Source organism: Bufo gargarizans, chromosome 4, assembly GCF_014858855.1.
Source record: "Bufo gargarizans isolate SCDJY-AF-19 chromosome 4, ASM1485885v1, whole genome shotgun sequence".
NCBI lineage: Eukaryota > Metazoa > Chordata > Amphibia > Anura > Bufonidae > Bufo > Bufo gargarizans.
The window spans coordinates 8577178-8721356 of record NC_058083.1 but is presented as its reverse complement, the minus strand read 5'-3'; the positions used below and the strand labels follow the sequence as shown (position 1 = coordinate 8721356).

The 144179-nt window shown below is 44.6% G+C and overlaps 2 protein-coding genes across 2 annotated transcripts; one reads left to right on the top strand and one right to left on the bottom strand.

Annotated features, from left to right (window-relative positions):
• Positions 1-11987: 11987 nt before the first annotated feature.
• SF3B6 (splicing factor 3b subunit 6) lies at positions 11988-20638 on the top strand. The gene is made up of 4 exons (XM_044290713.1): positions 11988-12123; positions 13799-13917; positions 18460-18598; positions 20256-20638. The coding sequence occupies exons 1-4, from the start codon at positions 12094-12096 to the stop codon at positions 20343-20345; spliced, it is 378 nt and encodes a 125-aa protein (XP_044146648.1). The 5' UTR covers positions 11988-12093; the 3' UTR covers positions 20346-20638.
• Positions 20639-58676: 38038 nt separating this feature from the next.
• FKBP1B (FKBP prolyl isomerase 1B) lies at positions 58677-108384 on the bottom strand. The gene is made up of 4 exons (XM_044289703.1): positions 108249-108384; positions 100191-100238; positions 66752-66864; positions 58677-61006 (listed from the first exon to the last, which is right to left on the bottom strand). Exons 1-4 carry the CDS (start codon positions 108283-108285, stop codon positions 60878-60880), a joined length of 327 nt encoding a protein of 108 aa, XP_044145638.1. The 5' UTR covers positions 108286-108384; the 3' UTR covers positions 58677-60877.
• Between the last annotated feature and the right edge of the window lie 35795 nt (positions 108385-144179).

Here is a 144179-nt window from a genome sequence, read left to right as displayed (position 1 = left end):
ACTTTGGTTTCATCTGTCCACAGAATTTTTTGCCAGTACTGCTGTGGAACATCCAGGTGCTCGTGTGCAAACTGTAAACGTGTAACAATGTTTTTTTGGACAGCAGTGGCTTCCTCTGTGGTATCCTCCCATGAAATCCATTCTTGTTTAGTGGTTTACGTATCGTAGATTCGCTAACAGGGATGATAGCATATGCCAGAGACTTTTGTAAGTCTTTAGCTGACACTCTAGGATTCTTCTTCACCTCATTGAGCAGTCTGCACTGTGCTCTTGCAGTCATCTTTACAGGACGGCCACTCCTAGGGAGAGTAGCAGCAGTGCTGAACTTTCTCCATTTGTAGACAATTTGTCTTACCGTGGACTGATGAACAGCAAGCCTTTTGGAGATACTTTTTTAACACTTTCCAGCTTTATGCAAGTCAACAATTCTTAATCGTAGGACTTCTGAGAGCTCTTTTGTGCGAGGCATCATTCACATCAGGCAATGCTTCTTGTGAAAAGCAAACCCAGAACTGGTGTGTGTTTTTTATAGGGCAGGGCAGCTGTAACCAACACCTCCAATCTCATCTCATTGATTGGACTCCAGTTGGCTGACACCTCACTCCAATTAGCTCTTGGAGATGTCCTTAGTCTAGGGGTTCACATACTTTTTCCACCTGCACTTTGAATGTTTACATGGTGTGTTCAATAAAAACATGGTAACATTTAATTCTTTGTGTGTTATTAGTTAAGCAGACTGTGATTGTCTATTGTTGTGAGTTAGATGAAGATCAGATCACATTTTATGACCAATTTGTGCAGAAATCCATATCATTCCAAAGGGTTCACATACTTTTTCTTGCAACTGTATATAAAAATGAGTTTCTGTCTGTTTGTTCTTTATGCGAGACCAAACGACTGGACCGATCTTCACCAAATTTGGCACACAGGTACATCAGGTGTCCGGGAAGGTTTTAGGACATATCGTTCCTGAGATATTCCCAAAAAATGACCCACATTAGCCAATACAAGCCTGCAAGTCTTTCTTTTCAAATCCCAACAGCCATAAAGACAGTTTTACTCCAGGTTTCCATAACAACCCAGCCATTTTTCTTTACTGCTTAAAGGGACGGGCATTGTGGAGGTCACTGTTTTTAAAGGGGCGGGCACAGTGGAGGTCACTGTTATTAAAGGGGTGGGCACTGTGGAGGTCACTGTTATTAAAGGAGCGGGCACTATGAAGGTCCATGTGAAAGTCACTGTTAAAGAAGCGGTCACTGTCAAAGTCACTGTTAAAGGGGTGGTTACTATGAAAGTCACTGTTAAAGGGGCGGTCACTGTGAATATCACTTTTAAAGGGGCGGTCACTGTGGAGGGCTATGTTAAAGGGGCTGGCACTATGGAAGTCACTGTTAAAGGGGCGGGCACTGTGAAGGTCACTGTTAAAGGGGCGGTCACTGTCAAAGTCACAGTTAAAGGGGCTGGCACTGTGAAGGTCACTGTTACAGGGGAGGTCAATGTTAAAGGGGCGGTCACTGTTAAAGGCGTGGCCATTGTGAAAGTCACTGTTAAAGGGGTGGCCACTGTGAAAGTCACAGTTAAGGCTACTTTCACACTAGCGCTTGATCGGATCCGTTCTGAACGGATCCGATCATATTAATGCAGACGGAGGCTCCGTTCAGTACGGATCCGTCTGCATTAATAACTTAGAAAAATTTCTAAGTGCGCAAGTAGCCTGAGCGGATCCGTTCAGACTTTCAATGTAAAGTCAATGGGGGACGGATCCGCTTGAAGATTGAGCCATATGGTGACATCTTCAAGCGGATCCGTTCCCATTGACTTACATTGTAAGTCTGAACGGATCCGCTCGCCTCCGCGCGGCCAGGCGGACACCCGAACGCTGCAAGCAGCGTTCAGCTGTCCGCCTGTCCGTGCGGAGGTGAGCGGAGCGGAGGCTGAACGCCGCCAGACTGATGCAGTCTGAGCGGATCCGCTCCATTCAGACTGCATCAGGGCTGGACGGAGGCGTTCGGGTCCGCTCGTGAGCTCCTTCAAACGGAGCTCACGAGCGGACCGACGAACGCTAGTGTGAAAGGAGCCTAAAGGGGCGGTCACTGTGAAAGTCACAGTTAAAGGGGCGGTCACTGTGAAAGTCACTGTTAAAGTGGCGGTCACTGTGGAGGGCTATGTTAAAGGGGCTGGCACTATGGAAGTCACTGTTAAAGGGGCGGTCACTGTCAATATCACAGTTAAAGGGGCGGTCACTGTGAAAGTCACTGTTAAAGGTTCGGTCACTGTGAAAGTCACTTTTAAAGGGACGGGCACTGTGGAGGGCTATGTTAAAGGGGCTGGCACTATGGAAGTCACTGCTAAAAAGGGCGGGCACTGTGAAGGTCACTGTTAAAGGGGTGACCACTATGAAGGTCACTGTTAAAGGGGTGGTCAATGCTAAAGGGGCTGTCACTGTTAAAGGGGCAGGCACTGTGAAGGTCACTGTTAAAGGGGCGGTCACTGTCAAAGTCACAGTTAAAGGGGCTGGCACTGTGAAGGTCACTGTTAAAGGGGAGGTCAATGTTAAAGGGGCGGTCACTGTTAAAGGCGTGGCCATTGTGAAAGTCACTGTTAAAGGGGTGGCCACTGTGAAAGTCACAGTTAAAGGGGCGGTCACTGTGAAAGTCACAGTTAAAGGGGCGGTCACTGTGAAAGTCACAGTTAAAGGGGCGGTCACTGTGAAAGTCACTGTTAAAGTGGCGGTCACTGTGGAGGGCTATGTTAAAGGGGCTGGCACTATGGAAGTCACTGTTAAAGGGGCGGTCACTGTCAATATCACAGTTAAAGGGGCGGTCACTGTGAAAGTCACTGTTAAAGGTTCGGTCACTGTGAAAGTCACTTTTAAAGGGACGGGCACTGTGGAGGGCTATGTTAAAGGGGCTGGCACTATGGAAGTCACTGCTAAAGGGGCGGGCACTGTGAAGGTCACTGTTAAAGGGGTGACCACTATGAAGGTCACTGTTAAAGGGGTGGTCAATGCTAAAGGGGCTGTCACTGTTAAAGGGGCAGGCACTGTGGAGGTCACTGTTAAAGGAGCAGGCACTGTTAAAGGGGCGGGCACTGTGGAGGTCATTGTTAAAGGAGCAGGCACTGTGGAGGTCAATGTTAAAGGGGCGGCCACTGTGGAGGTCAATGTTAAAGGGGCAGTCACTGTGGAGGTCATTGTTAAAGGGGCGGCCACAGCACAGTATTTATGCCCACATTGTGCCTCCTTCACAGAATTATGCCCAGCTGTGCCCCCAGTAATATGCCTAGTTAAGTGCCCCCAGTAATATCCAAGTTATGTGCTCCCAGTAATATGCCCAGTTATGTGCCCCCAGTATTATGCCCAGCTGTGCCCACAGAAAAATATTTGTGCCCCCTGTAATATGCCAAGCTGTGCCCACTGTTATATGCCCACATTGTGCCCCAGTAATATGTCCAGCTGTACCCCAAGTAATATGCCCAAATGTGCCCCCCAGTAATATGCCCTCATTGTGCCCCCCAGTAATATGCCTACATTGTGCCCCCTGTAATATGCCCACATTGTGCCCCCCAGTAATATGCCCACATTGTGCCCCTTACAGAAAGTAAAAAAAAAAAACACCACATACTCACCTTCTTCCTAGCAGCAGCAGCAGGACATCGGCTGCTCTGGTCTGTGGAAGAGGCGCAGCCGAGGCTGACTTCCAGCTGGCCCCGCCCCACACACAGACCAGAGGTGTGTAGAGCCAGCAGGGGGAGGCTCTCTGCTTCATCATAGTACAGGTAACTGTCTCTGCTTCCTATGGACGCAGGGACAGCTGCCAGAAAGCAGGACATAGCTCCCCCGTACCGGGACAACCACTGTAAGGGTCCATTCACACATCCGAATGTGTTTTGTGGATCCGTGGATTTGCAAAACACGGACACCGGCAATGTGCATTCCGCATTTTGCGGACCGCACATCGCCGGGACTATAATAGAAAATGCCTAATCTTTTCCGCAATTGCGGACAAGAATAGGACATGTTCTATTTTTTTCGGGAACAGAATTGTGGACCCGGAAATGCGGATCCGGACAGCACATAGTGTGGCCCCATAGAAATGAATGGGTCCGCAATTCTGTTCCGCAAAATGCGGAACAGAATTGCGGATGTGTGAATAGACTCTAATCCGGGACTGTCCCGCTGGATCCGGTACGGTCTCACTGCTCTTACTGTAAAGAATCCTCTTCTATGTTTGTGTACAAACCTTCTTTCCTCCAGATGCAGAGGATGTCCCCTCGTCACAGTCACAGTCCTGGGGATAAATAGATGATGGGAGAGATCTCTGTACTGACCCCTGATATATTTATACATAGTAATTTTATTACATGACACAGAGGCTCCTATTGCTATCTCTTTCTTTACTAAAATCATATAGCAGCAAAAAACGAACAAATCAATCAAAGTGGAAACCATGGCAACTGACTCCTCCCCACTGTGCCAGTATAACAGTCCTAGCCACTGTTGACTCCTCCTCTTTCTTTGCTGCTCTCCTCACAGATAAGTACAGTGGTCTCATTGTCTGTGGGCTGAGCGTTATTAGTATTATTGTATTATGGTATTAGGTATATGTCATATATTATATGTTATATATATTTTATGCCTCTCCTTGTAGTCTTCTTTTTGGTGAGGTGTGTCATTCTTCCCCACTCTTTCCTTTCTGCCCTTATTGGTTTTTTCCCCTAGGCACAAGTTTTCCCTTTTAGGTTTTTCAGTCTCCCACCTGTAGCGCTGCTGGGTTTCGTCCCCACTCTCTGTGCGGCCATTTCGCCGCTCCATAACACTCCCGTCACCCACCGCCACCTCTGCACCGCTCCGCTTCTTCTTCCTTCTGGGCGGCCGAGATCTCGCGAGATTTCGGCCGCCATTTTACCTCACCAAGTTTCCGACGTTTTTTCGCGCGCATCCCGCTCTCTCCTCTCTGAATCGAGCGTGATCTCGCGGTATTTCGCGAGATTTGCGCCGATTCTCCTCAGAAGAGCTGCCGGAGCCTCAGTGTATATCTACTAGCTTATAGTTATCTAGAATTGAGGGTTTTTTGTCGCCATTTCGACACATTAGGCTATATATATTTATACTGCTCTGCTTATAAGCCACATTAGGCCCTAATAATATTAGCCTATTCTTGATAAGCCACATTAGGCTCTATTAATAATACCCTGTCTTGGATACAATGTCCAAAGTGAATATGGGTGGGTGTGAATCTTCCCCTGAAATTGTGGAGGTGCCCTCTAATACACAAGAACAAGCTGCCATGTCTGTAGAGGCACAAACTTCGGCTATTCAGCGTTCAGTGACTGCAGCTATCCAGGCTGCCATGGGGTCTATGTCCACGGCCATATCCACTTCAATTTCTGAAGCCCTTATGGCCGGCCCCTCCTCCTCCAAAACTTCTAGGTCCCATCCATCTGAGACCTTACTACCTGCCTCCAGAACCATTAAGACTGGTGGAACTGAAGCCACCCAAGATGGCGTGCCCCGTTCACGCAAAAGAGCCTATGCCCGCCAGGCAGAAAAGGCGAGGCAGTGGAAAAGTGCTAGAGCGCTACAAGATTATGTTTCGGGCTCTGAACCCGACTCAGATGAGGAGGCTCAGTATTGTCCTATTGAATTTGAGGACTTGGAGGAGGACGATCTTTTGGATTCGGACCTTCCAGGTCCATCCTCCAGATCTATCACGCCACGGTCTGCTTCCACGGAGGTTCCTATAGAATCCTCAGCCATTTTAGATCCCAAGGGTGAGCCCCTATTTGATCCCGATACATTACATCACCCAAGGTCTGCAGAGTGGCTCCCGTCCTCACATGTGGCGAAGTACCTAGAAGCCCGAGTGCGCCAGCCTCTTTCTAAGGAGGCGCGCAATAAAATGAAAGCTGAGTGCCCCAGACCCATAATTCCAAATAAAGTATGTGAGACACCTATCGTTGACCCGAAAATGTGTCAATTCCTCTCTAAATCGGGCTGGAACCCAAAGAAGGGTTTAGAGTCGGCCTTAAAGTCCTGTCAGGACAAACTGTTAGACCTATTGGGCCCACTAACAAAAATTTTCGAAATGGCTGAGTCAGCCAAATCCCAGAATTCACTGGTGGATCCGGAGGAACTCCGGGGATGGGTTCAGCGGGCTGTGTGCATAACAGGCAACGTTAATACGTCACTATCCATAGAGAGAAGAAAGGCGATTCTTTTCAAAATAGAACCCAAACTCTCTAATTTAGCCCTCACAGAGGCAGGTAAAGAGGCCCAGGGATTACTGTTTGGGGACTCCTTTATAAAGGACCTGTCCCGGTTTGTAGGAGCATTTACTGCCCTTGACAAGGCCCAGACCTCGATGAAACGAGTATTCCAGGGTAGGGTCTCTCACAGGGCCGGCAGCTCCAGGGGCCGCCTGTCCGGCCGTTCTTCCTACCAGACCCGTGGTTCGGGTCGAGGCTCCTTCCCCTATCGTCACTACACACAAGAGTTCCGGCAGCCACCCGCCTTCTTCCCCACCCGAGGATCAACTTGGCGTTCCCGCGGAGCCAGGGGTTCATCAAACCGACGCCCTTTCGGTAAGTCGACTTCCAACATCTTCTTTGACCCCTTGGGTAGGGGGCAGACTCCGTATTTTTTCCCATGTCTGGTCAACCATCACTGCCGACCCATGGGTTCTTTCTACTATACGGGGATTCCACATAGAACTGATTTGCTCTCAGATACAAATTCCCCCCCCCCACATCCTGTAGTTCTCCCGTCCTCAACGCGCCGGTTGTTACATCAGGAACTGACGGCGCTATGTCAGAAGGGTGCCATAGAGCGAGCTCCCGTATCCACGGAGGGAATCCTAAGCAGTATGTTCCTGGTGGCCAAAAAAGGAGGTCAAATGCGCCCCGTAATCAACCTTCGGGCCCTAAACGCTTTCGTGCGGTATCGGCACTTCAAGTGTCATGGTCTTACCCTCTTGCTGTTCTCCTTCGTTTGACATGTGCTGGCGGCCATCTTGGTTTCTGGGTTTCTTGTAGCCTCCCACCCTGCGGCTTCTCCTTCCCACTGGGAGGAGCTGGATGCCTAGCTCATATATATAGGAGGTCTGTGGCTTCAGTTCCTTGCTTGATCCTCCTGTGTTCACATGCTTCTAAGACTGCTGGTGCTTCTGGTTTCTGATCCTGGCCTCGTCTGACTACCCCGCTGGTTCCTGATCCTGGCTTCGTCTGACTACCCTGCTGGTTCCTGATCCAGGCTTCATCTGACTACCCTTCCGGTTCCTGACCTCTGGCTTCGCAAGACCCTGCTTCGGTTTAGCCATCCGTTTGGACTTTGCTTACAGCTTGACTTTCAATAAAGCCTTCTATTTCCACTTATCTCTTGTTGTACGTCTGGTTCATGGTTCCATGACATCAAGATGGAGGGCATTCACCTTCTCAGGGATTTGCTACTCCATGGCGATTGGATGGTCAAACTAGATCTGAAAGATGCCTACCTGACAGTGCCGGTAGCCGAGTCGTCCAGGGATCTTCTTCGTTTTCTCTGGGGCTCGGAGATATGGAGATTCACATGTCTACCTTTCGGACTTTCTTCGGCCCCCTGGTGCTTCACCAAACTTCTACGGCCGGTCATCTCCTGTCTCCGCAGTCAAGGGATTCGTCTGATTATTTATCTAGACGATATCCTCATCATGGCCCAGTGCCCTTCCGTCCTGCTTACACATCTGCAATGTTCCATGGACCTATTATCTCGATTGGGCTTTCTTCTCAATCTAGAGAAATCGACTTTGACTCCGGCCCAGTCCATAGAGTTTCTAGGCTTCACCATCAATTCATCCACGGAGACCCTCAGTCTCCCTCCTTCCAAAGTGCGAGCCATCCGCAAGGAGCTCCTTCATTCCCTCTCTCTTCCACAAGTCTCCCTACGCCACCTGGCCCGTATAATTGGCCTTCTCTCTTCGTCCATCCAAGCAGTGTTCCCAGCTCCTCTACATTATCGGGCCTTGCAGAGGCTCAAGATTGCCCACCTTCAATCGGGAGCATCCTACGCGGATTTGATCACCTTGGACGAGGACACCAGAGACGAGTTGTCTTGGTGGATCCACAACCTGGAAGTGTGGAATGGGAAGGCGATTTTTCGTCCCCGTCCGGATATCACGATAGAGTCAGATGCCAGCCTTCTAGGCTGGGGAGCTTACAGCAACGGTGTGTCTACTGGAGGTCGTTGGTCGGTAGAGGAGTCGACCCTTCACATCAACGCCTTAGAACTGCTGGCGGGTTCTTTTGCAGTTCGCAGTTTCGCGAGCAACCTGACCAAGGCTTGCATCAGATTACGGATGGACAACATCTCTGCAGTCAGGTATGTCAATGCCATGGGAGGCACGCATTCTACAACCCTATCCCACCTGGCGCGGGATTTCTGGACTTTCTGCCTTGCCAGGGAGATCACGGTGTCGGCAGAGTATATACCGGGCCTACACAATACCCATGCGGACTGGAGTTCTCGTTTTCTGTCGGACTCCAGCGATTGGAGATTAGACACCACAGTCTTCTCATCCATTTCATCCCGTTGGGGTCCTTTCTATTTAGACCTTTTTGCGTCTCGCCTGAACTCCCAACTCCCACGATTTTACAGCTGGCGTCCGGATCCAGACGCAGAGGCGGTAGATGCATTCCTTCAAGATTGGACAGGTCACATTTCCTACGCCTTCCCTCCGTTCGCTCTAATCCCACGAGTCTTAACTCTAACCCGCCTTCAGGGAGCGGATCTTGTTCTTATAGTCCCGTTTTGGACCACCCAGTCGTGGTTTCCCCAACTTCTGGAGTGCTTAATTCAGTGTCCTCTACTTCTTCCGCTCTTCCCGGACCTCTTGTTAGATCCTTCGGGTCTCGGGCATCCTCTTATCCTCGAAGGCTCCCTCCAACTTCTGGCGTGCAGAATTTCAGGGAACCCTGGAACATCGCTGGAATTTCGGACTCAGCTAGACGCCTATTGGACGAGGCATGGGCTCCAGGGACCAGACGGTCTTATCGGTCAGCCTGGAGATCTTGGACTGATTGGTGCCTGGCTAGGCACCTGGATCCCGTTTCAGCCCCTGTAACAGACGTGCTTCAATTTCTTACTTCGCTTTTTGAGGACGGTAAAGCATACCGTACCATCAACTTGTACCGCTCTGCTATTTCTGCTTTTCACCACGGGTTTGGGGGGTGCCCGGCGGGTCAGCATCCCCTAGTTTGCCGTCTTCTTAGAGGCTCTCGTCTTTCCCGTCCACCCAGACCTCGTTTTTCCTCTACGTGGGATGTCTCCTCTGTGCTGTCCCTTTTTTCCTCCTGGCCTTCTAATACGGACCTTACCCTTCGCCAGCTTTCGGCTAAGCTGGTTTCCTTGTTTTGCTTGATCTCCTGCAAGAGGGTATCCCACGTCCGCGCTTTGGATTACGACGCTAGATCCTTCACTCCCAATGGGGTTGTGTTCAACATCACACGACGCACCAAGACTAGTATCAGGTCCGTTTCTTATCCATGTTTTCCGGACTCCCCTGCCCTCTGCCCAGTGACCTGCCTTCGGGAATATGAGATACGTACTCTCCCTTTTCGTTCGCCTAATTGTCCTCAGCTTTTTCTATCATACCGTCGCCCTTTTGGACCGGTATCAACAATCACTCTAGCCCGCTGGGTGAAGTGGGTTATGTCCTTGGCAGGTGTGAATACGGAAATTTTCACCGCACATTCCACTAGAGGGGCTTCGGCAACCTCAATGACTATGGCAGGCGCCCGTTTGGAGGACATTATGAAAATGGCGGATTGGTCACGAGTTTCTACCTTTCGTGAATTCTATTTCCGGCCTCCGGTTCATGTTTTTTCTTCTGTGGTAAGTCAGCTTTAAACTCGCAATAGGAGCCTCCGTGTCATGTAATAAAATTGCATGATTTTCCTATCTTATGACGTAAAGTCATGATTTTATTAAAGACACGGAGGCGAGTATTGCCCCACCCTATTTCCCCCCCTGAGGTTTTGGGATTTGAATAACTGTGGTTCTATATTATGTCTACATCTGACAGTTACGGTACTATATGTACACTGCAATGCATTACTCATGATTGTTACCTTCATTTAGAAGTTTTTTTCTACCTTTTGTCTCTTTTTCTTTTCATAGGATGAATTTACTACTTCCCAGCTGCTGCTATCGTTTCAGTTTCCAGTTTTATTCTTCGGTTAAAGAGTTGTTTGATCTTCAGTTTCTATGGACTTTTAATCATCGAGATCAGTTTTTCCAGTGGACTATCACCATCAAAGAAAGAGGAGGAGTCGACAGTGGCTAGGACTGTTATACTGGCACAGTGGGGAGGAGTCAGTTGCCATGGTTTCCACTTTGATTGATTTGTTCGTTTTTTGCTGCTATATGATTTTAGTAAAGAAAGAGATAGCAATACTCGCCTCCGTGTCTTTAATAAAATCATGACTTTACGTCATAAGATAGGAAAATCATGCAATTAGCTCTCCCCTCAGTCGTCTTTTTTTCTAAACTGAATAACATTTCTCCCAACTTTTTGGACGGTCACAGAGGGGCACTTATGGTTCATTGTGTGAAAGATCCATTTTTCCTGCATATTCATACACTTAAATAGTTTTCTTTTACACAATAGGGCAAAAAGTATCTGAATATTGAAACTTCTAAAAATCCAATTTGCATCAGAAAAAGGAATAATATACAAGACGGGTTCGAATCTACAGAGAGGAACCAAACACTTTCTGGATCAATACTGTAAATGTAATAATGCAGATCTATACCCTAGATAAGAAAGAGGGACATTTAAAGGGGTTCTCCGGGCTTTTAATATTGATGACTTCTCCTCAGGATAGATCATCTATATCACATCAGCGGGTTTTCTGAAACCCCCGCCGATCAGCTGCATGAAGGGAGGGCGCGCGCAGTGTGAACGTGCCGTCTCCTGTCTCTCCTCCTGCTCTGCTGCTGCTTTGCCACAGACAGCAACCGTGAGAAGGGAGACGGCGCGTGCATCGGCTCATACAGCTGATTGGCGGAGGTGCCAGGGGTCGGACCCCCGCCGATCTGATATTGATGACCTGAGGATATAAAAGCCTGGAGAACCCCTTTAAGAAGCAAAGAGGGACTTGGGTTAAATGTGGGGACTGTCCCTCCAAAAGAGGGGCACTTGGGAGGTCTGGAATAACCCTAATTTTGATAATCTTTCTGGGACCTGTAGTCCACCCATTCCAGTTATTACGTTGTCTTCCTCTGAACCCTCTCCAGCTCTGCTATGTCTGTCTAGTTCACAGGAGTGCATTCTGAGGTGTCCAGATTATCAGTATTTTTTTTTTTTTACCGTGGGGACAGATGCCACTGCATAGCATAAGGGATTATTCAGACAGACATGTGTACGGGTCCACAATTTTACAGAACGGGTGCGGACCCATTCATTTCAACAGGGGCCGCAAAGGCTGTGGACAGCACACCGTGTGCTGTCTGTATCCGTGGCCGCACAGATAATATAAAGCATGTCCTATAGGCATTTCCATCATAGAGTAAGCAGTGTGCGTTCTTCATTTTGCGGAACGCACGCGGCAGTGGCTGGTATCCATGTTTTGCAGAACTGCAAAACACATACGGTTATCTGAATGAGCCCTAAATCTGAGACCTCCATACGTCCTGGGTATACATTAAACATAGGACAAAATAAAAAATGCGAACGTGGCCTTATAGTGGTCATGTTGCTACTTCATGTGAGTGCATGGTCATAACATCACCCACCAGATGGTTGGTCGGTGCAAGCTGTGTTGTGATTTAAAGCATGTTATTAACACAAGAATTAACTTTGCAAAAAAAAAAAAAATTATTTCAATTAACTTTTATTACGTTACAGTCCAATGGAAACGAAAACATAAAAATCGTTTGCCCAAATTAAAGATGGCCGCCGCTCATCGAGATCACGTGACAGTCATCCAGCACGACTTCCTGCTTCGTGCGCGCGTGGTGATGACGTCACGGGCAGCAGTTTCCTCTTCCGATCTTGCAGGCTGCTGGCCGAGAATCGTTTTTATCTCGTCTCCGGGACTTTCCTTCTAGCAGCGGTCACCATGGCGATGCAAGCGGCGAAACGTGCTAACGTGAGTCCCACCGGGGCTGAGGGGGTTATAATGGAGCACTGTGTCTGTGTATAATGTGTGTTTGGGGGATGGGGCAGTCAGCTGCTGAGGTACAACAACTCCCAGCATGCCCAGACTTGGAGCTGTAGTCCCACCCTGCTGTATTGGATTTATAGTTCTACCCTTCAGGGCAAGTGCTGCATTACTGACCTTAAAGGGGTATTCCGGCCATAGGCGAAAATGACTCCTATAGAGAAAACCCAGATCCTCTAACTCCCATTGTGCTGAGGATGAGAGTGGATATAGGAGATGTGGCCTCCAGCTGTTAGGAAACTACAATTCCGCTTAAACAATGTAGCAAAACTGTAGAAAACCACTTAGGCTACCTGTACGGGAAAACCCGCAGCGTAATTCAGTAGCAGTAAAGTATACGAGATTTCCCAAATCCTGGGTGCGCTTTACCATTCCCTGTGGAAGTTGACCAGCCGTGCAGATTTAGAAATCCACGGCATGTCAGTCCTGTGTGTGGAGATCTGCAGCAAACTGCACCCAATCCGCACCATGGAAGCGCACAGAAATCAGTGCAGCGCGTGTGCAGGTCCCCTTACTCCTAGCCCCCCGCGGAGCTTCTGGGTTTTCTATGACAACAGTCGCAGGACTTTTATAAGAGACAAAAAGTGGCCTGCAGAATTTCTGACAACCGCAGATCTCACAGGATGATGGGGCCTGTAGTTGTCAACGGACTGTTGCGTCCTTGTGATGTGATCAGGGCACACAGCCCAGGGTTCATTGCCATTTGATAGTGGGTAAGCTTTACTAATTACAAGTCCCAACATTTTTTTTTTTTTTTCCAATTTTGACCTCGTAATGCAAAGATGAAAACAGAACAACCCCCCCCTCCCGGGTGTTTTATGTTGAGGAGTAGGGTTTCCTTGCACCAGTGCGGTGCTCTTCCGCTCTAATGCTGGCGTGCTTGTTTTGGCACATCATTTTTAAAGGGGTTGTCCGCTTTTAACTATTGAGGTCATCTGTATCAGCTCTGCGGGAGTCGACTCCCGGCACTCCCACCTTTCAGCTCTTTGCAGAGAAAGCAGCACTTGTACGAGCGCTGCCTTCTCTGCTCTGTTTACCCGCTCGCCTCAGCAGTTGCAGTGGTGAGCGGTGACTGTAATCGCAACGATAGCGTCCCCATTCTCTTCTGTGGGACGGCTCTAGGCAGAGAAGTCAGTGCTTGTATGAGTGCTGCCTTCTCTTCAAATAGCTGTTCGGCGGGGGTGCCGGGAGTCAGACTTCACTACTGATCTGATATTAATGACCTATCTTGAGGGCAGGTCATCAATAGTAAAAAGCAGACAACCCCTTTAATGTACTCAGAATGGCAGTGATACATTGAATGTTGAGGTGGCGCCTCCCATTGGCCACAGTCTGCATTACTGAATGGAATAATTCATGGTCTGTCAGGGATACCCAACCTCCAGCTTTTATAAAACTACAACTCCCAGTATGGTTGGACAGCCAGGCATGCTGAGAATTGTAGTTTTGCAACAGCTGGAGGACAGCAGGTTGAGCATCCCTGGTCTAAGTGATCCCAGAAGAATAATTAGCACTGGGAACACCGCAGCTTTTGATGTGCACAGCAGTAATGTCGGTACCATGTCATACCTATGTTGACAGCCTGTTGTCCTCTTGCTTTCAGATTCGCTTACCCCCGGAGGTGAACCGCATCTTGTACATCAGGAACTTGCCTTATAAAATCACTGGGGAGGAAATGTACGACATCTTTGGGAAATACGGCCCCATCCGGCAGATCAGGGTGTAAGTTTTAGCAGGTCTCAGCGCTGCGGCTCTATCAGAGGCTTCTGCAGCCTTCACAGTTCTCAGCTTGTTTCGTGGTGGGGTGAATACAAGTACTCCTGACTGAGTTTCAAGGAAGGGGGCAGCATTGACAACTTCATACTTAAAGGGGTTGTCTAGATGATTACTTACCTAACCAGTCCTGTACTGCCGCTCCGGTTCTTTCAGCAGGGATCTGTTTTCCCTATTGCGGCGGTGATGTTAGATCGACAACACGTGACCACTGCAGCCAACCACTGGCCTCAGTGGTGCACAGAAGAAGTCAGTGATTTACTGCAGTGGTCACGTGTTGTCGACATAACCTCATCGCTGCAGGCAGTTAAAAAGATCCCTGCCAAAAGAACCGGAGCAGTGGTGCAGGATCAGTCCGATAAGTAATTGTCTCTTCTTTATTGCAGGTCAGTTCCCTGAGTTGTCAGGAAAAAAAACCTTTCGTTCTGCAACTTTGTGTAACATCCTTTGTATTTTATTCCCTGATTGTTTTCAAAAGCTCTGCTCATACATCGCAGAGTTGAGGCACTGCTACAGTTTCCAGTCTAGTTAGTCCCGTGGGATGCATTGTATATGGAGGGGATGCACTCTTTCTCTCTCACCTCTTGGAGGCGCCATACACGGGTACAGTAAGATGCCGACGCCCGGGAACAGCTCGTAGTAAAGATGGAGCAGGCGGTGGTCGTGATGATGCAGTGACGCACAGCCTGTGACATGTGGAGTGTTCATTGTGTCGTCCGAATGCCAGGATGCTGCGGTGCTTCACATCACTATACCAGCCCACGCTGATACAGCGCTCTAGAAGAAAAAAAATCATTGACTTTTTTTTTTTTTTTTTTTCAAAAGGGCAAATAATTTGATCACCCAGGCCTAGTAGAAAATTGCAGAACTTTTCACACTATAGTGATTAACGGAGTATTCCCAGAATGGCAGCTTGCAGTCTCTGCACAGGATAAGGGGGGATATGTTTCTGACCACTGGAACCTCCACCGCTCACGAGAACGAGGCTCTCATTCCCCGTCTCCGTCAGTCCCATAGACTTTGAGTGGAGTTGCAGTGCGCCTGCTCGTTGGACACTTTTGTCAGACGGGGGACTTGGGAGCCCCATTCTCATTATCAAGCACTTGTCTTATGTCCCATGGATAAACAACAGGTTTTCATTCTGGGACAACCTCTTAGGCTACTTTCACACTAGCGTTCGGGGCTCCGCTTGTGAGTTCCGTTTGAAGGCTCTCACAAGCGGCCCCGAACGGATCCATCCAGCCCTAATGCATTCTGAGTGGATGCGGATCCGCTTAGAATGCATCAGTCTGGCACCGTTTGTCCTCCGCTCAGCAGGCGAACACCCGAACGCTGCTTGCAGCGGTGCGGAGGCAAACGGATCCGTCCAGACTTACAATGGAAGTCAATGGGGGCGGATCCGTTGAAAGGTGACACAATATGGTGCATTTTTCAAACGGATCTGTCCCCCATTGACTTTCAATGTAGAGTCTGGACGGATCCGTCTGAATACAAATTGTACTTAGACTTTTTTAGTAAAATATAATGCAGACGGTTCCGTCTGAACGGATACCATCGTTTGCATTATAGGAGCGGATCCGTCTGTACAAATACCAGACGGATCCGCTTCGAACGCAAGTGTGAAAGTAGCCTTAAAGCGTCATCATGAAACTCCATTTCATCCATATCTTATAGGATGGAAGGAAGATTCACACTGCGGGTACACTGTGCAATGCCAAAAAATAATCCCTAATATTGAATGCATTTTATTGCCCCCCGTTATCGGCCAGTTCAGGCTTGGAAGAGGTGGTCGGGACAGGAAGGTGCATGAGGTTCAGAGGCAGCTGTGCCTCCAGTTCGCTGCTTTTTAGATGTGACTGACATTAACAGCTTGTCATTCTGAGATTTACTTTTAGTTTAGATCATTTTGGGAGGAGCTAGAAAATAACAGCATTTCTGACATTCTTTATTTTTTTTGACATTCTGTTTACTGTGCGGTATAAACCACATTGTCTTTTTATGATTACGGCTCTACCAAATATGTAAAGGGTTAAGATTTCTTTTACTCCAGTTCTTGTCTCTCAGCAACCTCCGGCACTCCAGCTGTTCTGAAACTACAACTCCCAGAATCCTCCTTTTAATTTTTTTGGGGAGTTGCAAAAACAGGTGAGCAAATGTGCATGCTGGGAGTTGTAGTTTCACAGCATCTGGAGTGCCGAACATTGCTGAACCCTGGTGTAGAGCTTTGCTGTGGTGCATTGTGGGAGGTATAGAGTTCTTGCCATGCTGTCGGCTATAGGAATGGAAAAGAAAACAATCTGAAAGTATGGCTTCAGAGTGCAGAGTGTCGGCTGCGGTGTTAAAAAACATGGCTGCTTTATTCCGGAAACAGCCCCACACCTGTCCATGGGTTGTGTCTGGTATTGCAGCTCGGCTCCGTGGCCACCTTCATCCAGGTTTAGGAGCCAGTGACAACAGATTGGGTCCCCATGGCAAACAGGGACGTGCCAACCTGACCATGTGTCTCACTGTATGTTTTGCCCACCCCCAGTAATACCAGTTGCATCCTGTGGGAATTGGTTTCCAGTTACTGGAAGTGACATAATGGCTGCGGCTGCTCCTGAGAGGACGTTACAGGAATCTGCGCAGAATTATCCATTACATTAAGCCGCTGCTTCGCCAGCTCGGACAGATGCCATGAGCGATGGGGCTTTAGCTGTCGCCGTCTGTAATGTTTCCAAGAAACTGCATTAAAGAAATCAAGTCAACTTAAAAATTAGTTTTCCTCATGTGCATATTGTATATGGACGCTCGGAAAATGCAATAGTTGGAGCTAGACTTGAAATGTGGAGGATTTCAGAACGAAGCAAGGACTTCACTGCGTGCAGTTGTCATTTTCTGGTCCTTTGCACCGTTAACATGGAACGTCCCTTGTATATGGACTGTAGGTTGGTATTGGGGGCGAGGGGTTATTGCTTCGTTACAATGCTGTCAGACCAGTAGCAATTAGGATGGGTGCATCTTACCAATATACACCAGCCAGAGCTTGTTCTTGTACATCTTCACCATGGCCCCCCTCCCCCACAGGTGGTGCAGGATGGCAGGGATAGTACTGGGGGTGTATTAGAAAGCTGCTGTTGATAGCGGATCAGGTAAGGCTACTTTCACACTTGTGTTCAGAGCGGATCCGTCTGGTGTCTGCACAGACGGATCCGCTCCTATAATGCAGACGATGGGATCCGTTCAGAACGGATCCGTCTGCATTATATGCAGTTGCAATTCTAAGTGTGAAAGTTGCTCAGACGGATTCGTCCAGACTTTACATTGAAAGTCAACGGGGGACGGATCCGTTTTAAATTGAGCCATACTGTGTCAACTTCAAACGGATCCGTCCCCATTGACTTACATTGTAAGTCTGGACGGATCCGTTTGCCTCTGCACGGCCAGGCGGACACCTGAACGCTGCAAGCAGCGTTCAGGTGTCCGCCTGCTGAGCGGAGGACAAACGGTGCCAGACTGATGCATTCTGAGCGGATCCGCATCCACTCATAATGCATTAGGGCAGTACGGATGCGTTCGGGGCCACTTGTGAGAACCTTCAAACGGAACTCACAAGCGGACCTCCGAACGCTAGTGTGAAAGTAGCCTAAGCTGTTTTATGTACACTTCATAGGCCGTGTGGGGATTCGCTATGGTAGTTAGGATTAGCGGGTGCAGCACAGAGGCAAATTACAAGTTCTTGGTTCAAAACATCAGTGTTTATTCACACGTGAAAGCAAAACAAAACCGCAAGTTGCTTGGTGATCGTTCACACACATGAAAAGTTCATATACAAAACAGTCACCTTTTCTTCTGGGTGTTACTTCACACCCTGTTGGAAGTTCTGCCTTGTCAAGTCCACAGGCAGGCGTTAGGCAGCCTGTTTGCCCTCACAGGAGTCTTAGCCCTATAGCCCGCCTCAAGCTGCGGATCCCAACACAGCCCTCAGATCACAGCAGACAGACCTCCTGAGCTCCACTGTCAGACGGATGTAATCCTCTCCACCTGGCAGTGCTGGCTGGTTTTTATGCCTCGTAAAACCCGGCCTGGAACATGGGGAGTAGTCACCCACCCAGAACTTTGACTACTCCCAGTAAGAGCCGTCCCAGATCAGCTATTACAGCCATACTAAGTATCATGGTGTCAAACAGCAACTGCTGCTGACACATAAAAACCGGCTCTTACTCCACTGAGGCCAGGAACCTCGGTGACCCCTACCTCTCATCCACGATGATTCCTTGTACCTTTCTTACAACGCTATAAAGCACGATCCCTTAGATCTCTACATAAGACCACTCTTATACTGGGAGGCCATTACAATGTATATAGAGATATTCCACCAGCTCTCTCTCTATTATAATGGAGCAGCTCTATTCTCGAGAATCCCGCTATCACTTGTTTTTATGGGATCTTACTTTTTGGTAATGCTGTGAACAACCTAATTCTCTTAATCTATTTTCTTGTATCTTGCAGCGGGAACACCCCGGAGTCCAGGGGTACAGCATACGTCGTATATGAAGACATCTTTGATGCCAAGAATGCATGCGATCATCTCTCCGGCTTCAACGTGTGTAACCGATACCTGGTGGTTCTGTACTACAATGCAAACAGGGTACGTTCTGTCCAACAAGCCTGCCATAATCCAGCACCTGTAATCTGCTTGTCTATTTGTTGGTGGCTCAGAGGCACTTGTACATCCAGATTCTCACTAAACAAGAGAGACGTCTGTGACTTTGCCTTCTGTGAGGAGGAGTAGATTCTGCGCCTTTATTTGTGACGATTTCTTGTAAATCTGTCGAGCATTGGACTCTGCACCTCCTCCTGCTCAACAGGGCCCACTTTCCTAGTAACTAAGGCTGGGTTCACACCTGAGCGTTTTACAGCGCGTTCCTACGCGCTATCAAATGCTCAACAAGGAGAAACCAATGCTTCCCTATCGGCATGGTTCTCACCTGGGCGTTTTACAGCGTGTACGATCGCGCTGTAAAACGCCCGACGCCCCAAGAAGTTCAGGAGCTTCTTTGGGGCGTCTTGTCGCGCGTTCCCGTACATAGACTTCCGGGAACGCGCGACAATGGGTGTTTGCTTGTTCCGGAGCCGCGATTGTAAACGCGCATACAATCGCGCATTCAGAGCGCTCCATCCCGTACGCTCAAGTGTGAATGCAGCGTTAGGCTATATTCACACATCCGTGGTGTATTGCGGATCCGTAATACACTGGGCCGCACATGGCCGGCACTAAATAGAGAAGTCCTATTCTTGTCCGGAAGATCGGGGCAGCGCTGCGGAAATGTGGATGCGGAGAGCACATAGTGTGCTCTCCGCATCCATTCCGCCCCCATAGAGAATGAATGGGTTCGCACCCGTTCCGCACAATTGTGCAACAAATGCGGACCACACTTGCGGACGTGTGAATGGAGCCTAAGGCTTCTTTCACACCCACGTCTGGCTGTTCCAGGAGGCGGCTCCCACAGAGAATGCCGTCCAAAAAAAAATGCTGCGTGCAGCGGTTTTTCCCCTGGCTGGTTTCCGGCATATTTGCCAGGTAGCAGTTGGATCTCTGCTGGAACCTATTATAGTCAATGGGGTCCAATGGGCAGGCGGCAGTAAATGGCAATGCTGGATCCGGGGAGCTCCGGTAGGCAGCCGCAGGTATGAAACTAGTGATGATAAAAGCACAGAATAGGAAAAACGCACATTGCTGGTGTCCGTGTTTTGCGGTTCAGCAAAACGCATACAGACGTGTGAATGGACCCATAGTGTCCAATTTCCCTGCAGCTCCACCACGGGTGAGATTTCACAGCATTACACAGTGTCCATTCAGATCAGTGGGTTGTCAGTGTCATGCAGGACAGGCCCGGTCCTCCAGACTGTTCTTTACTCTTCGGGATTATAATCTTTGCCAAAGGACCCTTCATTTATTCAGAATTACCTCAGAGTGCATGAGAATGGGTTTTCATAGAGACACTTTGGAGCACTACTGATTGATTTAATTTGCGATTGTAATAATCCCTTTAACCTGTGTTCAGGTAAATGCATCTGAGCTGTAATACCAGGCCCAGCCCATGGTCTAAAGTGGCACTGTTTCTTGACAAAAAAAAACCCAACTCTCTTTTTCTGATCTCAGACCCTGGGAGTCTTGTAAGCTCTGGCTACAGGCGATTCTCCTCTCTGTCCTGTGGTCAGGTCACCTGTGTCCTATAGGGATACAACATCAGTACGGGTTTAGTATTAATGGTCATCTTTTCTTCTCTTTTCTCATTGTTCAGGCATTCCAGAAGATGGACACCAAGAAGAAAGAGGAACAGCTCAAGCTTCTGAAAGAGAAATATGGAATCAACACCGATCCCCCAAAATGAAACCGGATGTATATTTTTATTCTTTTTGCTTTTTTTTTTATATTTAGAATTTTGTATGGTTCCTGAGTTTTGATGTAAGGGACGGACACACGGACTTGTATTGTAAGGACTGAATATCTGTTATGTTTTGTCACAAAGCTAGAGGACATGAGGAGCCTGCCATTCATGGAAGCCTTTGTTTTGGGGTAGAGCCACCCCATTCTGGATTCGAGAATGATTGCACCAGTCCTGTATGTGTTTCATGCTGATCAAACGTGGATGGAGAAACCAATAAACACAAATCTACACCCAAATTATTTTCTCCTTCTCCAGTGGAAAATGTTTTTTTCATGTTTATACACAACAGCCAATCAGAGGAGACATAGCATGCAGGCGGGGGTACGGACAGCAGCCATAGCCAATGATGAGGCAGGGGGTGTGTCTCAGACTACCTCAGCTCTCCTGCAGGTATTGTTGGGCGCTGCAGTTGTCATATGGTTGTTGATATACTAAGGGACAAAAACAATGGGCAGTGGCACTCTTCTGGGCACAGTGCTCCTTGGATTCTGTTGGGCACCACATCAACTTAAGGGGTACAGCACTTAAAAGAATGATTGCCCTAACCGCCTTCCTTATTGAAATTAGGTTACGTAATCGTGCCAAGTGAATGGCATAACTTTGATAGATTTCAATGGAGGAATCATGGCCACCTTTCTGTTGACTTTAATGGTAAAAACGCACGCTCTAGAGTGGGACCTGCATCTATCAGGACTTAACGGGGAATTCTATGTGTTACAAGTTATCCCCTATCCACAGGATGGGGGATAACTATTAGATCAGTGGGGTCCTACCACTGGGACCCCCACTGATTGTGAGAATGGGGCCCCATACCCCCTGCAGCCCCTGAAAAGAGCGGAGCAGCCGGTTGTACATGCATGCGATTGCTCCTTTCATTTCTAGGGGGTAACAACCGGAATACCCCTCTAAGGGTACTTTCACACCAGCATTTTTGTTTTCCGGTATTGAGTTCAGTCACAGGAGCTTAATACTGATCAGTTTTATCCTAATGCATTCTGAATGGAAGTAATCCGTTCAGGATGCATCAGTTTTGTCCCTATTACGTTTTTTGGATGGAGAAAATACCGCAGCATGCAGCAGTTTTCTCTCCGGCCAAAGATACTGAACACTTGCTGGAATGCCGGCATTAATTTACATTGAAGTGTATTAGTACCGGATCCGGCATTAAGTGTTCAGCAAAACGGATCCGGCTTTCCAGTCTGCGCATGCGCTGACCTTTTAAAAATGCAAAAAAAAATATTAATACTGGATCCGGTTTTCTGGATGACACCGGAGAGACAGATCCGGTATTGCAATGCATTTGTCAGACGGATCCGTCTAACAAATGCCATCAGTTTGCGTCCGGATTGCCAGATCCGGCGACAGAACTGCCTGTCGGAATCCTCTGCTGCGATTGTAAAAGTACCCTAAGGCATTTATGTGGATATACCATAAATATGTAAGATGGGAATACTCTTCTAATGTTAGGCCTGGCTGCGTAAGGCACAGCTGGAAGGAGCGGACACACGAGGCACGAATCTCTGGGCCCCCCACAATCAGAATATTTGGGCAGGGGGTGGGTTGGCCTTTTAGTAGGTTCAGATGTTCCCCACTGTTATTGCATATTGTAGATGTCCTAATAGTTACAGGGTTTTATTTTTTTCTTCGGTACTCAGACTGAGAGTGCCTCGATGGGAATGGCTGCATGGACCCCGGCTGATTTCACAATAATCCTGGTACATAATCTAGCTCGAAAATACATCCCCATCCATTTCCTATTGGGAATTGTTTTTTAGAATATCACAGAGGATGCATATCTACTCCGAGAAATTTTCTAATGGGCAGAGTTCCAGAGACAACCTGGTCACATCCACTAATATTCATACACACATCTGCCTCACTAGATATCTCTTACCTCCAGTTGGGCCCCCTTCTACCAAACCAAAAGATAATGAAGGGACATAAACCATATTACAGACCCGGGGCATCCTCACTACACGGATGGATTGGATCCACTTATCACTGCAAATAAATGCATTAAAGCCATAACTTTTTTTTTCTGTTATGTACGGTAAATAATTTTCATTGGGGGACACAGGACCGTGGTTATAGCTGCTTGCTGCCACTAGGGGGCGACACTAGGCTGAATAAAGACTTAGCTCCTCCCCTGCAGGCTATACCCCCTCAGCCTGGAGAGAGCATGCCAGTTTTTAGCTTAATGTCTGTAGGAGGCCTTATGCTGGGCGGCCTCCTTAGTTGATTCTTTATTTTTTCTTTTTCCCTTTTGCATTTGGGAAACAGTCGCCCAGCCTCTCTGTCCCGGGGAGCAAGATCGGGGTTGGATTCCCTCACCGCCCGACCTCCCCACAGAAGCAAAAGGAGGATCCAGAGCAGCCCAGCTCCCCTGCTTCCCGCCAGCCAAGGGGTCACCTAGGTCCGCCAAAGAAAAAGACCCTCCCGCCATACCAGACTCCTGCCACTCCGGTGCCAGCTGCTAAGGAGGTGACCTTGCAGGTCCTCTTAGGGAGGGTGAAGAGGAGGAAGAGTACACTGGACTAGGTAAGTATGTTTAACCCTCTTCCCCTTCCCTCTTTGGCGGCAATCGTTTTCAGGGGTTCTATAGGGTTAACAGGCACCGGCCTCCATTTATCGTAGCCCAGGACCTCTAAAGGCATTTCCTCTCACTCCCCCTCTATGCTGACGGTTACACGGGCACATAGGGGGTTAATGGACCATGTCCTCTGGCAGGCGCTGTTCTAACGCGCCACTGTGGACCGGCCTCATGCACCTGTCGGACAGACAGGGGAGGGGAGCGGAGGAGGCTTCCCGCTCCCCGATATCCAGTGCCATGATCTGCCCTTTTCGGGTGCAGGCGCCAAGCGCGCCGCTTCGGGAGCAGGCGCCAAGCGCGCCGCTCCGGAAGGGTTGACGCCTGCACTGTCGGCCGGGCGCTGCTAAATTTAGGTCCCGGCTTCACTTTGAGCCTACCTGCGTTTCACTACGGCTCAAGCTGTTTTCTTCCCGGCCCGCGGGGTGGATGCCCCCGGCCGGTGTCCGCAAGCGGGCGCGTTTTGCGCACTGCTCCAGGTCCCTCTGTGCTCCGGCCGACCGGCTGTGCATTCCGTTCGGCCGTGCGCCAAAACTAAAGGCCCCGGCTTTGCGGCCTGGGGGGGGGCAGACTGGCTCGAATTCTTCCCGTCTGGCTTCCCCCTCCCCCAGAAGCCCAGCCACCTCTTTGAAGCCGGCACTGGATTATCTGGGGTTTCTATCTGCAGTGCAATGTGCTTTAATGTTGAAGAATTTAACCCCTTCCTGCCTCTTGTCCACTTGAGGCTGGGCATCCCAGTTTCATAAAAAAAAATAAAAAATGTGCGTCCATACCCCCCTCAGCCCTCATCACCGCAGGACCACCCTGTCTGTGTGGTACCAGACTGGGCCCGTGTCCTATCCTGGACAGAGGAGGACTTCTCATAGTTTCCCAATCCACCCTCCTGGGTCGTTTGGTTGATAATTCTCCACTTGCGCAATCCAGTAAAGGACCTCTGAAGGACTCTGCCTTGCCACCGCTAATAGACGTTTCGTTCCTGGAACGGAACACCCTTTCTATTTCTTGTTCCTCCTCGAGCTGAATGGTTGCCTGCCTCCCCCTTCTGTCTACCTGGCCAGTAGCCATGCGCGGTACTGCTCTGGAATCCCATCACTATTTTTCCCTATGTGACCAGTGTTTCTGGTTGGGGCGTTGGACGTCGTCATCGCACTCCATCCGGCAGGAGTATTTCTCTCATCTTAGTCAAGTTCAATTTTCCCCGTCTGGCAGCGTTGCCACACTCAGTATATGATCTATGATCAGAAGCTTGATTCGCTGAGGCCTAGTTAACGGTTTGTCTAGCTGTGTGAATTGTACTTTTACTTTGTGCTGGTCATCTAATAAATGTTATTTATGAAATACTTAAAGGTCATAAAAACTTTATTTAAGCCACATTCTTATCAGGAAGATGAGAACTAAGCTATAATGAGTGTTTATAAGGTCAGAGATACGGTAAGAAGCCATCAGCTGAGCTGCTTGACAGGAAACAGTAAAAATAGAGCCTGGTACTAGAGAATCTCAAAGCCATACAGAGAAACGGGCTCAAACTTTTTAATAAAGACCAATTGAAATTAATTAAAAAAATTATTTTTAGCTCAAATGAGTACAATGCAAAAATAAGAAAAAATTGCCTGCAGATGTGTACTTTAAACGTCTTCACTGCCAGATCCTGAGGAGCGGGGGCACCTCTCAGAGACAAGGGTGTCCTCACTTCTTCAATACTCCCCTTCCCTCTACAACTCCTACAGCTGGCCTCTGCCCACACAAGGAGGCCTGACCCTTCTCAGACCTTTGTTGTCCTACGCTTAAAAAATTTTGGTCCACAGAGTTGAAATCTTGGAAGTGGCCAGTTATTCGGACAATAACTGCTCATACCCAGCAATCACTTTATATCGACCCAAGCCAGCCATAGCTGGGAAACCACCACTTTCCCTCGGATTATTTCCCCTACTCCCCAGTGTCACATGTTTTGTTTAAGATTATTTAAATGACAAAATGTTAAAGGGGTTGTCTCACTTCAGTAAGTTGCATTTATCATGTAGAGAAAGCTAATACAAGGCACTTACTAATGTATTGTTATTATCCATATTGCTCCCTTTGCTGGCTGGATTCATTTTTCCATCACATTATACACTGCTCGTTTCTATGGTTACAGACCACCCTGCAATCCATCAGTGGTGGCCCTGCTTGCACACTATAGTAACTGGTATTTTTTAAAGCTATCCTGTGACTCATCCCTTGCTGATGGGAGTTGATCTGCACTTATTTGTGTCACTGTTTATTATTTTTGGTACGTTTATTTTCATTTGGTAAAGTCTAGACTAGCTAACTGTAGCTTGTTCTATACTCCCCGATCAGGGCGATCCTAGGGCGTCCAGGAGGTTCCTGATACGGGATTGCCCCTATCGGGGCGGCTATTCCGTTCTAGGCAGGGCAGAATATAGATAGGGGCATCTTTAGGGACAGTCCCCCAAGTATCATTCATCATACGAACCCCTGCCATTATTCCGCCCACCATTTGTGAGGATTGTCTCTTTCACAAGAGTAATTTTCTTTTGTTTTTTGCTTTGTATTTATTGGTCTATTAGGGCTATCCTATGTGCTTTTTTTATTTTTAAATATTAATAAAGTCTAAGTTTTAAAGGTTGGTCATCTGTGATTAGACAAATGAATCCAGCCAGCAAAGGAAGCAATATGGACAATCACAATACATTAGTAAGTGGCTTGTATTATCTTCCTCTACATGATAAATGAAGTTTGACAATCCCTTTAAAGAAGTGAAATAATAATAATAATGCGCCCTCTTGCACACGAACGTATTTTCATTCTGTATCCGTTACGTTTTTGTGGTTTCTGTTTGCGGTCCGCATTCATTTAAATGGTTCCGCAAAAAAAAAAAACGGAATGTACTCCGTGTGCATTCCGTTTCTGTATTTCCGTATGTCCGTTCCGCTAAAAGATAGAATTTGTCCTATTATTGTCCGCATTACGGACAAGGGTAGTACTGTTCTATCAGGGGCCAGCTGTTCCGTAAAATACATAATTCACACGGACGTCATTTCGTATTTTTTGCGGACCACAAAATATATACGGTCCTGTGCAAGAGGCCTAATAATGCTTAATATGCTGTCACCTGTCATTGTAACGTTGGCCATGCAGTGGCACAAAAAACTTCTAAATGAAGCAACATATCATATCATATCAACCAAGGGCTCGTTCACACGAACGTGTGAAGCCTGTGCCTGTGCTGTGGACCGCAAATTGCAGTCCTCAACGCACGGGCACCGTCCGTGAGGCAGGCGCATGGGGATCGCAGACCTATTCACTTGAATGGGTCCGCGATCCTTCTGTTCTGCAAAAAGATAGAGCAAGTTCTATCTTTTTGCGGTGCAGAAGCACGGAACAGAACCCCAGAAAGGACTCCCTAGTGCTTTTGTAGTGTTCCGTTCCATTCTTCCGCTCCGCACTGTTCCGCATCTCCGGATTTGCTGACCCATTGAAATGAATGGGTCCGCATCCGTGATGCGGAATGACCACGGAACGGTGCCCGTGTATTGCGGATCTGCAAATGCGGTCCACAATACGGCAACGGGCATCACACATTCGTGTGAACGAGCCCTAAGGCCTCTTGCACACGAACATATTTTTTTTTCCCGTGTCAGTTCTGTTTTTTTTGCGGACCGTATGCGGAACCATTTACTTCAATGGGTCTGCAAAAAAAAATTGAAGTTACTGGTGCATTCCGTTTCCGTATGTCCGTATTTCCTTTCCGCAAAAAAATAGAACATTTCCTATTATTGTCCGCATTATGGAGAAGGATAGTACTTTTCTATTAGGGGCCAGCTGTTCCGTTCCACAAAATACGGAATGCACACGGATGTGTTTTGCTGAGCACTATGCTCTCCTATACCATCCATGATAGATATTAGAAAACCATCAGTCATAAGAAGTGTGAATACTCATTTTAATTTTTTCTTTGTGAACACGGCTAAGCATGTCTTCTTCTGTGAGCAGTGGATAAAATCCAATATGGCAACAGCTATGGTACCCACAGGACTGAGATTATTTAACCAGTTCAAGACCGGGCAATTTATCTACCTTCCTGACCGGATAAATTTTAATTTTTTTTCCGGTGATACATTTTGGCTTTATCATTATGTGTTTTTTAGGTTAGTAGTTTTTATTTAAAAAAAAGGAAAATTAAAAAAATGGGAATAGGGATGAGCAAACTTCAGTTTTTGAAGTTCGGATGTATGCTGAATTGCGTTACGGATTCCATTACCACGGACTATAACGCAATTCAATGACGGAATTCATAACTAGAGATGGGCTTGCGGTTCGCCCGGCAGTCCTTTCGCGGCGAACTTTGCGCATTTGCGATTCGCCGAACATGCAAACATATGGTGATGTCAGCTGGTGCCATATTCTTATGCATTGCGCCGAACTTTAACCCAAGACACACACATCAGGTGGGACAGGACAACCAATTGAGACGTTTCAGCACATGGACCCCCCCCCCCCACCCTATAACAGAACCCGATTTGGCAGCCATTTTACATTCAGTGTTTGGGAGAGGTTGCTGTGTGGAGCAGGGACAGGCTGTTAGGGACACCAAACGCTAGCTAATAGGGCCACAAAAGTCCTTTTAAGGTCTGGTATAGGTGTGCTATCGATAGGTGTGATTACTTACTAACATAGAAAGTATATTATAGTGCATTTGTATTGTGCAGCAGTTGTGTGCAGTTCTGCTGCAATACCGCAGCTAGATAGGGGGACAAGCGCTATTGGAACAACTATTTGCAACGGGTGTGATATACCTGTTCCCCCCCCAAAAAAAACTGAGGGGTGCAATATACCTGCTTCCACAAAATACTGATTGAGGGGTTGAGGCCTGCGATATAAATGATTCCACAAAATACTGATTGAGGGGTGCTATATACCTGTTTCCACAAAATATTGATTTAAGGGGTTCTATATACCTGTTTCCACAAAATACAGATTGAGGGTTGGGATATACCTGCTTCCACCAAATATTGATTGAGGCCTGCGATACACCTGCTTCCGCAAATACTGCTCTTCTATAGGGACTTTTGTCACAGGGTCATTTTGAAAATGACAGGAAGAGGCAGGCCATTCCACAGGGGTGGTAGGGGTCGGGCAGGTGCACCAGGCCGGAGCCTAAGTAGGAAGTTGGAGAAGGTGCGTGCGATTACGTTAAAGGACGTGCCAGAGTTGATTGAGAGGCTCAGTCAGCCTTCCGCTTTTGCACCCTCCTCATCCTCTGTATCTGCGCCCTCCTCACTCTCTCCTGTGTGCACCCACAAAGATGCCACCATAGCCCCTCCACTTGCGTCAGAGGAATTATTTTCCCATCCATTCCCAGACCTTACCGATGCGCAGCCATTCTTGGCATTGGATAAGGAAGAGGAGGTAGCAACGGCCGCCACCCAGCAGTCTGACAACAGTACCCAGATCAGCCCAAGGAGGGTGCTCCCCGCTGTTGCTGCCTACTCCGAGACCTCTAGTGTCATTGGTGGTGAAGGTGACGATGATGACGCTCACAATGGATGTCACGTGGGTGCCCACAAGAGAAGAGGAGGGGAGTTCAGAGGGAGAGACGGAGCAGCAGATAGGGAGGAGAAGCAGGCAGAACTCGCAGTGCACAGGAGGCAAAAAGCAGACTGCAAATGTACGTATCTGGAGTGAGCCATCCACCATGCACGGTCACATCTTTCGCTCCGAGGACGCCGGCACATGGCTCTGCAATGTTTTTTTTTTTTTTTTTAACGTGTCAGCTGCTGACAATAGTGTTGCCATCTGCAGCCTGTGCTGTCAACGCATAAGTCGCGGTAAGCCCAACACTCAACTAGGGACGACTGCCTTAAGAAGGCACCTGGCCTCCCATCACTGAGCCCAGTAGGAGCAACGCCGTCAGAACCCACACAGCCACACTCCCGGCGCTCCACGTCCTGTCTCTTCTCCTTTTCCTCTCTCCTCCCATTTGTCCTGCACTCCACCTTCCACCGTGCCGTCGTCGCGTTCATCTGGCAGAAGGCAGGCTTCCGTGGCCCAAATGTTCGAGCGTAAAAAGTTGATAACGCCGGATAACCCTCTTGCCCAACGGCTGACCGCTGGCTTGTTGGAACTGCTAGCCCGCCAACTACTGCCATATAAACTGGTGGACTCAGAGTCCTTTAGAAAATTTGTGGCCATTGGCACACCGCAATGGAAGGTCCCCGGAAGGAAAAATTTCTCCCAGAAGGGCATCCCAGAGCAATATGGCCAAGTTCAGCGGCAAGTGAATATATCTGGCACACAGTGGTGGTGCCAAGATACATCTGACCACAGACACGTGGTCAAGAAAACAGGCAGGGAAGGTACATAACTTTTACTGCCCACTGGGTGAACCTTCTGATGGCCGTCAAGCATGTAAACCTTGGCACCCGCGTGGATTTGGTGCAAGCCTGCCTCTTCTTCTCCTCCTCCTACTCCATCCTCTGTCTCCTCCTCGGCTGACTCCTCCTTTTCCACTGCTACCGCTTCTTCCGCTGCACTCCCCAAGCTCCCCAGAACCTATTCGACATGCCAGGTGAGACGTTGCCATGCTGTGCTGCGGCTGTTGTGCCTGGAAGCCAAGAGCCACACCGGTCCTGCACTCCTTTCAGCTCTGCGGTCACAGGCCGATCAGTGGCTAACCCCGCTCAATTTGACAGTTGGTAAAGTGGTGTGCGACAACGGTGCCAATCTGCTGAGCGCACTGAAACAGGGCAAAATGATACACGAGCTGAACTTAGGCGTGCAGCGATTCATTGCCAAATACCCCAGGGTCCAGGACGTCTTGCGGCAGGCCAGGAAAATCTCTGGCCTTTTTAGAAGATCTTACACGGCCATGGCTCGCCTTGCTGACGTTCAGCGGCGACACCACCTGCTCGTCAGACATCTGTTTTGTGACAGCCTGACGTGCTGGAACTCCACCTTGTAAATGCTTGATAGGCTGCTCCAGCAGCAACGTGCCGTTATTGACTACCTGTACGAGCTCTGCAGCAGGACAGGTTCTGGGAGCTTGGTTTCTTTTAACCGTGCCAGGGGCTGCTCATGCGAGACGCATACAGACTTCTGCGGCCATTTGATGAAATTACCAAACTGGTCAGTCGCAGCCAGGGCGCCATCAGTGACATCGTACCTTACGCCTTCTTTCTGGAGCGTGCATTGCGTCGTGTCATTGATCAAGCCGTCGAGGAGCAGGAGTTAGAAGATGAGGAAGTCGCAATGCTGAATGGATTCCCAGGGGGGCTACTCCATCTGAGACAAGTCAACAGGAGTCTGAAGGGAAGTAAGAGGAGGATGGTGGCTGGGGGGAGGAGGAGGAGCAAGAAGAGCAGGCTTTGAGGGGGACTTTAAACTTTTCTGGGATCCCTGGTGTTGTCCGTGGCTGGGGGGAGGAGACCGAGGACGTCATTCTCCTGGACGAATCCAGCCTCAGGAAACGCCTAGACCGACAGGTGTCCGACTACATCGGGTTAACGGCCGATGTGGACGCTCTGAGAAGCGAGAAACCCCTGGACTACTGGATATGCAGGCTTGACCTGTGGCCAGCACAATTTGCCATGGAACTCTTGGCTTGTCCCTCGTCGAGTGTCCTGTCCGAAAGGACGTTCATCGCAGCAGGGGGGATCGTGATCGATAAGTGCACTCGCCTAGCTCACGACAGTGTGGACTACTTCACATTTCAAAAAATGAATGAGGCATAGCTCTCAGAGGAATTCAACACCTGTGACGACAACGTGTAATTGAATTTCCTCATGCTAGCCCAGACATATCCGCCACAACACAGAACAAAGAATGGTCCTTGTCTTATGTATATACAACGGCATAAAAGACCTTTTCTGTCAGGTGAATGCCTAATTTGTGGGGCCTACAGTAAAATTATTATCCAGTGACCGCCTAATGTACCTCCGGCCACATACGGTAATCACTTGTTCTTTTCTGTCTGGTGAATGCCTACTTTTTGGGGCCTGTACTCCTGTGGCCTAAAATAACATTTTTCTAGGCTCCAGCAGGGCACATTTTTGAGAGTTTCCCTTTAAGACGCATAAAAATGGCCCCTGATTAAAATACATATTTTTTGTGGGAATTTTTGCCATTGATGCCCCTCTGGTATGTCACTGTCCATGTTGTGGGACTATTTGTGCACTTCTAGTAAGTATTTGGTGGCTGCAAATATGACCTGAAGGTTTTTCAGGTTCGTCTGCCATTAAAGTGAATAGTTCCCACCGCGAACGTGCGTTCGCGAAACGTCCCGGCCGATGTTCGTCCATCACTATTCATAACAGAATGCCTCTCCCGCATAACGGAAACCGGACAGATCTGTTATGCTGGACATAGACTTTTATTATGAATTCCGTCATTAAATTGCGATATGTTCCGTAATAACAGAATCCGTAATGCAATTCAGCATATACCTGAACCCGAACTTCAAAAACTGAAGTTTGCTCATCCCTAAAGTGGAAAAATAGTCTGTTTCTATTTTTATTTTTTGGTTAATAGCTCAATATACAATGAATATATATTTTTTCATTATGTCATCTTTCCATAAAGGTTGTTTTGCTATATTGGGTGTATGAGTTATGGTCTGTGGGGGCAAAACTAAAAGCTGTGGTGTGGTGGCTTAAAAAAAAAAAAAAAAAAAAAAAAAAAAAAACTTTTTGTAATTTTTTTTTTCATTTTATTTACACTTTGTGTCCTCCCATAAGGTCATATAAGCCTTTTGAGGGACATTTAACTTATTTTTTATTTTTATTGCTGAAATAGTAGCTCCAGATACAGGGGGAATACAGCCCCCAGAGAGGTTGCACAGAGCTGTACAATATCACTGGAGAGCTGATCTGGGTCTGCTAAGACCCAGCAGCTCACACAAACTGCTGACCCCAGCGATCATTTGACCGCAGTGACCAGAGCAGGAAGCTGCATCCCTGTACACAGTGTTCATTGAGCCCTGTGTGTAGAGCGATGGGAAAGGCAAGGATGGTGAAAAACTGTCCTGCCTTCTCTATGGGGAGCTCTGCTGTCACTGACAGCCGCCTTCCTGCTCCCGCAGCAGCACGATTAAAGTTTTAAAACATCTGTGCAGAGATGAAAAACGACCATCCAGACGTATATAGTCAAAGTCGGGAAAGGGTTAAAGAAGTTTTCCGGAACTTAGATATTGATGGTCTATCCTCAGGATAGCTCATGAATATCAGATTGACGTGGGGCTGACACCCAGCTCCCCACCGATTAGCAGTTTGGTGTCAGAAAATACAGTGGAAGCAAGGGTCTGCCCACTGTTTAGTCAGAGTAGGGGGTGTTGGGTGTCAGACATCCCACCAACCTGAAATTCATGAGCTATCCTGATGATAGACAATCAATATCTATGTCCTGGAAAACCTCTTTAATGGCTCATGCACATGAACGTATTTTCTTTCCGTGTCCGTTCCCTTTTTTTTGCGGACCGTATGTGGAACCATTCATTTCAATGGGTCTACAAAAAAAGTAAGTTACTCGGTGTGCATTCCGTTTCCGTATGTCCGTTCTGCAAAAAAATAGAAGATGTCCTTACCTATTATTGTCCGCATTATGGACAAGGATAGTACTGTTCTATCAGGGGCCAGCTGTTCCGTTCCGCAAAATATGGAATGCACACGGATGTCATCCGTAATTTTTGTGGACCGCAAAATACATAAACAGTCGTGTGCCTGAGGCCTAAGGCTACTTTAACACTAGCGTTTTTCTTTTCGGGCATAGAGTTCCGTCACAGGGGCTCTATACCGGAAAAGAACTGATTAGGCATATCCCCATGCATTCTGAATGGAGAGTAATCCGTTCAGGATGCATCAGGATGTCTTCAGTTCAGTCATTTTGACTGATCAGGCAAAAGAGAAAACCGCAGAATGCTACGGTTTTCTCTCCGGCGAAAAAAAAAACTGAAGACTTGCCTGAATGCCGGATCCGGCATTTTTTTCCATAGGAATGTATTAGTGCTGGATCCGGCATTCAGAAATACCGGATCCGTCCGTCCGCGCAGACCTTTAAAAATTAGAAAAAAATAAATACCGGATCCGTTTTGCCTGATGACACCGGAAAAACAGATCCAGTATTGCAATGCATTTTTCTGCCTGATCAGTCAGAAAAAATGACATGCGTTTGCATACAGTTTGCCTGATCAGGCAGGCAGTTCAGGAATAGTCTTATTTTTGCTGGTGATTTCTTTGGGATTTTATTTTGGGATAAATGTAATTTACTAACATTAGTAGCCGGAGCAGAATATGTCAGCCATTTATTCACTTAAGGGCTCATGCACGCGACCATATGTATTTTGCGGTCCGCACAGATCCGCAAAAAAATACAGATGACGTCCGTGTGCATTCTGTATTTCGCGGAACGGAATGCACTAATAGACCAGTCCTATCCTTGTCCATAATGCGGACAATAATGGGACATGTTCTATTTTTTTGCGGCACCGACATACGGAAACGGAATGCACACGGAGTAATGAATGGTTCCGCATACGGTCCACAAAAAAAACAAATGGACACGGAAAGAAAATATGTTCGCGTGCATGAACTCTATTGCTCCCATCACCCCTGCCGTGAAATACAAGCCTTTTATGTAGATGTTGATGAGAAAAATATTTCCGTACAAGTCATGTTGACATTGAGATAATAGAATAGGAAGGTTGTCATGGTAACAGTCACTTAGTATTTTTTATTTCTAGTTTCTTTTTTTCTTTAGCGTTCTAAGGGAACATACATTACGCCCCCCAGTTTTATAAATGGGGGGCATTTAGCAATAAAGACCTCATGACATTTTTTCACAGGTTTCTATTGTTGTATTTGATTGTAGCAGTGGGCCACCATTGACTGGCGCCATTTTCCAAAGGGCGCCGGATTACCCAATGACACTATGTACCCGGTTGATTATGTCCGGTGGTCCCAGTACTCTGAACTTGACGCTCTGTAGAAGAGACAATTAATCAGGACACTGTGAAGAGCTGAAGTGTTTTGTAAGGCTACTTTCACACTAGCGTTTTTTGCGGATCCGTCATGGATCTGCAAAAACGCTTCCGTTACAATAGTTACAATAATACAACCGCATGCATCCGTCATGAACGGATCCGGTTGTATTATGTCTTCTATAGCCATGACGGATCCCTCGTGAACACCATTGAAATGGGGGACGGATCTGTTTTCTATTGTGCCAGATTGTGTCAGAGAAAACGGATCCGTCCCCATTGACTTACATTGTGTGCCAGGATGGATCTGTTTGCATCCGCATCATCAGGACAGCAAAACGCTGCAGGCAGAGCGGAATGGTGACTGATCGGAGGGAAACTGATGCATTCTGAGCGGATCCTTTCCCATTCAGAATGCATTAGGGCAAAACTGATCCGTTTTGGACCGCTTGTGAGAGCTCTGAACGGATCTCACTAACGGAAAGCCAAAACGCCAATGGGAAAGTAGTCTTTTTTTTTTTTTTTTTCAATCTTATTTTATTGTTTTCATAAGCAAGTTTACATCAACAGAAAACAAAAACCATAGTACTCCAAAAACAAACAATGGTCATCAAGCTTTTCATACAAATATGCATATTAAATATTGCAAATGTCATATTACATATTGCGTGGGATGTCAGTCAGAGAAATCATAAATCATCAGGCGTATAAGGTCAAGCCTTATATTATTGAACATCATGTCTTACAACATATCAATATCCAGCCAATATAACCGACAGATTGCAATCTGCCCTATCCTCCGTAAGTAGCCCTTCCCTTTGGAACATACTCCTTCTACCTCATGGCTCCAATCTAGGACCCTACATTGAATTCTCTCGACCATAACGTTCCTTGTACCAATCTGCCCATTTAACCCAAGTCAGTGTAAATTTGTCATGAGACAGCGACTCCCAGCTCGTCAGCTCCTCAAGTTGGCATATCTCCTGGACTTTATTAACCCACTCCCGAAGGCTGGGAACATTCGTTGAAAGCCAATATTTTGGTATGAGCAATTTTGCTGCGGAAATAAGATGAGCCGACAGCGAGTGTTTGGCAAGTGTATAGTTGCGGTCAGGCAGATTCAGAAGAGCTACCATCGGGGTGATAGGGGAGCTCAACCGACAAATTTCCTGGACTACTTTAGATATCTCATCCCAATATACTGAAATAAGAGGGTAAGTCCACCATATGTGGTACATGGTTCCCTTATCGATACCACACCTCCAGCATTCCGCAGAATTGGTAGGAGAGATAGAGTGCAGTAGTGCTGGGGTTTTATACCATCTGGTTATTATCTTGTAGGAATTTTCCTGCAATTTAATACATCTCGACTGTCCATGTGAGTGGGATAATATTCTACTCGTGATTTCTTCATTCAAGGGCTGCCCTAGCTCCTCCTCCCATTGTTCAATAAACCAGGGTTTAGCGTCTGAGCTAAACTGTAAGATTTTCCTGTAAAGAAGAGATATCGTGCCTTTCCTACCCGCAGTCTGATTCCATACCGCATCATACCAAGTGGGAGTATAATTGCTTTGTGAGGTGGATAAATATAACTTGCAATACCATTTGAATTGAGAGTATTGTGGCGTAGTCCAAGGGATATGCCTAAATCGAGTTTTTACGACCGACACCTCTGGGACTTGGCGGTCAGTAAGTACATCTCCCATTGCTATATCACCCAATGAAGCCCATAAACCCATATCGTCCCGGAAATCCACGTTTAACAAGTAGGGTAAATGCTTGATAGGCGTGAAAGGTGACATGGATGCGGAATTGCCTAAGTGACTAGCCATGGTGCGCCAACAATCCATCACTCCTTTCAATGATGTAGGTGTTTTAGAATTATGTTGTGAAGACCCGCTTGGATCCCATAACAGCACTAATGCCCTTGACCCCAGTACTTTCCTAGCGACTAGGCATCCCAATTTATTAACCTTGGGGCTGATTATCTCCGAATGCAATCTCATTTGTATAGCCTTATAATAACTACTTATATCGGGTAAGCTAAGACCTCCCTTGGATCTAGGGAGAATCAGTCTCCGGTAGGCAAGTCTAGGTCGAGCCTGATTCCATATAAATGTTGAAAATGTTTTCCTGATCTGTGTTAAGAAGTGGTGGGGGAGATGCACTGGTAATGCCTGCATTAAATACAGCAATTTGGGGAGTATGTAAGTTTTGAGGACGTTCTTCCTCCCCAACCAAGTCAGGAAAGGCATTTTCAACTCTTTCAGTTGGATTCTAATATCAGCTAAAAGTTGGGGATAGTTCTGGGAGAAAAGTTTATCCGGGTCTCTGGTGATTTGTACCCCTAAGTATTTGATGTGATCACTTTCCCATTGGAAGGGATAACTCTTTTTGAGGTGGGCGATTGTCGTCTGAGGGGTGTTAATTCCCAGAGCCACACATTTGGCCAAATTTATTTTAAAATTGGATACAAAACCGAAGTCATCTAGTTGCCTCAACAAAGCAGGAAATGCTACTTTCGGGTCTGAGAGTAAAAGGAGCATATAGTCCGCGAATGCGGCTATAGTGTGTGGCTGGGACCCAATACTTAGTCCTTGTATGTCCTTATCCTGCCTAATGGCCTGCAATAGGGTCTCCAAACAGAGAATGAAGAGGGTAGGGGAGAGTGGACAACCTTGTCGGGTCCCATTCCTTATTTCGAAATGAGGCGTGAGAACGCCATTTATGCGAATTCTTGCCGTGGGGCAGGAGTACAGGGACAGCACAGCGGCCACAAATTGAGAGGGAAACCCAAATTTGTGTAAGGTAGCTTCCATAAAGTGCCAATCGACTCTGTCGAATGCCTTTTCGGCATCCGTACTCAACAGGGTAAGCTTCTGACCATGGTTCAAAGCATACTGCTGTGCCTGTATTACCCAAAATGTGCTGTCCCTGCACTCCCTCCCCCCTACAAACCCGGACTGTTCCGGTGAGACCAGGTCCCCCAACCAAGTTGCTATGCGATATGCCAAAATCTTTGCCAATAGCTTGATGTCCGCGTTGAGCAAGGAAATTGGACGATAACTAGATGGGAGATTTAAGTCCTTCCCAGGCTTAGGCAGGACAGTGATGTGAGCCTCTAACGACTGTTTGGGGAGAGCAGTCCCATTCAGCAAGGAATTGAACAAAGAGACCAGATGCGGGCCCAATATAGTGAAAAACTTTTTATAGTAGGCAACAGTCAAGCCATCCGGTCCCGGACTCTTGCCTTTAGGGGTCGACCTTGGCTTTCTTAACCTCCTCCAAGGTCACTGGAGCCACTAGCGCCTCCTTGCCTGTGTCTGGCAGGGCTGGCAAGTTTTTGCAAGAATGAAGCTGTCTTGTCCTGACGGTCCTTGTGTACTTCTCTAGAGTCCCCCTTCCTTATATTATACAAGTCCTGATAGTACTCGTGAAATACCTTAGATATAACTTTGTTATCTGTGGAGATAAGGCCATCTGCTGACCTCATTTGTTTAATATAGGACTGCTCTTCCCTCTTTTTTATCATCGCCGTCATAACCTTACTGCCCCTATTGCCATGTATATAATGTTTATGTTTAGCCCGTAGGTATGCTCTGGCCGCTTTAACGTTAAGCACCGACTTCAATTCTTGCCGGAGTGATACAAGCTGTTCAAACTCTTTTGCAGCTAGTGACCTTTTATGCGCACTTTCTATTTGGGATATTCGCGTTAGAAGTTCCAATATGCGTTTATTCCTTTCTTTCTTAATACGTGTACCCAGTGCAATGAATTCTCCTCGCAGTACCGCCTTATGTGCCTCCCAGGAGATAGCTGGTGATGTAGCCATGTCAACATTTAATTCAAAATAGTCTTGCAATTTTTTCGTGATCGACTCCACATGAGCTTGTGTGTCAAGTATGGTGTGATTAAGTCTCCAGGACCACTCTCTCCCAACTAGCTCCGGAAGCTGAAAGGCACACAACACCATTGCGTGATCTGACACTGTTATACTATGTATTTTAGCGGATTTCACTAGTGGCAAACTATTCTCTGGGAACATGAGATAATCCAATCTCTGGTACGACCTGTGCGGATTAGAGTAAAAAGTGTAATCCCTACTAATCCCATGTATAGACCGCCAGACGTCCACTAATTGTAGTGCTTTCAACCGCACTTGTAAGGTTTTCAGGGCCCTAAATGAGACTGCCGATCTTTGGGTTGATGAATCCAACAGGGTATTTAAAGTCAAATTGAAATCTCCCCCCAGTAAGATCTTGCCGAATGCAAAAGCGGAGATTTTATCTAATGTCTCCAGCATCCACTGTACGGTTCTGGCGTTTGGGGCATATAAGTTGCATAGTGTAAATTTGGTGTGGCCTATCTCACAATTTAATAGTAAATAACGACCTTCTGGGTCAATTAGCTGTGAGTGCAAAGTAAAAGGGACGCATTTCCGCAATCCTATGCTAACCCCTTTGGACGCATTCCTGTCCGAGCATGCATGAAACCAATAATGAAAGTTAGAATTACCCAGGTTAGGAATATGACTAGCTGTGAAGCCTGCAGCATAATAATATCTACGAGTGCTGACTTAATAGACCGAAAAATCTGACTCCTTTTCACTGGGCCCTTACATCCGTGAACATTGAATGTTGCTATATTAATAACTAACAGCGCCATTTTTGCACTGTATAGGAAAAGACATCCAGCTTAAACTGATCAGGACCAAGTATGGAGTGTGAAACATAAAGAACTTCAAATCTTACTAAAAAATACACAGTGTAAAACACCAACAGTGGTACTAATGGATCAGAGTCCTGGGTAGGACTCAGTACCCGGGGGGTGGTAATATGTATCAAAAGCATATCCTGATCGGCCTAGATCCTTCTGATATACCCGACAGATTTAGTGCTAACCCCAGCGTAGGTAATTCCTATTATGCATACCGTATTAACCCTAGCAGTGCTGTTAATAGTCATATAATTAAACTAAACATGTTTTGCAGAGTGCCAGAGCACGTCTTGTGGCCCATAGCTGCAGGAAACCATATGCTAGAGGAGAGGGGAAAAAATGTTAAGCAATATAGATAATACTTCTCTGTTAAGCGCACAACGGAAGTAAGTCTGTCCTTCTATATACGTGAACTCGTGCCATAGGTAATCACTATAAGATCACATATCCATGTCTCTGCTAGCCACTTTCCGGTTCCTTCCGCTCCTCTGTTGCTTTGGCTTCATCCATGGGGTGATCGCCGTTAAAGGTGGCAGTTCCTCTTCTGAAGAAACCGGCAGCCAGGAGGGGGTCTCCACAGGGGTGATGTCCACCATTTCCCAGAAGGGGGTTAAGTCCGCCGGCGTTCTCGCGGTGAATCGACGGTTTCCAGCTGTTATTAATATGCCAAACGGGAAAAGCCACCGGTATGGGAATTTCGGAGCACGCAGGAGATCCGTTAATGGCTTCATCAATCTCCTTTTTTGGAGGGTAGACGCTGCCAGGTCCTGAAAAATCTGTATACTTCTTCCTTGTAGTGACACCTCCTTTAATTCCCTTGCTTTTTGCAGCAATTCCTCAGTGTCCCTGTAACTCAACATGCCACATATGATGTGCCAGGGCTCTTTGTAACGCTTGCTCTATAAAGTCCCTAGTGAGCGCCGCTCCACCCTTCTCTGCTTGAGACCCGCTCACCTCGTTCGCATCCTCATGCAGGGTTTCGGGGCTTGAGGCCTCACAGGAGTCTCCTTCAGCTTGCCGCTTAGGCGCCATCTTTGGTGTTCGTGCCGGGACCTGAGGTGCCGATTTCTGAAGATACCTCTCCATGTCGGATTGATGCGGTGAGTCCCTTTTTTGTTCTGTGGTGACTCTAGTCAGTTCCTTAGACTGAATCTTCATCTTTATGATTCGGGTATCGCTGTTACAAGGCTTAGTAGGATTCAGTGGCGGGAGCTCCGCTCTCAAGCAGCCGCCATCTAGCTCGGTCAGGCCATGCCCCCCATGGGAAAGTAGTCTTAAAGGGTAATCCCAACCCTACAACTCAGAACTCCTATTAAATTGTTATATCAGTCTTGGTTTTTATTTTATTGTGTTTAGCTATATTTGCATATTTTGGGTCACCTTCAGGTACCATGTGTCTTTAGGCTGTAGTCACACCGGTCCCTTGCATATCCCATTCTTGGTTGGACTTTGTAAAACATACTTACTCAGAAGCCCAATAAGCCCTGGAATTTCCCCGGGTTTGTCTGATTCTGACATTGGCTCAGGTAGCAAGGAGTCCATTTTTTTATAATTGAAATCTATACTGAAACATATATTATTTTTTCTCTTTTTTTATTTTTTTGGGTCGATTTTTTTGTCTTATTTTTATTTTCTTCCTATTTCCATTACTTGATTATAGGGTCAACTCTCTTGCCTCCGTTTCTGCTGTAGAGGCTTGCTTTACAGCAGGTACCTGGACATGACAAAACTCAAACGGATTCATTGACTTCCATGGGTGAGTGTAGTGAGCATGCTCTGTGACGTTCAGAAGTCGCTGTGCTACGAGAGGGTGGAGGAGGTGAGATGTGTCCATCACTTATGGTCAATGGTGCATCCTGTGATATCTGCCTGCAGCTTTATAAAAGGTGATTCCTTTTACTGTAATCCTTCCAACTGCAGAAATGGCTGCTGATCCTCAGTGCACACAGCACAAGCCGAAAAGGAGGGCTCAGCGGCTGCAATGTTTAAAGGGAACCAGTCACCATGAAAATGCATGTAAGCTGCAGGCGGCTCTGAGCAGATTGATATATAGTTTTATGGGGAAATATTCAGTATAGCTTGTGCCATAGCCAGAGGGTGCCTGCTGTTTTAAACAGTAGACACCTGCAGCTAATGTCCGCAGCCGACGGTAATGCCGATCGCAGACACTTAACCTCTGTTGCCAAATATGATCATGGCATCTGAGAAGCCGGAAGCACGCTACAGGGGCAGGAACTCCTCCCCCTGGCAGAGATCGGGGAAGGCGTTCCACTGCAGTAATGAGCCTCAGCCTGTACTAGGCTTTCAGGCTCAAAACATGTATAGCACAATTCAGACCAGCAGGTGGCAGCACTGGATTGTAATACAGCTATTCTGTATAGCAGGGGTGGGGAACATTTTTGCTGCCGAGGGCCATTTGGATATTTGTAACATCGTTCGGGGGCCATACAAAATTCTAAAAATTTGACGGCTATATTTGGTCAAACATATAACTGACTCAGGCTACTTTCACACTGGCGTTTTGGCTTTCTGTTTGTGAGATCCGTTCAGGGCTCTCAAAAGCGGTTCAAAACGGATCAGTTTGCATCAGTTCAGTCTCCATTCCGCTTTCGAGACTGATGAAACTGAGCCAAACTGATCCGTTTTTACTGGCACAATCTGGCACAATAGAAAACTGATCCGTCCTCCATTGACTTTCAATGGAGTTCATGACGGATCCGTCTTGGCTATGTCAAAGATAATACAAACGGATCTGTTCCGAATGGATGCAGACGATTGTATTATCTGAACGGATCCATCCAGGACTGATCCGCACAAAACGTAAGTGTGAAAGTAGCCTTAGGGGTAAGTTACAGAAATTGCACTTCAATTAAAAAAATTGAGAGAGCTGTATTTTTGCAGCACAAAATGGCGCTTGCACTATACATTACAAATAGTACAGGCGCCATTTTGACCACACATAGCAGTCACATATTTAAAGGGTTTCTACCACTTCGCTGCACATATTTAGCTGTCAGACACTAGCGATCCGCTAGTGTCTGCTCTGCCCAACCATCCTAATATAATTGCTTTTGGGGCAGCCGTTTTGCTAAAAAAAGAACTTTTATTAATATGCTAATGAGCCTCTAGGTGCTATGGGGGCGTCATTAGCACCTAGAGGCTCCGTCTACCTTCAGAAACTGCCGCCGCCCAGCGCGTCACTCCAGCCCGCCCATCTCCTCCTGAATGCGAACCTCCTTGTGAGCGTATGTATTCTGCGCATGCGCAGTGAATGTCTGACCGCTTCCTTGCTCAGACATCTCCACTGCGCCTGCGCGATGACGCCATAGTGCTCCGAGGAACAGGCGCAGTGGAGATGTCTGAGCAGGGAAGCTGTCAGACATTCACTGCGCATGCGCCGAATACAGGCGCTCACAAGGAGGATCGCATTCAGGAGGAGATGGGCGGGCTGGAGGGACGCGCTGGGCGGCGGCAGTTTCTGAAGGTAGACGGAGCCTCTAGGTGCTAATGACGCCCCCATAGCACCTAGAGGCTCATTAGCATATTAATAAAAGTTCTTTTTTTAGCAAAACGGCTGCCCCAAAAGCAATTATATTAGGATGGTTGGGCAGAGCAGACACTAGCGGATCGCTAGTGTCTGACAGCTAAATATGTGCAGCGAAGTGGTAGAAACCCTTTAAGTTGAGAATGTTGTATATTTAGTTCTTTATTTGGCATTAATGGCAGCCAAGCTCATCCCAGAGGGGTCCAGAGAGGGGTTCACCCAGCTTTCACTGTCCCTGCCTCTTTCTTCGCAACTGTCCCTACCTTTGTCCCTTTCTCAGCCTCAGATCTGCCCCCACCTCCATCAGCCTCCTATCAGACCCCCCAGCCTACATCAGCCTCAGATCAGACCCTCCCTAGCCTTAGATTAGACCCCATCAGCCGCCCCAGCTTCAGCTCAGACCCCCCCAGCCTCAGATCAGACCCCCAGCCTCAGATCAGACCCCCAGCCTCAGATCAGATCCCCAATAGACCCCCCTAGCCTCAGATCAGCCCCCTTCAGACCCTCCCCACCCTCAGAGCAGCCCCAATTAGACCTCAGATCAGACATTTAAAATAAATAAAAATAAATAAACTTACCTCTCCAGCTCCGGACAACGCTGCCTCTTGGCAGATTCACTTACCCTCCTTGGTCTTCTTCCAGCCGCGCTGTACTGTGACCTGACAGCGCACAGTGTCAGGACATAGCGTGGGGGCCGGAAGAAGACCAGGGAAGGTGAGTACAGCTAGCAATGCGCTGTTCTCACCTTCCTGTGCCTCCCGCATGCTAATGACCACTTCCATAATGAAAGTGGTCATTAGCATTTTCTAGCAGGGGGCCGGGGGCCACATGATATGGGCCCGCGGGCCAGAGGTTCCCCACCCCTGCTGTATAGGATAATGGAGATAAATTGCTATATGAAGATTTGCATGTTGGGATCTAAAAAAAAAAGGTGAAAAAAGGTTTTCAAAAATATATATAAAAATATTAAATCACTTCCCCTTTACCCAGAATCAAAGTACTTAAACAATAAAAAAAATTCAACATCATGAGCATCGCCGCAAGTGAAAATGCCCATACTACTGAAATATAAGAAAACTTCTCATACAGTGAATGGCGTAATAAAAAAAAAAATGGCCAATTTAACATTTTTTTATCACTTTACCTCCCATAAAATTAAATAAAAAGTGATCAAAAAGTCATACTCACCCCAAAATGGTATTAACCAAAACAACAGATCGTTCTGCAAAAAATGAGCCGCCCCACATCTCCGTAGACATAAATTTAATAAACATTATGGGGGTCAGAGTTTTTTTTCAAAAGCTTTATATATTTTTTTCAGTATTAAAATGCAAGAGAAACTATAGATATGTGGTATCGCCGTAATCTAGAGATGAAGAGCACAAGTCAGTTTTACCGCGTAGTGAATGCAGTAGAAACAAAGCTCATAAAACTGTGCTGGAATTGTGGTTTTTTTCCAGCTTCCACACCATTTGGAATTTTTTTCCAGCTTCCTACTGCATTCAATGCAATATTAAATGGCGCCATTAGAAAGTGCAAATTGTCCGACAAAAAACAAGCCCTCGTACGGTTATGTGAATGGAAAAACTTAAAAGATGATGTCTCCGGAAAGGTAGGGAGCGAAAAAGGAAAAAGCAAAAACAGAAAATTGATGCGCCAGGAAGGGGTTAAATTTTTTCTCATTATGGGCTTTGTAAAGAGTCCGGTAAAAAAACGTATACGTTAACATATAGTTTTTTTTTCCCCAATAGAACTCTATGGTGAACAGATGCTACTGCATGGCATCCGTATAATGTATAAGTTTTTTTTTTTTGTGTACGTTAAACAGATGGCAAAAACGTGACGTGAACCCAACTTAGTCTACATTCACACGGCCACGGCGTGTTTGCGGAACGGAAAGGGCCGTCCATAACAGAAATGCCTATTGTCCGTTAAACAGACAACAATAGGACATGTTCTACTTTTTTTGTGGGGCCACGGAATGGAGCATCTTTTGCTGCTTCATTGAAGTGAATGGGTCCGCATCCGAGCCACAAGAAATGCGGGTCAGATGCAGACCCAAACAACGGTCGTGTGCATGAGGCCTAATACTGGATCTTTTCCCATAAAGCTATATCAATCTGCTCAGCTCCTCCTGCTCTATAACCCACTGCCTGCAGACATCATGATCAGTGTGAGAATTCCTTTTAATATACATATAAAATGCCAAAAATGCAATACAAAATTCTAGAACCCAGCAATGCAGTATTTGTGTGAACCTGGGTCTCACAGGGTTAAGCAGTGAAAAAACGCAGTGATGGCTGCAGGGGAGGCTCTTATCCGAAGGCATAAATAGGAGAGGCACAATTCTTTGCCAGCAAATGTCATGCAACCGTGCGGAAGAAAGAAAAATACCATAACTATAATTATCCGCACAGTAGAGAGAATAGATGGTGGGATGTCAGGAGGATAACGGGGGGCTGCGATGACAATGAAGATACAAGAAGTCAGAGTGGTTGCCGCTAATGGGAGGGGTGTCAGCCAGTGTACTGTAGCTCGCTGGAAGACGGCGTGACATAAAGTGGCTGCACTATCATTACTGCTGGGGCTGCGGCTGACATTACCGACCCCCTGTATTATTGTATTGTACCGGTGAGAACCCCACAAACCAAGTACAGGTCAAAAGGGAATTCATGGATTGATGAACTCCTCAAGGATCAATGATGGCGTGCTTTCCAACTTTTACGAAGATACTTCAGGGAGTATCTGAAAGGAGAAGGATGAATTGCTCCGCAGAATTTTTGTCCTCATGGCCCACCCATTTATATTGGTCGTGCCTGTGCCGGCATACATACATAATTCCTCTGGGTAGCCATCTTATATGCTTCTGGCATATGTAAAAAAAAAAACAAAAAAAAACTGTGAACTCTCATCTTCCTGAAGCCTGGGTCACATATGATATAGATGGACACTTTTATTACCACTACTCTGTGAGGCCGGCTATAAAAAGGTCATAAAGGCTATACCAGGCCCAGCTCATCCTGTCCTGTAAGATAAGATCAGCTCGCTGTCAAGCCTGGCTGGAGCGTGACGTCATTAATTTCCAGGTCTGGTTTGAGGAGAGCTAATAGCCCTTAATTAGCTCTGGGCATAAAACCAGTCCACTTTCATATTTCATTTATGAATCAACTTATGCCCTTTCTGACACCAGATCCAGGCTCTACAGAGTATTGTGGTTAATTGGGTATCAAATATGACTAGAGGATGTGATTCCGTAGCTGACCTATGGGTGGTAGAAGAACTACAGGTCCCAGCATTACCGTGTGTGGTCTCATTCTGTAGGTAAATAAATAAATAAGGATCGCAAATATGTATTCTGTATAAAAATATGCCGATGTATCAAGGAGATACGGGCTTAAGTATAATCCTCATTGTAGGAACTGAACTTTGATGGTGTCATAAAACACTTGGAGGCCAATTCCTAGGATTGACAGTCACTCTGCTGCCATTGGCTGACAGGAGTAAGTCTCCTGCCCATGGGAGAGGTCATAAAAATCTGTGCACAAGGACAGAGGAGGGAGATCCATGGAACATCACCAGACACTTAATTGGACATTGACGGCATATCCCTGTATCAGAAGAACTTTGAGGGTCTCCCCTGATACATACTGAAAAGGGGTTTGCAAGGATTCAAAAAGGACATATAAACGACCATCTGAAACCCTCCAGAGAAACTAAGTATTCTTTCATCTTTTCCCTTTCATTTGAACTGTCGTGATTATTTATATTGTTATTATTATTCTGTAGATTTATAGTCATTTTCATTAGATTTGTATGCACTGCTTTTTACCGCTTATTAAAGATTATAAAATCTAAATGGCCAAGTCTTCCATATTCTAAGCTGCTGAACAACGTACCTTGCCTTTGAAGAGACGTTACCAGGTAGTTAGTTAAATTGCATTTAGGAATTGTAGCTGGGGGTGATTGACTGCGGTTGGTCAGTAAGTGATATCCGGTTCATCCACTGATCTGTGTGATAGTGAATGACCCAGATAGTCGGCTCGTGGACCGGGAACCCACGTGGTGGCAGTTACCGAAGTGTAGTGGGGGGTGTTAGCCGAATGGTAATACCCCGGTCACGTGAGGTCTCTGTGTGTGCGCAGACTCCGTCACAGACCACTACGTCACAGCTGTGGGATCCGGAGCGATCGGATCCATAGTTCGTGACATTTTTCTGGTGGCAGCGGTGGGATTCTGTATGCTTAGAATATTAGTGCATGAAGTTATGTCCATAACTCTGTACTAAAGGATTGAAAAATTCTGGAAGACGAAGCACAGTGCATTAGTTTTGATAGAATAATAATTCACGACAGTACCCTCCCCTCTCTCTTGTTTTCTGTCCTATCTTTTATTTGGCAATAATGTCCGAATCCGTGATTTATGACGTCATGAGCGTGTCTGATATCACAGCTCTGTGTGAGCACAAAGGCATCCAAGTATATGGGAAAAATAAGACTGTCCTTATCCAGGAGTTATGTGCACGGAGGAGTCAAGAGTCATCCCTGCAGGATTCAGAGAATGGAGGAGACTCTGGAGCCCCTGAGCCAGGTGATCCCTTCCAGAATGAGGATGATGAACTGGGAGGACAGCCTGCTGGGGCTTGCAGTCCTCTAGCTGGACATAACTCTGTCTCTATGCCATCCCAAAATGGTCTGGACCAACTAATGCTCAGTAACCCGGACTTATATTTTCGGCTGCTGGAGGCACGTCGTGCAGAGCGTAAGGCTGAGCTCGAGGCTGCAGAACGAGAACGGGAAGCTGTCCGCAGGCATGAACTGGACCTGGCCCGAGTACAGCTTCAGGGGTCCGACCGGCATGCCACATCCACAGGCCCATCCCTGATGGTCAAGCCAAAACTGCCTGTGATGGAGTCTGAGAACTGTGACATTGATCTTTTCCTGCATGCTTTTGAAACCTCATGCCAGCAGTACCAGGTACCAGAGCCACAGTGGGCGGGACATCTAATGTCCGCACTGAAGGGCAAAGCTATGGAGGCCCTGGTCGGACTACCATTAGCAGAGCGTACCAGTTACGCGGTCATCAAAAAGGCTATTCTGGTCAAGTACCAGCTGACTCCAGAGACTTACCGTTTACGGTTCCGGTCCCTGCGGAGAGGGCCCGGAGATACTTTTATGGACCATCTGGGCAAGTTGCAGACCACCTTCCAACAGTGGTCTGATCCCCTCACAGAGGACACCAAGCAGTCCCTGGCGGATCTGATGGTCCGAGAACAGTTTGTCTCCAATTGCCCCACAGATGTGCTAAAATATGTATGTGAGCACAAGCCGAAGAGTGCGCGAGAGGCGGCCTGGCTAGCCGATGAATACGTCGCCATGCCCAGCACTCGGGCATTCAAAGACACTCTGTCCCGTCTGGGAGGAACCTCTTCATCTGCTTCTTCCTCCCGGCCAGCTTTGTCGATTCCTGTCCAGCGACCCTTTCACAGGCCTGCACAAAGACCTGAAGGAGTCAAGCCAGCACCGACAGACGCGCGCAAGTGCTATGCGTGCGGCAAGCCAGGACACCTCAGCCACTCGTGCCCGGAGAAGAAGACAGCACCCCCTGGCAAGCTTGCCCGCAACCCATCATCTGTGCTGTTAGTGAATGGAGCTGCAAGACACACCGCAGACAACCTGCAGTCGGTTACTGTGGGCAACCGGTGCACCACAGGCTTCCGCGATACAGGAGCCGAAGTCACACTAGTTCGGCCTGAACTAGTGGATGATGCAGACCTTATTCCCGGCAAAAGCCTCACCATCACGGGAGTTGGGGGGGTGAGCCCTAATGTTCCCCTAGCTCGTGTTTTCCTTGATTGGGGGGCTGGGAGTGGAGTAAGGGAGGTGGGAGTCTCTGCGGAGATCCCCACAAATGTTTTATTAGGCACTGACCTAGGACGATTGGTCTCGTGCTACGTGCCCCCTGGAAGCACACAGGACTCACCCGTCCCTATGGAGGTCCCTGGACATACCGAGGTACTGTGCAAGGATGTTTGCGTAACATCAGATAACCTTGGGGATGGACCTCGGGAGGTGGGAGGTGGGGTGTGTGGGAGCAGTTCTCCTATGACAGGAGATGTAGAGGGGATGGCGGGTGTATGTACACAGGTAACTGATTCAAGTTGTGCAAATGTTAAATGTGATGACATTATTGTGCCTGTGTTGCCCGTCACTCGCAGGGCTGCAAAAGCCGCAGAGGAACGCTCCATTGGGGAAGAGCAAGTGGAAGGGTCCCCTTCCACCGGTTCGGACCCCGTGGACTTAACCGCGTCAGAGCCTCAGCCACTGTCCCTGTTCGCCACAGGACAGCTGGCTGGGACTTGTAGTGCCGCCTTTGAGCAGGCCCTGCGAGATTACCCTACCTTGGAGCAGCTAAGAGGGTTAGCTGCCAGCCCTCCCACTGAGGGAGACAAATACCGAGTGTGTTGGGACAATGGGAAACTGTATAAGGAGGACATCTCCCACAGTGACAGTAGGGTGGGGCCACTCAAGAGGCAGCTCATTGTACCTGTGCAGTTCAGGGAACAATTACTGCAAGTGGCTCATGAGATCCCCTTAGCTGGTCACCTGGGAATAACCAAAACAAAGTCCCGGGTGATGCAGAATTTTTTCTGGCCTGGCCTCGGGGCAGATGTCGCCAAGTACTGCAGGTCCTGCGACACCTGTCAGCGAGTTGGCAAAGCAGGAGACCGTCACCGAGCTCCATTGAATCCCTTACCGATAATTGATGAACCCTTTGTCACGACCCTTGGTCATGGTCGTGACTCCTTGGGTGCCGCATGCTGTTGCCCGCGGTTTGGGAGTTCGTCAACCGCAGCTGGGGCACTTAGTTGTTTGCCTCAGGTGCGGTTGCCGCGGACAACAAGTGTGCGTGCGGTTGCCCTTGGCAACGGGTTTTGTGTGAATGCCCGTTTGTATGTCTGTGTGCACTTTGTGTTGTTTGTTGTGCACGAGGTGATGTTTTATATGCACCTGGACTCCTCCCTTCACCTGCGGTTGTCCGCGGCAACGTCTGGCGATGTTTGCATGCTGTGGAAGTGTCTCGGCCTGTTGGCTGTTCTGGAGGACACGGTTGCCACGCATGCCGTTGCCGTCGGAGACAGGTGAGTGAGGTTGTGTGCTTTCCCCTTTATGTGAGTTTCCCTTCTGTGTTGCTGGAAGGGTTAACTCCCTTCCCAGTGTGTGTGACTTCACTGGGTGTGTGCTGATCGTTGGGTGGGGCCTCTTGGCCTATAAAGCCTCAGTCCCTGGCTGGGCTCAGTAGGTTGCTCTCAGCCATGCTGGCTGGAGCAGCCTCCTGTCTCCTCCATCTGCCTGGTGAGGACCATCCTTCTGGTCATAAAACCTGTGTTGGGAATTTCTATGTTTCTTGGTGTTATCTAGGTGTGTGTGGGGTTATCTTGTTAGTGCAGCTTATGGTATCCTGGTTTCCCTTGTATGTCTGGTGTGTGCTGTGTCCTTTATGTTGCTGTGGACATCAGCACTGGTTCATGGGTTCCAGGTTTGTGTGTCTGTGGCAGGTAAGTGCAGGACTAGTCTCACTTACCTGTCATTTCCATATGTCTGTTGATGTTCCCCCTGTGTTGCTTGGCCGTTGAGACTCCTGCTCCTCCGTGTCTAGGAGGAGCAGGTCGTCTTACTCTGTCCCCTAGTTCAGGGCCGACTTGAGGGCTTGTAGGGACTCTTAGGTTCCGGCGTATGAGCCCTCCTACCACCAAGGTCGGCTCATACAGACAGGAGACAGGGTCAGCGTAAGGGACGCTATAGGAGGTGACCTGCTCCCTAACTCTGTGGTCCCGGCCAAGTGGTAACCCTACCTTCTCCTGGCACCGCACGGCTGGGGGTTTTCCCCACCGCCAGCCGTGACACCCTTCAGGAGGGTGGCCGTGGACATCATTGGTCCACTGGCCATCCCCAGCAGTTCAGGTAAACGGTTCATATTAACCCTGGTGGATTACGCGACGCGCTACCCGGAAGCAGTGGCTGTTATCCTCCATTAGGGCGGACAAGGTTGCAGACGCCCTGCTGGGGATCTTCACTAGAGTGGGGTTCCCAGCTGAGCTTCTCAGCGACCAAGGACCTCAGTTCATGTCTGAACTAATGCAGGGGCTCTGTAGGAAAATACAGGTGAACCATATCGTAGCCAGCCTTTACCACCCACAAACAAACGGCCTCTGTGAGCGCTTCAACGGGACGTTGAAGCAGATGCTGAAGACGTTCGTGGAGGCGCAAGGGAAGGACTGGGAACGATATCTACCTCACCTGCTATTTGCCTACAGAGAGGTTCCCCAGGAGTCAACCGGGTTTTCGCCCTTCGAACTCCTGTATGGTCGACGAGTAAGAGGTCCCCTAGACCTAATCAGAGAGTCTTGGGAAGGCAAGGTTGCCGGAACTGAAGTCTCTGTAGTAGACTATGTCCTCAGATTCCGAGACAAAATGGAGTCGCTTGTAGGTCTGGTACAGGAGAATATGGTGCAGGCCCAAAGCAAACAGAAGCAGTGGTATAACCGCACTGCCCGAGAGAGAATCTACCAGGAGGGGAAGAAGGTCTATGTCCTGCTGCCAATGCGGCAAAACAAACTGCAAGCTGGATGGGAAGGGCCGTACCCCATTGTCAAATGTCTGAGTAAGGTAAATTATGTGGTGGGCCTTGGAGAGGGAGGTAGGAGACAGAAGACGTTTCACGTCAACATGCTCAAGGAGCATCACGAGAGAACGCCACATGTTATGCCGGTTTGCAGCCTGCCAGAAAGGGAGGAGGCCGACCCCCTACTAGATCTGCTAGCTGACACTCGAGAGTTGGAGGTGGACTAAACCCTCAACCATCAACTCTCGTCCCAGCAGAGATCTCAGCTCTTAGAAGTGTTGACGGCTCACCGTGACACTTTTACAGGGAAACCCGGGAGAACTCACCTTGCAGTCCATCATGTGGACACAGGTACACATGCTCCCACAAAGCAGTCCGCCTACCGTGTCTCAATGGAGGTCCAGGCAGACCTCAGGAGGGAGATCGAGGAGATGAAGCAGCTCGGGGTCATTCAGAAATCCCACAGCGCTTGGGCCTCACCGGTGGTTCTGGTCCCGAAGAAAGATCAGACAACCAGGTTCTGTGTGGATTATCGGAAACTGAATGCCATCACAACCTCGGATGCTTACCCCATGCCCAGGATTGATGAACTGTTAGATAAATTGGCAGGAGCCAGCTACCTGACAATCATGGACCTGAGCAGGGGGTATTGGCAGATTCCCCTGACCTCGGAGGCTCAGAAGAAGTCGGCCTTCATCACCCCTTTCGGCTTATACGAATTTACTGTAATGCCGTTTGGGATGAAGAATGCGCCAGCCACCTTTCAAAGGCTTGTGAATGACTTGCTGGAAGGACTAGAAGAATGTGCTGTCGCCTATTTAGACGACATTGCCGTGTATAGCCCCACGTGGAAGGAGCATCTGGTGCACCTGTCGCAAGTACTGGACAAACTTGCTGTGGCTGGACTAACTGTTAAGCCTAGCAAGTGCCAGCTGGGCATGAATGAGGTCACTTACTTAGGCCACAGAGTAGGAGGAGGCACACTGAGGCCTGAAATAGAGAAGGTGAAAGCCATTACGAGATGGCCAACACCTCTCACCAAGAAGCAGGTCATGTCTTTCTTGGGAACGGCCGGGTACTATAGGAAGTTCATCCCGAACTATAGCGCCCTGGCCAAGCCTCTGACAGACTTGACCAAGAAGAAGCTGCCCAGGATGGTGTCATGGACGCCGGAATGCGAGCAAGGCTTCCAGGCCCTGAAGGATGCACTAGCCAGTGCTCCTGTGCTTCAGGCCCCAGATTTCACTCGGAAGTTTGTGGTCCACACTGATGCTTCCGCCTTTGGTCTGGGTGCAGTCCTGAGTCAGGTGAACCAGGCCGGGGAGGAGCATCCTGTACTATACCTGAGCCGTAAGTTACTGGCCAGGGAGACCAGCTACTCCACAATAGAGAAGGAGTGTTTAGCTATTGTGTGGTCCCTGCAAAAGCTACAACACTACCTGTATGGACGCAATTTCACAGTGATCACTGATCACAATCCCCTCAGCTGGTTGGCATGTCTCGCAGGAGACAATGCAAAACTGCTGAGATGGAGCCTGATTTTGCAGCAGTACAACTTCACCGTGCAGCACAGAAAAGGTAGTTTACATGGAAATGCCGACGGGTTGTCGCGGCAGGGAGAATCGGCCGGAGACGGCTGGGTTGCTGTGGAATAGGCTTGTGGCCATTTCCCCAGGCAACCTTTTAAAAGAGGGAGGTGTGCCGGCATACATACATAATTCCTCTGGGTAGCCATCTTATATGCTTCTGGCATATGTAAAAAAAAAAAAAAAAACTGTGAACTCTCATCTTCCTGAAGCCTGGGTCACATATGATATAGATGGACACTTTTATTACCACTACTCTGTGAGGCCGGCTATAAAAAGGTCATAAAGGCTATACCAGGCCCAGCTCATCCTGTCCTGTAAGATAAGATCAGCTCGCTGTCAAGCCTGGCTGGAGCGTGACGTCATTAATTTCCAGGTCTGGTTTGAGGAGAGCTAATAGCCCTTAATTAGCTCTGGGCATAAAACCAGTCCACTTTCATATTTCATTTATGAATCAACTTATGCCCTTTCTGACACCAGATCCAGGCTCTACAGAGTATTGTGGTTAATTGGGTATCAAATATGACTAGAGGATGTGATACTGTAGCTGACCTATGGGTGGTAGAAGAACTACAGGTCCCAGCATTACCGTGTGTGGTCTCATTCTGTAGGTAAATAAATAAGGATCGCAAATATGTATTCTGTATAAAAATATGCCGATGTATCAAGGAGATACGGGCTTAAGTATAATCCTCATTGTAGGAACTGAACTTTGATGGGGTCATAAAACACTTGGAGGCCAATCCCTAGGATTGACAGTCACTCTGCTGCCATTGGCTGACAGGAGTAAGTCTCCTGCCCATGGGAGAGGTCATAAAAATCTGTGCACAAGAACAGAGGAGAGAGACCCATGAAACATCACCAGACACTTAATTGGACATTGACGGCATATCCCTGTATCAGAAGAACTTTGAGGGTCTCCCCTGATACATACTGAAAAGGGGTTTGCAAGGATTCAAAAAGGACATATGAACGACCATCTGAAACCCTCCAGAGAAACTAAGTATTCTTTCATCTTTTCCCTTTCATTTGAACTGTCGTGATTATTTATATTGTTATTATTATTCTGTAGATTTATAGTCATTTTCATTAGATTTGTATGCACTGCTTTTTACCGCTTATTAAAGATTATAAAATCTAAATGGCCAAGTCTTCCATATTCTAAGCTGCTGAACAACGTACCTTGCCTTTGAAGAGACGTTACCAGGTAGTTAGTTAAATTGCATTTAGGAATTGTAGCTGGGGGTGATTGACTGCGGTTGGTCAGTAAGTGATATCCGGTTCATCCACTGATCTGTGTGATAGTGAATGACCCGGATAGTCGGCTCGTGGACCGGGAACCCACGTGGTGGCAGTTACCGAAGTGTAGTGGGGGGTGTTAGCCGAATGGTAATACCCCGGTCACGTGAGGTCTCTGTGTGTGCGCAGACTCCGTCACAGACCACTACGTCACAGCTGTGGGATCCGGAGCGATCGGATCCATAGTTCGTGACAGTGCCCTCAGCCCTTCATCCCAAATAATGCATGAAACCCACCTTCATCATACCCCAAAAAACAATACAGCTCTCAGACCAGATCACATAAACACAGACCCCAAACCAAACTTCAGGAATGGCCCTGGAAAAAAAAAACGAAAAGTGGCCCCATGTTGTAGGTGGGTCCAAACTGACATAAGATGGATCAACACAAGTACTGTAGATAGGGCCAGCATAAGTAGGCAAAGAAGGCAGGGCCCCTCCCGTTAGGGAAAGCGCCAGGCCCGGATGGCATCCCGATTGAGGTCTATTCTAAATATGTTGATGTTCTGGGACCACAGCTCCTGAACTTGTACAAAGCCGCGCACTCCCACGGATCCTTGTCGGACTCGATGTACGATGCCACAATAGTGGTGATTCTGAAGCCTGACAAGAACCTAATGGACTGTGGATCTTATCGTCTAATTTCTCTTCTGAACTTGGATTATAAAATCCTGACCAGAATTTTGGCTAATTGCTTAAATAAAGTGATCACGTCAGTGGTCCACACAGACCAATACGGAGAGCGCAGGTAATTGCACAGATTGGGGCGTCTGAGAAGGCACGGTGGGCTATGGCTTCTATAGATACTGCCAAGGCCTTCGACTCATTAGAATGGTCGTTCTTAGTGACCATGCTTAGGAGCTTTGGCTTTGGCCCCAATTTCATTAAATGGATAGATATATTGTACAAGAGCCCCACAGCCAATATCCAACTCAACGGCAATTACTCTGACCCGTTCCCCCTCCACAGAGGCACAAGGCAGGGTTGCCCTCTGTTGCCTTTACTATTTGCGGTAGCGATAGAACATCTAGCCCTTAGATTTAGACAGGACCAGGTATATGCGGGCATCAGTATGGGAGGTAGGGAGGACAAAATAGGATTATATGCGAATGACCTGATCCTCTTTATGTCTGACCCGGAGGTGACTCTGCCTAGAGCGATATCGATTATTGAACAATTCAGTCAATATTCTGGGCTGCACATAAACTGGGCCAAGTCAGCCATCATGCCTCTCTGGTCTCACGATTGGCCTTCGCATTGCCATAGTCTGCCGGTGGTTGACCGTTTTAAGTACCTAGGGCTAATAATTACGAAAGAGCCGCATCTGTCTTATACCCTGAATATTGAGTCCCTAGAATCTGTATTTCAGGATAAGATAAAAAGCTGGGGAGCCCTCCCACTGTCCATCATGGGAAGACTGAATTTAGTGAAAATGGTGTTATTACCCGAAGGTCTATACCTTCTGTCTCATGCTTGCACGCCGGTACCCCAGTTTTTTTTTAAATCGCATTCATTCCCTGATCATCTCTTTGGTTTGGTTCTACAGAGATCGAAGCTGCAGGGAGGAGCCTCCCTCCTGGACTTCTTCCTCTATTTTATAGCTAGCCAACTGCGGTTCTTGAGGCACTGGATTACAAATGCTACACTGCCCAATGCTGAGGTCTACTTGCATGATCATTTGCGGATGACCACGCTGTGGCCTGTTCTGGAGGGCTCCAACTCTCCGCGCAGACGCCTCCTGCCACTACACAGATTGGCACACCAAGCTTGGAAGGCTTCTAAGCTGAATATATACACCGAGCTGCCTGATGCAGTCCCCATATGGGACAACTCTATGTGTCCCCACTTGGCACTGCTGGAGGGGGATGCTGACTGGAGACGCCATGGAGTTCTGACCTTGGGACACGTGTATGAGGGGGGTCAGTTGCGCTCCTTCTCACAAATTCAAAAGAAATTTGAAGTGCCTTGCACGCTATTCTATAGGTATCTTCAATTAAGACATGCACTGCAGGCTCAGTTCAAGGGTGCGGGGAGAGGTATATCTAACTATCCCATTATTGGAGTATTAAGGTCTCAAGGGCCGAAGGGCATTATTTATGCGCTGTACACGCACCTGCTCAACTATTGCATGACTGTGTCCCCATTGACGGTTGAGAGTAGGTGGAGGTCGTCTATACCTTCTTTGACTTCTGAAGACTGGTGCGAGGCTTTGTTAGCCCCAACGAGAGTGTCGCCTTCTATTAATAATAAACTGGTGCAATTATTCATACTACACCGCAGCTACCTCACTCCGCCCAGGCTACACAAAATGGGACGACTCTCCCATAATAGGTGCCACAGGTGCGAGGAAGACGGTGCTGATTTTTGGCACATGATTTGGGAATGTGAGCTAATTTGTCAATTCTGGACTTCGGTGTTGGAGGTTCTCTCCACCATGGTCCCGGTAACAGTACCTTTATGTCCCAAATTGTGTATCCTGGGTGTACCGGATGAGGAGTCTTGGTCGCATTATCATAGAATCTTCCTGGGGGAGGCTTTGTTTCTCGCCAGAAAGGCCATATCTATACGTTGGATGGGGGATAGATGTCCTACGCTAGGGCAATGGATATCTCTGGTAAATCACGCAGTCTCTATGGAGAACTTTGTTTTTAAACACAGAGGGTGCCCACAGAAGTTTCATAAGGTATGGGGAGAGTGGTGCTCATCTCCGTTATCTCTGCACGCAACACATATGTACCCAGCGGCCGATGATTCGGCCTGACACTCCAGCTCATCTTTAGTCAGCTCTCTCTGATTACAGTAGTGTGCCTGATGCAATATCCTTCTCTCCTCCGTAATCTTATTGTAACCTCACCTTAAATGACCTATTATATTCTTGATGTTCAGTATGCATTATATTTCATGAATCTGTGCCATTCTTTTTGGCCCCTGCGTGGGCAGACATCATGCCTTATGTAAACCATACTTGTGCTGTTTACTCCTAATAAAACGCAATATCATAGTGCAGAACCAAATATCACAAGTGCAGCACAAAATACTGTCGCCCTCGCCACATTATTCAACTGTGTGTCCGTCTTGAGGAAGGGCACCCGTGGCTGTTGGTCAAGTGCATAAGTACCTGATGCTCCGACATTAATTAATGCTGAGAGCATCAGAATGTTATGTACCCGGCTGCCGGCCATCTGGGTGTCGGTCCACCGGAAAATTTCCCTGTAGGGTCTAAAACTTAATCTTAAAGGGGTATTCCCATCTCAGACAATGGGGGCATATTGCTAGGATATGACCCCATTTTCTGATATGTGCGGATCCCAGAGGATTTCTAAAACGAAGCTTAACACGAAGTCGGCAAAGTGGTGGCCAGCGGTGCCGGGTCCGGCCACCACCAAGCCTTCCAATTGGCCCGCCACGTTACTTGGCTATTTTCGGAATCCCCATAGAAATTTTTGGGACCGCGCCGCACTTCCACAGCCACCGCTCCCATGAATTACTATGGGGCTGAATGAAATAGCCAAGCCAATTCTCGGCTATTTTCAACGGCCCCATAGAAATGAATGGAGGGCAGCCGCACATGTGTCTGAAATGACACAACCCCTTTAGGGGCTCATTCAGACTGCCGCATGCTGTCCGCGAAATTGCGGATCCGTTTTTTTTGCAGACAGTTCAGCAGGTGAATAATAAGTTTTGTAATATATCTTACCAGAGAAAAATGACTCTTTCTCCCCCTCTTACACTAACATTCTTTGCTAAGTCTATCTTAAGAGATAAGGCAGACTGTCAGCATCTTGAAGGATCTGATTACATGCTGCCCATAAAAGACTATGTAGAGGGGAGACATCTTTCTCTGATAAGATATATTACAAAGTTTCTTATATTCATCTTTACCACAGTTTTTTGTAAAGTGTGTTAAAACAACAGTGACTAACATATTGCTCATAGCTTATAATTACTTGCAGATTATTACAGTAGAATGGCATACGGGGTACTCTATGATAAGCTAATTTGGATCAACGAACCCATATACTGTCCTTGCACAGAGCCCCCCTGCTGTCTGTGTACACCTGTGACTGTCTGCCGTTACTCAGACATGACGTGCTGCTCAGAAATCGCATACTCAACCGAGTTTATCATTGAACTGGTGGCACAATAGTTTTTATGTTTGTTAAACTGTTGATGAATGGAGATTTAGGGTACAGGGTAATTTTGGCCACGATACATGTAGTGCACCCGCACTACAATATCGCACAACTCACAGGTTGCTTCAACACTTGCAAGAAATCCAACTCTGTTGGGGGATATTTTGTGCTGCATTATTGCCTTTGTTTGCCACTGCTGTATAGGTAATTTTTTGTGCTGCACTGTAGTATTTACCGCTACTGGGGAGGTACTTGGTGCTGCACTATGGCATTTGTTTTGCACTGCTGGGGATTTTCCTTCCTGTATGTGTAGTGTGGTGCAGTTTACATACGCAATAGGGTTGTCTCACTTCAGCAAATGGCGTTTATCATGTAGACAAATTTAATACCAGGCACTTACTAATGTATTGTGATTCTCCATGTTGCCTCCTTTGCTGGCTGGATTCATTTTTCCATTACATTATACACTGCTCGTTTCCATGGTTATGACCATCCTGCAATCCAGCAGCAGTGGACGTGCTTGCGCACTACAGGGAAAAGTGACGGCCTCTCTGCTGGCTGGAAATGCGGGGGTGCGTGTAGGCTGGTGCTTTTTCCATAGTATGCAAGCACGACCACCATTGATGTATTGCAGGGTGGTCGTAACCCCTGGATATGAGCAGTATATAATGTGATGGAAAAATGAATCAAGGAAGCAATATGGGAATCACTTTGCTGGCAAAGAAACAATAAATTGCAAGCTAAAACAGCAGAAAAGTAAAAGAAAGTGTAAAAAAAAAAGAAAAAAGGAAAGAACCAAAAACCACATCTACAAAGCAATGACTTTCTTAAAATTTATTCTTCTTTGTAATATATATATAGATCTGTATATACGTAGTTAAAGGAGAGGCTCTGTTTCGATCAGCAGCAAGCGAGACTTACAGGACTGAGTCGGTGTAATACAGCAGATAACTGTTAGCTAATGCCCAGTTGTGTGCACAATGTACTGAGAACTTCCCCGAGCACCTCCTTTCCTAAGTGTACTGTAAGGCAGTGGGCTTCATCTTGTATATAACTATTTCTCTATTTTTTTGTAGTGTGAATTATGCCATATGCAAATCAAAGGTTCTTGCTTCCAGACATCCCATCGGAGCTTTACAAATCAGAAAAAAAATTCCACGCAACTTTGGAGGAAGCCATTTTGATTGTTGAGCCAATTGAGCATCAGTTTTCTAATCACTGAACCCTGAGAAATGAAGTAGCGGTATAAGTTCTAGCACATGGAAAGGCTTGGGTTGTTAAGTAGAGACCAAAAATAGTCACGCCAATTGGCTGTAGACACACTGACGCAAAAATGAGCCTTCATGGGATCTCTCTAAAGAATTTTCCCAACCAATGGAACAAAAATTCTTGTCAATAGCCAATTTAAAGCGGGGGTAAATTTGAAAAAAAAAAGAGACTCACTCTTGTCCATGGACCATGACAGGTATTACTGCTTAGCCTCATTCCTTTGGAGAAGCCTGATCTCCAATACCATACAAAGCCTATTATGGAGTGTGACTCCCTTTTTGTGCTTTCTTGTACAACCCCTTTAACAGAACAGAATGAGGCGGAATTTAGACTTAGATTTACAAGTTAAGAGGAGCTCTTCCTTAGCTTAAGTTCTCATGATTGGTTCACCACACAAAATGGCCACTTCCATTAACACCCAATTTCCAAAAACCACTGACCGAACTGGAAGGAAATGCTTAACAAAATGTACAACTTAGAGAGTGTTAGAGCCAAAAATAGCAGACGTGTTTGTGGTTGTAATCTTTTTTTCTTTCCCCTTTGCTTGTCTTCTTCTTAGAAATCAACAACGTTTTTAAGCTTCAAGACAAAAAAACACAGACACCACTTAAGAAAATAAAATGACAATAACAGCAATGAGCGCCCCCTATCTTGTGGAGCAGATTGTTGTTTTTTTTGTGTACTTCTTTTATTTCCTTACATTTTTTTTTTCTGGGCTGAGGCCAAGATCTGGGAAGATACTTTGATGAATGCATAAAAAAAAAAAGAGAAAAATAAGGTAATATAGGTAGGTTTTCCTTAAGGTCCTTTAAAGAGGCAGTCCCTTTGGCAAATTTTTGTCATTTTTTTTAGTCTTCCATACAGTATAGTAAAATTATTAATAAAAAAATAAATTAAAAAAACTACATGCATGATTTAAATATTTTGAAAGACCATTTTGAGTAAAATTAGCCAACTGTGTACAGAAAATAAAATACAAAAAAATGTAATACTATATGCCAAACTGGGCTCACTAAAATTAAAACTAAAATAAAATTATTTTTGAAGACCTTTGCACTTGACTACACTGGTTGAATGCAGTTTGATCTTCGATTTTGGGGACTGCCTCTTTTAGCTGCCAAGAATAGGACGACTTTAAGGATCAGCAGCAAGTGGTTTTCCGTTCTGGCTTCAAACCGGCCACACACTAGATACATTCATATTTTATACATTTTTGTGATGAAAGCACATGGCAGATGAATTCCAGCCTATAAACAGCCAATGAATGACACCACCGATATATCACAAACCTACGGACACTTTCTCAACAGTGAAAATTTGTGTACAGAAACTATGTATGGAATGTATGTGATTTGGAAGGTCCTCGTATATATCTTGAGCATGAACCAGCATCACCGATCTAGATGAAAAAGATGCTATGGGAGATCAATGAGTTCTTCATATCTCAAGGAACATGGTAAGAGCCTGCCTGGATTCAATGCTAAACTCAACCTACGTTTGAAGACCATAAATTCCGTAGTCCTGTCATAATAATGCCAGAGGAGACTGCAATGTAAGCCAATGCAGTCTGCTTTGACAATGTCATGGTAGTATAATGTGAAGACTTGTGTGGCCCCTTTCTGCTGAAGTGGCCCTATTCGATCTTGTCGACTTCTCCAGCAGTGAGGATGATGGTGGTGGAGGTGGTCAGGTAAAGGAAGAGGTGGATAATGGTTTTGGAGATCTTTTTTTCAGCCTGCCCTTGTATACGCTCACTCAATTTTTAAAAGCTCCACATCAAAAACCAAGGTAGCATTGGGAGGGATGACTCCTGGATGTCCAGTGGGTCCGTATGCAACATCTGGTGAACAGGTCAATTTGGCTCGTTGACCCAAACTCATCTGGAGATGGAAAAAGATAAGACAAATTACTTTTACTATTCATACCGTATAGCTAGCACAACAGTGTTTGTGCTGTAAATCAACTAAATCGTATGGTGGTCTATAGAGATATCTCATAGATTATTACAGTCTACAGGAAGTGATGGAGTACTGCCACCTCCCCCAAGACCAAAGAGAGAAGGGGAGCTTCATACGAAGCCTTATCTCTGTGTATAGTGTTACTACCCTGCCTTATCTAGGTTTACAGCAGTATATCCAGATGTCATTAAATCTAACGATAAAGAGGTGACTCTGATGGCTCTGTCCCAGTCTACACAGCAAAGCCAAAAAAAAGTGAGCTGCAGAAAATGTGCGAAGGTACTGTGTGTTCTGCAGTGGGCAGTGCGAAAACTGGAACATATCAGGATTTTTATACAGTCACATATATATGTCTAGAATAAAAAAAATATCTAAATAGTTATAGATGTTCTTTATATCATAGTAACAATTAGCCATTTGTGGTAATACCACCACTTCAAATATTCTTTAAAGGGCTTCTGTCACCGGAATCATTGTAGAGAAACAGGCTGACCTGCAACATGTGCGCTGGTCAGCAGAAGCTAGCAATTTTGGTCCCATCCACATCTGTGGCTTTATTTCTAAAAAAGCGGAACTGTTAATATATGCAAAAAAGCCTCTAGGGGCAACGGGGGCATTGCTGTTACTCCTAGAGACGCTGTTCTTCCTGCTGCTACTGCTGCACCCCCTGCATTTTGAATGACAGGTTTTAAACTTTTGCTGTGCGCTTCAGTACACAGCGCAGGTGCAGTACAGGCGAGGGGCTCTTCTGTACTTTACCTGCGCTGGGTACTGAAGTGCACAACAGACTAGAAGTCAGGGCCAGGCATGATTAGGTTTCGAATGCTTGGCCCTGTCAATAAATGGGCAAGAGGCGCGGCATTAGCAGTGACACTGGAGCATCTAGGAGTAACGGCAACGCCCCCGTTGCTCGTAAAGGCTCATTTTTATATATTAAAAGTTCAGTTTTCTCAGAAATAAAGCCACAGATGGGGGCGAGACCAAAACTGCTAGCTTCTGCTGACCTGCTCACGTTCTGGGTCAGCTTGTTTCACTACAATGATTCTGGTGACAGATACCCTTTAAGAAATTTTGCCTGCCTTTCTATAAAAAGCAACCTAGCCGTCAGTCAACCATGAATCACAGGTTGCTGATGGCATATTAGCAGGAGACAGGCTATAATAAGTCAGAGATGAAAATACACATTGGGGCATGTCAAATATTTCATATTATGATTTAAAAATAGCAGCATCATTTATACTGGTGCCACACTGGGGACAAGAGCCAGTCCTACCGTCCTCCGACAGCTCAGGTCGGGTTCACATCACCGCTTATTTTTTCCGTTCTTCTGATCCATCAGCAAAATACAGAAAAAAACTGATCCTGTGTTTAAAGCATCCGTTTTGCACATTTGGCATTCGTTTTAGCCATCTACGTCTGATATCCGTTATTTCAGAAGGCAAAAAGTGCCTTTTAGGTGTTTGTTAATTCAGCCAGGTGTCCCAAAAATATGGGACATTTCCATGCTAAAAGGCAAGTGGGAGCAGGGTTTGACTTGAGAAAGGGTTTCTTATATAGTCCCAAAATGTTGCGTATATTTTTATACAGCGCACACCTGGCTGGATTAATAAACGAACACTTAAAAGGGTTGTTCAATGAAAAATATTCTACATTTTTAAAACCACGACCTGGTTCTGAATAGTTTTGTGATTGCATGTAATAAAAAAAAATATATTATTAGTATAGCTGCTGTTAATCAGTAAAATCTATCTGTACATTGCAGTCAGTTCTTTATTTCTCCGTCCACCTCAGTAACATGGCTGAGGTGGTCGCACGTGCTCAGTTCAATTGCCACCAGCTGGATCTTGTTTTAGAAACTGTGGCGGTGACAGGGAAAGAGCTGCAGTAGAAAGGACACATTCCCCTGAGCTGTGATAGGGAGAGAGCTGGAGCAGAAAGGACACGTCCGCTGAGCTGTGATAGGGAGAGAGCTGGAGCAGAAAGGACACGTCTCCTGAGCTGTGATAGGGAGAGAGCTGGAGCAGAAAGGACACGTCCGCTGAGCTGTGATAGGGAGAGAGCTGGAGCAGAAAGGACACGTCCGCTGAGCTGTGATAGGGAGAGAGCTGGAGCAGAAAGGACACGTCTCCTGAGCTGTGATAGGGAGAGAGCTGGAGCAGAAAGGACACGTCTCCTGAGCTGTGATAGGGAGAGAGTTGGAGCAGAAAAGACACTGCTACTGAGCTGTGATAGGGAGAGAGCTGGAGCAGAAAGGACACGTCTCCTGAGCTGTGATAGGGAGAGAGCTGGAGCAGAAAGGACACGTCTCCTGAGCTGTGATAGGGAGAGAGCTGGAGCAGAAAGGACACGTCTCCTGAGCTGTGATAGGGAGAGAGCTGGAGCAGAAAGGACACGTCTCCTGAGCTGTGATAGGGAGAGAGCTGGAGCAGAAAGGACACGTCTCCTGAGCTGTGATAGGGAGAGAGCTGCAGCAGAAAAGACTCATCCCCTGAGCTGTGATAGGGGGAGAGCTGGAGCAGAAAGGACACTCCTACTGAGCTGTGATAGGGAGAGAGCTGCAGCAGAAAGGACAATCCCCCCTCATCTGCTGTCTGAAAAGAATTTATCAGAGCAATTACTTCTAGCTTTGTTAGAAAGAGATTTCCATTTACTATATGATTCTGACAGTAATTTTTTACATAAATCATTGGATATCTATTGGAGTACTTTCTTCTATTGGAGTACTTTTTGGGTATATTAACCTGTTGGTGCTACGGGATGTGCATCTGAAAAGCCATGAGTTAAAGGGGTTATGCAATGATTGATGCAAATAATTAAAATCAGACATCATATAGGACATGACAATCTCTGTCTAACAAAGCTAGAACCAGCCCTGTACCTCACATGGAACCAGAGATCTCCTTATTCTTTGCTCTGGTTGCTCTGCTAGATTTATTTCAGGCTAACAGTTCAGGGGGCATGTCCTTTCTCAGTGGAAGGCGTGTCCTTTCTGCTGTAGCTCTTTTCCTGTAACTGCCACAGTTTCTAACAGAAGATATGGCTGGGATTGTGACCACCCCAGTGAGGCGGACAAGAAATAAGAAAAAGAACAAACAGCAGGTGGCGCTATACAGATTCATTTTTATTGAATAACTTAGTAGCTATACCAAATTTTTTAATTAAATGCAATTACAGAAGTATTCAGATCTAGGTTCTGGTTTGAAAAATGTAGGATATTCTTCGTGTCACAACCCCTTTATGTGCTGCTGCTCCTTGGAGTACAATTCAGAATTGTTTCCGTGTCCATCAGGGCGACCTCCATATGCCCTGATAGGTAGCGCGAGCATAAGGAAATACTGTAGTATTATTGTTGCATGCATGAGCCCCTGCATTAGGGAGTATAATGTAGAACATTATGGAGGCCACGCATGCCCAAGCGTCCTCCCAGGTTTTGCCTTGTGCTGATGCTGGCCCCATCTATACATGTAAGGCTTCATACATCCGTATGCGATTCACACTTTTTGAAGCTAGGACACTGACCCATTTACTTATGGAGCCATGCGGATCGCTGTAGCCATTCTGCAAATTATAGAACATGTCCTATACGGGCCCGTATTGCAGAAAAGAATAGCTGATTCTATTGATGAAAGTGAGAACATTACAGAATGCACACAGAAGGTATTTTGTGGATCTGTAGTTTGTAGACTGAAATACGGATATGACTGTGTGCAGGAAGCCTATAGCATGCAGGTGCTCCAGGGGCAAAGGGTTAAACTGCAGCTCAATACCACTATAAAATATGGTGGCTTACAGATGCTGGATATGAGAACGAAAACAGTGCTTTTAAGGAAAACATCCCCATATGTGGCACCCCAGAAGAATCGGTTAGATTCTGCACATCCAATTTGAGGTTTGTGTATGAAATAGAAAAGCAATAGCTACTGGTATGGTCCATGGGCTAATAGATACAGTCATGTGAAAAAATTAGGACACCCTTTGAAAGCATGTGGTTTTTTGTAACATTTTTAATAAAAGGTTATTTCATCTCCGTTTCAACAATACAGAGAGATTAAAGTAATCCAACTAAACAAAGAAAACTGAAGAAAAGTCTTTTCAAGATCTTCTGTAAATGTCATTCTACAAAAATGCCTATTCTAACTGAGGAAAAAGATAGGACACCCTTGCCCCTAATAGCGAGTGTTACCTCCTTTGGCTGAAATAACTGCAGTGAGACGGTTCTTGTAGCCATCTACCAGTCTTCGACATCGGTCTGAGGAAATTTTACCCCACTCCTCAATGCAGAACTTTTTCAGCTGTGAGATGTTTGAGGGGTTTCTTGCACGTACAGCCCTTTTCAAGTCACCCCACAGCATCTCAATGGGATTCAAATCTGGACTTTGACTTGGCCATTCCAGGACTCTCCATTTCTTCTTTTTCAGCCAATCTTTGGTTGATTTACTAGTATGTTTTGGGTCATTGTCATGTTGCATGGTCCAGTTCCGCTTCAGCTTTAATTTTCTAACTGATGGTCTCACATGTTCTTCAAGCACCTTCTGATACACAGTAGAATTCATCGTGGATTCTATGATGGTGAGCTGACCAGGTCCTGCTGCAGCAAAGCAGCCCCAAACCATGACACTTCCACCTCCATGCTTCACAGTTGGTATGAGGTTCTTTTCTTGGAATGCTGTGTTTGGTTTACGCCAAACATGTCCTCTGCTGTTGTGTCCAAATAATTCAATTTTGGACTCATCTGTCCAAAGAACATTATTCCAGAAGTCCTGGTCTTTGTCAACTTTATCTCTGGCAAATGTCAGTCTGGCCTCGATGTTTCTCTTGGAAAGCAAAGGTTTCCTCCTTGCACACCTCCCATGCAAGTTAAACTTGTACAGTCTCTTTCTGATTGTAGAGGCATGTACTTCTACATCAACAGTAGCCAGAGCCTGCTGTAGTTCTCGAGATGACACTTTAGGGTTTTTGGAGACCTCTTTTAGCATCTTGCGGTCTGCTCTTGGGGTGAACTTGCTGGGGCGACCAGTCCTGGGCATGTTGGCAGTTGTTTTGAAAGCCCTCCACTTGTAGACTATCTTCCGGACAGTGGAATGGCTGATTTCAAAATCTTTTGAGATCTTTTTAAATCCCTTCCCAGACTCATAGGCTGCTACAATCTTTTTTCTGAAGTCCTCTGACAGCTCTTTTGCTCTCACCATGGTGCTCACTCTCACTTCAACAGTCAGGAGCACACCAAACTAAATGTCTGAGGTTTAAATAGGGCAAGCCTCATTCAACATGCAGAGTAACGATCTACTAATTATGTGCACCTGGTGTGATATACCTGTGTGAGATCTGAGCCAATTTAAGAGGGAATACATGTGAGGGTGTCCTATCTTTTTCCTCAGTTAGAATAGGCATTTTTGTAGAATGACATTTACAGAAGATCTGGAAAAGACTTTTCTTCAGTTTTCTTTGTTTAGTCGGATTACTTTAATCTCTCTGTATTGTTGAAACGGAGATGAAATAACCTTTTATTAAAAATGTTACAAAAAACCACATGCTTTCAAAGGGTGTCCTAATTTTTTCACATGACTGTATGTTTAATGAGAATTAAAACCAAATTTTCTGCTACAGGCGTTCAATGCTTTTCATTGCACAATTTGCAATGTTGCGGGTTTGTGGGATCTAGAGTACCTGTGCAATGCCATCGTCCCATCCTTTAATCACTTCTGACCGCCCTAATCGAAATTTGAAGGGCTTGTTTCTGTCTCTGGATGAATCAAACTTCTTTCCGTTTTGCAGCATACCTGAAACCATTAATTTAAGGTGCAAGTTAGAAAACGTTATTTGGAAATATAAGTGTCATTGGTCAGAAGAAAGCAACAGGAATGTAGTCGCACAACAGCAAGACATCTCATTCATAAAGGTAATACTTGTAACTACTATAATACTGCCCCTAAGTACAATGATATAACTACTATAATATTGGCCCTAAGTGCAATAATATAACTACTATAATACTGCCTCCTATGTATAAGAATATAACTACTATAAGGGCTCATTCACATGACTGTATGTATTTTGCGGTCCGCAAAAAAACGGATCCGCAAAAAATACGGATGACATTCGTGTGCATTCTGTATTTTGCAGAACGGAACAGCTGGCCCTTCATATAACAGTACTGTCCTTGTCCGTAATGCGGACAATAATACTGTGGAACAGAAATGTGGACATACGGAAACGGAATGCACACGGAGTAACTTCAGTTTTTTTTCGGAACCATTGAAATGAATGGTTCTGCATACGTTACGTAAAAAAAAAACGGAACGGAAACAGAAAAAATATACGCTCGTGTGAATAAGCCCTATTACTGCCTCCTATGTACAAGAATATAACTACTATAATACTGCCCCTATGTACAAGAATATAACTACTATAATACTGCTCCTATGTACAAGAATATAACTACTATAATACTGCTCCTATGTACAAGAATATAACTACTATAATACTGCCTCCTATGTACAAGAATATAACTACTATAATACTGCCTCCTATGTACAAGAATACAACTACTATAATACTGCCTCCTATGTACAAGAATATAACTACTATAATACTGCCCCTATGTACAAGAATATAACTACTATAATACTGCCCCTATGTACAAGAATATAACTACTATAATACTGCTCCTATGTACAAGACTATAACTACTATAATACTGCCTCCTATGTACAAGAATATAACTACTATAAGACTGCCTGCTATGTACAAGAATATAACTACTATAATACTGCTCCTATGTATAAGAATATAACTACTATAATAATGCTCCTATGTACAAGAATATAACTACTATAATACTGCTCCTATGTACAAGACTATAACTACTATAATACTGCTCCTATGTACAAGAATATAACTACTATAAGACTGCCTGCTATGTACAAGAATATAACTACTATAATACTGCTCCTATGTATAAGAATATAACTACTATAATAATGCTCCTATGTACAAGAATATAACTACTATAATAATGCTCCTATATACAAAAATATAACTGCTATAATACTGCTCCTATGTACAATAATATAGCTACTATAATACTGCTCCTATATACAAGAATATAACTACTATAATACTGCTCCTGTGTACAAGAATATAACTACTATAATACTGCCTCCTATGTACAAGAATATAACTACTATAATACTGCTCCTATATACAAAAATATAACTGCTATAATACTGCTCCTATATATAAGAATATAACTACTATAATACTGCCTCCTATGTACAAGAATATAACTACTATAATACTGCTCCTATATACAAAAATATAACTACTATAATACTGCTCCTATGTACAAGAATATAACTACTATAATACTGCTCCTATATATAAGAATATAACTACTATAATACTACCTGCTATGTACAGGAATATAACTACTATAATACTGCCTCCTATGTACAAGAATATAACTACTATAATACTGCCTCCTATGTACAAGAATATAACTACTATAATACTGCCTCCTATATACAAGAATATAACTACTATAATACTGCTCCTATGTACAAGAATATAACTACTATAATACTGCCTCCTATATACAAGAATATAACTACTATAATACTGCTCATATGTACAATAATATAACTACTGTAATACTGCCTCCTATGTACAAGAATATAACTACTATAATACTGCTCATATGTACAATAATATAACTACTGTAATACTGCCTCCTATGTACAAGAATATACTACTATAATACTGCTCATATGTACAATAATATAACTACTGTAATAATACTGCTATGTACAAATAACTACTTTTATCACTATGGAATCCATGGAGAATAGTACTGTAATGTTAATTATTGCCAACAGGTGGCGCTGTTTGATAGCTCACAGATCTCTTAATCTGCACTTCATCAGGTTGCACGGTATATATTACCCAGCATTGTGTTACCAGAAGGTGGATGAATCACGTTTCACTTGCTGTAAGGTTTACACTGGAAGACATTAAAATATCCATCACTGTGTGTGTCATATTTTCCGTCACCTCTGGCTCCTATCATACACTTGCAATGCAGCGGTGGCAGGACAGTGCTCCTCACTGCAAGTCTGGCAGAGAGGTAAACCAGACAACATCTTCCTGAATAACACAGACTGTGAACTTTCCGTCCAGGAAGTTCACCAAAACAACCCAGTTACCGTAACAGGCAAGTTGTGAGCTCAGCATTATCTATGCAGAACCATAAGTGAAGCTCGCTGACCCTGCTTGCCATATACTGTAGTTTCCGTTTTTAGGCGTATTTAACCTAAAGGGCAATCAAAAATGCTAATAAGTGCAAGAAAGTTCAAGAAATCTGAACTATTGCATACATGAATCAGCAAAGCTTTTACATTTCCACGATATTGTGTAACATCCACATCAATCATCTTCAATAGTCAAATCAGACCAATAAAGTGTAGCACCCAATAAAGTCCAGCGTCCAATAAAATGCAGTGACCAATAAAGTCCAGCGTCCGATAAAATGCAGTGACCAATAATGTGCAGCATCCAATAAAGTGCGGCATCCAATAAAGTGAGGCGTCCAATAAAGTGCGGCGTCCAATAAAGTGCGGCGTCCAATAAAGTGCGGCGTCCAATAAAGTGCGGCGTCCAATAAAGTGCGGCGTCCTATATATAAAGCTTTGATACTTAGGGTACTTTCACACTGGCGGCAAGGGACTCCGGCAGGCTGTTCCGGCGGGTGAACAGCCTGTCGGATCTGTCCTGCCGCTAGTTCATGTGTGGCCCCAGACTGCCGCTCCGTCTCCCTTGACTATAATGGGGGCGGGGGCGGAGTTCCGGCGGTAACGCACGCTGAGAGGCAGCCTGACTAAAAGTAATGCATGCAGTACTTATAGTCCGGCCGCCTGTCGGCGTGCACTGCCGTCGGAACTCCGCCCCCTCCCCATTATAGTCAATGGGAACAGAGCGGCAGTCCGGGGGCACGCGTGAACTAGCGGCAGGACCGATCCGACAGGCTGTTCACCCGCCGGAATAGCCTGCCGGAGTCCCCTGCCGCTAGTGTGAATCTAGCCTTATCCAGATGCAATGAGAATGTTGACATGTAAGAAGGAAAGTCGGCGTGTCCACATAGTCAGCGGAATTTTGGGAGATCACGCCCCCTTTCTCAAGCATATCGGACATTGCACTTTATTGGTCACAAAATAATTGGTATCACCACATTCATAATCACCTTAACTATAAAACAAACACATTTTTTCCCAGACATAGAAAGTAACTAATTAAAAAAGCCCCGCTAAAATATTTTGTTTATTCGTCATGCAAAAAAATATGAAAAAATTTATAAATAAAAAGGTACAGTATCTACCTATACTAAAATAACATGAATATAAACTACAAGTCATTTTGCAAAGAACAAGCAGCATTGCCGGAAAAAAAAAATAGTTATGGCTCTTGGTATGTGGCGACAGAAAAACAATTTTTTAGTTTTTTAAAAAGTGAATTTACTATTGAAACATTAAAATGTAGAAAAAAAAAAAACTATATATATTTAGTATCGTTACATACTGACCCAAGGAATACATTTATCATGTTAATTACATCGCACAGTGAGTGCCATAAAAACAACGGCAAAAAACCCCAATGCCGTTATTGCTTGTTTTTTCCTTTCCTTCTTCGTAAAAAGTAATAAAAGTTATACAATATATTAAACAATAGAACTCATTTAGCAAAAAAAACAAAAACGAAGACCAAACAAGCTCTCATATGACTACATCAATGGAAAAATACTAAATTTCTTGGAAGTTCTTGGCAGGGTCGCCAACCGTGAAGAAATTTCTGGACAGACAGTAAAAATAGGTGACTTTTTCCTGTGTCCGTGAAAAAAAATAAAGAAAAATGTTTTTGGGGCTGGTGGGTCTTGATTACATTATTTTGGTGTTAATTTTCATCATTTTACAGCTCACAGTAAATGCTGGTAAATGAGTTCTGATCAGTATATTGCGCTATAGATATGTATCACTTAAAATCATTATTATTCATTATGGTTTTCCAATTTGTCCGCAAAAAATCATGTCCATGATTTTAAGATAAGTTGTCTGGTTGGCAACCCTGGTTCTTGGCTCTTGGTAGGCAGTGATTAAAAAAAAATCAAGTAATTGCTTGGTCATTAAAGGGGTTGTCCAACCCTTTACAAGTGGTGGCCTATCCTTAGGGTAGGCCATCACTATCTGATCGTGACACCCCGAAGCCCCGCTGATCAGCTGTTCTGCAGTAGCTCTGGAGCTTCACATCTCTGCCTACTCTGCAGTGGACGGAACGATTTACTGCATTGCAATTCCCACTGCAGTGAATGGGAGCGTCACTCCAGTAACCAGCTCCATCCACTGCACAATGGACAGAGCTACTGCAGCCAGTCAGCATGGGTGCGGGATGTTGGACCCCTGCCAATACAATAATAATGGCCTAGCCCAGGGATGCTCAACCTGCGGCTCTCCAGCTGTTGCAAAACTACAACTCCCAGCATGCACGGAAAGCCTACAGCTATTAGGGAATGCTGGAAGTTGTTGTTTTGCAACAGCTGGAGGGTCGCAGGTCGAGCATGCCTGACCCAGCCTGAAAATAGGCCATCACTTAAAACGGAAACGGTTGGATGACCCCTTTTAGTGCTCCAAGTTCACTAAGGGGTTACAGGGAATGTGTGATCAGAAACACATTTTTAAATCATTTTTGGTGGTTATTTTTAATTTTTCATGTCAATATTTAAACAAAACCCATAAAATCCCTTTTTTCCCCCACTGGCCACTAAGCCTAATAATAAGCGCTACTTCTGTACAGATCACTTTACTGAAGTTATCTGCTTATCATTACAGGCAGGATTAGAATGACAGACACCACCTCTGTGTATAGATATCACATGACTCTGCATTCACAATAGGTGATATCACAGCTTATCTGCTCCCTCCTGACCTCTGCACAGGTCACAGAGCGTGCCTAGATAACTCTCCCATAGAAGTCAATGAGGTCCCCTTCAGTCCATTGTGTCTATGGCCCATGGGGCTGCCGTAAAGCAATTCTTTAAATGCTTTCTAAATGCTGTTAAGAACAGCTGTGGGAAGATGGCCGCCCCATAATCATATTCAGTAAATAGAATAAAAAATATGTAATCAGCAAATAAAAACTGATTAGAAAAAAAGGAGATGCGTCGTTATCTGATTTTTAACGGGCAGAAATTTTTTGGGGTGACACATTTCCTTTAAGATTGTCGGCAGAAGCGTTAAGGCACAGAATCACGAAGGGGTTAAGATCTTTAGCAGAACTAAACGTTTTTTTTATTATTATTAACCTTGAAGGTGTTTTCCTCAGAAAATACATCCCTTGATGGATGAGCAATTCGGATGGTTCTTCTCGACGGGTGAGTCATCACATTGGATCCATGACTGATAGATGACTCTCCTACAGATGGCGGCCAAATCCAATCACCAACACCATATCCTGCTCCCACTCTAAGCCCCCGTCTTTATTAGAAGTGACAAGCCAATATCAGATCTGGATTGTGTCCTGCCACATGCTATCCCTGGACAGAAACGGAGCAAACTTAGGTGGAGATATGAGAGGAACGTAGGGTTGGTGACCTGACTCGTCCACTAAAGTATATGATTTTCAGTGGTCGTTCTTGGGCAACTTCATAGATTTACAGGAAGCTGTTAAGAAGGAGAAGGAGAAGAAGTGCCCTCAGATGGGACGGGTAAAAATAGCAAGGAATGTACAGTCTAGGAATGTGAATTAAGAGAGCCTTAGGGTTGATGACAGCTTCGGCAACTGTGTCTTCAAGCTAATCAGGACCACAGCTGTGATGACTGAGACCACCAAGACAAGTGCCAATGGAGGGCTCCGGCTCAAAGGGGATCAGAAAAAGAATAATATTCCACCGGCAATTATGCAATATTAAAGCACCACTCCAAAAATTTTGTTTTGCGCGCTCTGGCTTCGAAATGCGTTGGTTTCCTAGCATAAGAAACTTACTCGGTTTTATAGGCTTCCTGATGTCTCACAGAAAGGTAGGGATAATGTTCTGTTTCCTGGGATAGTCCTATAAAATTTTCTACCTTTTTCAAACCAGCACCTGGATCTTAAAACTTTTGTAATTGCATGTAATTAAAAATTTAGCATAGCCACTGAGCTATTCAATAAAATCTATCTGTATAGCGCCACCTGCTGTTTTTTTACTTCTTTGTCCACTTCACATGCACGCGCCATCCTTTGACTGCCGCCAGTCTATTTAAGTTAGAAGCTGTGACAGTTACTAGGAGTTATAGGGAGATTGTGTGATAGAGAGAGAGAGAGAGAGAGAGAGAGCTGCAGCAGAAAGGACACATCCCGTGAGCTGTGATAGAGAGAGAGCTGCAGCAGAAAAGACACATCCCGTGAGCTGTGATAGAGAGAGAGCTGCAGCAGAAAAGACACAACTCCTGAGCTGTGATAGGGAAAGAGCTGCAGCAGAAAGGACACGCCTGAGCTGTGATAGAGAGAGAGCTCCAGCAGAAAGGACTCACTCCCGGAGCTGTGATAGAGAGAAAGGACACCTCCCCAAGCTCTGATAAGGAGAGCTGTAGCAGAAAGGACACTCCAAGTTGTGATAGAGAGAGAATTGCAGCAGAAAGGCCAATCCCCCTCAGATGTGATAGGGGGCATGTCCTTTCTGCTGCAGCCCTGAGTTGCCAGCCTGAAATAATCTAGGAGAGCAATGGAGATCTCTGGATCCATGTGAGGTACAGGGCTGGTTCTAGCTTTGTTAAAAGGAGTTTGTACTACATGATATCTGATTTAAATGTTTTACATTAATCATGGGCTAGCCCTTTTAACTGATCTATAGTAATAGTCATAACTGCACAATAAAAGGTCTCACTTTACAGCATCTCATTGTACTAGTATAAATAGGTCTTATGTAATATTGGGTTAAAAACCCACTAGTCTGATAATATTGCCTTCTGATAGAAAGTGATAATGTGAAAGGCCTGGTCAGCCGTTCTTTATATGACTGTGCCATAAGGTTTTATCATGGTACCCAACATGTATGGAGAATCAGACGCAGCAATTATATGTAGGAAATATGATGTTCCACAACTCGGTGCTCGCCGTTCTTTCTTTTATGTCCATGAGATTCAGCCAAAATAAGATTAATTTAGCGGCTGCTTGCACAATTCAATAACTCTGCTGTAAATGTATCTAGGAAATGTGTATTATAGACACTAACGTAATTGAGCAGCACTTAGGACAGTCTGAGGCACGAACGTGACGTCAGCATCAGTAATGGACCTGAGAGCATTTAATGGAGGCAGAACACAGAAGGGGACATTATACACATATTATACTTTGGTGAAGAAAGTTTTTGAGACTTTTCAGAGCACCGATTTAGCTAGAACTGAACAGATCCCAGAAGAAAGGTATCCTGTGGCCTAGAACTTTGCTGCAGGTGCCTAATTTTGGGTTATTGAGGTATTGTATTATAATGTATTGTGTAGCGTATGACATAAAAATAGGAATATTATACAAACCGGATTCCAAAAAAGTTGGGACACTATACAAATCGTGAATAAATACTGAATGCAATGATGTGGAGGTGCCAACTTCTAATATTTTATTCAGAATAGAACATAAATCACGGAACAAAAGTTTAAACTGAGAAAATGTACCATTTTAAGGGAAAAATATGTTGAATCAGAACTTCATTGTGTCAACAAATCCCCAAAAAGTTGGGACAAGGCCATTTTCACCACTGTGTGGCATCTCCCCTTCTTCTTACAACACTCAACAGACGTCTGGGGACCGAGGAGACCAGTTTCTCAAGTTTAGAAATAGGAATGCTCTCCCATTCTTGTCTAATACAGGCCTCTAACTGTTCAATCGTCTTGGGCCTTCTTTGTTGCACCTTCCTCTTTATGATGCGCCAAATGTTCTCTATAGGTGAAAGATCTGGACTGCAGACTGGCCATTTCAGTACCCGGATCCTTCTCCTACGCAGCCATGATGTTGTGATTGATGCAGAATGTGGTCTGGCATTATCTTGTTGAAAAATGCAGGGTCTTCCCTGAAAGAGATGACGTCTGGATGGGAGCATATGTTGTTCTAGAACCTGAATATATTTTTCTGCATTGATGGTGCCTTTCCAGACATGCAAGCTGCCCATGCCACACGCACTCATGCAACCCCATACCATCAGAGATGCAGGCTTCTGAACTGAGCGTTGATAACAACTTGGGTTGTCCTTGTCCTCTTTGGTCCGGATGACATGGCGTCCCAGATTTCCAAAAAGAACTTCGAATCGTGACTCGTCTGACCACAGAACAGTCTTCCATTTTGCCACACTCCATTTTAAATGATCCCTGGCCCAGTGAAAACGCCTGAGCTTGTGGATCTTGCTTAGAAATGGCTTCTTCTTTGCACTGTAGAGTTTCAGCTGGCAACTGGCGGATGGCACGGTGGATTGTGTTCACTGACAATGGTTTCTGGAAGTATTCCTGAGCCCATTCTGTGATTTCCTTTACAGTAGCATTCCTGTTTGTGGTGCAGTGTCGTTTAAGGGCCCGGAGATCACGGGCATCCAGTATGGTTTTACGGCCTTGACCCTTACGCACAGAGATTGTTCCAGATTCTCTGAATCTTCGGATGATGTTATGCACAGTTGATGATGATAGATGCAAAGTCTTTGCAATTTTTCGCTGGGTAACACCTTTCTGATATTGCTCCACTATCTTTCTGCGCAACATTGTGGGAATTGGTGATCCTCTACCCATCTTGGCTTCTGAGAGACACTGCCACTCTGAGAAGCTCTTTTTATACCCAATCATGTTGCCAATTGACCTAATTAGTGTTAATTGGTCTTCCAGCTCTTCGTTATGCTCAAATTTACTTTTTCCAGCCTCTTATTGCTACTTGTCCCAACTTTTTGGGGATTTGTTGACACCATGAAAATTTGAATCAACGTATTTTTCCTTTAAAATGATACATTTACTCGGATTAAACGTTTGATCTGTCATCTACGTTCTATTACAAATAAAATATTGACATTTGCCATCTCCACATCATTGCATTCAGTTTTTATTCACAATTTGTTTAGTGTCCCAACTTTTTTGGAATCCGGTTTTTATATAAACAAAAAGTTTGGGCTTAGAGATGATTAAGACCACCTTTCTTTATTCTCTTCATCAACTTACAGTAATTATGTCACCCCTCCCCCTCCCGCTCCCTGACCCTTATGATACCTAAATCCATACTAAGCTTGATCAGAGACTTAATAGAGTAATGCCACCCAAGTGTTATTAACGTATGGCAGTCTGGCGCTGATGTTTTTTTTTTTTTTTTTTTTTTAATCTCATCCAGAGTCAACCAGATTGTAAAGAGACTCCATTTACCCAGACCTCTAAAATGAATGATCCTGAATAAAGTTTATGCTGGCAAAAATATAATTACTATTATAATTTTATAGTAGCAGTATAGCTGTTATAATACTTGCCCACCCCCTGTACATCAGAATACAATTATGATAATACTACCTCTATGTACAAGAATATAACTACTATAATACTGCCTCCTATGTTCAAGAATATAACTAATATAATACTGCTCCTATGTACAAGAATATAACTACTATAATACTGCCTCCTATGTACAAGAATATAACTACTATAATACTGGCCCCATGTACAAGAATATAACTACTATAATACTGCTCCTATGTACAAGAATATAACTACTATAATACTGCCTTCTATGTACAGGAATATAACTACTATAATACTTCTCCTATGTACAAGAATATAACTACTATAATACTGCTCCTATGTACAAGAATATAACTACTATAATACTACCTGCTATGTACAAGAACATAACTACTATAATACTGCCTCCTAGCTGTGAGGACGTGTGTTAGTGCTCTCCTCATGTCTGGAGCTAGCCCAGGGAGGGGTCACCCTGGGCGGGGAACTTCCCTCATCAAGGCCCAGGCTTCCAGGCCTACACTGGGAGAAAACTCCCAAACTATTCCTAAAGTGGATGCAAATCCCAGAGTTTCCAGTCAGCAACAGAAGGAAAAGAATGGAAGTAGTGTTGAGAAGAAAGTGAGTGCAGTGAAGATTGCAGCAGTTTCCAGGCCCAGCCAGCAAGGTGCAGAGGTGATGATGAGCTCAGGCCATGCAGCAGGGGAGCAGCTCCCACCTCCTGCACACAGACAGAGACGGACATCTCTGGAGAAACAAACTTTGCAAGAGAACCAAAAACAACAAGTTGTGGTTTCCAGCATGGCCTGCCAAGGCCGCACAAGATCTGCAGCAATGCCTCAAAGAGTTCCCAAACATCCAATGTCTGCAAACACTGCAAAGTGTGAACAAGCCTCAGCAGATGCAACTGCAGGTCAAGTAACAAAGCTGCAGGAGACCGGTGAATCCACACAGCCTGGAACCCTGCCCCAGCCAGGACAGCAGGTGAAGGAGACCATATGAGCACCTGAGCTACAGATGGCGGAGGAGATCCCGGCACTGGTAAGAAGAACGGGGGAGTTAAAGCACCACAAACAACTGCTGCAGATACAGATAGACTGTGTGTACAACCTAAAAACTGCGCACCCCGATAGTAACACCTTGTATGATACCAAGCTGCACTCACTGAGTTATAGAGCTGGCGGAGGTGGTAAAGGAGATGGACTATGTCCTGAAGAGGATGGGGCCCCTGGCGGCCGAGTCCTACAGAAACCAGAAACGTTTCTCACAGCAGAGACAGAACTATGACTCTGGATCCTGCTCCTCTAGAGCACAATTGGGGTCCATGTCCCCAGATAAGCCCCGATGTGTGACCAGGTAGGGATTAAGTGCATGATAGGCCTGGGGCTGTCTACCCAACGCCCCCCCAAGCTCCATTTTAGTTTTAGTTTTTTTTCTGTATGAAGAGGCTGCGGTGCTTCGTAAGCACAGTGTCTTCCTTGGCCATATGACATCGTTCTCATCTGAGTGATTGGGTCTGATCTGTAATACCAAGCGCAGTGCTATCAAATGGACAGCTCTGTGCTTGGTAAGGAGAAAAGAGGCTGCGGCGCTCACTGGGACATCACGGTCTCCTCAAACAGCTGATTGGTGGGGGTGCCAGGAGTCGGATCCCCACCATCTCATAACTCTCTGAGTACAGATGTCATAGATGTTACCTGCAGTCCTATGTAACACCCCACATAACACAGTGAACTATTGTGTTATGTGGCGTGTTACATGGGACTGCATGGAACATCTAATAATGTCCCCTAATAGCAACGCCCCCCCAGTACCCCATATAGTAATTTCCCCCACACTGCCCCCATATAGTAATTTCCCCCACACTGCCCCCATATAGTAATTTCCCCCACACTGCCCCCATATAGTAATTTCCCCCACACTGCCCCCATATAGTAATTTCCCCCACACTGCCCCCATATAGTAATTTCCCCCACACTTCCCCATATAGTAATTTCCCCCACACTTCCCCATATAGTAATTTCCCCCACACTTCCCCATATAGTAATTTCCCCCACACTTCCCATATAGTAATTTCCCCACACTTCCCCATATAGTAATTTCCCCCACACTGCCCCCAAATAGTAATTTCCCCCACACTGCCCCCAAATAGTAATTTCCCCCACACTGCCCCCAAATAGTAATTTCCCCCACACTTCCCCCAAATAGTAATTTCCCCCACACTTCCCCCAAATAGTAATTTCCCCCACACTGCCCCCAAATAGTAATTTCCCCCACACGGCCCCCAAATAGTAATTTCCCCCACACTTCCCCCATATAGTAATTCCCACACACTGTAATTTCCCCCACACTTCCCCATATAGTAATTACCCCACACTGCCTCCATATAGTAAATTCCCCCACACTGCCCCATATACAGTAGTAATTTGCCCCAACACTGCCATCCATTAAGTAATTTGCCCCACACTGTCCTTCATTAAGTAATTTGGCCAAGAATATAACTACTATAATACTGTCTGCTATGTACAATAATATACCTACTATAATACTGCTACTATGTACAAGAATATAACTACTATAATACTGCTCCTATGTACAAGAATTTAAGTACTATAATACTGCTCCTATGTACAAGAATATAACTACTATAATACTGTTCCTATGTACAAGAATATAACTACTATAATACTGCTCCTAAGTACAGGAATATAACTCCTATAATACTGTTCCTATGTACAAGAATATAACTACTATAATACTGCCTCCTATGTACAAGAATATAACTACTATAATACTACCTGCTATGTACAAGAATATAACTACTATAATACTGCACCCCATTTACAAGAGTATAACTACTATAATACTGCCTCCTATGTACAAGAATATAACTACTATAATACTTCCTCCTATGTGCAAGAATATAACTACTATAATACTACCTCCTATGTACAAGAATATAACTACTGTAATACTGCCTCCTATGTACAAGAATATAACTACTATAATACTGCTCCTATGTACAAGAATATAACTACTATAATACTGCTCCTATGTACAAGAATATAACTACTATAATACTGCACCCCATTTACAAGAATATAACTACTATAATACTGCCTCCTATATACAAGAATATAACTACTATAATACTGCACCCCATGTACAAGAATATAACTACTATAATACATATAATATATGTAAAAAATATTGGTAAATCTTGTCTGTTTGCTAAATAGTAGTTTTAGAATTCCAAAACCAGAATACAGATAATGTCTAAGCCCTCGTTATGGATTCTCTTGTAATGTCTAGCAATGCAAACACCAGGAGTGGAAATCTGCCAAATTTTGGGGTTTCTTGGGGCATAGCTTTGAATGTAGCTTTTTTACAGTTGTAGAATAAAAGCGTTAAAGAAAAGCCATTGGACTGCTGGCGGCGGGGACACTCTCATGCTGCCTTATTCAATAGGCCGCAGTGGAGGGGGGACATTAAGAGCGAGACTTCAGCATGGCAGGCATGTATGGAGCGCGGTATAATTAGCCAGTGTTTCGCACTCTTCTACTCTACAGGGAGGTCTTTTCTGAACAAATCGGCTTGAGAATAATTAGGTACACAGCATAGACTCGGAGCAATGGGACCCAACAATAAAATCAAAGGCTTTTGTACATTTTCTTTACAGTACGCAGCTTTTTTTTTTTTTTTTTTTACATTCTTTCCCTTTCTCGTTTTCTGTTACAAGAAAAGGTTGTATATTTTTATGCAAATTGTGCTGTAAAAGAAAGCAGAGAAGCAGAAAAGCAGTATGCAAGGCCGCACAAAGGAGGCATATTCATCTGACACTCTGAAACACAGCACACTAGTAGTAACCAGGGTTGCACACATAAAAATTATACAATATATATGAGAGACATTATTATTTTTAATGTACGGTATACACGCAGCCTTATATACTTGTGGTTGTCAGAGCAGGCAGATGTCAGGGATTACTCAGGGACATAGCCTCAGGAATATTTTCACTTCACATCATAAATGTATGGCCCTGTTTGCTAATACTTTACCACAGTACTAGCACCCTGGTTATATAGTTGTAGCACCCTGATCAATCAGTACTAGCATACTGATCATGCAGTACAAGCACCCTAAGTATACAATTTCAGCACACATGCAGGTACAGTAGTAGCACTCTGACCGTGCAGGTACAGTAGTAGCACTCTGACCGTGCAGGTACAGTAGTAGCACTCTGACCGTGCAGGTACAGTAGTTGCACTCTGACCGTGCAGGTACAGTAGTAGCACTCTGACCGTGCAGGTACAGTAGTAGCACTCTGACCGTGCAGGTACAGTAGTAGCACTCTGACCGTGCAGGTACAGTAGTAGCACTCTGACCGTGCAGGTACAGTAGTTGCACTCTGACCGTGCAGGTACAGTAGTTGCACTCTGACCGTGCAGGTACAGTAGTTGCACTCTGACCGTGCAGGTACAGTAGTTGCACTCTGACCGTGCAGGTACAGTAGTTGCACTCTGACCGTGCAGGTACAGTAGTAGCACTCTGACCGTGCAGGTACAGTAGTAGCACTCTGACCGTGCAGGTACAGTAGTAGCACTATGACCGTGCAGGTACAGTAGTAGCACTCTGACCGTGCAGGTACAGTAGTAGCACTCTGACCGTGCAGGTACAGTAGTAGCACTCTGACCATGCGGGTACAGTAGTAGCACTATGACCGTGCAGGTACAGTAGTAGCACTCTGACCATGCGGGTACAGTAGTAGCACTATGACCGTGCGGGTACAGTAGTAGCACTCTTTTGTCTTCCCATCATCAGCCCCAGCACTGTGATCACCACGGCTGATTATTTTATAGGCATTTTCAGTGCATTCAGAGAGTCTTCAGACCCTTTCAGCTTCTTCATATTTTGTTATGTTGCAGCCTTGTGCTAAAATAAAAAAAAAATCTATTCCACCCCATCAATCTACACTAAATACCCCAGAATGAGAAAGTGAAAACAGAATGTTTGAAATCTTTGCTAATTTATTAAAAAGAAATATACTAAAATCTTGTATTCAGACCCTTTACTCAGGTTGAAGAACCTTTTGCAGCGATTACAGCCTCCAATCTTCTTGGGTATGATGCCACGAGGTTTGCACACCTGGATTGGTGATTTTCTGCCACTCTTCTCTGCAGATCCTCTCAAGCTCTCTTAGGTTGGATGGGGACCGTCATCATTTTCAGGTCTCTCCAGAGATGTTCGATTGGGTTCAAGTCAGGGCTCTGGCTGGGTCACTCAAGGACATTTACAGAGTTGTCCCTAAACTACTCCTGTGTTGTCTTGGCTCTGTGCTTAGGGTCATTGTCTTGTTGGATGGTGAACTTTCAGCCTAGTCTAAAATCCGGGGCACTCTGGTCCAGCTTTTTATTAAGAACATCTCTGTACTTTGCTACATTCAGCTTTCCCTCAACCTTGATCAGTCTCCCTGTCCCTGAAAAATACCCCCACATCATGATGCTGCCCTTGCCATGCTTAACTGTTGGAATCTTATTGGGCAGGTGCTGGGCCGTGCCTGGTTTCCTTCAAACATAACGCTTAGAATTGAGGCCAAAAATGTAAACCTTGGTTTCCTCAGACCAGAGAATCTTGCTTCTCACAGCGTGAGTGTCTTTCAGGTGGTCCCAAACTTTCATGTGTCTTTTACTGAGGTGAGACTTCTTTCTGGCCACTCTGCCATAATGATGCTGCAGTGAAAGTTGACCGTCTGGAAGTTTCTCTCATCTGGACACAAGATTTTTAAAGCTCAGCCAGAGTGGCTATAGGGTTCTTGGTAATCTCTCTTACCAAGGCCCTTCGCTTCAGATTACTTAGTTTGGTGGTAGAGCCAACTCGAGGAATAGTCCTGGTTATTCCAAACTTGTTCCATTTAAGAATTATGGAGGCCACTGTGGTCTTAGGAGCTTTCAGTGCAGCAGAAAGGTTTTGCACCATTCTCCAGATCTATGCCTCCACACAATCTTGTCTCTGAACTCTACAGGCAGTTGTTCCTCCTCATGGCTTGTTTTTTGCTATGCTATGCATTGTCAGCTGTGAGACCTCATATAGACAGGGCCGTGTCTTTCCAAATCATGTCCAATCAACTGAATTTACCACAGGTGGACCCCATTCAAGGTGTAGAAACATCTCAAAGATGATTAAAGGGTTTCTACCACCAGAAAAAACGTTATGTAGCTGACTGATATTAGCGATGCGCCCATGTCAGCAGTACATAACAGTATGTTTTTTTTTATCTTTTTCCCTGCAGCCGTTTTGGTAAAATACAACTAGTAAAATACACCAGGTAAAATCACCACCTCGAAGCTCCGTCCACTCACCCGTTATCCCGCTCCAGGTCCCCTGTTCTGCCCACCCTGCTCCTCTCCTCTTGATTGATGCCACGGTTCGCAGCATCACTTACGAAATCCCGCGCCTGCGCCGTTCACTTCTGTATTCGGCGCAGTGAGTGAATGATGCGCTCCTGGTGCCGGATCCCTCACTGCGCCTGCGCTGACTACGTCACAGTGAGGAAGCCGGCATCAGGAGAGCGGCCTTCAATCACTGCACCTGCGCGAATACAAAAGTGAACGGCGCAGGCGCAGGATTTTGTAAGCGATGCTGCGAACCGTGGCATCAATCAAGAGGAGAGAAGCTGGGCGGGCAGAACAGAGGACCTGGGTGGGATAAAGGGTGAGTAGACGGAGCCTCTAGGTGCTGAATCTACGCCCACATAGCACCTAGAGGCTCATTAGCATATTATAAAAGTGTGTATTTTTAACAAAACAGCTGCAGGGAGAAAGGTAAAAAACACACTGTTAGGCCTCATGCACACGACAGTTTATTTTCACGGTCCGCAAAAACGGGGTCCGTGATCCGTGACCGTTTTTACGTCCGTGGGTCTTCCTTGATTTTTGGAGGATCCACGGACATGAAAAAAAAGTTTTGGTGTCCGCCTGGCCGTGCGGAGCCAAACGGATCCGTCCTGAATTACAATGCAAGTCAATGGGGACGGATCCGTTTGATGTTGACACAATATGGTGCCATTTCAAACGGATCCGTCCCCATTGACTTTCAGTGTAAAGTCTGGAGTCCCTTTTATACCATCGGATCGGAGTTTTCTCCAATCCGATGGTATATTTTAACTTGAAGCGTCCCCATCACCATGGGAACGCCTCTATGTTAGAATATACTGTCGGATATGAGTTACATCGTGAAAACTAATTTCCGACAGTATATTCTAACACAGAGGCGTTCCCATGGTGATGGGGACGCTTCTAGTTAGAATACACTACAAACTGTGTACATGACTGCCCCCTGCTGCCTGGCAGCACCCGATCTCTTACAGGGGGCCGTGATCAGCACAATTAACTCCTCAGGTGCCGCACCTGAAGGGGTTAATTGTACTATCATATCCCCCTGTAAGAGAACGGGTGCTGCCAAGCAGCAGGGGGCAGTCATGTACACAGTTTGTAGTGTATTCTAACTAGAAGCGTCCCCATCACCATGGGAACGCCTCTGTGTTAGAATATACTGTCGGATATGAGTTTTCACGAAGTGAAAACTTAGATCTGAAAAAGCTTTTATGCAGACGGATCTTCGGATCCGTCTGTATGAAAGCAACCTACGGCCACGGATCACGGCCTCGGCTGCAAAACGGTGCATTTTCCGATTTTTCCACGGAAAGTCAATGGGTCCGCGAAAAAAAATGGAAAACGGCACAACGGCCACGGATGCACACAACCACACACAACTGAAATACCCCAAAAAAAATCAAAAATATAAAAAAGGTTCCCCCCCAGAATTCCGTGATGTAGAAAATGTAAATGGTGTACTTCCCAAAAGCTCAAATTAGTCCTTTAAGGGTTAAAGCACCATGAATAGCTGTGACGCTGATCTTCATCTATGACCCAGTTTCCTCAGTAGTGCCGCCTGGTAATGTGTACTGATTGCATCTGACCTGGGTGCTGCCGAGCGTCACTTGTTATCTATTATCCAAGGTCACGCAGTACCCCGGCCTGCGTTCTGCAGGCCTCCAGCAATACATATTCACGCCCCACGAGCGGCTTCCCTGAGATAAAAGGCTTTTATTAGATTTATCAGACTTATAGGAGGAGGTGTAATGGAATTACACTCGTATATCACAGCACACCCTGCCCTGAAGCATGGGAGATAGCCAGCTAAATACAGGCCTATCGTGGTCTATAACAGAGGAAGATGGAGGACAGATCACAGGCCTAACACAGGGTAGGCCTCTGTTCACGTCAGGGTTTGAACCATCTGTCCAGGAGCCCACGCAGATCTCCTAGGGCTTCATAGGAAAATGTATTATGCCCCCTCCCATTTTTTATCTATTCCGCTGCACATCTGCTATGATATGAGGCTACAAAAAGCAAGGAATGTATGGCTTGTATATAAAGGAGCTCAAAAGGCCCAAAGCCCTCAAGGCAAGAGAGAAGGTATGAAAAGTGGCAAGTCATAGAAGACAACCTTCTACTTTGATGATTTCGAGGTTATGATCTCCGCTGTGATACAATATGGCCCCTTTCACACGAGAGAGTATTCCGCGCGGGTGCAATGTGTGAGGTGAACACTTTGCGCCCGCACGCAATCCGCACCCATTCATTTCAATGGGGCTGTGCACATGTGCGTTGGTTTTCACGTTATCACTTGTGCGTTGCGTGAAAATCGCAGCATGTTCTATATTCTGCAATTTTCACGCAATGCTCACCCCATAGAAGTGAATGGAGCTGCATGAAAATCGCATGACATCCGCAAGAAAGTGCGGATGCAATGCGTTTTTTCACGGATGGTTGCTAAAAGATGTTGTTTGTAAACCCTCAGTTTTTTATCACGCGCTTGCAAAACGCATTAAATCGCATTGCGCCCGCGCGATAAAAACTGAACACGATCGCGGGCAAAACTGAAATCGCATTTTTTACTGAGCGCATTCGCAACGCATCCGGACCTAATCCGGACACGCTCATATGCAAGGGGCCTAATGGGGCCCCAAAGGTCCAGCAGAAGACATCCACATTTGGAGGTCAATCACTGACCACTAGGATCTATGTCTTAGGCCTCATGCACACGACCGTATTTTGTTTCCGTGTCCGATCTGTTTTTTTTGCGGATAGGATGCGGACCCATTCATTTCAATGGGTCCGCAAAAAACGCGGACAGCACACCGTGTGCTGTCCGCATCAGTATGTCCGTTCCGTTGCTCCGCCAAAAAAATAGTGCATGTCCTATTTTTTTCTATTTTGCGGACAAGGATAGGCATTATTACAATGGATCCGCAAAAAAAACTGATCCGCAAAAAAAAAAAACGGATGCCATACGGAACGTCATCCGTTTTTTTTGCGGAATCCGCAATTTGCGGACTGCAAAACACATACGGTCGTGTGCATATAGCCTTCTAAGATGGACTACAAATTACATATGAGTTCTTGAACATGTTTGTGCAGAGGAGACACGATCTGTGTCATCCCTGTATATCCCAATATATGACCAGGTCCATCGGCTTTAGTAATTGAATAGGCTTGTTCCACATCTGCGTTAGGCTACATTTACACCGCGCCGTGTTTTGCAGTCCGCAAATTGTGAATCCGCAAAACACGGAGCTCCATGTGCATTCCACAATTTGCGGAACGGAACGGGCGGCCCATAATAGAAATGCCTATTGCAGACGAGAACAGGCCATGCTATATATTTTTTTTTTGCAGGGAACAACGGATGCGAACAGCACTTGGTGTCCTCTCCCCTTTTTTTGTGGCCCCCGTGGAAATGATTGGGTCCACACCCTTTCTGCAAAATTGCGGAACAGGGTGCAGACCCATTCATACGGTCGTGTGAACTAAGCCCTTAGGTAGATCCGGCCATCCATATTACATTATCTAGTGTGTGCGGGGGTCTCCTGACCATCTCCAAAGGGCAGATGCTGAGGATTGGGTGCATTATGTTTCATTATGCTTAATCCTTTTCTGTCAGGAAATATCCTGATGCAAATCTATAGGGAGGTCAGGGAGATATCCGGCAGCTAAACAGGCCATCTTATATGTGTAGTCAGCTTAATGGTGGCGTGTCCTTTCTCAGGGGGTGTGTCCTTTTTGCTGCAGCTGGTGACAGTTGCAGTTAAAGGGTGGAACTGAACATCGGTGATCAAGACAAATATTTTTTTAAAGACCAAACAGCAGGTGGCGCTGTGCAGATAGACTTCAGTGAATAACTCAGCCGCTATACCCAATTTTTAATTACATGCTATTAAAAAATTATTCAGATTCAGGTGTTGTTTTGAAAAATGTAGACCCCTTTAAGTTTATTCGAGTGCATGAGGCTGAGCTGCAATACCATATACTGCCTGTGGATGAAAGTGGCGCTGTTTCGAGAAAGAAAGCAAACTGTTTTTGCAAATGTCTTTTTCGATAAGTAGCTTCCCACCATGTGAACCCTAAGAAGAAGAGATGACAGCCCCCTCCCACAGAGGCACATAGACTGGATGGCAATAGGTTCTGTATATAGAAACAGGTTCTCCCTATACATCCTAGCTGTAGAATTATCCGCGCTCATTACGCCTTTTAATATTATAAAAGATCATTCGAGACCCGGTTCTAAGGCACGAACCCAAAGCTGCTAATTAACAGTAATGCACTTTATCTTCCAGTGGGATTAGAGAGCTTAATGTTAATATAATAACATATGCCAAGACATGCGGAGCGGTGTGTGGGTTAGAGCTTTACAGCGAGGGGGAAATGGGTAGAACAATGGCACAGTCTGCTCCAGGCTGTCACTCTAAAGCGCTCTGAAGTCACACAGACCCACATAATTGTTAGTCACTGAGCAAGTGGGTGTTCTGTCGTATGGATGGGGACAAATGTTACAGCTACCCGCTAATCCAGCTCAGATATTCTGCGCAAAACCCCTTCGCTGCTGTCTCCATGCAGCCTTGCTTCACAAAACTACAACTCCCATCCAGACAGGAATATACCGTAATACTTAAGGGGCGGTATTATAATTGCTGGAGTTAATTCAAGGGGCTTTCCAGTGCTTAAATATTGATGACCTATCAATATCTGATCGGCGGGGGTCCGACTCCCAGCACCGTCAAGATGACGAAGCCTCTTCCTCGGTCTATGACGTCACATACATTGATCATGTGGGCAGCACAGTGGCTCAGTGGTTGGCACTGTTGCCTTGCAGCGCTGGGGTCCGAGGTTCGAACCGACCAAGGACAACGTCTGCATGGTGTTTTGCGTCCGGTTTCCTCCCACACTTCAAAGACATACTGATAGGGAACTTAGATTGTGAGACCCATTGGGGACAGTAGGATGCTAATGTCTGTAAAGCTCTGCGAAATATAGTAGCGCTATATAAGTGAGTTTAATAAATAAATAAATAAACATAGCCTATTGAAATGGATGGGATTGAGCAGCAATACCAAGCACGGCCACTATGCAATCTATGGCGGTATGCTGTAAACTAGAGACCGCAGCACTTGCCCAAGCGCCGTCACTCCCTTAAACAGTGGATCGGCGGGGGTGCAGGGAGTCAGATCCTCACCATCCTGATATTATCCTTAGCAATATCTAAAACCCCTTTAAGAAGAGATATCGTATTGAGGTGATCAATCCACTTGTCTACTCATTCAAAGTGCCTTATTCAGCAGGGGGCAGCAATGAGCACAGTAACAATCTTCTGCCACAGAAAAGAGAGTAGGTCTGTGAGGCACAATGAGAGTGACATTTAGAATTAAAAGAAGGGACTTTGCAGAGATGATGTTTTCAGGTCATTTTTAGGTCCAACATTCTGCACTGATTAATTATATATTTGGTAAGAAAACTCCAATCCCCTGCATAGGTAATGTTAAATAATGCATTTATGTCTGCCTTCAGCTGCCACTAGAGGGAGCTTTAAAGCCTACTGCATACAGTTTTTTTTTTTATTAAATTCAATGTACACATTTTCTAAGCTCCCCCTGGTGGTAGGCTGCAGGACTTCATTTTAAGACAGCTCTGTCTGATAAAATAATCACATACAGTAAATCAGTAGAGAATCTTTAAATTAAAAGCCACGATCACGTTCAGAAGTGAAAATCCAGGCCGTGCTAGGACTTGTAGTTTCAGAAGCACTACAGACCATGAAGACAGTCTGCCCTACTCAAGCACGTCAGGAATTTATCCTCCCGCATGACTGCATCTCTTCTACCAAAACATCCTCTATAGGGTTAACCTAGTGATGCAGATCCAAATACATTTCTGTATTGTTTGGAATGCTTTCCTTGCTGCTTTATAGTTGGATGCCTCCTAAGTAATCTTCACACGGACCATCCTATATTTACAAGAAAAAGCAATGTTCATGCGTGTTAAACTTTTCATACTGTATCATTTTAGGTCCATCTGTCTGTGCTGATGTATTTCCTATATATCTTTGTAGCAGTCAGTGCTCCATTTCCTGATACAAAGCTCCAAATCCCTTGTACAGCAAGTTAAAAGAGAGGATTTTTGCTACTAGCAGCCACCACTAGAGGGCGCTTACTGCATACAAGTTATACATTGAAAGCAATGATAACACAGTATGCAGTAAGCTCCCATGCTCCCTCTAGTGGTGACTGCTGGCAACCAAAATTATTTATGATTTATTACCATCAGTTACAACCGCCACAAGAGCTTTAAAAGAACAGAAATACAGTAGCTGAAGAAAATTCACAATAGAGTCTGAGGGATTTAGATTACAGGGGAAAATAAGAAGAAATTGCACAATTAGCAATTGCGTAATAGAATGCAACTAACAGCATTGATTCCCTACTATTGGGATGGAGGCCTAGTGTTTCAAAGGCTATAGCGTTGTCTCATCGATGTCCCTTTCCATATATCTTATCAGAGTAGTAGACAAGCAGTGCCTCTCCTCCGGGAAGATGACATTTTTTGGCTATTCACTTGAAGGTCCGGATGTACCGTAATACCACATTTCGCCTATAGTGGCCGCTTCAGAGGAAATTAGCAACTTCCCCGGTAAAATCAGATGGCGGAGTCTATGGGAGATCTCCGTAAGGGCTCATTCACACAAACGTATTTTTTGACCGTGTTCGTTTCTTTTTTTTTTTGCTGCCCGTTTGTGGAACCATTCATTTAAATGGGGCCGCAAAAAACCCCCAGAAATGACTCTGTAACGATGTGTCAGCATGGCTGTTTTGCAGAACATTGTTACAATGGATCCGCAAAAAATAACTATGTAACACAGACGTCACCGTGGGCGGATCTGTGTTTTGCGGACTGCAAAATACATACAGTCGTGTGCATGAGCCCCAGTAGGGTTTTTTGAGGGCTTTGCTGTAATTAATATAACCGGTACCAAAAAGCCACGCCATGCATAAATGAGGCCAAGCAGTGAGGGCAGCACTCCGTGCCCCATTATTTATCGCACCGCACAGGCTCACAGTAAAAAAAAAAGATAAAAATCCAGTTGACAGGTCCGATGCAGGTGTTAATTCTGGAAAATAAACACGGGATTTGGGCCCATGTGCGATACTAGCCTGCTATAAGACACGACCTGCCACTGATATTTCTGCCCGTGTGATGCAGCAGAGCTGTGCACGCTGCATGTAACCTAATATAGCAGTAATCTGTCTGGGCATTGCAAATGATTAATATGTCTGCCGTCTACATACCCCTCCGAATCATGCCCATTAAGCAATATTACCAGCCCGATGTAACTGGAGGTGGTGGGATTCCTCCGGCCGGCTATACTTAGCTGTGGAAAAAAGCAACTGCATCAGAAACGCTAGATCCCCGTCCATCTGCCCCTATCCTGGGACCATGTGTCCGTCTGGAAGTAAAAATACATCTGTCAATTGTCTGCATGTCAGGCCTCGCCCGGACGATGACATTTAACCTGTCAGGGGACTTTCTGGGGAGATAGGTGGTTATTTTTTATATATATATGTATATGTGTATATATATATATATATATATTTATATATAGCGGTGGTATCAGCTACAGCGCTGTACGAAGAGTGAACCGGTATCGGTCCCAATCCGATTTCCAAAAGAACAATTGCGCAGATATAAGGAGAACATACAAACTCCATATAGATGTGCCCAGGTCAGATTTGGACCTATGGACCTATGCCCTCAGTTTAGTCAGGGAGCTAGGTTGCAGGTGAATAAGGAACCTGAGGGCCACACAGGCCCCATAGACCGCCAAGATGACATCGAACAAGACTGTGGCTCATGCAGGGGATAAATGCCCAAATGGTGGGAGGTATAAATAATTGCATTATGCCCCAGCTATCTAACGTGGCTACTGGTCACATACGGATAGGGGTATTACACCTCTGTCATACACCAGGGTGTAGATCCACTCCATACAATGGCCTGTTAAGGGTTCATAAGAACCAGGACCAAATTAAGGTTGGTTGAGGCCAGTGAGGTAAAAGTTTTCGTGGGGCCTGGTGGCTGCCCAAATGAGTGGCCACTCTAGGACACTCACAAATCAGTACTTAAAGGGGTTATGCCATGGTTGATGTGGAAAAATGAAAATCAGACATCATATAGGCCTTCTGCAATTTCACTGATTAAGGCAGAGATTAAACAATATGGGTCCCAGAACAGATCCCTGAGGTACCCCACTGGTAACAAGACCTTGGTCTGAATATACTCCATTGACTACAACCCTCTGTTGTCTGTCCCTCAGCCACTGCCTGATCCATTCAACAATATGAAAGTCCAAGCCCAAAGACTGCAATTTATTGATAAGCCTTCTATGTGGGACAGTATCAAAAGCCTTACTAAAGTCTAGATAAGCGATGTCTACTGCACCTCCGCCATCTATTATTTTAGTCACCCATTTAAATAAATCAATAAGATTAGTTTGACATGATCTCCCTGAAGTAAACCCATGCTGTTTTTCATCTTTCAATCCATGGGATTTTAGATGTTCCACAATCCTCTCCTTAAGTATGGTTTCCATTAATTTCCTCACTATTGATGTCAGGCTTACTGGCCTATAGTTGCTCGATTCCTCCCTACTACCTTTCTTGTGAATGGGCACAACATTTGCTAATTTCCAATCTTCTGGGACGACTCCTGTTGCCAGTGATTGGTTAAATAAATCTGTTAATGGTTTTGTTAGTTCACCGCTGAGCTCTTCTAATAGCTTTGGGTGTATCCCATCAGGCCCCTGTGACTTATTTGTATTAATTTTAGACAGTTGACTTAGAACCTCTTCCTCTGTAAAGACACATGCATCAAAAGATTCATTAGTCTTCTTTCCTAACTGAGGTCCTTCTCCTTCATTTTCCTTTGTAAAAACTGAACAGAAGTGTTCATTGAGACAGTCAGCTAGTTCCACCTTTCATTTTTCACAGCTCCTTTGGAAAATGAAATGTGGAATCTGATTGGTTGCTATGGACAACTAAGCCAGTTCTACTTTACACCAGTTTGATAATTCTCCCCCTATGTTTTGTGACACGACCTCTTTAAATTGCTAACCACGGAGCCCCAACTTGCAGGGACTGCTCAAACGCAGAGAGAGAAAAATGGAGCAGATTTACCAAAACTGGTGTAAAGTAGAACTTACTTAGTTGCCCATAGCAACCAAAGAGTCCACCGTTCATTTTTCAGAGCTCTTTTGGAAAATTGAAGGTGGAATCTGATTGGTTGCTATGGGCAACTAAATCAGTTTTTCTTTGCACCAGTTTTGATAAATCTCCCCTATAATGCGCTACGATTTAGCAAAGCTTGCCTTCCCTATGCCGGTAGCCCACGCTAGAAATTATCCCATCACTTCAGCGGCTTTAAAAATGTTCTAATTTGCTCCTTCGAATGACATCAGAGCAGTGCACTCTGGGAACTTTTGTTCATCAAATGAAGATATCCTATTAGTAATGAATATAATTTACCGGCAAGTGTGAACGTTGTGGTAAAGAGCACAATTAGAAGTCTGCTGCTCATTAGAATCCCTTTTATTTCATTGCCGTTTCTTTTTTGGCCTGTATAATGAAGGATATGCATTCGGAGGACACTGGTCTATTCTCTGGTATTTTTCTTTCACCCTTTGTGCCCAAAGTCTAGTCCACCTCCTCAACTCTCTACAGTGTGCCTCGAGATGCGTGATATCTGCCGCCTACACCGCCATGAATAAAAGCCAGTCATAACTGCTCCATTTACTACGTCGTACAATGGAACAAAAAAGAATAATAAATAACAAAAATACAGAGCAAAATTTGCAGTACAGATTTCTGAAGAACTTGTTTATCTGTATTCTGCATTATGTGGATCATGTTGCCTAGCAACCACCTGACTTATTCTAGGGTGAACATTATTTCACCATTTGCAGCTACATGCACTGATGTGGTCATAGTTTCTAGTGGTACCTAGGGTCTGCTAAGATCCAACAGCTCTGCTCTGCCCCTGAGCCAATTACGTGATCGCCAGGTCCACTCATTGACCGCTATGCACCAAGCAAAGTAGAAGGCAGAAGTGGTAATAAATTGCTTCTGTATTCTCCTCGGGGGCCCTGGCTTCAGGGATCTGAGCTGCTCCTCCTTGTCAGCAGGAGCTTTAATCTAGCGGCTAGGCATCCCTCTCCCGCTCTATGTGACTGATTATATGTTAGCTTATATTGAACAAAAAAGGCTTTCTTCAATAAACAGCGCCACTCTTCTACATAATATTATGGTATTGCATCCTTGTCATAAAAAGTATTGACATGCAATGAACAGGGCATTTCCAACGACATATTATTGTAACAGACGTCTAATAAAAATATTGCTCAGTTTTAAATGTACATAAAATGTTTCCCTCTGGTAGCGCCCCCTGCTGTTTCACCTTCTCCTGCATTCAGTGGTGGATCATGTGATGAGCTGCAGAGAGGAGAGTAAAGATGCTAAAATGAGTGACATCTAAAAAGGAGATCAACACTTTTTATCCTGATATAGTTAAAATATTGACGTGATTTCCTCTGGATTATTTATTTTTTGTGGGATAACCCTTTAAAGGAAATGTCTGCAGCTTATTAAGATATACTGAATTACTAGAGGGCTTCTTTATTGTAGACTTCTTTGCTTGAACAGAGAGTGGTTACCAACACTGTCACTTTCTGGAGGACCCAGAACATTAATGTATTACATGGACACCACAGTGATTTTTATAAGCTCCTTGTAATTCTTATTTTGCCCTATGGAGGCAGTGTAGGGAAACTGAACACTTGCTGCCAGGTTCCTCTACAGACTATAGCTGATTGCTGGTGATTCCACCTGTGGGATAACTATTGATTAGCTAATTTTTGGAGAATATTTCCAGTAAAAGCGGATTGTAAAAACTGAATATGAAAAGCAAGGGGGAAATAAGTGGGAACAAGGAAGACTACGATGAGTGAGGGGCTGTGGGTAGACATTGTGTAACGCAGACTGGTCTCAGCCTGCTCAAAGTAAATGAGCCCAAGAGGGTTAAACATGAGCTTTTCTAGAGCTGTGAACAGCGTCTGGATGTCATCCACTAATACCATCTGAACGGATGTAAATTATGTATTGACTGGTAGAATACAATAATTGTGCTAAGGACGTCTAATGTGGTCACAATCAGTCAGATATGAAGTCAATACATACATAATCTTTTCCACGCTGTAAGCCGCTCCATGTGCGTGCCAAAGGTTTTATTCAACAGTTCTGCATTTTTTTTGCATCAAGGGAAGAAGCTGTTAATCGAAAATATCTTTTATCATCACTTTACTCCAAAAATACCAGAGGTTTGCCACACCCTCAAGGCATTTTGTAACCCCTTGTATTGCAGTCTATGGGATTGGCATCTGAATTGCCTATTACCCAGAGTAGGAGGACTGACCCACCAGAGTTCCAGAGGATCCCGAAAGGTCTAGGAGAAAAAAAACAACATTTGGAGCTGCCTTTGCAGCCAATCACTTGCCACTGCTACGGTCTTCTGCCACCAAAATGGCCACACACCACTTCTAAGACTGCTTAATGCATACTGTCCATTTGATAGTCCTTCTGCCCAAGGATTGGTCAGCACTGCTCACATGATCAGTGCTGGCCAATCGAAAAGCAGGGCTGGACAAGTAGGAGGTGTCTTGGGCTACTGAGTGTGCTTCAGTATGAGAATCGGCGCAGCCATCTTAAATGGCAAAAGAGGAACCCAAGAATTAGAGCATCTCCAACCAAATCTTTTAAAGCAGCTAACCAAGTAAGTGTTCTGTTCATTCCCCAGTTAATGTGAATTTATTTTCTTGAACTGGCGGATCACTTTAAGCTTTGGTTAGGGTTCTCCTTTAAGAAAAAAAAAATCTCTGTTTAAGGCCCCATGCACACGGCCGTGTGCGGGCCGTGGAACCGCGGCCTGGATCCCTCTTGAGAGCAGGAGCGCACGGCGTCACTGGTTGCTATGACGCCGTGCGCTCCCTGCTGCCGGCACAGTACAGTAATACACTGGTATAGATCATACCAGTGTATTACTGTATTGCGGCGGCAGCAGGGAGCGCACGGCGTCATATCAACCAGTGACGCCGTGCGCTCCTGCTCTCAGGAGGGATCCAGGCCGCGGTTCCACGGCCCGCACACGGCCGTGTGCATGGGGCCTAAGTAGAACAAAAACTCCTGTCTAGTTGACTTGAAGCCCCATGTTTCTGTCACAGTTACGCCTAGTACAAATGATAAGATACAGATTTTCTTTTCCTAGTCTCTTTCACATTTCTAAACAAAACTGTAAAAATATATATTTTTTTAAATCACACAGTGGTTCAGTAAATAACCCACGTCACGTCCTTCCATGTGAATCACAGCCATGTTTTATTCATCTCTTCTGTGCCAAGGGGGACAAATATGTGCACACATCTCACATCAAAGCTGCCACATGGAGAGATGGTGGATCAGAGGCGTGAAGCCCTGATACAAAACACCATATGAATCACCAATGATGAGGGACATGTCCCTGGTCAATGCCTTCTCGAAGAATCAGATGTAGCTCCGAAATATAATCCACAGTTTCCAAATAGGATTTATTTGTGAAGAACTATGCGCCATCTGGAAGTCACCAGATTGCAAGGAAGTTGCTGGGCTCTTCAGTCTTGACAATAAGGAGGGTTTCCGTATGTGCTGGTTCTGCTGGTAATATTGGGTACAGGATGTTTTAGGAGCAATCACCATCTTATTAAAGAAATAGAGCACTTTTATGGAAACGGACTACCAGTACTATTGAATGGAGGAGTATAACATGGGACAGGGTCAAGAGTCAAGACTAGCTCCAGGTTTATGTTGGTCACATCACAGTAGGACCCACTGTCTACATACAAGCTTAATATGTTCCTCCAGAAGGGAATGGGGACCGCAAAACCTAAGTAGGGCCCTGGTTTATGCCCAGGTTTGCATGGTGTTAGCGCCGGCCATGAACAGGGTGTATGGATGAAGAAAACAGCAATAGCTTGTAGATAGCAGGTGTGTGGTAACTGTTAAGAGGAAGTTGAAAGGAGGTCATACACATTAGACTAAGATCAACCAAACCTGATGATTTTCGCAGGACTGGCTGACCATCTAATGTGCATTGGATGTTCTTCTGATGTTCGGCCTATGTCAGGGAAATAGGATCTGGATTGACAAATTTCAATTTGTTCTCAAGGGAGATAAGTTGCTGCAGAAGGTGTCTATCAGCACCTTACTCCCTTATCCTCATTCAAAACACCTGTCTGCTTGGCTGAACAGGGTGTGCAAGTGTATGGGGAGGTCCTCCCTGCTGGGACTCCTAGCAATCATCTGTTATTTGTGAGGAAACCTGGCATAAAGTGTTCAATTTTCCTGCAGTGCCCCCACAGGAGAAATTAAGTATAACACATTGGCCATTCAAATCAGTGGATTGTCTGTGTAATGCAGGACAGGACAGTGGGAGACACTCTGGCCAAGAGATGATGCTCCTGCACAGAGGACTCTTCTCTTTTAACTCAGTATGACAATGGGCTTTTCTAAGGCCCTGTTCACAGTTACGTTTGGAATCCTGTAGCCTGATCTGGCTAAGGATCAGGTTACTGATGCTCGCGGTCTCGGGCATTGCCTGATACGACCATGTGCTACTGGATCCCCATTGACTGTAAAGATCCAACGGAGATCCGGCCACTTTGCAGCATATATGCCAGGAATGGGCCAGACAAAAAACTGAGCTCCAGATACGGTAGGTCCTCAGTCGAATCAGGCTACCACATTCCAAGCGTAAACACAATTGTGAAAGGGGCCTAAACTGGACAACCCCTTTAGGGGGGTTAAAAAAAAGAAAAGAAAAAAAAAGAATAGAAAATATTTCAAAGCGTTTGTTCAGAAAAGAGGAAAATCTCTGTATTTAAGAAGAATTGCAGACCTACAGTTGCTAGTCTGGCTAAGCGATGGAACTTTCTCTTTTGGACGGAGACCCCCCCTCCCCAACCTCCCTCATCACAGCTGATTCAGCATCATTTCTAGAAAACCAATCCATAATGCTCCGGTCCATTATGCCCCACCGCATCCTGTGATTGAATAAGAAAACTCTTGCCAATTCCCATGTAAACCGCCATCTGTATTAAGGATAAATTATGCTCACTGTCAACCGGCACGTAAAAAGTTTGTTATCAATATTTTATAACTTATTACTGTAAAGCTAATGGATTTGGAAGGAACCTTAGGAGACCATTAGAAACCCAACCCATTCCAACAAAAGATATTGGTGTATTTATCACAATTGGTGCTGTATTAAAGGGTTTGTCCTAGATTACAGAAAAGTTTCAGCTTTTTTTCTCCCAGAAACGGCGCCACTCTTGTCGGTGGGTTGTGTCTGGTATTACAGCTCACCCACATTCAAGTGAATGGAACTGAGCAGAATACTGGGCACAAACTCATGGATAAAAGTGGTGATCTTTCTACAAAAAGCAGAACTTTTTTTTTCTCCCAATGTGGCATGTTATAAGGAAAAATAATAACATCTACACAACACCTTAACCCAAACCTGAACTTCTGTGAAGAAGTTCGGGTCTGGGTACCACAGTCGGTTTTTTATCACGCGTGTGCAAAACACATTGCACTCACGCGTTAAAAACTGAACATCAGAACGCAGTCGCAGTCAAAACTGACTGCAATTGCGTACCTACTCGCGCGGGTTTGCTGCAATACACCGGGACGCATCAGGACCTAATCCGGACACGATCGTGTGAACTCAGCCTTAGTGTTTGGTCAGTGTTTGATCAGTGATTTCCATCAGTGATTGGAAGCTAAAACCAAGAGTGGATCTTATAGAGAAATAAGGTATAATGGAAAGCTTTGCACCTGGTTTTGTGTTTTTGGCTCACAATCACTGTTGAGAATCATGGAATCAAACACTGAAGAAACTCTGCCTGAAAAACTCTGACTGCCTGAAAAACACTGACTGCCTGCCTGAAAGCAGCCTGGTTGTATAAAAGTGGCCTTAGCAAGTGATCCTGGCCCCAGACTTTTTGGTTGTTTTTCAGTTGATGTCTATGGAAGTTGTCTGGCTCATAAACTAGCTTCTGGAGTGGTCCAAGCGGCTCCTGAATTCTACAGTAATTTATCCCCTGCGCTCTATTCGAGGACTATCATTGTAGAGAGCATGCATCTCTAAGATAAAGCTCCAGCTGGACTAGTAGAAGTCTGTATTGTTGGATGTTTTTTTTTAAATCAGGAAAAAAAAATTGAGGGGAGGGGGTTCACACCACCTGGTCATTTCATAGAAGTCACAGCTCTTGAAAGAAATAAGGTGGGGCCCTCATAATGATGGCATGAGCTAGTTGTCCAGGTGATCATGTCTAAGCCTTTGCCCTTCAGTCCAGTCCTGACCTTCAGACCCTTGCCCTAAGCATCTTCCCGTGACTAAAGTTATCCTGATCTTCAGACATCATTTTTTTATTAAAATTTTTGAGACACCTTTTGAAGCTCTCGTCCGTCCTATCAGAGAATTTGTTGAATGTTCCAAACCAAAGGCTCTAAACATATCATCTGCCTAATTCTACTTCTCCAAGATTAGATAAAGGGTCTATTTTTTCTCCAGAAACAGCGCCATCTTTGTCTATGGGCCACGTCTGGTATATTTTTTCAGTTCAGTTGAATGAGTCTGATCTTCACTACTAGACACAGCCAATGGACAATGGTGGTGCTGATTTTGAAACAACAACAAAAAATTTCCTTCAAAATGGGCCTGGCTAGTGACAGACAGACAGGGAAACATCACTATAGGTATACAAACAGTTATTGAAATGTACAGCATGGTCAGGAGAACCGGCCGGCATCACAAACCATAACTTGAAGGTGCTCGGGAGAGCAATGCATAGCTGGAAACCTAGAGGTAGATTTAATTACAGGAAGATTATGCTGAGCTGGGCACTTCTATGGCCCAGGAACACTCTATGAATATGATCTGTTATATGTAAGCTGAGCAGGCTTTGCACATACTGTAACATGACAACATGACAGTGACCACTCTCAAGTGATGCAAAAACCAAATGTATGAGGTATGTGTATTACTCCTATCTAAATCCCTATTTATTATATGACATCCTGTAGGTAAACTGCTCCAACGTTTTGCAGTTCCCATAGGAAAAGGAGACATGACTCTTTGACCAGACAGTGCATAACACTAGCTCCATGTGGCCATAGCATTCTTCTGACTTCTCAAGACACTAAAAATTACTAGCAAACCAACTTAAATCCCTTCTTCTCCACCCTAGGTAAGATATTGTAGCAAATTTACCTATCAGTATGTTTTTGGAGTGCTTGCGGAAACCAATAAACCCTGGAGGAACTTCTGAAAACAGAAGAACATGCAAACTCCATGCAGATGTAGTCCTCTGGTTGGATTTGTGCCCAGTGCTGCAAGGTAAGGCTGCCATGTGTGGTGCGTTAAGCACAATCCATGTGTTGGCCACATCTCGGTCCGACCCTGGCTCCTCCAAACTGAACTTACTGCAGACTTACAGCATCATAGGTCATTATGATGCAGCTAGTTTAGCTTAAATCGAGTTAGGAAATATGGCAGTCACATGGACCATGTTTCACGGACCACAAATGGCTGCTTAACGGTGCTAGTCACTGATCTACCAACCATGCTGTCCCACAGCCATGGCCCTGTCAAAACTGCATATGAATTCAGAACACATGGGTCTTCCAAGTGACCCCTCACTTCAACCGGACGTCCCAACTGGAGTATTAATAAATAAGATGTCCTAATAATGCCAATGGATAGTTTCAACCTGCAAATAACAAATGCCTCTTCCTTCTGTGGCCTCATAACCCAATAACACCCAACTTGTTTTCTATGGAGAAACCCTTAAAAAATTGTAACCTACTGGGAAACCCATACAATTACCCTACCTCTAATGTAGTAGCTTTTTGGGACTTTCACAGAGGCCCCAATAAGGTTCCAAATAACATTATGTTCCCTGGGTTCCTTAGTTGGAAAATACTGGCCTAGGTAATATTACTTTCAGTGGGTCCAAGACAGGGAGAGGACAAAAAGTGAGACTGTTTGGTAGTTTTCACGAACCAAGAAAGAGATTGTACATCAGAGGACATCTTGCTTGACATGATAATATACCATAGAGTGTCTTACCTGTGTAGTGGACAACACATGTCTGACCCTTCTTGGGGAAAGTTCTTGCTAAAAATACAATAAAAGAAAATCTGAATGAAAATGAAGATCGTACATGTTTCAATAACTACATTACAATGAGTATCTAAGCTGAACGCTCAGAATGATCACATAGACAGTGTATGTAATGGGTTCTGTTATGTGCCCCATTATGTGCTATTCTCATCCCGTCCACTAAACAACATTCATGGAAATCACTTTACTATGCTACTTTTTTTTTTAAACTCGCTTTATTGAAAAATGGTAAGCAAGTTATGTGACAGTACATTTGAGGATTATTGCAGTGAACAGAGCCGTACAGTGTTGTAAAGAGAATATTGCAAAATTATACATTTCTCATCATTACAGAAAGTAATAAACAGGACCCAGTATCCATAGTACATCATTTTGACTGACGTCATTATGCAAAGCATTACAGTTCATACTGTGATTCATTTCACCCAATCAAATCGCATCAATAGAACCTGATAACACACAGTTGGACGGGCACACCCCTCAATCCATCGAATGCAGATGGGCCATCGTAGCAGTCAGATGGGAAGCACACCAAGGTCCCCATACTTTCTCGAATTTTTGAGGACAACCCCTACGAGAATAAATAATCCTCTCGAAGGGAATAATGGTATTAACCATGGTTTTCCATTGGCCAACCGTAGGAGGTCTGTCCGCCATCCATCTAATTGCAATGGCTTTCCTAGCCATAAATAGGGTTTCCCTAATGAAGGTGAGGGTGTAACGTGAGCGTGACTCATCTTCCACTATACCCAGAAGGCAAGATTTAGGACAAACCACCAGTGAGTCCGGGATCAGGGACGAGACTACATCCACCACCCCTTTCCAAAACGATTGAATGTGACTGCAATCCCACATTAGATGCCAGAAATCCGCATTCATCTGTGAACACCTATGGCACTCCGTGTGCTGCCTCCTACCTATTTTAAAAAGCCTGGTTGGGGTCAAATAACAACTATTTAAAATGAAGAGCTGTGTCAATCTGTTATTGAGAGATGGAGATACAGCCACTGGAGCCTCCAGAGCTTCTCCCCATTCCTCATTCGTCAAAGTAGGTATATTCCCTCTCCATTTACGTTCCGCACACAATGGAGAAGCTGAAATCTTAAGACCAAGTAAGTGCGTATAGATGGCGGATATCAATCCTTTTGGGCCTTGGGTCCTGAAGACCCCTATCAGAGGATAGACTGACACTGGCCTATTCAGATCCTTTAACTGGGCTTGGAGGGCATGTCTCAGTTGCAGATACCTGAAAAAGTGTGATCTCAAAACACCCGCTTTGGACTGCAGCTGGGAGAAAGAGAACAGTATACCCTTTTCATATATATCCCTCAAATAGCACACCCCATATCCTCTCCAAATCACCTCCCATTCACTCTGAATCAGATGCGGAAACATCGGGTTGTTCCACAATGGTATATCTTCCGGCAGATCCTTGTATTGCTGCATCTTTGCAGCCCCCCACACCTGATGCGCCAATTTATGAATCGGAAGGAACGAGCCCGACACCGAAGATCGGCCCTCAAGTACAGGCCACAGGGTGGGGAGCTGCAAAAACTCCCGCAAATAGTATTCAGAACTAGGAAGCACGTCCCGGGTCACCCATGGCACCATACTATGCTACTTTAATGGAAGACCTAACCTTGAGATCTAAGTAGTAAAATCATGTCTGGGGTTGACCTCTTAACCACATATTATACCCCCACAATTATAAATATAGTAACAGTAATGAGGTTCTCCACTTTGAACAAGCCATTTTTGTTCAAATGGATCCTCAAAAGTAACCAGATCACAAAGTCTTCTGCTGCTGGGACCTTGAACAATCATCTATAATCAGAGAGAGAACCTGTCAGTAAGTGTTCAATTTCCCAGTAGAGCCACCACAAGGACAAATTAAGCATTACATGCCATGCTCAATGGTTTGTGTGTATAATTCAGGACAGGTGGTCTTTGTAATTGGTCTCCACTGAAGAGAAGACGCCCTCCTCTAAATTACCCTATATGAAATGGGGTGTCTAAACTTGACAATCATTTTATATATATTTTTTATATTAATTTGAAAGTCCGGGGCCACAATCAGGAACCCCATTTAGTCAAGGAATCTGAGCCTCCTCTAGAGAAGGGAGCAATGAAAGGCATTAGGACCATGAGAGCAGGGACCAAGCATTAGTTACTTTGTACATAGGAACAGGGGCCCTTGACATTACAGGGCCCGTCCTTTCTCCAATGTAACTACCACTGGAGCTCTCCTCACGACAAGTGTCAACAGTTAAGAAAGATGACCGGACGAGGCATACAAAAGGTTATACCCCTTTTTGTAAGCTTTGTGGCTAGGCCCCTGGAGGAGGTACCACCCATAATGACCTGATTGCTGCCCTGGTGGAAGCCATCACCATTAAACTCCTCCACCCAAGGAATTGGAAAATGAAAGGAAAAGAGCCAAGTACTCAGAACAATGATTGTCCCTGTTTTACACTCCCCTTTCCCACTTGTTCCCATCATAACTATTCTCCTAAGACGATCTGTGGTTTCTAGAGACTACGACAGATTCCCAAAGACACAAATCATATATTTATCAGATTACGCATTCCCCGATTAGCTCTCCTACATGTTGACTGTTGCTAGGTAACAGAGAGAGCTGCAAGTCTCCATTTGGCTCAGAGATCATCAGGATTGCAAAGAGAAGACCTCCACCCCAACCCGAGAAGACACTGTGACCCTCCCTGCCGAAGGGTGCATCATTATCACACAGGGAGAGACTTTGTTGTAATAATTGCAGCTCTGAATTGAAGCTGCGGGAGGAAATAACATTATGTTCTCTATAGCTAAAACGGTACAAATTACACAGACCACATTACATGGAGCTTGGTCTTCAAAGTCTAATTCCATCTCAGTGCTTAATTTCCCTTCTGGGTAACATTTTGAAAGATTCATGCCCAATCACCAACCTAGCCACTATAAGGGTCCATACCAAATTTTTTAAATGTGTTAAGGGAGGGGGAATTTCAAGGAGTTTCTATTTAAAATACATCAAATTATTCAACAAAGGCTATGAATGTTCATAACAAGCCAATCATATCATACACAGATATATATGTAAAGGGATTCTCCAGGATTTACATATTGATGACCTATCCCCAGGAGAGGTCATCAATATGAGATCGGTGATGGTCTGACCGATCAGCTGTTTGAGGAGGCTGTAAAGGGGTTCTCCAGGATTTACATATTGATGACCTATCCCCAGGAGAGGTCATCAATATGAGATCGGTGATGGTCTGACCGATCAGCTGTTTGAGGAGGCTGTAAAGGGGTTCTCCAGGATTTACATATTGATGACCTATCCCCAGGAGAGGTCATCAATATGAGATTGGTGATCGTCTGACCGATCAGCTGTTTGAGGAGGCTGCGTTTCCCTCAGTGCCACGTCTTCCTTGCAGTTTACCAAGCACAGAGCCGTTCATTGTTCAGCTGAACGGCACGGATAACGGGAGTCGGAACCCTGCTGATCTCATATTGATGATGTATCCCTGTGATGGCTAACGTCCGGGACTCCAGCTGTGATAAAACTACGACTGCCAAGATGCCCCTTGCTTGGCTGTTCTCAGAACCCCATAGAAATGAATAGAGCATGCTGGGAGTCGTTTCACCACTGCTGGAGTGCCGGAGGTTAGCCATCACAGACCTATGCTGAGGAAAGGCCATCAATATGTAAATCCTAAAGAATATCAGATATTATACATAGGGGAAAATGACTTTCTGGACTGATGTGTAAAGAACACAAGGAGTTAGCCTTTAAGTTGCTCATGCACCTTCAATAGGTCTTGGCCAAACAGCTATCTCTCTCGACTCCCTCATACACTTACACGCCAAGCTGAGCACGTTTCAATGGGGAAAGAGGAGAAGGCCACTAACAGACATATCAGCTGGCAGCTTATCTCCCAGGAGAACAAAAGGATTGGGCACTAACATTCATTATGCTTGATCCTTCTCTCCCTCAACACCATTGAGGAAGAGGTAGTAGTTCACCATACACATTCGATTGGCCAATGCTGCCTAAAATGGCATGTTCGGCTGACAATAGTTGTTTGTATATAAGGGTCTTTAGTTAGCCATAGTTACCCTTTCCTTCAGTCTTCTGCCGTATCCCTCTATGTTAATATCCCACCCAGGGTAGTTTGGCTATTTGGCATCCAGTTCCACCAGCCACAAACCATAGCTACCACAGAGATTGCAACAGGCAGTAGGCACCATTACTGTAAAACCTGTTACAACGTACTACTACTGATTTTCCTGGACAGGAATGGATTGTGGAGGGAGTATCTCTACTCTCCCCTGATGACAGATGTCAATGGAAAGAAGATTTAGGCAGTTGATTTCAACATGTCTGATTCTTTCGTTGTCAGGCGAGATAAGCTGTCCCCAGAGGTATGTGGCAGCAAATAACTCACCTCTTTCTTGTCGGACATTAATGTGTAAGGGGAGGAACGGGAAAGGGGGGTTGGAAGGAATAACTGTTGGCCGGACAACAGATATTTAATGCATATGACCAGCCTTAATGTGGCGCCCCCTGTCACTGCCTTGTGGTGCTCACAGTCAACTGATGCATATGGTTGCACGACCATTGTGCTGCAGATCACCTTGTACAGACCACCTTGCATGTCCTCCATCATTTGGGGCAATTAGCATTGCTGTGGTGTCACTGGATTTCAGACATAACACCCATGTATACCCTGATGTATGTGCCATCTGGGTTTGGAGTAAAAGGTTAACCCATCTGGTGCTAAAGTAAAGGGTTTAAACATAGAAACATCTTACGCCTGACCTTTTCTGAAGAGCCTCCTCAGTCTCCAGCTTCAGTTACACTGGGAGCACAGTGTGAATGTCACATAGAGCGAGGAGGCTCACAGCATGAGCCACGTTATTTCCCATAGATACAGTCTACACCAACAAACTCAGCAGAATACATTACTGGAGGAAATCACTTGATTCCTAGAAAATGAGTAAAATCTGCAGCAACTATTGTCCTTTTCATGGTTTACCACGGTTTCGTTTATCACCCAGTATACATTTTGTGTTCACAGGCTCTTAAAGTGGTCAACCAGTTTGTAAAACCCATTTCTATACACCTTGTTAGGGAATTCTCTCTCAGGATCCTCTGTGTGATCATGTAAAATGTATCGGTTCCTCATGGGTAGTGAACGTTCTACTTTTTGGAGACATTATTATACGTTTGAAGGCATCATAAGACTTATTGTTCATAATACAATCAATTTAACGCTAATGGCTATGGTCAGCTCCACATCTTCAGAGCAAAAAACACCTTACATTAGTTCTTTCAGATCCACCTGTGAACTTTCTATGGTGGATATCAGACTCTCTTGTTTTTGGGGTGACAACAGTTGAGATAGGTTTCACAGAGAACAAGGGATAACAGTGAGTGTTCACCACCAGTTGTCCATGATACAACCAATTTATCACTAATGGCTATGGCCATCTCCACATCTTCATAGCAGAAGATACCTAATGAACATTAGTTTTTTCAGATCTACCTGTGTAATGTCTACGGTGGATATCAGACTCTCTTGTTTTTGGCGCGACAGCAGTTAAGATAATTTTGTCATAGGGCGAGTGATAACAGGAAGTGTCCACCACCAGCTGTCTAAGATACAACCAATTTAACTCTAATGGCTAAGGCCAGCTCCAATTGTTTAGAGGAGAAGACACCTAACATATATTAGTTTTTTCAGATCCACCTGTGTAATATTATTACGGCGGATGTCAGAGTCTCTTGTTTTTAGGGTAAAAAAACTGTTGAAATAGGTTTCCCAGATGACAAAGGATAAGAGACAGTGTCCACCACTGGTTGTCCAGGACAAAACTAGCTCAACTCTAATGTCTATGACCAGCTCTACAAGTTTAGAGCAGAAGACATCTAACGAACATTAGTTCTTTCGATCCACCTGTCTAATGTCTACAGTGGATATCAGAGTCTTGTTTTTTGGGTTATAACAGTTATAACAGTTTTTGGGGTGATAACAGTTGAGAGGTTTCTCAGAGGACAAGGGATAACAGGGAGTATACACCACCGGTTGTTCGTGATACAACCAGCTCAGCTCTAATGGCTATGGCCAGCTCCACATGTTTCGAGCAGAAGATACCTAATGAATATCAGTTCTTTCGATCCACCTGCCTAATGTTTACGGTGGATATCAGACTCTTACTTTTTGGGTTATAACAATTGACATGGGTATCTAACAGCCACCCTCCCTTCCTCCAGTCAAAACAATTCCACCATGTAGACATTGACATACATTAATAATGACATGATAGAAATGAGCTCTGATAACCCAAGTCTTAGGCACTGTAAAGTATCTGAACCCCTTCCAAGCCACTCAGGGTGTTGGAGATACCAAGTCATAGGAATCGGCATGGTGGTGGCAAGAGCACCATTATAATCTTCAAATGGTTTGGGCTTTACCAGTGGCTCCATGATAGATGATTACATGGAAATATCCATTTATTTCCTTGTTCTTTCAAGGTGCATATAGGGAAAGTGGACTTTACCGATGTCAGGCTGAAGATCTAGGGTGACGTTCCTAATCCAATTACCCCATACCCCAAGACTGTGATCATTGTGCTGAACAATATTAAGGCAGTATCTCCTAGATATGGTGGGTACCCCCCTGGGCGACATGTGCTGCACACTGAGATCCTAGGTGCCAGGGGACCATTAACATAAGTTTCAACTAATTTAGCTGGAGCCTTGTGCTGGGACTAGTAGTTCTACAACCGCACAAGTGTCACTGCCCAAGTCTAATAGCCAATGTATAACACATAACGAATACTGTATGAGCATCGATCGCCAGACAGGCACTGTATGTGTCTGGAGAACGACATACTACAATGTGACCTAAGATAAGACAAATACCTAGAAAAGCAAAAACCCGCAGATGTTCATAGGAGCATCCAGCGACCACATGCAGATGGATAAAGCGCGATAGGGGATGCGTGCAAACAGAAAGGTAAAACGTATGCAGGAAATATACAACTATACGGATGTAGCAGAGGCGTACAGTGCACCTACTGTGCTGCATTGTCTGTGAATTGTGACAATTCTCTAGGACCATGCGGCAGTCCTATGTAAAGCACCATCCTGGCAAATAGACTATTTATTAAATTTTTATGTGAAATGTAGATTCCCCGTCTATAGAAAATGCCTGGGTACTATATATAACAGCGTTGTAGGCGATGTAGTGCGTGACTGAAGGGTCAGAGAAAATACAGCAAATACTACAATACCTACTACATGGACGAAAATAGAAAATATACGTACAGATGTAGCAGAGCTGAGGCAGGCATTTCAGTAGCTGCCCTGGAGATATAGCAATACGCTATCTGTGTTTTACATAGGACTGCAGGTAAACCTACTGGGCTATTTTACATGAAGTAAATTACAAAAAAAAATCTGCTCCGGTATATCTCAAATGTAGCAGGGCTGAGTTTGCCATTTTACACTTTTTGGGGGATATGGTTTGTACGCCATGAGTTAGGATAATTTAGTAGGCTTATCCAGAGACCTGAAATGTACCCTATTGAAGTGACATTATACACATGATAAGCTCAACTCTGCTACATCTGTATACTGAAATGGTGCATTCAGATTGCATTCTAGGAAGGAAGACTATAACTGACAACAATAATCATAATAAAAAGGTATACGGTATATACGTGCAGAACATAGTGTATCTATCTATCTATCTATCTATCTATCTATCTATCTACCTGCCTGTCTGTCAATGTAGCAGAGCCGAGTTTTGCACTACTCTCTATTTCACTATATGTAAAGGTGGTATATGGTGCACAAAAGAAACAGTTCAATGACAAATTCAGCTCTGCTCCACCTGTGCTATGAACAAAAGAAACCCCTCCAACCGCTGAAACAGCAGCCTGGCCACAAGAGCTTACAATCTAAGGCATGGTTACAGAGGGGTGTAAAGGCAGGCGTACCGTCTCCTTGGGTGATGGTCTCTATCTCCACTCCCATGGTTGTGCTGTGCTCAGTGGACAGGTCTGGGCTTCCTGTGTGTGTATGGCTCTCAGCCTGGGTGCTCTGGATATCACCACTCTCTGCTATGGTGGAGGGGGCTGTCTGCTCTGCAGCCAATAGTTCTGCTGCCTGGGCAGGAAGGGAGGCTGTGGAGGAAGGGACAGGAGGGGCTGGATCTACAGGCAGGGAATGCTGAATGGAAGACCAGTAAGGGTGGGTTCACATCAGTGTTATGTATTCCGTTATGGCTTTCCGATATAACATGGTAATAACGGAATCTATAAAACAGAAGCCTTTAAAAGGCTTTCCGTCATAATAGAAGTCTATGGGACTCATAACAGATCCGTCTGGTTCCCGTTATGGAAGACGGAAAACAAAGTCCCGTTGACAGGACTTTTTTTTTCCGTTCTGCATAACGGAAACCAGACAGATCCGTTATGATTCCCATAGACTTGTATTATGACGGAAAGCAAAACGGAATGCCTTTTAAAGGCTTCCGTTTTGCATTCCGTCATAATACAAGTCTATGGGCAGCATAACGGATCCGTCTGGTTTCCGTTATGCAGGACTGGACTCCTGCATAATGGAAACCAGGACGGATCCGTTCTGCTGCCCATAGACTTGTATTATGAAGGATCAAAACTGAATACCTCTTAAAGGTTTCCGTTTTAAATTCCGTCTTATGGGTTCCGTTATTTTCCATTATAACCATGTTATAACGGAATACATAACGCTGATGTGAACCCGTCCTAAGTCTGCTGCTAATCACATTAACCCTTTGCCCGCCTGTGCATGCAGCCATATTGGCCGGGCATATTTACCTGTACATGTTCTGCGCTGGCTATACTTTTTGTATGACAAGAAGATTGCATGTATCGATCCCACACGTTTCGAGACATTCCGTTTTTTTTTGGAGTTGATGTGTCTGTGCAGGTCGCCTCCACTGGACTGTTCATCATTTATCATTCGCTCTTCCCTCTTTTATACCCGAAGCTTTTATTCTTATAGGCAGCCATTTTTGTTCAGTTCTTTGTCCCTTTGGTCAAGACGATCATTTGCTTCATTTTTCCTTAAATCCCGATGACAAACTTTTGAGAATGGACATTAAGGTGACTGTAAAAGGGGGACCTATAAAGAGAAGCTCAACATATTTGGCCTCATGACCTGCCCCTTTATATAGGATGTGCTCCAACCTACAGCATTTAAATCTCAATTAGAGCATATGGCTCACTTCAACGAAGGTTGACCCCGGACCAGGCCCTCCAAACGACTACAGACCCTAGACCGGACCCCCTAAAGAAATCCAGACCCCAGAGCAGGCCGTCTAACAAATCCAGACCCCAAACCCAAAACAAATGCAGACCTTAGACCAGACCACACCAACTAAACAAATCCAGACCTCAGACCAGACCCTCTTAAAGGGGTTCTCTGGGAAGAATGAGTTTTTAGTAGGCGCCCACAGCCTGCCTCTATAAACAGAAGAGTTACACTTACCTGCTCCCCGCTGCTCAGGTCCTCCGCGCTGTCCATGTTCTGGTCCCTGCAGTGTTGGCATAAGAATGGAGACATGTTCAACTGCAGCCAATGACTGGCTTCAGCAGTGATGTGCTGCTTGTGGACATGTCACCCGGAAGCAAGTCATTGGCTACAGCAGAGCGTGGGACCATGCCCATGCAGCGCGGAGGTCCGGAACAATCGAGGAGCAGGTAAGTATGAATCTTTTGCTTAAGGAGGCAAGCTGCGGGCACCTACTTAAAACTTATTATTCCCGGAGAACCCCTTTAAGTAAAAACATATCCTAGGCTAGACCGCCTAAATAAATACACACTCCAGACCAGACCACATAAAAAAATACAGACCCCAGACCATAACCCCTTAAGTAAAAACAGACCCCAAACTAGATCTCTTTAAAGGGGTTGTTCACTTTTTTTTATATTGATGAACTATCCTCAGGTCATCAATATAAAAAAGCAGACAATCCCTTTAAATAAATACAGACTGTAGTCCCAACGATCTAAATAAATACAGCCCCCAAACCAGACCCTCTAAACACAGACCCAGACCAAACCCCCTTAAGCAGAGACCCTAGACTACATCCCCTAAAGAAATACAGGTCCCAGACCAAACTCCATAAATAGACACCTATACATAAATACAGCCCCCCCCAGACCAGACCCCCGAATAAATGCAGACCCTCCAAAACCCCTTAACTAATACAGTGTCCACAACAGACTACCACAGACTAGACTCTTCCTAAGGCCTCATACACATGACCATATGTAATCTGCGGTCGCAACTTGCGGATACCCTCCATGTGGCGGACCCTTTCACTTCAATGGTTGCATTTGTGGTCTGCATTTTGCGGACACGTTCTATCCTGTTGCTGAATAAACATACAAATGCGCGAAGCACGCGGATATCCGCAAAAGGATAGAACATGTCCGCAAAATGCAGACCACGTACTCATTGAAAACAATGGGTCTGCGGATGGCACACGGACCCCATCCATATTTTGCGGACTGAAAAACGTATACAATCGTGTGCATGAGGCCTTAATCTACTCCACATAAAAACACGCCAGCTGCCCGGATATACTGATTTCACCCCTGTGCGTGGACCTTGTTCCAGCGCGTGCAATCCACAAAAGGAGCGATCCAGCACCAGGGCTGTTAAAATCATGTTCATTATTGTAGAAAATCCATTAAAACAGATGACACCCCCTTGGCACGGCAGCAAACACCAACGCGTTTCGATCGTAAACACGATCTTAGTCATGGTGTGAATATTGTGCCATAAATGCCAACCAACCCCATTCAGTCATGATTGTGAGAGTCGTTAAGAACCATGCCAAGAGAGTCGACACTCATCCTCTTCCACTTTTTAACCATTTTGTGACTGAAGGAGAATATACAAATGTAATCTCGGTCACAGTGTGAACAGTGTGCTATCACTGCATGCTGTAAATTCCCACCTTTCCCATTCTGTCATGACAGTGGGGAATATTAACATCTGTCAAGGGGGTGAAAATCCTCCCTCGCTCTTCCCAAACCACTTCATGACATGAAGAATGGGTACTCCCTTGGCACGGTTGTTAACGTTTATGATTGAAACGCGTTGGTATTTGCTGTCATTCCATCTGTTTTAATGGATTTTCTATGGTCCTTATGTCCGTATTGCAGAGTTTTACATGACCAAAAGCAGAACCAATAAGGAAATCTTTCTCAAGTGCCATGATGGTGATCACGCATTTCAGTCTATCGCAACGTGATCACGCGTGGATTTACATGTGTACATGCTGTAAGGAGCATTGCGTCCTCCTCATTTATGATTTGATGAGATTTTACATCTCCCGTGTCTCAGATGGGAAATGAAATGCAGCAGATCTGCCTTCGATTGACAGTAGGTGAAAACTGACAGCAAAGTGACGTAACCAAGGGTTCGAAAAGTTACTGCCTATAAACCAGGGTCTAATTATTATAAACATATGGCGGATACAGCTAGAGCATCATACTAGAGACAATGGATGTCAATAACTGGCACGTCGCTTATTTCAGAAGGAAATGCCACCAGTTAGCTCCATTGAATCAATATGCTGCGCATCCGCAGCACATCCGCAGCAGAAATCCTAGGGTACAGCCTCAGATTCTGTTGCAGAAGTTAGTGAACACAGCCTATCGTGCTTCTTCCCGACAGTGGGTGCTTCCCCTTACTCATCAGGTACCGTATCGGCAGGCTTGGACATCTTTAATTGGCTACTGGGTCTATAGGAAGAGCAGGGACTGGAAAGCTTTATAGCCGTCCCGTCCCCTGTTTTTGGAAGATATAAATGAAGAAAAACAGTATAGTAAAGAGGACAAACAATAACAAATTGTCCTGCAGAAACTAAAATTGAATGCATAAGCAACATTGCTATCCAGTGAGCAAATAATACCACCATACTGTGCCCCAAATAATGCTGTAGTAATTACCAAATAGTACACATAATGCCACCATATAGTGCAATAGTAACTATCAAATAGTGATATCCAGTGAGCAATTAATACCATCATACAGTGCCCCAAATAGTAAAATAGTAACTACCAAATAGTGCAGGAATAAGCACCATGCAATTAGAAATAATCCTACCATACAGTGCCCCATATAGTACAGTAGTAATTACCAAAAAGTGCAGGAGTAACAGTGCCATCCAGTAAGCAAATAATATAGTTACAGCAAACGGTGCCCCAAATAGTGCCGTAGTAACTACCAGTGGTGTACATAGAGAAGTAAGGGCTCCTTAGCAAGGATCAAACCAGGCCCCACACACAGGACTGAGGGGTTCCTGTCTAAACCCTTTACAATTACCCTTGGGCCATTTTGTCCACTGCTTAATTTGCTAAAAGTTGTTCCTTTATAGAGTAGAGTCCTGACCGAGTTTTCACCCCCAGTAAAGAGTAGATAATCCCAAGACTGGGCTCCCTCTTGCCCTGGGCCCCACGGTCTTCCGCTATGGTAGTTACACCCCTGGTAACTACCAAATAGAGTGGAAACAGCTACAACGGTGAGCAAATAATACTACCATACAGTAACCTAAATAAAGTAGTAGTGACTACTAAATATTACAGGAGTAACAGTTCTATCCAGTAAGCAAATAACACCATCATATCATGCCCCAAAGAGTAACTACAAACAGTGCAGAAGCAACAGTGCTATCCAGTGAACAAAGAATACCACAGTACACTGCCCCAAATAGTGCTGCAATAACAGTGCTATCAAGTGAGCAAAAAATACTACCACACGGTGCCTTTAAACAGCATCATACAAAGTCCAAGCTTTATTCTTTGCCTTTAAACAGCATTATACAAAGTCCGAGCATTATTCCTATTCCTTGACTAAATAATACCCCCACACAGTGCCCAAATTATGAATATCTCCATAGTGCGCTCAAATAATTATGCTATCCAGTGTCAAATTAACACCCCAACTAACCGAAGTCTCCAAGTCTTCCAATGTTGATTGATGATGTTGTTTAGGGAGCCTGAGTAGAGGGGGTTGCGGTAGATATAGCACATTTAGTAATGCTTTTCTGTGAGTTGTGTGACGAGTTAAGGTCTATTGGGTTAGAAGATGAAACTGGTAATCGGATAGACGCCGGGCTCGTCTCTAGAGAATTGTGATCAATGATTCCTATTTACACAGAAGGTAATCCAACGCTACAACCATGAATTGTCCCCTGAGACCCTCCATCAGGTCTTCTTTAGGACCCAACAGTAACGATCTGTAATAAAGCATCTTGAGTTATTTGTAGACGCTTACGTATAAATCGCCATTTCCAGACCTGTTTTAGACGTAGGGCTCTTTATCGTAGCTCAATGTGTCAGGACAAAGTCAGGATGTTTGAGGGTCTTATACAAAGATGGCTGACATAACATTTCCCAGTGACATTATAATCTAGGCAAAGACAAGGCAAATACAGTATAATAAAATGTGGATAAAATGGGAATAAGGACTAAAAATGTGCACGTCCTCAATATAGTCTAAGGAGAATCACTAGTTAAAGAAGGACTACCGTTCCTTGGTCAATTATATGACATTAATTGTTAGATTAATGATAAGCCTCTCGCTCGTTTATAAATGCTGACATAGTATCTGCCATTACTACCTCTTGGGGTTGGCCATTCCATAGCGTGACTGCTCTAACTGTGAAGAATCCTTTCTGTACTGATGTAAAAATCTCCTTTCCTCCATTTAATGAGTGTCTCCATGCAGGATTTAAGTGCAGAGATGTGAGTGTACCTGACATACAGTGCCAGTCAGCTGGGGCTAAAGCCAGTATTATTATAAAAAAGAAAAGCAGTCAAGAGACAGGGCTGATTTACAAAGCAGTTATCAAATTATATCAAATCAGGTAACACAATTCATAAGGGCATAGTTGCTGAAAGTCCCAAATTTGCAGGGACTGTCTCTAATTTTAAGAGACAATCCTAGCAAATTTAAAGGCTTTTCAATTATTGCATTGAGCTCATTTTGAGCAAAAAGTTTATTTTTTTTCAATTGGTCTTTATTTAAAAAATGTTGAGCCCTTTTCTCTGTACAGCCTAGAGATTCTCTAGTAGCAAGCTCTGTATTTTTACTCTGTTACATCAGGCAGCTCAGCTAATGGCTCCTTCCTTATCTCTATTTCTTGATAAGAATGTGGCTTAAATAAGTGTTTTTGACCTTTTAATAATTTAGAGATAAGGTTTATTAGATTAACTTTCACTTTGGGCCGGTCAAGTATGATTCACATAGCTAGACTGTTAGCCCTTTATTTTGAATAAAGACCAATTGAAAAAAAAAAAATGTAACCCAAAATGAGTAAAATGCCATAATAAAAAATTGCCCCTGAAGCACACAAAGCCTTCAAGCTAAAAATGGCCAGTGATTATGTAAACCCCACCAAGCTTGGGCTGCTAAGATTTCCAGTGAGTCAGGGGGCCACCCAACATTGAACTACACTGATAGTTCTGAAGAAGTCCTGCAGTATCAATACAGTTTCTGAGGACCTATAATGATATCATCATCACATGAAGTCCTTATAGGTCCTACACCCACTCAATGGGAGTCTTGAGAAGAACTGCAGAAGCAGCAGACCAGGTAAGTGACTGAAGAAGTCTTCTGACACTCTATCTCCCTGCTGATATCATTGGGAGAGAGGTGGTTTGGGGTAACAATGCTGCTGCCAGTGAGAGAGGATGGTTAAGTGTAACAATGCTGCTGCCAGTGTTGCTGCACTGTTGCATTTATTTTGTGGGTGGTGGATAGAGGTGGCAAGGGAAGAAGAGGAGAGATAGAGGTGACGATGGAGAGGAGCGCAGATAGAGGTGGAGAGGGAGGAGGAGAAGTGCAGAGATAGAGGTGGTGAGGGAGAGGACAGCATAGATAGAGGTGGAGAGGGAGGATGAGGAGTACAGAGATAGAGGTGGTGAGGGAGAGGAGAGCAGAGATAGAGGTGGAGAGGGAGGGAGAGGGGTGCAGTGATAGAGGTGGTGAGGGAGGGAGAGCAGCGCAGTGATAGAGGTGGTGAGGGAGGGAGAGGAGCGCAGAGACAGAGGTCATGTACGTATGTAAGAGACAGTTATATAGGCGTAGCTCTTGTTTTAACCCCATGTATTTACAAAAAGGCCTCCATCTACCATAGGTTGTGTTTTAAATTGGTAGACTAACATTTAGGGCTAGTTAGGTACAAGGACCAAGGTGCCACAGCCATGCACTCTATAGTTACACCCCTGTATAGATAGAGAGATAGGTATGCATTGTGTGCTTGTGTGCCTGTGAAAGAGAAAGAGGGAAATATATACAGAGGTAAACCCCCATTTCTAGTACTCCTCATCCATAATGGCCATCCACATCTCCAATGACTTACCTTGTGGCAGAGGTACATTTGAGTCTCATTCGCAATTCTGGATGAGACAGCCTCGCGTCTACACCCGTAAAGTTTCACCTCTGTATAGAAAGAGGTAGATTTGTGTCTTCACATGTGAGAAATAATGGTAGAGGCGTAAAATGGGTTATCCAAGGATTTGATATTGTTAGCATACACTCATCAGTATCATTTTGGTGGGGGTCTGACTCCCGGTACCCCACGATCAGCTGTTTGAAGAGGCTGTGGCTCTCCGTGAACACTTAGACCTCTTCCTACGCCAGTGACGTCAGTCACGTGACCTAGGCGCAGCTCAGTCCTATTCAAGTGAATGGGGCTGAGCTGCAATACCAATCACAGCCACTACACAATGAATGGTGCTGTGCTTGGTAAGCTCTGAAGAGACTTCAGTGATCACCGGAAGCGTAGCAGCCTTTTTTAAACAGCTAATCGGCAGGGGGTGCCAGGAGTCGGACCCCCACAGATCTGATATTTCTGATATTGGTAACCTATCCTATCCTTCCTATCCTTGATCAATATCAAATTCCTGGATAACCCCTTTAAGGCTTACAAACTATTAGTTCTAGAAGGTTCCTTCCAGGCAGACATCACGATACGCCCTGCTCCTAAGTACAATCTACAGAAATGAACCCCTGAAGTTTAACTCTCATTTCAGCTACTTCTTTCGATGACTTCCCGTGTCTTCTGATATCTCCCTTACCTTGTGATATGAAAAGAAATGAGAACAATATCACTACTTTCCTCTGATCTTGTTGGATATAGAAACACGAAAGGCACTCCATGTGTGGAACAGTAAATAGGTAAAATAAAGTAAAAGCACCGAATCCACTCACTAGACTCATCAAGGGTCCTGGCACGTCAATAAAGTGTTTTGTGGTGGATCTATCACCAGACTGCTGCTCCTTCCTCGTGGCTTCTCCACAGGGTCCCAACAGTTGTGGCAATGGAAGGATTGACGGGCGCTGTCCAGATGAATAGCAAAACTTGGAATTTATTAAAACATGAAAACAAATAAAATATTTTAAACAATAAAATGCATGCAGTATGACACATTTCAAGGGAGGTCTACCTTCTTCCTCAGATGATCGCCTTCAAAACGCATCAAACTGCATGCATTTTTTATAGTTTTAAATATTTTATTTGTTTTCATGTTTTAATAAATTCCAAGTTTTGCTATTTATCTGGACAGCACAGTCAATCCCCCACCACGTCCTTTTTACTATTTCACTTCTAGGTTAAGTGCAACTGGTCTGAACAAAGACTAGGGGGGAATTTATCATTACATTAGAGACAGAAAACTGGTGTTAAAACAATTTTTGCATGCCCAATGTCTGTGCATACAGTTTGCGTCTTTTGTTGTATATGGCGCGCTTGCCACTATTTTAAAATGTGAGTGGGCCTACGCGGCCTGACAGATTTTAGATTGTTTACGTATATTTCATGAAAACCAACCAGAGATAATGGGTCAATAAAGTACAAAAACACATATATGTTTTTGTACTTTATTGACCCATTATCTCTGGTTGGTTTTCATGATATAGTTAGGTGTGGGTCCTAAACTTTGAATTTTGGGCTATATATAGGTCGCTTACGTATATTTCAGACTGTGGAGAACGGACCTGCTGAGATGCACCAAATTTATTAAATTTATGTTCCACTTAATAAATTTGGTGCATCTCAACGCACCGAAAACTAGATCCCGACTGTCGTTAGAAAGTGTACATTTTCCGAAAAGCATGCCTGACATAGGAGATCCTGATATCCTGATAGTCCCCTCTTGGAACAATACACGTCCCCTATAGATCATATGGAAGATAAACTTGCTACAAGTCCTCTAAATCAGTGTTTCCCAACCAGTGTGCCTCCAGCTGTTGCAAAACTACAACTCCCAGCATGCCTGGACAGCCTTTGGCTGTGCGGGCATGCTGGGAGTTGTAGTTTTGCAACAGCTGGAGGCACACTGGTTGGGAAACACTGCTCTAAATGTCTTAACATTTAAAGGGATATTGCCATGGAGAACATTGATGGCATTTTTATCTATGTGGAAGTTTGCTTCTCATCCAAGGGAGTGGGCTCACTGACAATGAATGTTGCCTAAGAACACTGCCATGAATAAAGAATAATATCAAAACCTTTAACAAGAAGAGCTTCTCCCAACCATCCAGGAGCAATTTGGTTATGAACAAAACTTTTTCCACCATGTCACAAGGCAGAAGTGATAACTAAGTGGCTCTGTGAACAGAACATTGACATTTTGGGCTCCTGGCCAGTAGACTCCCCAGATCTCATTGAGAACCTGGGGTCAGTCCTCAAAAAGCAGGTGGAGAAACAAAAACACAAAAATTGTGATAAACTCCAGGCACTTATTAGGTAAGAATGGGTTGGCATCAGTCAGGATTTGGCCCAAAAGCTGATATCCAGCATGCCAGGTCGAACTGCTGAAGAAGAGTCAACACTGGAAATATTGAGTCTTTGCATAAATTTGATGGATTTGTCAATGAAAGTTTAAATAACTTATGAAATGCTTCAGTATACTTCAGTATACCATTGAAATGCCTGAAAGAATGATAGAAAAACACTGAAGCAGCTAACTTTGTGAAAACCAAAATAGTCTCAAAACCTTTGGCCATGACTCTACCTTTACTTACCTATCACAATCTCTTTAGTATGGTGCCTCAGTGGTTAGCGCTTGGGTCATCCTCATATGTTCTCCTGTGTTTGGGTTTTCTTTCAGGTACTCCGAATTCCTCCCATCCTCCAAAGGCATACTGGTAGGGAATTTAGATTGTGAGCTCCACTGGGGACAGCAAGTGATAACATCTGTAAAGCGCTGTGGAATTTGCTGGTGCAGCGGCCAGGTGGGAGGCTAGAGGATGTGAGTTGTTGTGGATGGTGCTGGTAGTCCCTCACGGTGGCTACAGGTCATCCCTGGCACTCTCTGTGCTGCATGCACAGTGAAGGGAGAGCGCACCCTGGTCCTCTTGGGGTACACCCTGCCTGGTGCTCGTTCAGGGTCCCCTTGGTGTCAGAATCTCGGGAAGCAGGGTGTGTTCCTCAGTCCAAAAGTGAAGATGCCTCTTACAGACCTCTGTGCTGAAGATCTGGCCACCTACTTCAAAGATAAAATTGAAAACATCTGCCAGGAAATCAGCTTTCAGCCTATAGGTGTCATATATCCACTTCAAACCCCCCCCCCCCCCCCCGGTTCATTTTCCACATTTGACCCAGTCACCGAAGAAGTCTCCAGGCTCCTCTCTTCTTCACGCTCTACCACATCCACTACTGACCTTATTCCCTCACACCACCTCCAGTTTCTCTCCACAGCTGTCACTACTCATCTAACTAAAATCTTTAATCTTCTGGTATCTTCCCCTCTTCTTTCAACATTCTGTCATAACCCCATTATTAAAAGAATCTTCTCTTGACCCATCCTGCACAACTAACTACAGACCCGTCTCCATTCTACCCTTCATCTCTAAACTCCTGGAGTGTCTGATCTACTCTCGCCTCATCTGCTATCCCAATAGTAACTCTCTCCTTGATCCACTACAATCTGGTTTCTGCAAACGGCCTCCAGACAACTAAATGCAACAGTAACTACTCTCTACTCATTCTCCTCGATGACACTGTAGACCACGATCTCCTAATCACCGTACTCCAATCTAAAGGCCTTAAGGATACTGCAGATCAGCAGATTTGGTTTTCCGTACCATGTCTATGCTGATGACACCCAACTATACACTTTAACCTGTAACATTACCCCTGCTGTACTACAGAACACCAGTGACTGTTAATCCGCTGTCTCTAACATCATGTCCTCTCTGTATCTGAAACGGAATCTTTCAAAAACTGAACATCTGTTGTTTCCTCTGTCTACTAACCTAACTATACCTGACATCTACCTCAGTATGTGGCACTACCATCACGCCTAGACAGCATGCCCGCTGTCACGGTGCTATGTTTGACACTGATCTTTCCTTCATCCCCTATATTCAATAGCTTATCCAATCATGTCTTTTGCACCTCAAAAACTCTCATTGTTATATACATTCCTGTCTCAATTACAGTAATTCATTACTACATGGACTTCCCCTCACCGACTTTCCCCTCTCCAATCTATCGTTAATGCAACAGCCAGGCTCATCTATCTGTTTAGCCACTACTCTGATGCATCCTTCCTGTTCCAGTCAGTACTCCGATGCCTTCGCCCTATGCCAGTCATTGCACTGGTTGCCCATAATTCACTCATTCTCACCCACAAAGCCCCCACAGTGCTGCACCCTCCTAAATATCCTCCCTTATTTCTGTCTACAACCCCACCCATGCTCTACTGTCTGCAAACAATTTACAATCGATATCCACCATAATCCGAACCTGTCACTCCCATCTCCAAGACTTCTCCCAAGCTGCACCAGTTCACTGGAATGCCCTACCCCAAGCAATTAGGTTAATTTACAATATACACAGTTTTAGTCTCTCACTAAAAACACATCTTTGTAGGTTAGTCTATCGCATCCCCTGATCTAACGTTTCTCCTTTCACTGCTTCCCGCCACCACCTTTAAGCATCATTCTTCTGAACCTGATCCATCATCAAGCATTCACCACAACCCACGCACTCAGAGGCACTACAGATAGTAGATGCAGCTTTATATCTACTCCCCTATTGTGTAAAGATTGCTGGACCATTGTACAAATCAAGCACTTTTTACCTCGTGTCAGCCCTACCTCCTCATAGATTGTAAGCTCTTGTGAGCAGGGCCTTCATTCCACTTGTGTCGCCCCTACCTCCTTATAGAGTGTAAGCTCTTGTGAGCAGGCTCCTCGCTCCTCTTGTTTTAATTGTTGACCTGTTTGTTGCTATGTTATTTATGACTCTCTTTGTACATGAATCCCCTGATTGTAAAGCGCTGCAGAATATGTTGGCGCTATATAAATAAAGATTATTATAGAGCAATAATTCTTTTATCGCGCTTAGAAGGGACGGTCTTTAGCCGTTCCCGCTCTCAGTGGGCCATGCACATAGTGTTTCCGCTCTTAGTGCACTGATGTAGCAAACAATTCACAGCTAACCCCTCATGGGTTGGTCAGCAGCAACTTGCTATAGTCCATTTACTGACTGCAAGAAAGGTTACTGATACATATAAACAGCATATTTTTTTTTTATTCTCAGTATACTGTAAGCAGAAGGGGGTTCTGGCTGGCCTTTTCCAGAGAGTATTTCAGTCAAATAAATGTTTTTTCAAAGAGCAAGAATGTTTTTTTCATCAAAGCACTATGGCAATGGGTATCATACAAGCATGCACAATGAGCGGAGGTGTTTTCAGCTGCGTCCGTCCAGGAGATTTCGGCTGAGGTCAGAATCTTGGCCGCGGAATGGTCTTCTGACGCCAGTCTTAATAAATGACCCCCAAAGTCTTTTCACTTACACATGCTCATGATGCCATTTTTGTTATGCAGTAGCCCAGGCGGGAGGCGAGAGGACAGAAGCGGCAGAGTATGGTGGTGGTAGTCCCTCAAGGTGGCTATGTGGGTAGTCCCCACGCTCCTTGGGCCGTGTGCACAGTGAAGGGAGGGTGCACCCTGGTTCCTAGGGGCACACCCTGGATTGGGGAGTCTCCACTCTGGTGGTGGTTCAGGGTGCCCTTGATGTTCGTGGGAGTTGGGGGGCAAGACAGGATCTCTGTGCACAGAAGGAGTGACGCAATGCAATGTGTCAATGCAGGCAATGATGAAGCCGGCTTTGCAAAAAAACAACTGTTCTTTATTGGTCATAGAGTTCAAATACAGCAGACACAATCTTTGCATGGGCTGGCAGACCTTAAATGGGTTGCAGTTTCCATGGTTCTAGAGGCTGCAAAGATAATAGAACAGGCCAAATGCTCGATGCAATCTTCAATAACAGACCAATATCTGCTCCCTAAATACAATGACAGACCAAAAATTGTCCCTTTGCACTTTTCCCTTGTGCTCTACCTTTAGAACAAATGCTTATTTGCTTCCTCTGAGGCTGGTTTATGGCTCTGCCTCTCAAGCTGGCTGGTTGGACTCCCCAGGCCTGTTCTTTCTGCTTCCTCTCCACTCAGTGTCTTAGCTTCCACTAACTTATTATTTTTTACTATGACACAAACAATAATTGCGACAAAAAAAAAAATAGATTAACCCCCTGAAGATTCATACTTTGTGGACCCCCCTTTTGCAATCTCTCGGGGTATGTCTCTATTAGCTCAGCACATTTAGACCCACCCCGCATTTTCTGTTTGAATTTGTGTAGGATTCCATCAGTCTTCAGGTCAGGCCACAGATTCTCCACTGGACTGAGGTCTGGCCTCTGATTAACCCTGGGAGCATCAGTTCCTTACAGTATGTACCTGGTTTGTTGCCACAGGTTCTCTCCTGCATTCAACTATATCGCTGTCCTCAGGATGATGGTTTCTTACCCTGTGAGTGAGAAATCTAAGATGTCAGTGTGGCAAACTCTGCCAAGTTGATACGTGGTTGAAAGAAGTCGTCATGGCTATCTGGGCCAGGTGGAGAAAATGAGGAAATATAACATCTACATCTGAAGAGACGTCACTGGATCTAATAGATATGTAGTGCTGTACTCTCCTGTATGTCTGGTAGTGCTGAAACACCAGGAAGCCTCCTGAACCTATGGCTTGGTGCTGTGGTCCCCGTCTTACCTCCTCAGATTCCCTCCAGCATATCTTAATAAGAAACAGGTGGAGAAGGATGAAATGTGGCAGCTGGCACTGGCCACCACAGATGGACAGCTTCTGGTGTGGTATTTTGTGCTGCTATCTGACGCTGTTGTGGCAGTACGTTTTCAACACTATGGTATCGATGGCTCTGCCTATTTGTGTTGGACGCACCTAATTGTGCTGGCCGAACCAACTTGTGTTGGACCTTCCTTCTGTTAAATTGGACCCAGTTTTAGGCCACTTTTAGTTTTTTCCCGTCCAATTACATTTTCCAGCCCCATCCAGAAGTGGCCATTCCCGACCAGGTTTATGGCATTCCTACATGTGGGACTTGTGTTACCCTGCCTTCTGTCAATGTGTACTCGCCTACAGAATGGGACCACTTTTACTTGTTTTCATAGCCAGTTTAATTTTCCATCCCACCCCTGAGCCCCACCTAGAAGTGGGCATTCCTGGCCAGATGTGTGGAGTTCCCAGGGGCCATGAATTTACCAACAAGTATGTGTCAAAAAAATAAAAGATTGAGTGGTTTCCTCATCATTTAAATCAAGGAGCAGGGAACCCCTCTTTTCCAAAGGTGGGACTTGCAGCTATCAGACATTTCTGGGATATCCTATGACATATGGTCAGATGCTATTAATGTCTGGTTGGTGGAGGGAAAGCCCTTTGTTCTAGATATTAATGGGAGCCTATATGTACAATATAATTGCATCACATCAAGTGGCTCCATATATCTGCAAATAAAGATCCTGCAGCCAGAGATGAGAAACTATGTTTGGAAGATATATGGAGCTGTGGGGATTTGCTCTGGTAGTTAGGACTAGCGGATGCAGTATAGAGGCAAAGTGCAAAGTTCTTGAATCAAACGGCGGTGATTATTCATACATTGGTGTATAACAAAATGCAGATAAGGTGTATCACAAAATACACAAGGAAAGTCCATAAAGAATAAAAGTCACTTTTTCTCCTGGGTGTTAATTCACACCGTGTTAGCAGTTCAGCCTCATCAAGTCTATAGGCGGCCTGTTCGCCTTTAGAGGGGCCTGAGTCCTCCAGACGGCTCAAAACTCAAATCCCAGCACAGACCTCAGTTCACAGCACACAGACTCCTGAGCTCCACTGTCAGAGGGAGGTAAATCCACACCACCTGGCAGTGCTGGCTGTTTTTTTATGCCTGGCAAAACCCGGCCTGGAACATGGGGAGTAGTCACCCACCCAGCACTTTGATGACTCCCAGTAAGAGCTGTCCCGGATCAGCTATGACAGCCATGCTAAATCTCAAGGTGTCAATTAGCAATAGCTGCTGTTGACATAAAATACCGGCTCTTACTTCACCGAGGCCAGGAACCTCGGTGACACATACCTTCCATCCACGATGATTCCAGGTACCTTCTTACAAAGCGTTCACATCTGAACAGGATTTTTTTTGTCAAGTCAAGTATAGTAAGACTACGACAAGTGTGAAGTGTGCCACGAGTCGCAAATTTTATCTTGTTGTAACATCGTCTGACTTATGTGTGATCAGATAAGTGCAAATTAACATGTCAGAGTAGTAATTGGCACATCATAAAATTAGCGTGTTAAGGAGGACATGTTGCCACCTGCTGTATGCAGCATTCACAAACAGTTTATTGTCATGGTGAAAAGAAACACCTGGCCTGCAGGTATGTGGTTAGGACACCCACGTCTGATGACTCCAATGGAGTTTGGCAATACAGGATTGTCCTCCACATTACCTGCAGAGCTACAGCAGTGGTATACCTAGCCACTTGCCCCTGCAATAAACTATATGTCGGTATGACAAGAGAATTTCGGGTACGGATCCTAGAACATACTTGTAGGATCAGACTGGCGACTACAGCCAGTGTTGAGGATATGGCAACAATGCAACCGGTAGCTCTACACTTCAAGGAGAGACACAATTGCGATCCGAAGGGGTCGCGTATAAGGGGTATCAATAGAGTCATTTTAGGGTGCCGGGGTGGTAATGTTAAAAAGATGCTTTTACAAAACGGAAACCAAATGGATTACGGTTTTGAAAACTGAAATTCCCCCAAGGATTGAATGATGTTGTTAGTTTCAGGTCTTTTCTATGAATATAGCGCTCTCTTATATTGGGGTATAAAATATGTTTTAATCTTTAATTTCTAATGTTTTTTTTTTGTGCTAAATTATATCTGTAGTAATCATAAGGACATCTTCTTTGAGAACATTGTGGACCTAGAAACAAGGCCAAGATGAGGAATGATTAAAGAGGAATCTCCCTTCTCTTCAAGCACTTATGTCACTTTAATTGTCACACATGAATTGATATGGTTGCATATATTTATTTAACAATTGTATAATATTTTAGTGTATAATTATGTAGAAGATTACACTAAATTGGCTATATAGTTGTCACTTTATAGGCACATGGTATTGCTGTTGTATACATTTAAAAATCTTTTGAATCATGTATACTTTATTGTCACTTGGCCCTTTTTTTTTATTTTTTATTAATTTTATTTTCCAAAATACAAAAAGACAAGTACATTAATGAAAATGGACCGTCCAAAGGATCCAATTACAAAACTCTATCATATGTTAACATTTTCCATTTGAATTAACATTTACATTAAGCTTTTACCCCAAATACCCACACTCACCCCGTTGAAAAGAGAGAGAGGGAACGAAAAAACAAAACAAAACTGAATTTAAATCAAACTTCTCGGCCCTGGTTCAACCATTTCTTCCAAATTTTAACAATTTTTCCCTGTCTAACACTCAATCTCTCTGAAGCCTGTTCCAATCTAATCAGATTAGGCACAGCTTCCTGCCACTGTCCTACTGTAGGGGGGTCTTTATTTATCCATTTCCGAAGTATCAACAGTCTGGCCTGGAACAATACTTTATTCAACATCAACTTTAGTTCTCTATTTAACTTAAGGTGTGCAGTAGCACCCAATATACAAACTACGGGGTCTTCCAAAACTTGAATGCCCAAAAATAATGAAGTAATCTCTACAATCTCTTTCTAATACCTCATCAATTTTGGGCATCTCCAAAAACAATGTATAAGATCCGCCCTCTCACCCCTACATTTTGGACACTTATCCGAGGTTCTAACCCCCATTTTCTTTAGCCCCCAGGGAGATCGATGTAACCTATGGAGTATAAAAAATTGTGACATTTTATGTGAAGCCCTTTCTGAAACCCTAATATAACTTCTAAGGGCATCATTCCATTTTTCTTCCGTAAAAGATAGGAGCTCTTTTTCCCAGTTTCCTCTAGCTAATATTATAATCCCTTCTTTTTTTGCCTCCATCAAAATTCCATATCTTTTTTTCGTAGCTCCCTTTTCTTCCCCTCCATTAGTAAATTTATATATTCTATTTGATTGTTCTTTTCTATATTTATTTAGATTAGCTGGTATCCTAACAGCATTTTTTTAGCTGGAGATATTTAAAGCTATCCTTTTGATGGATCCCAAACTCCATTGTCAAGGTAGAGAAGTCCTTCAATTTGTCGCCCTCAAATATTTGCGCTAAATATTTTACCCCCTTTTTTTCCCAATCTATATAGGATTTAATCCTTTGCACTTCCTTTAGGTTTATATTTTTCCAAATAGGTGTATAGTGCAGATAGCCCTTAATATCCATAATTTTTTTAAGTTCCATCCATATGTTTCCCATTAAATTCATTATATTATTTCCTGTGCTATTTTTCCCTAGTGTTCCTGACTCCAAAACCTCTAAATAATTTGTGTCCCCTGTCCACCCCATTTTTATTAACTCATCCCTCCCCACCGTTCCCTTTAACTTGGCACTTTATTAGATTATATTTGTCCATAATCATGGCTTAGTATATAATTAATTATGCGTTGTTTTTGTTTTTTACACACATCATTTTTTTATTGTTAATTTCACAATTTTTATGGTTTGTAATGCAAATTTTTATATGTGATATTTGATTAATCAGGTGTGTTTGGTAGTGATATATTATCTCCTTTTTTTCAACTTTTTGCCCCTTTCTTTTGGCCTCTTATTCCTTCCTCTATAAGACACTCGGTCTGGTCCTGTACAGTTTCTTTGATCATCTGTTTTATTTCTGAGTTCGGACACATCCCACGCATGCGCTGTCTGCATCACATGGTGCTCTGTTGTCTTCGTCTTAAGGGTTACGGCCGGGTGTGTAGTCTCGCGTGACATTGTGCGATATCCACTTCCTGGATGTGCATGCGCTGTCACGCACCAGTTTGCTTCACTTATCCTTGCCTCCTGACGAAGCAAGTGGGTTGGTGAAACACGCATCGAGGTAGTAGTCTTGCCAGGTGGACCAGACAGTGTACCAATATGGGTAATAGATTTTTTCGATTCTTGTTTCTGCCCTACACGTTACTATACGCTGCAGAGCTACACCAGCCGATATTTGTAGATACTGCCCGGTTTATTAGACATTGGTTGATATCATTTTTACTACTTTGGGTGATATGTACTATACCTGTCATTTAGCTGACCATACTCTGCAACATTATTTAAATAGCTTTAAGGAGTGGAGGAGGAGCCGGGAATCGGCCTCTGTGCTCCTCCTCCACAGACCAGCAGCCACGATGTGTGAGCTGTGAGCATCGGAGGAACTAGGTGAGTATTTACAGTTTTTTTGTTTTTTTAAGTTCCTCTGGCATAACCACTGTGAGGGGGCACATATCTGGGCATAATTACTTTGGGGGGCACATATCTGGCATAACCACTGTGAAGGGGCACATATCTGGCGTAACCACTGTGAGGGGGCACATATTGGGCCATAACTATGGTGAGGGGGCACATATCCGGACATAACTATCATGACGGGGGCACATGTGGGCATAGCCACTGTGAAGCGGGCACATCTGGGCATAACTACAGTGAAGAGGGCACAATGTAGACATAACTACTGTGTGGGGAACAGTGTTGGTATTACTACTGTGTGCTGGCACAAAGGGGGAATAATTACTATCTGAGGACTGGGTGTGTATAGTTATGTTTTGGGCAGTGTTAGAGGCGTGGCCTAGTATGAATAAAATAGCTGTGCCGCACGTATTGTCCCTCTTTCTGTTTTTCAAAAGTTGGACAGTATGTTATACTATTTAGTCAAATGGTCTCAAATGTCTTTCCAACTGCGATAACACCATTGGACAGTAGATCAAACGTCAGCATTGTTCCCATCACACACATTTACAGCGCATACACTTACATTACACCAGTGCAATATATAAATATATCTTCAGTGCGGTTTTTGCTATGTTCATAACATCCTACCAAAAGTATATGACTCCCCCAGAGTGTCAGTATGCTGTCACAGTCTGTGTATGATGTCATCACTATACATTACTTCCCCGCAGGCATGGGATTCAGTCGGTTCTATCTGGTTCTGATGATCTGATTGTTAAAATTTTTTATTGTATCGGAGAACCGTGTGCCAGGTGAATTCCAATCTGGTGCTGTGTACTGCTGTCAGTCGCTGACTGCACTGCAGAGAACCTTGCCAGTCACAGACAACTGTATTGCTGTCCTCATACCAGAGACCTGAAGCCTATAAGGCAGTAAAATGGCACAGGTGGTCGCGAAGTGATGACATCATCGGTACTAAGTAATAAACAAGAAGCAGACGCATGTAGTACCCCAGGCCTGGGGGTACTACAGTGGTATATAGTTTGTATTATTATGTTGTTATGTATTATATTGTATGCTTCTGGCCATCTGCAAAAGGTTGGCAAAAGACTGGCAAAGAACAGAGCTAATCACCCTGTTCCCCCCTTTCAGTAGGAGGTTCTGCTTCCTGCCAGGAGACAGAGGAGACACAAGCCTGAGCTTCTGCTCCAAAAGAGAAATCTCCAGATAGATCAACTTACTCCAAGCCACAAGTGAAGTCTTGAGCCACAATATCCCTGGAGACATTATGTAGCACTTGTCACGGTGCTCCTACATGAATACGGGTGGATCCCAGATATAGTGTGGTCCAAAACAGTGCAAATGGGGTTGATAACTTGGATGGTGTAGAATAAAGTTAAGTCCAGACTTGGTAAAAGGTTAAACAGTTGCTTTACTTATAATAAGCGGCAATCCATACAGTTTCCAGACTTTAACTTGGTATACAATAGGTTTCAGCAGGCAAATGGCAGGCAAACAATCTCTCTGCAAACAAACTCCTCTCTGCTGTATCCTTCTGTAGCTCTCTAAGCTCAGCTATGTTAGCAGTGGTAGTCTGTCTCTTACTATAGGATATCCTAGGAACTTCTATCCTGGCTTTGAGTACCTCAAGCTCTAGCTTTAGCTTGGATTCAGGCAATGCAAGCCCAGGAGGGGACATGCAACCAAAATGCACAATCTCTAGAGATAAGGTTGGCTAGTACAAACGGAGCCTGTCCAGACAGGACAAGGCCTGCTGCCTTCCCCTATCAGGGGCTAGACTGAACACCTTACACAACCTTTCCCAAGGAGGTGGAAAGCTAGACTCCCCGCTCACTAGCTAAACTCCTCCTCTCCTTCTCCCTGTAGAGGGAGAGAGAGAATGGACAATCCAGTCCATTCCCTGTAACTAGCACTGCCAAGTGTTGCTGCCACCTTGTGGTAGACCAGGCAAATTACATGAACCTTAAACAGTTACAGGAATAAATATGCACATTATTAGGAGATGACATAAATTACATCAGATAACATGTATTAGCACATAGGAGACAAAAGGAGTGGTAATGGCACTCTTAGGGTCATTACATAATGGCGAGTGCTGTGGACTTCTCTTACTTTTAATGGCTATTCATGTGTGTGTGATGAAGGTGTATTTGTGTTGCGTCTTTTTAAATATGTCTGCTGTTTCTTGTTCAGTAGGGAACCGGTTAAAAATTTGAATCCCACCCCTGCTGCCATGGTCTCAGTCATTACAGGGTGTCTCATTCATAGTAGTACACATACATTTACCATTCCCTCGCTGGCAACTCACAGTGTCTTAAAGGCACTGTGGTATATCATAAAAAACATAGGGCATCCTTTGCTTCTGCATATGTTCCATTCAGCACGAAGTATGTACAGAGATACTCTTTCCTAGAAGCAAGATTTGTACAAAATTTGTACATCCCAAACTAGATTAAAGGGTTTTTCTGAGATTTTCGAACACCCAGGACCCAGTCCAATCAGCTGTTTGAGAAGGCACAGGCTCTGGCAGTCGCATGGCCTTCTTGCAGCTTTTCGTTGGCCAAGTAATGTCACTTTCATCATTCACATGGCCTAGGCGCAGCTCAGCCCTATAGAAGTGAATAGAGCTCAGCTGCGATACCGAGCACAACCGCTATACCATGTACGGCGCTGTGCTTGGTGAGCTGAGAGAAGGCTGTGGTCGTACTGCGAGCACCGATGCCTTCTCGGGTGTCGGACCACCGATCAGAGGATTGGTGATCAGTTCAGAAATTTCTGAAAACCCTTTTAAGTTTGCCAAACTTTGTTTTTCTTTTGGATTCAGACATAATCCGGTTTAAAGTCTCGGTATGCCTCCATAAGAAAACAGAGACGTGACGGTGCAGAAGAGACATGGTGCCATAATATTGCTATCTGCCTGAGAACTTCCACCGTTTTTAATAACAGTAATGTCTATGCTCAGTCTTCTGCCTTTGGTCCTGTGAAACTCATTGTAAACAGGAGCCAGTTTATCAGACTTTTTGAATTATTGGATCAGCCAGGTTTTTCTTTATGTTTCTGGAGTATAGGACCACAGTGCACATTACTGAACCTCCTCAACCTCAAGACCATTGAAACCAAGATCTGAAATATTTCCACATATGAAAGCTGGAGGTGTAATTGTGCATTATTTCATCCTGAAAGCCGGAATGATCTCTGCTTGGATGGAGAGCGTGACCTCTTCTATAATGCATGACTAAGAAGCTCGTTCATAATACATGAAGACTTGTCTCCCCAAGGAGCACATAGAAGAAGCACACCATCAAAGGCCAAGTGCAAGAGCACTTCTTACCGTCTCCTGCCTGCACTATCCACGACACACACTATACTTGACCCTTTGTAGGGTAAATTTCAGAATAAATCTCCCTAACCCAGAGGATGTGATTTATCACCTGTAGTATCAGATAGTATCTTCATGGCACATGCTATCAGGCTCATAGGTCGAGGTCACATGCTTCTGCTATGTTACGTTCTGGCTGTTGTGGTACTGTAGCTTATTGCAGCTCTAATGTTGCAGAACAAGGCTTATCTATAGAAGGTGCAGAGGTTGCATTGGCACCTAGGTCCTCATACTTGAGTAGTCCCAATGGTCCCTCTGCCACATTGGAAGACACCGGTACTACAAGTGGCAAATTCTAGTTGGTTAGCCTATTGCAATTTTTGAATTGGGGCCCAAAAGCTTAATCTCTGATACTGGACTTTAAAATATCCAAACCTCCAAATTTGCAAAAGGAAGGCTGGACCTACTTAGCAAATGGAAGGCTGGACATTTCCCCTCTTAGGGAGGAGCTGTGTAGTCTGATTGCATCAGCCAGTGAGTCTGACCTAGGGAAATGAAGTGCAAGGAGCTGCATGTGTCTGTGCAGTGTGAGGCTTACTACAAAGGGCTCTTCATCCCTACATGCTGAGGACAAATGCCGTACGCAGACCTGCAGGGTATTGCGATGTGAGGTCACGGTTAATAGGCATACAAGGGTTGCTCTGGGTTACTCACAGTTTGTAGGGGGACCTTGGGCAGGCGTACAGCAGTGATGGAGAGGCTGGCACAGGGGTCCTCTGGGGCACTCTCTGTATGTAGGGACTAGGCCTGATGTTGGGTGAGGTGCCCTGGACGTTGAAGGTGTTTAATGTGCCTGGGGCAAGGTCCCTTCAAGATTTGTGACGCCAGTGCCTGTAACGGTGGCACACCGATTGATAGTGGTAATAATTGAGGAACACGTTGTTGTTGTGAACCAAAACTTCCTTTACTAGAAACTGTTAACTTTGTACAGTCTTTTGTAAAGTTCCATATGATAGCAGCAGATATAAGCAGGCTTTCACAACAATGGCAGGTACAATGTTCTTTGCAAGATACTTAGAGGGTAAAAACAACACTTACAGACCAGGCTGCACTTTTCCTCAGAAATCATGTGCACTATTCCTCAGAACTCCTGGCTGTCTCAATCCCAAGGCCCGTATGCCCTAATGCTGGCTTTATCCTTGGTAGAAAACTTCCTCAGGTATATATCCTTGCTTTGGGTAAATCCTTCTGCCCTTCGGCTCCTTTGTCTAGCTGGAATACTGGCTCTGCTCTGCTTATGGGAACTTGGTTTCTCTCAGGAGGCAAACCCTTCTCCTGGTGTAAATCTTCTGAGCTAACTATGGCTCAATATCCTCAGGCTGGCTAGTGTGCACTCACTAGCCTCCTGGAATACACTACCTCTTTCCTGTCTGGGCCTAACTATATATATATATATATATATATATATATATATATATATATATATGTATATATTAGGGGTTCCCTAGCTCCCTCTACTGTCTAGGAGGAGGAACTACACCCTAACAGGCCTGATACCCAGATACACAGGGAAAATACACATAAAACATCATATCAATTACAATGGTCATATTAACCCTTGTGTAGTGCCCACATTTACCTTCACATAAGTGCCAAGCTCCTGAGATAAAATGGAGCTGTACTGAACTGTCCCTATTCAAATTCCACCCAGCAGTTCAACCAGGACAATACAATCCCAAAAATAGCAATACACAAAACCCTGTGGATTCTGGAAGGATATGCACATGACAAACACTATACGTGACCATTAGAGTTATGGGAGGCTTGGCTCTAATTAGACTCTACAATCAGCAACTCCACCCAAACCAACTAGGCAAGGCTAGGTGGTAACCAAACCCAGAATCAAATGCAATTCTATTGCTAGTAACTAGGGGAACTTGAGACAACAGTCAGACCCCTGTTGCATGTAACACACTATGGGTGTGGTGTGATGTTGATTAGTTGCAGTTTTATTTCCTTCTCGGGATAATTGTTTATTTCTTTGTCCCATATGTAAATTCTTTAGTTACGAGTATAACAAAATCAGCGGCAGAGAGCACGCTTATTGTAATCAGTTTACGGGTTTATGCTGCAGCTTAATTTCTCTGGTGCCCTTTTGGCCTCTTAGTGTGGCAACATATGGATTATAGTGGAGATTTATCAAAACTTGTGTAAAGTAGAACTGGCTTAGTTGCCCAAAGCAACCAATCAGATTCCACCTTTCATTTTTCAGAGCTCCTGTGGAAAATGAAAGGTGGAATCTGATTGGTTGCTATGGGCAACTTAGCCAGTTTCCCTTTACACCAGTTTTGATAAATCTTCCTCTGTCTATAACAAGATTATAACATGATTAACCTCAGCCGCCGTATTCCTCACATTCTGTGGGGAATAATGACTAATTCTTTGATGATTAGAGAAAATGCTATTTCCAAGCCCCGACAAAAATAATAATAATAATGCTGAAACCAGCAAAATTCCATACTTGCCAACTCTTTAGAAGGGAGAGTCTGAAAAGCAGCATTTGAAGAGACACACGCAAAATGAATACCCATTGTGCCCCTCCCATTCATATTAGGACACCCCCCCAATTAAATCATATAACCCCCTTCGCCATAAGCCAAAATGAATACATACCCCAGACCGCCTAAACAAATACTTACTGAGGGGCAACCCTAAAGAGGCCCTAAAGGGGAGGATAAGGTGGGTAACATTTCTCACAGGCCTGACAATACCTGCATGGGCTGACTATGGTACCTGCGCTCTTATCCACAATTGCAACAGCAACTTTTTAATACCGCCATATTCCTGTGATTTTTTTTACCCAGTTTCTCTATTGCAGTTGTCACATGACCGTGAATAGCACATGCTGCAAAAAACTTTCTGATAGCCTTCGATTAAAATAGTCATCAACTTTTCAAACAACTTTGCATAAATCAATAGTACAAGTGAAGTACAAGAAGCTTTGTAATATGTTTTGTCAGTGAGAAATTCTGCTCTCAGAATTTAGCATCCCTGTTATCCCCCCCCCTTCCCCAGCTTATTGCTTTTCACTTTGAAAAATAGCTTTTTCCGGTCCACGACGGGATCATCTCTGCAGGAGGATCATATTACACATGTCAATGCAAGTCTATGGAGAGGGGAGGTGGAAGGAGTGAAAAGGTAATGAGTGAGACAGACGCAGTCAGAGAGACTGCACAGCTACATATGTAAATTCTTTAGTTGCGAATATAACAAAATCAGCGGCAGAACGTTTATTATAATCAGTTATGCCATAATGATCCTTATTTCAGTTCAGGAATACTTGTTTTATGTGATAGGTTTATGCTGCAGCTTTATCTTTCTGGATCCCCAGCTTATTGCTTTTCACTTAAAAAAATGTCTTTTTCCGGTCCAGGACAGGATCATCTCTGCAGGAGGATCATATTACTAATGTCAATGCAAGTCTATGGAGAGGGGAGGTGGAAGAAGTGAGAAGGAAATGAGTGAGACAGACACAGTCAGAGATACTGCACAGCTACATAGGAAGGTTATTGCTGATCACAAATGCTTCATTCACAAAAATACAGGTCAGTACTTATTTTTCTGTAATGTCCTCCATTATCCTGGGATGGGGCTGCTTCTGAGTGACTGTGAGACAGATAGCAGATTCTCCTCTACTTTTTGTGTGTGCAGTGGATGGCAGCTAGTCTCCACCTTCCAAGTCTGAGAGGACTGCAAACTAGATGTCCAGCCTTTTTCTTGTCCTGCAAGAGAAAGGCAGATACAAGTCATATAGAGGTCAGAAATAGTGTTATTCCTCATGTACACTCACTGTACTATTGATTGATGCAAAGTTTGCTGAAAGCTCAGTGGCGCTTTAAGAGTTTGGTCTGGTTTTTATAATTTTTTTTGTTAAAGGTCAGAATGGGCTTACAAAAATAAAAAGTAATACACAGTCCTGTTTCAATACTTCCCAGGTTCCCTGCTCGTCTACCTTGAAGTAGAGACCTGGAAAGCATGGACCAGGAGAGCTAAGGTGTTTATGAGATGAATATTTGATTTTTACATTTTTAACCCATTCTGACCCTTTAAAAAATACTGTCCAGGCAACCCCTTTAAAGACAAATTCTGCTCAGTTCTGATTTTCATGACCATTGAGGGCCAGGAAGCTGAGATATGATTTTTTTTATTTTTTTTAATAGACTCCTTAAACTTGAGGAGGCATTAAAAGCTTTTTCCAAGACATGAATACTAATTCATCAGTATCTGATTGGTGGTGGTCCGACACCTGGGAACCCCGCCAATCAGCTGTTTGAGGCCAAGCACAGCACATAGTATAGCGGCTGTGCTTGGTATAGCGTTCAGCCCCATTCAGTTGGGCTGAGCTATGTCTAGGCCATGTGACCGGTGAATGTGTTGTCACTGGCCTAGGGAAAGTTGAGAGAAGGACACAGCGCTACTGTGAGCGCTGGTGCCTCCTCAAACAGCTGATTGGCGGTGGTCCCAGGTGTTGGACCCCCAATGAGCAGATACTGATGACCTATCCAGAGGATAGGTTATCAGTATTTAAGTCTCAGAAAACCCCTTTAACAGTGGGTCCCAGTACTCTCCAAACGCTTATCATGCAACACCTCTTCTCTCAAGCTTATCCTTTTAGAAATTGGCTCTGGTGGATTGCAGTTCTACTACATGATGCTCAATCGGCTGCCATATGCTGGAGATAATCATCCCAAAATGCAATGCTCCTAGGTGAGAGTAGCTCAGTAATACCATAGGTGATGGAGCATGCTGGAACATTTAGAGTCATATGTTCATATGTAGGTTATCAATATCAGATTGGTGGGGGTCTAACTTCCACCACCCCCACCATCTTGCCGTTTGCGGAAGCTGCCGATGCCAGAAACTAAACATCGGACGGATCAGGGAACGGAAAGCTCTGTCGACCGTATGAGGTGAATGGGAACTGATCTGCACTATGATAGCATGTCCTCCACACAGTGGATGGAGCATTCCACTTCTCGCTATGTCAACTGTTTAGGCTCCGTCCACTGTTCTAGCATTGGAGACATTTTATCGGTGGGGGTGCTGGGTGTTGGACCCCCACCAATTTGATATTAATGACCCATCTGGAAGATGAGTCATCAATAGCCAAATGGTGGAAAACTCCAAGAGGGTTTTAGGGTCTTTGAAAATGATGACCTTAATATCAGATTCTAGGGGTCAAACTTTTTGCACCCCTAACGATCTACCGAATGAGGTCGTTACGGCAACCCAACGAACGTTCATTGTTTACCATGCACAGCGCTATACAGTGCTACAGAGAGCTGAAGTACCAGGAACAGACAACACAAAATGTGTCTTTGCCTCTTAAGCCAGCTGGGGTATTGGGAGTCGGAGCACCACTTATCTGATAATGATGAACAAACCTCAGGACTGACCATCAATTTGAAAGACCTGGACACATCTTTTAATAATGCATATAACTGTTTCTGGGGAAAAATGGGTGAGAAGAACCAATATGACCACAATGAGTGACCACCCATCTTTCTCATACAGAATATACCCCTCCCCCATATATTCCTGTATAATGAAGTCAATTTCACACACTGCAATCCAGTAAAGCTGGAGGATAAACCCAATGAGATCTAGAATATAATGGTCCCATATTGATTGTTTGTCACCCAGCTTTTCCAGAATTATCCAATGTTCACTGGATTTCACCGTATCACCTTACAGGAAAAAAAAAAAAAAAAACACAGGTAGGACAGAAAACAGCAATTGTATCTCTAGGACACATCATAGCCAGTGTGAATTCCTGAAAAGTCAGCGTCTGCAGAGCCCCAGCCTATCCTGGCCTTCAAGGTTTTTTATTCTTCCCTGTCTCCTAGCAACAGAGGAGAGTCTCAAGCTATTAATCCTAGGTCTGCTGCTGAAAATCTATAACGTACCGGGAGAGGCTGTCATATGGAGCCCTGCCCCTCAGCACTCAGCCGTCAGATTCTGCATTCACCATAATCTCAAACGCGTGAAACCATAAGTCCTAGCTAGGCTCTCCTTTGTTAGCGCAAAGATTAATTTGTTGCCCTAGCCCCATATTCTAAATACCCTGGTCAAGGTTGCATGGCTGGTTGGGCCCCCCCACTGGCACATGCTGCGCCAGACACACCGGCAGTGCTGATTACCAATAATAAGTATTGCCATGTTAGTGTACCGCAAGTGACTACAATAATTCTGCTGAACTGTGGCGATATTATAACTGGCTCGCTTCCATTTTCTTATGGACAGTGGATGTGGACCTTCTGTACCAACCAACTGGTTTAGCTTAGGACGTTATTCTGGCTGTCCCTCTGTATTTACCCATTAAGCCCTATACAGGTATCTGGACTTCGCTGCAGGGGAGCTACCAGGCTGCTACCTTAGACAGTCCCAGTGTGGTTATCGGCTGACCCACGGTGATCAAAGACAGTGGCGAGGCAGTACGTGTAGTCAGGAGACAGGTCTAAGTCAGGGCGGGCAGCATACAAACAAATCTGTGAGTCATGTCCGAGGTCAAGGCAGGCAGCAGTAAAGCAATACAAGAGCAGGGCAGACGGCTAGTTGACAGGGCTGGCAGTCGGGCTGCAGTATGGTACCTGGGTAGTCAGACAGAAATCCCACGTTCACTTGGTAATTAAGAACTAGGAACCTAAAGCTCAGGCACCCTCCCACTGGGACTGACAGCCATTGGCTGGGAAAGAAATTAGCCCTAGAGAACAGGCCAGGAGGCCTACAACAGGAGGTACAAGTGGCCACATTCATAGTAGTAGTCGGCGTCCGGGACCACCACTGTCAGGGAAGGATTGCTAGATGATAGGAGAGGCTGGCAAAGTAAGTAGCATGGTGCCTGCCAGGAAGAGGAGCAGGGCAGCAGCAGGCACAGGATGCCAATGCAAAACATTTACAGATTTATGGCTATAAAATCAACTTGACAAATGTATTTAGGAGATTTAAATATTGATGACCTATCTCAGGATAGGTCACAAGCATGTCAACATGGGGTCCAACTCCCAGCACTCGAATAGGATTTAGGCGCAGCAAGGCCTTGCAACCGATGCATATGACAGGTTACAGGTCTGATTGGCAGGCGTGTTGGAAGTCAGACACCCACCTGAGGATAAGTAATCAATATTTAACTCTCAGGCAAGCATTACAAAAGACGCGGATTGGTTGAGGACTAAACATGCAATCATCTCCATGAGCCCTGAAACTGCTGGTGTGCAGTAGTATTAGTGGACTAGTTGGTAGCATCCATCTTTACAATCCCTTTAGGTAGTAGTGCTGCAGTAAGTGTGTGACTGTGAGCAGCCCAAGTGTACAATTGGAATAGTATTGCTGATTATCCTCCAAGGAGGTGTCTGTAGAGCGGTAGAATCGGTAGAATTAGGACTTGTCACAGTATTAGGGCTCATGCACACTAAAGTATTTTCTTTCTTTTTTGTGGACCGTATGCGGAACCATTCACTTCAATAGGTCCGCAAAAAGAAATGAAACCTCTCTGTGTACATTCCGTTTCCGTATGTCCGCATGGCCGTTCCACAAAAAAGTTGTGCATGTCCTATTATTGTCTGCAGATCAGGATCCGTGGCTCCATCAATATCAATGGGTTCGCAAAAAATACGGAACGCACAGGGAACACCACCGTATTTCATCCGCTTTTTGTGGATCCGTGCTGTGGATTCTTAGGCCAGGCCCACAATAGTCAGGTGCTTTTTTGTAACTCTTTATTGCCTAATTCGAACACATGAAACCATACGGGTAAGTTTTGTGGCATAACGGAACAGATGTGGACTCAAAACAGAACCCCCCCCAGATACGGAACAACGGAACCGTGAAAAACACACCGCATAACAACGGTTGTGTGCATGAGTCCTTATAATCACTAATATACAAGGATGCTGCTGTAGTGGTTGTATTATTATAAATATCCCAGATATATTCAGCTAAGGCTACCTTCACATCCGTGGCAGGGTGCTCCGGCCGCCAGCCCCGCAGAGAATGCTGGGAATCGGCTGGACACAAACTGCAGCGTGAACCATTTTTTGTGCGGCCCTCAGCAATTTTGAGGCAGAATCTCCACTGGACCCCATTATAATTATAGTTAATGAGGCCGGCGGCGTTCTGGTTGCAGGTTGTTCTGTGCCAGAATCGCTGCCCTGTGCAAGTAGACTAATATTGGTGGTATCAAAAGATTCCCCAAATATATATATATATATTTGGGGAATGCTACTTTAGTCAAACTCACAGTATTGCTTCACTAGGATAGTCTTATTATTCTTTGATGGTAATTTAGTATTCCTTTTAGAAAAGAATGACCCTTTTGGCCCAGAATGTTTTGAAAATGAACATAAATCAATAGCCGAGGGATATGCTAATTCTGTTTTAGGCCTAATTATTTATTCTCTTTCTTTTTTTTTTTTTAATAACCTTTATTATATAAATTCATACCTTTAAAATTATGATATCATAAAATAAATCATAAAGATTACTAATACATAGTCATATTAATACATTATTTTATTTTGATCATTTTATCAATTCATATACCCTCTTCACTGGTCCTTTATGGTTATTATTGCATAATAATGTTATTATTTATTCATATATTAGTATGTAATTTAGTCGAATAAAATTCACTTAGTTCATTTTATTTATTTATCATTTATTTTACTTTAATTATTCTTTCAATTTATATATTTCACAGTGATTTATCTAAATGTTTTCAATTGTTAAAGATCATGCCTCTAAATCCTTTTTTATACCGTATAATCATCTCATATATGTCCTAGTAATCTAAATATCCTCCATCCTATCTTTTTATGTTGTTTTTTGGTCAGTTTTCTTCTATTTCTAATTTTTATTGTTTTAGGTGATAAGATATTTGTATGCGGCTTCTTCATCTATTGAATAATCTTTCATATGAATAATAGTTCTTCATTTCTCTGTATCTCCCATATTTTTATATGAAGGCTGAGAAAGACAAACCTTCGTTTAGGCCTGTGGGACTCATTGTGTTGAGTCTATGTATCCACCTTGCCTCATTTTGTAATAATATTTTATCCAAATCCCCCCCCCCCCTTGGCCCCATCTTTCCTTTTTAAATACCCCAAAATTTCTGGTTGTTTCCATGAAAATATTTTATATGTTGCGCGATTGATGTGTCCTTATTTGCTTCAATAGCGCTCAAATGACCAGATATGCGTCGTCATAGTTCCTGTATCTGTAGTGCCCTGGAGCAGGGAGTACTTTGACATTTGGACATTTGTGGTCATTTTCCTATATCCCCTATGCAAAGTTAAAACTTCTTACTTTATTTCTCTTAAAAGGGTTAATTTATACTGTTTAATACTGTGCACCTGCATTTTATATGTTGTGATATATATCCTGTTCATTATCACTGTATTTACATGGCTTTGTGGAAAGGATTAATGAATACTGAGAGACTGTTAGGGCTTTGATTGAGAAGCTGGTAATTTTCCACAGCTGCCATAGGGTTTAAAGAAGACCATGTTATGGAGGGAAAAAACCTCAGACTTCTTTACCACCAAAAGCAGACAGTCTGACCTTTTAAATGTCTGGTTTTAGCTATGTTGTTATGTCTGGAAACTTGTTTTTGTCTGGAAAACCTGCTGTGTCATTGCCATTAAGTATCATTGAAGCTCTAATGTAAGTCTATACCAGACGGGAGCTGAAACATTGTATCTGTTTGTGCTGAGTTTCTCCACTCCACCCCTCCCACTAGGAGGTTCTAGCCTAGCAAAAACTGTATATAAGAAGAGCCAGTCAGAGCCCCTAGTGTTCTGCAGTTAGGGAACAGTGCTTGGAGGGGAGACTCATGCCAGCCTGCATGAGTGACCAAAAGATGCTGAAATGGGGACACTGAGCCACAGACCATGGGTCACTAGCCTTGTGACCAAGGAGCCACCCGGACTACTGAGCTACAGACGGTGGGCCCTTGACCAGGATGCCAGCCTTCTGAGAGAGAGAGAGGGACAGCTAGCTCAGGCCTTTCCTCAGCATCAAACCCTTCTTCTGCCAGGGAGGAGACTCTGCCAGACTCCTGATTGACCAGAAGAAGACGCTGAGACAGGGACACGGTGCCACAGACCCTGGATCACCAGCCTTGGACCAGGGTACCAGCCTTCTGAAGAGAAAGAGGGACAGCTAGCTCAGGCCTTTCCTCAGCATCAAACCCTTCTTCTGCCAGGGAGGAGACTGGAGAAGCTATTGTATTCTTCCAGTAAAGAAGCACCCTGGTTTACTGCAGAATTTATCTCTCTGGACTTATTTCCCATTGGGGTGCACCACGCCTTACCATCCCTTCTGGAGAGCAGCAACACGTGGTGACACCTCGACAGTGTCCGGGGAACCAGCGTAGCTTTGGGACCACCCTAAACCCGGCCACTGCATATCGTTTTGCCCACATATAATTTGGGTCTTACAGGTCATGAGCTGTTTAATCTTATATTTCTTCCCATCACTGGGATTTATGAAGTACTGTGCTCATAGAATGAATTTACAAAATGAACAGTCTCCATATGGTACTGATCCCTTGGGGCCATCTTTATGTTTTTTTGTAGGTGACGTCTGTTCCTGATAATGACCGTGAACAAGATAATCCTTAAGGTTTGACCCTCTCCAATAAGTTATACTCGGATGCGGGCTAAGGATAGGTTTCAAATCACGTCTTTTTGTCCTAGCCTTATTAAAAGCTTTTTTAAGAGGACGTATGGGATAGCCACGTACTTGAAATCGCTTAAGTAATTCTTCATTTTCAGCAAAAAAGGACACTTCATCTGAGCAATTTCTCCACGCTCTAAGATACTTGTATAGAAAGGACTGGCACTCGGTCTGGTAATAATTTTCAAGTAATTTTAATGGTCACATACAAGTGGTAAGTGACGCGTTTCGGCTACTATGAGCCTTTGTCAAACATGTCTAAGATACTGTCAGGTTGGTATTCCACTTTTTAATGGGGGAGGATGCCAACTTGTCCAGTGCAAGTAGCCATTTGTTGCCGTTGGTTTCCTATAGATGTCTGTACTTAAACTACCATCTTCCAATTTTATTATTTTCAAATCGAGGAAGTAAATCTCTTCCTTCTGTATTTCATGTGCATATCTCATACCAATGTTGTTGTCATTTAAAATGTCAACAAATTCTTGAAAAAGAGATTTATTGCCCTCCCATAGGATGAGAATGTCATCTATATACCTGCCCCAGTAGATTATGTGGCGGGTATATAGAAACATCTCCTCTGTGAATACTATGTAATTCTCCCACCACCAAAAGATTTGCGTACGTTGGTGCACAAGCCATCCCCATTGGGCTCCCTTTTGTCTGTTTATAGAACCACTCCTGGAAAGTAAAATAATTGTCTTCTAAAATAAATTCATGTAGTGATAGAACAAAATCATTGTGTTTGTGAAAAGTGAAACTTTTTGTGTTTAGAAAATATTTTACCACATTTAAGCCCAAGGAGTGCTGTACGTTACTATAAAGAGATTCAACATCCAGACTTGCCAGAAATGTGTTTGGAGGGAGAGACATATCATTGATTTAAAAAAAAAGTTTTTTTGTGTCTTTTATATACCAAGGTAATGCCGTTACAAAACATCTTAGTACTTGGTCAACATAGTTACTTATTCCTTATGTCAGGCTATCATTTCCTGACACTATAAGTCTGCCTGGAATGGGTGTTTTCTTTTTGTGCACCTTAGGGAGAGCATAAAATGTTGGGATAGTCTGGGTTTTATTATATAGGTACTGAAATTCATCTTTACTGATCAATTTTTCAGTTTATGCTCGTATAGGAAGTTCTTTTAGCTCCTGTAAGTACTTCTCAGTGGGATTATAAGAAAGGATCTGATAAGTTTGTTTGTCATTTAGAAGTCTCAGAACCATATTAACATAACATTGTTTATCCTGTATGACATTACCACCTTTATCAGTAGATTTAATGATCAGTGTTTCATTTTTACTCAGTTGTTCTGATGCTTCATTTTCTGAAGGAGTCAGATTTGATTTACTCCGTTCTTTTCTGAGTTTTAAAGTTCGTATATCTTGTGTAACTAAATTTACAAATGTATCTATTTCTTTATACTGAGAAAAAGGTGGTGTCAGTTTTGACTTAGGTTTTAATGTTTTAAAAGGTGGGTCTAGAGGTATTTTTAGGCCTTCATTTTCATTTATTATACTCTCCAAAGTTTCAAAGAATTTTCTCTTTTTCATACTTTTGTTTTATATCATGTTCAGAATGTAAGTGCGTTTTATGGAGTGGTGAGAATGAAAGGCCTTTTGATAGTAATGACTTCCGCTTATGTGAAAACATGTGATGACAGGTTGATAATCTGTCTATTTTCTAATCTGTCATTATCTGATTCATTCTCTATTTGTTGTAACCCCATTTTTCTCGATCTCGTAATTGTACCCCTGGATGGCCTAAAAAAAAGGGGGGCAATGGATGTATTTTTCTCCCCTGATGGATTTGATATCTGCGCATTTTGGGATGTTTGGGTTGGATGCATACACGTACTCTGTTGTAACTCTATCATTTGATTTAATGATTGCGCAAAAGCAAAGGGCTGTGAGCCACCAAATGCTCTGAGTTGGAGTTTGAACCTTTGATGGTATCTGTTGTCTGTTTCCTATTGTGTCTGGGCATATTTGGCTTGCTTCAGCCTGATCTTTCGTTTGTCTTTTGGGTATTTGATATCTCCTCTTCTTAAATTTTCTTTTTGTACCTCCTCCTTGGTTTTGTATCCCCAATTGTACAGAGCCCTCTGTTCCTGAAGTCTCTGTATCCGAAATCTCTGTATATCTTTGTGAAATATTTTTAATGCTTTGTCTCGTCTTCCAGATATATACACAGTCGCTTTCAAAATCTCATTTTGTAAATGATCAATATTATTTTTAAGCTTAAGATTTGTATAGTCTGGATGTTGATGTTATAGTCTGGAGACTGTTCATTTTGTAAATTCATTCTAAGAGCACAGTACTTCAACAATCCCAGTGATGGAAAGAAATATGAGATTAAACAGCTCATAACTAGAGATGAGCGAATCTAAGTTGACTAAGTGGAATTCGATCCGAATTTCTGAAAAATTTTTATTCGCATCGAAGCCGTCGTAGTGGTAACGAATTGCATTTTGTCCTAAAGTTGCTGCATGTGTGTCACATGTAATAGGGAGAGGAAACACTACAATATACATAGAAGGGAATAGACCAGAGTCTAGGCCTCAAAGCTAAGGAAGAGGGATGGTGACCTGCTAGGAATCCCTAGACCTCTTCCTGACTCCTGCCAGTATGAGTAGACGCAGAAGGTGGAAATACTCATACACCGGAACCAAGTCCTGGAGACACTGGAAGCCCTAGAACGGTGGCAAGGAATGAGACTACTGGTTCCTTCCCAGATGAAGGAACCAGCGTCTCCCTGAGGCCTAGAAAACAACACACACAAGCCAATAACAAAATGCAAAACAGAATGCACTTTTCTTTAAAGAAGAATGGAGGAGCAGGAGATCCAAAGGAACAACACTCCAGCTCAACCAACACCAAGCAGGAAATATCAACTGCATGGTAAGCAGTGTGAGTAAGGACTAATTAGAGCCTCAGTAATGACCAGAAGCTGCACCTACCGAGAGGTGTGGTCATTATTAAAGGGAGTCTGTCATCTAGCATCAATCCTGGACTTATAAAACCGTCAAAACGATCTTTGTAACATATGCAAATGAGGGCTCGCAAGTGCCCAGGGGCGGCGTTACCCTC

Excerpts from the sequence above, each read along its gene's own strand:
- SF3B6 (XM_044290713.1), top strand. The coding sequence starts at position 12,094 with ATGGCGATGCAAGCGGCGAAACGTGCTAAC. Across the intron at positions 13,918-18,459 it reads CCCATCCGGCAGATCAGGGT|CGGGAACACCCCGGAGTCCA; the intron begins GTAAGTTTTAGC and ends TGTATCTTGCAG. Across the intron at positions 18,599-20,255 it reads TGTACTACAATGCAAACAGG|GCATTCCAGAAGATGGACAC; the intron begins GTACGTTCTGTC and ends CTCATTGTTCAG.
- FKBP1B (XM_044289703.1), bottom strand. The coding sequence starts at position 108,285 with ATGGGAGTGGAGATAGAGACCATCACCCAAGGAGACG. Across the intron at positions 100,239-108,248 it reads GACCATCACCCAAGGAGACG|CAAGAACTTTCCCCAAGAAG; the intron begins GTACGCCTGCCT and ends TTGTATTTTTAG. Across the intron at positions 66,865-100,190 it reads ATGTGTTGTCCACTACACAG|GTATGCTGCAAAACGGAAAG; the intron begins GTAAGACACTCT and ends TAATGGTTTCAG.